The sequence below is a fragment of the Gymnogyps californianus genome, chromosome 1 (genome assembly GCF_018139145.2).
Source record: "Gymnogyps californianus isolate 813 chromosome 1, ASM1813914v2, whole genome shotgun sequence".
In the NCBI taxonomy this organism is placed as follows: domain Eukaryota; kingdom Metazoa; phylum Chordata; class Aves; order Accipitriformes; family Cathartidae; genus Gymnogyps; species Gymnogyps californianus.
The window spans coordinates 154,683,407-154,787,266 of record NC_059471.1 but is presented as its reverse complement, the minus strand read 5'-3'; the positions used below and the strand labels follow the sequence as shown (position 1 = coordinate 154,787,266).

Below are 103,860 nucleotides of genomic sequence, written 5' to 3'. Positions count from 1 at the left end.
GGCACCTTTAAGACTGGTTCTGATGGCATGCAAGACATCCAGAAAAACTCCTGAAGGAAAAGATAAACAAAAAAATAATCCCAATTATTTACAAACCAAATTTCTTCCAAGGTTTTGCATGAGTATTATGTGGGACCTCTTACAGACAAACACACATTACTACAGCTATCTGGAGGGAAACAAACGTACGTGAAAACCAGTAGAAATGCATCCTGAAAGGACTTCTCTAAACAGCAGCCAAACAACTTGCACATTCCTCAGGGAAAAAAACAAAACAGAAAAACAAAACTACAAACAAACCCCAATAAAAAACCCCCAGAGATCATGTGTTACTCATAAAGTGCTTTGCATGGACAAGGATAGCAATTTTCCTTGTGCTTTTCCTATGGGCTCAAGAAGCATATTGTAGACTAATGGGTAATGAATCTTCACAAAAGTAAGTTCATTTTAAGCAAAGATAGAATGAAATTCCTAACAGCTATATTTTAGCAAACAATCTTCTGCCAGCATGACCTTGTGGAAGGAAACTAGGGCTTTTAACAAGCTCTGTGAAACAAATGACTGTTGAACCACCTGTACATACTTGCTCCGATAACAGTTTCTTTCGAGAGAACATTAATTTCCAGTATGCCCGACACGTACAAATTAGGCCACAGCCCACACAGGGGCTGGAGCAATGCGCGGGGTGGAAGGAGAACGAGCAGTGACTACTTCACCCTCTGGGAGTCTGTATCTGTAAATGCTCTCACCTGCCTGCTGACCCCAGTGGCCCCAGGCTCCTTCCACCTCTTGGGTATTGGCCTCAGATGATCACCAGGGAGCACTCCGATTTCACCGGTCTGCACACCACCGCTCCCTCATTAGCTTCTCCACACTGGAAAGTGGCTATTGCTACTATTTAAATTCCTGCCAATCTCAATAAGGAAAAAAACCCTTACAGCATCTGAAGACCCACAGCAGACAAGAAAAAATTTGTGCTTTTTTTTGTTTGTTTTTAAAATGCATCCTGTACACAAAATCAATTCTATTCATGTACCAACATGAATCACTTCATTCTTGTAGTGACTATTAAGTCATTCACTATTGCTGTCTTGCTAATGTTTGTGGAATTAATATGAATACACAGTATTTCAGTTATAATTCCCACTTCAGATTAGTCCGGTCCCTATAACCCCAGTAAATATTTACTGACAAACATAACAGACTACCAGCAACACCGCAGAACTCCAGGGTTTTAAAAGCACGTTCCACTACTGATGTGCGTTTCTCCCTTCGCCTGGGAGCAACCTTCTGCAGACAAAAACAGTCCAACTCTCTGAGGGAGGGAAGGACAGTGTCCTCACCCAATACACCCATATTTAGCACGGACACCACATTCACACACATTGAACTCCTTCATTTATTTGTCGTGATTTTGTTCAACACCCCCCACCTCCCCCCAGCAAGAACCTCCCCGCTAGAGGGGGGGGTCGGTTCTCCTGCCTCACCTGGAGTGGTACAGGGCAGATAGGAATCAAATTCTCAAAACTTCTGTCTGAGCTTGAATTTCTTTCTAATGTGGTCTGACTTGCCTCTGTACAAATAATTTACATGTAATACCACATACCAGAGAACTCTGCAAACAGATCACATCACAAGATATTCTACTAGAGGTAAACGATGTGCAGAACTTTATGAGTTGTTTTTTCCCTGACTGGGTAACTTGTCAAAAAGCTACCAACCATTTGAAAACCAGGATTGGAGGACAGGAAAACAAAGCACTCAAATGGAGATACCGCCACCTTCATCCTAGTTTGCAAAGTGTACAAAAGGGAAAGACAAACAGAAGGGAAGAGATGACAGGGAAGAAAGCAATGAGAGGAGAAGTAGTCAGCATGGATCCAGCAAGTACCGTTTTGTTTTGATCTAACAACTTGCCATCAGGACAAGATGCTCCACATTTACACACACACTTATCAGAGGACGTTTAGTTAACAGGATAAAAATCCTTTAAAAAAAGCTCTTGAAAGTACCAAAACATAATTTTCGGAATGTCTAATTCTAGGGGGTTTTGTATTTGTATTCAATTCAACCTGAGAACTTTTTTCCCCATTTATGAAAACATTACATATTGGTAAGGTACCTGGCATTAACCTGCACCCTCATTTAAAATAAAACTTTTAAAGTAGGTACATACACCATTAACAGTCTGTATCAGGAATTCTACAGACTTCAGATGCTGTGGTAGCATCTTTGATAAATACATTGTATCATATGATACAAAAGAAAAAAAATAAAAGAGAGGACAATCTCGCTACATTTTCTTTTTTTAAACTTCAGTTTGTTGCTGGACCAACAAAAGAAGGATCTACCTAATCCTTCTAAAAGATGTTGTATATGCACACACCAAGAAAATACTGGAAAAGGAACAAGGTTAAGGTTGGTGGTGGTTGTTTGTTTTTTGAAGAAGTGATAAAGTAAATCTGAAAAAAGGTGCAGCAGCATCCCCTTTTCCTTCAGATTAACCTCTTCGCCTTTAGAGTAACATCTTCTCCAGCTCCCATCACCCCATGCTTTTAATTTTACTGAAATACAACTCAATAATATAGACAGATTTAGGTGTTTGACATTGTAATACAGTGAAAAGGGGATACTGCATTGTCCATAAATCAGTGAGCACACCAGGGAAAAAAAAAAAGATCAGAACGGAGGATGATTCTTTTAAATTAGCACTCATCAGATTCTCAGCCTCTGATGGTACATTGTTAGAGGGAGAAAGCCGACCGGCAGACCATCCAAAGCAAGTCTCCTAAGTTGCAGCAGCAGTTCCATCCCCTCATGCCCGAGCACCACAGTCAGACCACGAGCGCCCTCTCCTCTCTCCTGGGAATGATGCCAACGGCACAGGCAGCCACTGCGGGTCTCCGAATGCACGTGGTGGTTTGTGTTGAAGGAGAAACACTGGCAGCAGAGGATTCTGGTTCCCAAAAAGGTACTTTTTCCCATTGTGTTGGACTGGCAGTTCCATTCTGCTCCACTTTTAAGCTTATGGATATCTTTTCTAAATTACTTTAGGTTTTGCGGAGCAGAATAGAGTTTTGATGTTAAGAAACTGTAGGAACACAAGACTTAAATAACAGAGTGAGTGCTGCCATGGTGCTGTGGCTACTTGAACGCTGCAAATTCTCCTGTAGAGGGAGGACAAGAGCTTAGTTTAAAAAGGTGATTTCAGTTACTAGGTGGTCAGAGATCTTCTCCAGACCAGTTGAACATTAGGTTGAATATAAAAGATGTTAAAAAATGCAAACTGTTAAAATTAAAGCACAAAAGAATACACAGTGAGAGAACATTGAATACAGACAGACCCAGCATATTTTACCGAAAAAGAATTTCTTGAAAGCAAGCTGTACCCATTCTTCCCAAGATAGAGGTCTGAAAGTTCAAGCAAAGTCTAATTCATCATGCATTTGAAAATAAAATGTGTCAGTTTAATTTCACTTTAAACTCCTTATTGCACATATATCCTCCTGAAAAGCAACAATTGCAACAGATGCATCAGACTGCAAACTAATTTCTATTCTGGTGTAAAACTGGTTTAGCAACAAAGAATTATTTGACGCACCCGTTAACCTTTAAAGATTATATACAGTAAAGTGCCTGAATATTAAACCAGTATTAAAGAATGCTAGGATCTGGTTTGGAGACCAACATAGCAACCTACTGTGAGAAAAATAAGAATGGTGAGATTGTCTACTCGCTCCCAGACCAGAAATTAGGCCTCACTGATAGGCAGCACAACAAATAAAGCAACCCCATGCTTCCTTCAGAATTACTGAATAAACAATAATTCTATGCAGTGCTTTCACATGCAATGATCTGAAATTCTACGTAGTTTATTTAGTGTCAGCATGCCGTTAGACTGGTAGTCCCATTTCAGAGATGATGAAACTATGGCACAGAGTAAAATCGCTGCCCAAAGTCTTAAGAAGTTTGCCAGAACATTGAATAGAAGCTGAATCGAAGATACTCATCCTCTTAATCTTATACTCTAGTCAAAAAATTTCCCTGCCACCCACAAAAAAATTGTATTCTATAGGATTTTTAGGGAGGGGTGTCCAACTATGCTTAACCAAAAAGACTCAGGAGCAAGAGAAAAAGAAAAGTACATATAACTTCCCTGTGTCGGGTTTCACATGAATTTTGGGTTAGTTTATGCCCCTTTCTTGACAGCACTCCTCAGAGCTCTCCTAATAACGAAGGAGTGATAAGCAGGCATAAGAGACCCTTTGTTCTGTTCAACAGAAGCGTGTTGAATGCCATTACATCCAAACAACTGCTGCCTATCTTGGTGTCCTTCCGTCCTTTCAAGAGCAAGTGTTTTGTTGGCTTTGTTTTTTCTCAAGATTCTTATTCTGAATATTGGAAACAAACCAGAAACATCCCTGCAAACAGAATTTTAGGCTGATAGCATTAATCCCATGGAACGTCTTGCTCTATAAAGAAGAGAACGAAGAAGAGTGATCAGCAGTCTGCACGAGGAGGGGGAAGAAAAGGCATCTACAGGGCCTGGTAGGAACAGCTGATCCAGCTGCCCTAAGGGAACATGAAGAAAGCAGGGAGAGGGGAGAAGGCTCTGTGTGTCATAGGAAATAAGAAGGGAGTACACCCAAGGTCTAAAGTAAGGGTGGCTGGCACAGGGGGCTGTGACAGACCTCAAGCTCTATGTGTCTTGATAGACTGTGGTGGTAGGTTTAAGTTATAACAACAAAAGAATAAAAACGTCACAATGGATCTAATTGCCTATTTTACTAGTTCTACCAACAGATAAACCCCTTGCTCTAAAATACTCTAAATATTTGATAATTTTTCTTGCTTCTCTCTGACACATTTCACCGATCTCCCAACTCTCTTCACACTATCTTCTAGAAACACCTCAATTTTTCTACTTTTTTTTCTTTTAAGAGAAGGAGGACAAAAAAGTCATCAAGTATTGCCTGTGAGGCTAATTTTTAAGAATGACATTCATGCTTAGCTACACTTTCAAAACATGCTCTACTTAATTTATTTTTCAGTCTGCCTTCCTAAACTGCTGATTAAAGATCAATTTATAAACAAGAGATTGCTCCCTCATTACTCATCTTGTCCTTCTGCCCATTTCTGGTAATAATTCAGCTTTTAATAGTCGTACAGGGATTTCAGAAGATAAAAAATGAACCATTAATTGGGAAAGGGCAATGGAAAAACAGGATGAGAAGTGAAGAAGCATTTCAGATAGAATGGTAACTATAAAAAGGTGATTTTCAGACTTTTCTGCCATTTAAATAAAACCTTAGTAAAGACATTTTCTTTGACAAGCTAATGCTAAATCTCCCCTTTCAAAATTCAGGTGTTAATCCAACCTCAAATCAATAGGAGACAAAAATAGGTGACACATTCATCTAATAATGGGATTATGTCGCTTGAACATGTATAAAATGCAGTTATCAGTAACAGCTTTCCCTAGATGAGGAATGTAGATGGCTACACCTATCCACATACAGGAATCTTCCATCCTGCTAGGTGTCAACAGGACTTTCTGAGGAGCAGCTAAAACGCTTTATGTCACCATTTCTATTCTGAAGATGCAAAATATCTGGAGCTGGTTTTTTTATCTTCTGAAAGAAACCCCATCTGTAGGAGAGGGAGAGAGAACACAGGCAACCTCTTCCTGAGACTTAGATGCATACAGATAAATGAAGTAACCTCAACTGTGAATTCACCGTTTTCTAGCAGGACAGGAAGGTCTTGCCTGAGAGCAATGAGTGGACGAAATGAAGACGGCTTTAGCAACATGACCCAATATGCCCTGTCCTGCAGGAACAGGATCATCCTGATTGTGCCCTGCTAAGTCTTTGGACACAGTTCTGTAACAGCCAATGCTAATCTAAACTGGGACTACTGCAGTCCCACTCTCCCTCCTGACCTGAGCTGTAGAGCAAGGACCTGCCCGTTTTGCCACAGCGGCACTATCTGGCCCTGAGGCAAGATGGCTCAAGGAGCTGACCTAGCAAATGCGAGCTCAGGCTGGTGGGCAAGGAGTGTTTTCTAACCAGTTTTTGGAGAGCTGCTTTGTTGATGGTGGAGGGAACCCACTCAACTGCGTGACATGGACTCATGGAATTGGAGAGCATCTGCCAGCGCAAGGGTAAGGAGCTGGGTCGTGGCTGCTCCAAATGACATCAGCTTACCGTGAAGCTATGAAGCCACATACTTAGTGATGTGGGATGTGAAAAAAAAACAACAGACATTTTTATTCATTGTAAGCCAGACATCCGATGTGCTTTTTACCAAGCAGAACTTCAGATACTTGCTTTTGACCGGTAACAAAGAAATTCCTTTCCAAAGAATGGATAGCATTTGAAAATCTACACTTCTTACAGAGCCCTTTCAAGTTAGTTGCTACAGTCTTTTCACGCTCATCATGTGCAAAGCAAGTGGAAAGTATTTTAAATGCACACTTTCAAAAAATTTGTACCAAACAGATGATCAAGTTCTTTCAAGTTGTGTCCAAACAATATATTGTAAGGGCATGTTCTAAGCGAACCTGTTGCCCATGATTCCTGGAAGGATTTAAGATGCAGTTACCAATCTCTACTCTCACAAATTTATAAGTTATCTCGATTCATGAGGTTACTAAGGTATATACATAACATCTTAATGGTACTCCTTATCCTGGGGTAGACACCATGCTTCTCAGAAGAATCATAAGGAGAAGAATGGTTCCCTTTCAGGCCCGTGCCAGCCTTGTCTACTGAAGTAGAAAGTAACTGACTTATCAAAGGGAAACACCAAATTCCAACACCTTGCCTGAGTTACATTCACAGACACAGAAAACAAAGAGGCAGTTTTCTGTTGGATCTTGCGCTGATCTTCTAGTATGGATACCATCCACTGGCTAAATAAAAATTTGGAACATGCACTGATGTGGATAATTAGTATCCTCAGAAGAATATACAGCAGTGTTTATGAGGATCTGGTCCTCCTAGAAGGTACCAAGACAGATTTTGTTTCTATACTGAGATGCAGGGAAGTAAAGAAAAAAGGAATCTCACACAGTATAAGCTATGCCTCCAGAAAAGCCTGGGATCCTACAGACCTGTTTTCAGGATTGATAGGTATCTGTTTCTAAACAATATAGCTGAGTTGCATCTTTGAGAACACTGACCCAAATCCACAGGTGTATTTAGGCATCTTCGTCCTACATATGTTCCCAAATCTCGCTGAAGCAGCAATTACAAACTACAGAAGTTCAACTCCTAAATGCCTTTATGTCAGATAAAGTTAATGTTCCACAAAAACCAGCCTCCTTTTAGGCTTCATAAAATGTTTAGTGAGAAGCTAAGATCACATTATGGCCATGGATCCCAAACCGTGCTCAACATGTAAGAACAGGTGACACAGGAAGAAGTCTAATGCACTGACCATACAGCAGGAAACGGGGCAAAATGTGTCTGAGGATGGCAGCATTTTTTCCCCCGTAATTGTAGCTCCTATAGCACAGAAGAACAATCTTAACAACAAGGAGGATAACACTACTCCAAGGAATAACTTGTTTGAACTGATCTGGCAGACCTGAAAAAAAGTAAGCCTGGGCAGGGGAGTGATGATGGTTCTGCACTCTCCGTAACTCCCCATGTGGTTAAGCCTTTTCTATGTGGGATGCCACATTTCTAGATTCTGCAGGAGACCCAGCAGCATCCTCTTGCTCTTACTGAGATGGGCATTGTAGCCTGTACTGAATACCATACCCCAAAGCTTAAGAAGCATTCCTCCTCACTGTCTAGAATAAAAAAAAAATTAATGAGTAAGAGGGGAAAAAACCACTTAAATCCTGTTTTCATTTTAAGATAAGCCTGCCAAAATGAAGTGAAGCTACCAGAAAGATGGGAAACAGATTTTCTAAAACAATAACAACTTTCGTCCTCCGTAACTATTTCCATAGAGATTTCAACAGCTGAATTTTCTTGACTAACAAAATGAGAAGAGAAAAGTTAGTTTCCAAACAGTTCCAACAGCAGAAGCCAAAAAGACCATTAGAATCTGGCCAGAAAATGCAGAAATTGCCTACATCTCTTCAAGCTCTCTAACTCTGCCTCCTGTTTTAAAAGGCTCAGTTGCCAGACAGCAGAAAACCTTTTTTGAATTCCTGATCTATTTCAAAAACGTATTGCTAGCAACATGTAAACTTCTCTGTAAGTATGTAAATCAGAAGCCATTAAGAACACTCCTGGCCCTTGAAGTCCTAACAAGAACAGCAATAACTTATTTCCGATGCAGAAGAATTTGTGAAAATTAATAGCTTAGCAGTTTAAAACAAGCAAAACCACATAACTAATTTCAAAATATGCAAGAACACAGTCAATAACATTACTGTTTTCATATCTGACATCAAAGACTGATATAACATGAACCACTACTCTGATTCACCTGTTCCAGAGGAATGCTCCAGAGAAAAATACAATCTTTAAAGTGAGCTGACAGGATCTTGGTAAGGTGTCTAGCTTTCTCAGTTAGATATCTAGTCTAACTGATTCACTTCTAGTCAAACTAGCAGCTTTTATATGGAAGTGAAAAAACCAATTTGTCACTGAACAGAAGCATGTTCAGTGCTATTCTTAACAATATTAAAGTAATTAAAACCTTTCATCTTAACAGAATTCATGGTATAATACTGATTTCCATGAAAACAACTGCTTTTTCAAATCCTCTTTTCCTATTATTTTTCTCTTAAAGTACTTGGTTATGCTCGAGATTTAAAATGTTTTTAAAGTTTTGAAATCCATGCTAATTGAAGGATACAAGCACCATTACCAGTAATATTCTTGCAGTTCAGCAAAAGCAGATTCAGAATTTCTTCTATTGTAATAGAACATTTTGAGATGGTCTACACTATAGCAGGTCAGAGTATTTAGGCAAAAATAAAAAGTAAAAAAACCCCCAAGCCACCACTCCTCTGCAAGAAGAGATGTTCTCTAAACAGCACTATTTTAAACTTCAACTTGCAAAATAAGAGTCACAGGTCACTAAGGTCTTTCTTTGGATTCTGTGTTCTATCTGCTTGCTTCTGCTGACCACAAGAAGTTTTGACTGTGCTCAGCCTTGAAGATAAGTTTATTTTTCCAATTGTTGCCCACATATAAGTAGCATTACTAACTGAGGAATCTAAAGCCTATTGCTCAAATATAATGACCTCAGCTGCAGTAAAAGAAAAAAACCAAAACACCATAGCCTGAGTAGATTAAAATCAAATACACTCCTGAGTAACTAATTCCAATCAATAAACTAGGCAAAAATGACACAGGCAAGCAAAAATGACACCCAATGGCCTTAAGAGGATTTTTGCTTGTTTTGAAGTGACTTTTCCCATCTCTCTTATATGACCTTATAATTCTTCTTGTGTCAGCTGTTCCCAGGGCATTCCTTACCAACACAGACTTTGTGCTCGAGACATTCAATGCCCAGTGTTACGAAGTGAGTCTTCATTCCCTCAGTAAACCTTAAAACCATAGCTGGTAGGAACTGAGAACATACACGTGTTGCACTCACAGGAACACACTAGCACACAGACACACAGGCACATGCTTTCACATTTTTTTTCAGTGTACTGGAAACCCACCGTATCCCCCTGCTTGGATGGGCGTTTTTGGAGAAGCACAAGCATATAGACTAAAATCCTCTGTCTGGAAGCCAGCCCGGTTTAATGAGGGTTCAGATGCACTGCGGTGAATTTTTGGCAATGACCGGGCCAGAAGCTCAATGGAGGCAAGAATCTAAAGCAAGTAGAAAACAAGCGATCAAATCTGTTCCAAAGTTGTAACACTCTTAAAACCAAAGGCAGAACATCAATTAACTACAGAAAAATATTTATACACAAATTTAAACAGAAACTTTTAAAAATAGATTACTGCATTGCAGTCTGATGTTTATATCCTCAAAAAGCTGAGAAGGACATTTTGGGACGAAACTGTCTCATTTTCTCCTTTAACAGGGCACACTGATTTCCCTCTGTAAGTATAATGAATATAGTTGCCTTTTATTTGCCTCCTTGTTTATGCACTAGTACCTATACCTACCATCGCTGCAAATAAACACAGCTTTGGCAGGAGTTTGCTTAATACCATTTACCATAAAGCCAGCAGGGGGAGCTCCTTATTTTTTGAAAACGCTTTGGTGACATTCAAAACAAAAAAAAATAAGGTTCCCCCCAAGCTTTTAGAATCCAAACCTTCCTCAGCAAGCATGATCAATCAAGTTTTGTGACAAAACTATCAGTTTCCCTTCATAAAGCTTGGGGGAGAGCAAGGAGGGGGGTATAAAGATTTCTGAGAACATACACCAAGTTCTAATTTGTGTTTCTAATTGCGATTATTAATTTCATGGTCTCCCAGTTGAAACTTTCTCCAACACATAAATTCTTTTCCAACTACATAGGTCATTTTAATACCTGCTTTTTGAATAGAAAATAAACATTTCTAATTAAACATCACTAGCCAGGTACTGAACCAGTACTCCTTATGAAGTCATGCTATAGCACTAATCAAAAAACTTTTGAACTGGCCAGTGAGTTCATAACTGATCTTCATTTTTAATATTTGAATTGTAAAGTCTACTGAGAACTAAAGAGGAACATTTCTCACCTGTGGAAAAAGGGGTCTCTCATCTCTTTTCTTTTTTAAGCATTCTGCCATTAGTCTCTTCATAGCTTTTGGACAGTTGCTCCGTACTTTGCTGAGGTCTGGAGATAGGTATCCTCGTCCCACCATAAAAATTATCTTTATTTAAGGGGAAAAAAAGATGGAAGGGGAGGAAGATGAGTCCATAAAACAAACAGTAACAGAAGATGAACATTTTGCTAGACCATTTTAGTCTCAGCAGCAAGTTTTCTGCTCCCAGGAAACATTATCTGGTATTGAAATTGCCAAGTTTCTTACAGTAATGCTTGCTAACCTATTCAGTACAGAGAAAAAAATAGATTTTTCCTCCTCCTCCTAAGAGAGATTTCTGTGAAACTTGAACACTAGTAAATGGTTACCATTTATAGCAATAACCATCTAAGGAGCGGTTCTTCAGTGTCAAAAACTGTTACAAAAACAAGAATAAGCAACTCTGTGGCAGGAACAGAATGCCTAAAAATAAATACTCTGTAAATATTCTGGTTTATATTATAAGTCAACAGCAAGTTCACACTGAAAGGTATTTTAAGAAACACATGGACTTCAGATATTAAAAAACCTTACCTTTTGAGAATAAATTTCTTCATACACTTTTCCACCACAAAAGCTTATTCTTGACATCTGACCACCTTCCCCACCCCCAAAAAAAAGCCACAAAAGAAAATGAGAAACTGCCTCTCCTCTGCAGAAGAGGAGACAGAAAGGCTTTGTATTTTTACAGTAATTTCTTTAACATGGAAGGCTTATATTTTTCACCTAAGGATAAAACTTAAGCATAAAACACAAGTAAATGAATAGAAAGCAGGAAAGCAAAGCATAAATATGGTTAATGTTCTCTTGGATATATAAAAAAAATATCAAACATCATCATGTCAAGCCAAGGTCAAATGCAATGCGGTTTGAGTATTGCAGTTGTGCTGACACTAAAAAGCCCTTTCAAACTAGCTAATCAAAGATCCATTCATGCTGCAGCAGATAATCACCACTTTTTCTGAATACTCAGACAGACCAAGCAGGTGTATCATACCTTATATTTAATGAAGTGTAACTATTTCATATCTTGACACTGGCAAAAAAACCCAACAGAAAAACCCCACATCTCAAGCAAGCTATACATTTTATTTATACTAACACAATCCTGGTCCTTTTTCAACTTTCTGATTCAGTTGCATCTGTGTTGGCATCAAGGAGTATAAAACTCCCATATGGTTTCTTTAGAAATCCCCATGTGCCAGAGCAGCATTTCATAGTAAAGACTTGTCTACCCCATCCCTTACCTCTGCTGCAATGAGACTTATCATCATGTAGAAGTTACTCTTTTCTAAATAATTACACTAAGTTGAAAACATTCAAAATTAATTATTATTTATGTTTCCGATACTCTCTTTACAAACAATACAGGGATTAAACTTTCATTTTAACTAGAGAAAAGAGAATATCACTACAAGAACAGTCCTAGTCTGTCTAGAAAAATCTGTTAAGGTGAGAGAAACACTCTGAGCTGTAACAAGAACAATGCTTTGCTCACTAAGAATCTCAGCTGTGTCATAGTAGCTGATGTAGATGCACCAACAGAGAGTGAGCAATATTTACATCTTTTCAGACAATAGACTGGGAGTGATAAAACTGAAGACATTCAATCACATTTTATATGTTGGCTTCACTTGCAATTTAAAATTTGTTTCAGCACTCAATTGTGAGCACCCACATGACTGGGTTCATCTTTCCGATCTCAAAAGGTCAAACCAAAACAATGCCTGAATACTGCTTTTAGAAGGCTATATTCATCTGGCCAGGAATCTGGACATTTTCCTTCTTTCAAAAGGCAAAAACAATTAAAAATAAAAATAATGATGATAATAATAATAACAAAAAAGGAGTCACTCCAAATTTGATGAATTGGGATGAAGTGTTCTGACAGATATGGAAGCAGCCTTATAAAATGGCATTCACAGATGAACGTTGCTATGGTTGCAATTCTCAAGTACTGACAGTGAAAAAACAAGGGATGCGGACACAGAAACAACATAAATATATCACCGCCCAGACATGGAATAGCTTACACCAAAGATCTTGATGCATAGATACTATTTTCAGATTAGACAGAGAAATAATGAATCAGATATGCCTTCGCTAACATGCCTGTCCTGTGGAGACACATTACAGGTGTGTGGTATCATTAGATTTAAGGAATATTTGTTCACAATTAAGTAATCTTCTTACAGGATTCACACACTCTGGAAAGTCATATACTCCATCAAGCAGGATTTGAGAAATGCTGATAGCCTGAAATTCAATTAGATGGTGCATGCACTTCTCAAGATTAAAATGAATATAAAACATTCAGCGAGATGATTGCTGTTCCATTCTGTCAATCCTGTTGCTGAACTATTATTCAATGCAAGGGGAGGGGGAAAGAAAAAAAAATGAAAGAGGAATAACTGAACATATGGAGGATCATTTTGCCTTTGCAGAACTATTCTAAACTAGATTACTATTAAGTAACCTGTTCTCTCCCTAATAAGTATCCTGGCAACCAGCTCAGAAGCTGAAAATCTATACTTGAAGTAAAAAAGAACAAAAAAAAATACCTCAAGAGAAGTAAGTAAATTGGTGCTACGTGGCTGAGACAGATCTAGAAAATGTAGAAATGTCATCTCATAACATCAGAATCAGAAACACAAATCAAACACACAAAACATCAGAATGTGCACTTCACAAGGCTGAATCAATCTCTGTTTCAGGCCATAGCTGACTGAAGTCAATCCCTTCCCTTCCCTTACCTGGTCCCTGTTGTTGATGTTTGAGTATGGTAACTGTCCAGTCATCAGTTCATACAGAACAATCCCAAACGCATACACGTCTGACTGAAAGCTATATGGATTTTTATCTTGCATCCTAATAACTTCCGGTGCCTGTACCATAAAAGGAAAGAATTAGTTTTTATTTCACCACGTCGGGCTGCACCTCACATACCAGGAACAAAACATGGACTTGTCCAGAGTGTAACAGGCGCAAGGCCCACTCTTGCCTTCAAACGTTACCGGGTCCTAATATAGAGTGCATGTTGACATGAATCTCAAAATCCATTGGTTCATTTTAGCTTGGTGATCCCCTTATTCCTCTACGACAGAACAAAATGACCTTGTCCGGGCCGAGAAGCTATTTTGAAACTAGAATTATAACAACACTGAAAACAATGCCAACTAACAGAGCCTTCAGTTTTTTCAGGGAGAAAAGGAGAAAGCGGAGTTCCACAGGAGGTTGTAACTATACTTCTTATTAAGACTTTAGCAAGTTTTACGACCTCTTGAGAGTAACCACGCTTGAATCCTTAAAACTTAAGAGCATCTTACTTTTGGCTGAGCTAGCCCCTCTGCTCCTTTGCAGGATGTTTTCCATGGCTTTTCTGACCTTGTCCTCAACCCTGGATTCGTCATACCCTTTCTCCTTAGCCACCATTTACTTTTCAGTTTAAACCTCAGAATAAGGGATGAAGACACTAAAGTTCTTCTGCTGACTAATGGAAAACATATGCTTAAAGAAGAACTGAAAAGCATTCATTTAGTACTTCATATTACTGCTTGTCTTTCCCAGCTTAAGACAGCTTGTATATGTCAGTGTGCTGGAGGGACAGTCTTAGAAACTTTGGCCAAAGGCAATTAAATTTGTTGAAACAAACACACCACTTCCCCCTTGCTTACCATCCATAGAATAGATCCAGACAACTGTTCAAACTGATGGGATCCGCTCCATCGTGATTTCACTGTAGCTAGACCAAAATCACCTATTTTTACTGTGAGGTCTTCATGAAGAAAAATATCTAAGGGGGAAATGTTAAGGGAAAACAAACAAGGGGTACTGATCCTGTCCTACAAGAACAATAAACAGCTACAGATCTGCAACATTAGACCTAACAGTTTTAACCATCCAACATCATCAAAGAAGGTTTTCATATAATACAGGTTCTAAGCAGCGAGCATGGTGAATTATGGTACTTAAGGGTTACATAAGTAATGATGGGGACAGTGCTGAACAGACCATGGCCCAGGTGGCTTTCTTGAAATGCCAAGTACGAGAAAAGCTGAAAATATTCCATGAGTGAACAGGTATAACCTTTCATTACATGTAGAAACCAAATGATGCAAAAATCTTTGTGATTCCACAACAAAACTTGCTACATTATTGCAATCACATCAATAGACATAGTAAGTATTCCTTACTTTGCTACTAGTGATATTACCCCTTCTCAACGAAATTTTCACTCAGCAAATATTGACACATGAACAGCTTTTCACATCAGTAAGTTCATTTTTGGCAGAAAAAAAAAAAACAAACCCAGGAATGCTGTCATGCTCCACAATCTCATCTCTGGGAAAGGATACTATTACTCTTGAGGTCTCTGTGGATGATTGACTTGGCATGCAAATAACTGAAAAGGAACATCATAGATTCGGTGGGTTAAATGATATTTCACTAATCAACAACTCAAAATTCACTGTATTACTGAAACACAAATTCTGTAGATATTCAAACTGCACATATTTATCAAGGTGGTAAAACTTCAGTTACCCATGAGAGTTCCTGCAACAGTCACAGGAAAAAAACAAAAATAAAATAAAGCTTAGATTTCCAGCTCAAACCTGATGCTACTGAAGAATGAAATAACAATTATGCGCTAACTTCTGCTTTTCAGTTCTAACTCAATATTCAGAATAAAAATAAAAGAACTTCAGTAGTTTTTGACATGCCATTCAGTGCTGAAGGTTCTGCCTCCCAGCCTTAACGGTGACGGTCAATACACTTTGCGGGCTAGTCACAGCTTTAGGTAAAGCGTTTCTAAATTGCAGGAGCTAAATGTGCTTCCCAGTCTCAGTGTGTACTCAAGTATGCTGACTGCTTTTTAATACGGGACTGGAAAAAAGATGCCCTGATTGCAGACTGGATAAATAGATTGCAGGGAGCACAGAGGAGAGTACTTGCCCCACAGCATAGATATAGCCTAAATTAGGCAACTAGTCTCCCATGGCTCTTTGTTTAGTCAATGAGATTGGTACAAACCTGCTGGAAAAGCCCCAATTTATGTCTCTGCTTTGAATCATGCTCATAAAACAGCTTCTGCATCTCCACTACCTACAGAGGGAGCCTGGGGAGATGAGCAGGCTAACAGAAGGCTGAGGCTGGTTGCTGCAAACACCTCCCCGCCTCTTGACTGAAAATGTAACAGAATGCTTAGGAGAAAAATGGCACAATGAACTGCAATCATCATAGCGGTTTTCCAGCTGGAGGGCGATTTCTCTGATCTTACATCAGCGTTCTGATTTTGACACACAATATTGGGCTAGTTTTGTAAATTCTAACTCACTCAATTGCCCTCTATGGGATTAAGGATTACTTACAGTCCTTAGAACAAAATAGGTATGTTTTCCTCAAATGCTGAAATCTATTATTTAGAGAGCTACAATACTTATAAGAAAAGAAGAAAAAAAATCGATTCTTTTTGCCAACAGGGCTGTCTGTCTTCTGCGTTATCTTACAGGATTCTGTCCTTTCGTTCACAGGGTGTTTCTTTTTAAACTATGTTTTACCTCCTACCATAAGACTATCTGCACTGTGAAGATAGTAAAGCCTGGAAGAGAAATCTTTGCTCACAAGATTGAAAGTTTAACTACACTGTAATTATCTTTATTCTACTATCTAAGACTGTATTTCCCTGATGATTTGTATTTCCCTATGTTCCAAAAAAAGAACACAAAGTCTATATTACTAATCAAAATAATAAACACTTCACCAAATGCTTTGATCATCAAGGCAGGACCCTGTGCTTGGCAAAGTGAGCAGATAGCTGGCCTTATTTGCCAATGTCAGTCAGAGTGCGAAGGGGATAAGTAAACATTGCCTCAACACTCATGTGCAAACAAGTAATACGACACTTACTCCATGCCTTGTGCAGTCTGTCGTGCAATATCAATTAGTTTGATCATTTCAAATTTGGTCTCAATGATGTGTAGATGGTGATATAAGCTGGACCCCTCACACCACTGTGTAACAATAGCCAACTGGGGTTTTGTTGAATAACCCATGAAAAGCAGGATATTCACATGTCGTGTTTTCCTGTTGAAAAAAAAAATCAGAAGGAAATCAGGCGGATCAGGAAATCAGGAAAAACCCAGGCAGATCTATCAGAGTCTAAATATATATTTCCAAACAGAAGTTGTTGCGACAATCTCAACTTTTACTAAGATAACATGATAACCTGTTGCTAGATTCAGTTTAATGAATTATTCCAGCAGTCAGCCCTTCTTATCATAATGACATGGAATAGCTATTCTGCGATAAGCACCGCTTCCTTTTGCTTTTGCAAGCAACCCAGCACAGGACTGCTCAGAAGATGCTGTTACCACTAGGTCCCCAGGTTTGCAGGCAGGTCTGCTTTTGTGTAACCCCAGTCCAGCTATGAGATGTTGCTGCCCATAAGCAGGACATCCAAAATGAAATTCCAGTCTCAGAAGCTTCCAGGAAGGACAACCCTTTCATTCAGAAACCATCAACACACTTCCTTGACAAGGCTTCAGTTTTTCTTAGTGCTTTATTTGACAAGAATTTTGTAGTCTCTATGGAGCCAGCATACAAGAAAGGATGAAAACAGGTATGAAAACTGTACCTCAGTAAGGTCATGATATGAACTTGTTTCCAAACAGCACTGGGAGAGACTGGAGTTCACCACAGAGATTTGGCCAGATTAAATCAAACCTATTTCAAAGAAGGAGCAACTCCAGACAGAAAAACTTCACAACGAACAATGCAGAGAGGATTATCTCAGTAGATATCCCAGTAGATTCAAGGCCTGAAAGAATCTACTGATACACTGTGAAATCTGAAAGATTCCCCTCACCCTCCAGGAAAAGTCAATCACATTCTTATTGTCATCAATGGACATGAAGAACTAGATACCTCCAAACATACCAATGAGATATTACAAAGATGAGGCACCTAAGAATTCTGGAGTATTTCCTAGCTTTGCCAGGGGCTGAGTTAAATAAAGGCAATCTTCTTCCAACAAAGCTCAGTACAAAAGCAGTCAGCTCACTGTTGATGAAACCCGACAGACCAGGCTTAAAACCTGTGGTAGCTTCTTAAATCTATGCTGCTGCTGAAGATGTCAAGAGCTCTTTATGTTTTCTTCTATTAAAAAACTAACATGAGAGCCTAGAGTATGAACCCCTTTGTCCTCTCAGCAATGCAGACTAGGACAGTTCTACACTATGTAACTGTGCCTTTTTCAGATTCAAGGATTTGCCAAGTGATGCTGAGAGTAACTGCTGAGTAAACAAAAAATAAGCAGCTTCTTGCAAATCCTACTTCAAAGCTAAGAAAGTAATGATGAAGCATAACGGAAAAGGCACAACTACAGGTACATCTGGCTTGTCTGTGTCAAAGGATAGTACAACTATTTACTGTAAGCACTGAAACGATCAACAACAGAGAAAGGCTGGACTCCAGCTACGGTACTGCCAGCAGAAATCTGGACTAGGTATGAAATACAAGATTTTTTATTTCATTAAGTTCTCCTGAGCAGGTATGTCAAAAATATGCAGAGATATCCAAAGTAGCATACCGCAGAAAGCCTCTACCTCCCACAACTATGGGCTTAGAGTTTTCAAAACTAACATTTCCTGGGGAAAAAGGCTGACCATCCCCTTTTCACCATGTAGCTTATTGGGTATGCTCCACCAGCACAGGCATCCAGCTCAACACATCAGATTTCCAGAGGCAAAAACCTTCTATTTTGTTTCTTAAAACAGAATTACACTTGAGACTGCTCAAGTTTGTACTAGGATGCTAATGGTCTTCCCCAATAAATATCCTATTGTATCATGTTGATGGATCCTCTTTTAAGAGCTGAACCCAAGACAAATACTTCCTCTGAGAAAGTACAAGCAGTAGACATGAGAAAAGGAAATCAAGAAGTGACTTTATGAGAAATAAGTTTTAAAAAAACCTCAAAGAGAAGTCAATGCTACTGAACAGAAACTATTAAACAACGGGTAACGTGGGCAGTGCTGTAGCTCAAAACCAACAATTAGTCATGCTTCAATCTCAAAACGTGGATGAGAAGAAAGAAAGGCCTACAGTTCACACTTAGGCTTGACTGTGCCCTGGGGGTAGTACAATAGCAAAAACCAGTCCTGTCTTGAGTGTTTGGATACACATAGATTCACAACATAGGTGCAGAGACAAACACACACAAGGGAAGGAACAACTAGCAGTGGATACAAAGAAATATTTTAAAATGGCAAGTTATATTTTCTAAAGTATCATCATGGAGGAATAAGACCAATGTGTTCTAATGGAAATCTAGAATTCAATGATTAATGAAGCATAAATCTACACACATTATTTTATGCCATTAAAAATATTCTTACCTGAGCACTCCTACTTCATTTTTGAAAGCCTGTAACTGTTGAGGTGTGGGTGCCGTAACATTCAACATTTTCACTGCCACATCACCTTTAAAATAGCAATTTTAATAAGTGCCATTGATACATATTCCTCTATTGAGAAAATGCTACATAAAGCATCAGAAATACTGAGATACCCTATTTTCTAGCTTTCATGAAATAAACCACTACAATATTAAAATAAGTAAATATTCTGTAAAATGTATAAACACTATTCTTATTTTACTCTGAGAAATCCTAACCAAGTCAAAGCTTTCCAAATACACATTTGAAATCCTCATTCATCAATACGGATACTTCAGCCTTTCTAGTAACTATGTTTCATCTTAACCCTAATAATTACTTAATTCAGAAGAACATGCAAGAGTTGAGTTTCTAAATTGTTCGAAGTGCTAACATTACCTATTTGGCACACTACTTATTATTTAAAAATCATCTTTATGGCCCTTCAATGGACTCTCCTCGGTACGTCCTTGTCTCTCTTGTACTGAGGAGCCCAGAACTGGACCCCAGCACTCCAGGTGTGGCCTCACCAGTGCTGAGGGGAAGGATCACCTCCCTCGACCTGCTGGCAATGCTTTGCCTAATGCAACCCAGGATATCACTAGCCTTCTTTGCAGCATGGGCACACTGCTGGCTCATGTTCAACTTGGTGTCCACCAGAATCCCCAGGCGCTTTTTTGTGAAGCTGCTTTCCAGCTGGGTGTCCCCCAGCAGGCAATGTTACTTGCTTAAGAATAACTGTTCGCCATGACAGCCACATACCATGCCACTTTCCTTTGTAGACTGTTCCAAATGATCCAGATCCTATCCTTTGTCCAACTGTGATCTGTCCATCTGGTATCTCCCAATCATCACTTGAATCCCGTCGACCAAGGGTTTTCTTTATATATATGCATAAACAATAAAAAGGAAGAAAGCAAGCATTAATGTCTGTGAAAACAGCTCCTTTGTTAAAGATTTGGTATCAGCATTTCATATCATTAACCTGAAAGAACTTTCTTTTTCAGATACTGCATTTGACTTTTCAAGCCAGCCATATACAAAACCTCAGCACACAGGTATACTAAATTATTTCCTGGCATGAAATATTTGCCACAGGTTTCTGGCAGTGTTAAAACCTGTAAATATTAAGAAACTCTTACCAAAAAGAAAGTCTCATTTACTTTTCAATTCCTACTCAATCATAATGCTAAATTGTGAATTAAAAAAAATGCAGACATTTTTATGTATTGTTACATTTGAGAATCACTAGAGAACTTTCAAGGTTCATGAATCATGGTGGGAAAAGTTAACCTGTTATTTGAAGGGAAACTAGCATTATAATACGAAGCACACCAAGACATTTGGGTGCAATGGAGTAAAAGTCAGTATAGTCAATTATTTAAATGATTTATATATCAGTCCCACAATTTCGATATTCCATTATTTATTGGTTTAAAGTCCTTGATCATTATCATACTCATCTTCAAAATAATTCAGAAGGCTTTGATGAAAGAAAAGTGAGAGGAACATGGTTGTGTAGTATTTCTATACTATGAATATACCATACTACAAATGAAAATAGCTGATCTTTCCCTTACCATTCTATTTCTGTCTTCTGAGGATGAGGATGATTTCCTTTCCCGTTGGGGTCCTGGTGATTTCTGTAATGCTTTCACATTGGTGAGTGACCCAGGTAAAGAGGCAGGAGGTGTTGCAGACAAACCTGCAGTTGAACCTAAATTTCAGAAACAGGATAACTTTATCTATAAGAAGCCAGCTTACAAGAATGTATCGATATTAGGTGCAAGAATTGTGTTTAAGATGTAGTATCTCCAAACATCAATGTAAATGTTAAGAGGGAACGAGCATATCGTAGGAATATTGTCCTAATACTAGATTAGCGCTCAAGTCTTAGATTTCAGGAAGAGACAAGTCTATAGCAAACAACCCTTTATACCAGATAGTCCCCAGTCTCTTGTTCATGAATTATCAGAAGGACAATGTCTCTTTAAATAGAAAAAAAAAATTAAAAATGTATTTTTATTTCCACCAGTTTCTTTGAGAAGAAAAGTAGTAGCATTTTAGTTAGCAGCAGCTACCTCTCAGATTTCTTGTAGCTAACCTTTTAGGGACCCAATAAATACCTGAAATACTGTACTTTGGAATCAAAATAGACTAAATGCAAAAAATCGAAATGTTTTCTAGTTGAGTCTCCAAGTGCCACCTGAAAACCATTTGGCTGTTTTAAAGCTATCTGTTAGCAGAGCGCTCTTATTTAAAAGTAAGTATTAGACTGTAGAAAGGATTAAAAAAGAAGTACTTTAGTTAGCTATTTGAAGCATATTCTATTAAATACAAAAAGAACAATATATCTGTAGTCTGTATGTTATCTAAACAAATCTATGCAGGAAAATGTCACTAACAGAGCTGTGTTTCAGAGCCCCAGTGGCTCTTTACAAATAGAGCACTTCAACTAGACACTGCTTTTTAAAATACACCATAATTATTCGTAACAAGGTTATGCTGACCCTCCCAATGCAAAGGACATAAAATAGGGTCAACTGTTAATTAAATTCATGCTGCTCTGCTAAACAATGTATGCCATTGTACAAGACCTCCAGCATTCCAATGCCTTCTCTCACATCAGTGGTCTGGGAAGTGGTAGAAGACAATACTCCTCATGTTCCTTCAGAAGCCCCCTTCTTACCAAAAAAGTGTCTCCTAATGCCAATTTGAGTTCAAAAATTGACTTTGTGACTTTTAAAACTGTTGCTTGAGTTCAGTCACTCAGTACATGCTAATTTATCAGACTATTTATATTCATCACGGCCTGTTCTCACTGAGCTAACATACATACATTTAGAAGTGGAAGCACAAAATAATGATGTACCAACACATCAAAAATGGGACGCAGCATCCATAAACTTTGTCCCACATGCTAAAGCAACAATAATGATGCATATTGGGCATCCTAACTACATTTACAAGCAGCTGGAAGCCAGTGACCTGAAGGATGGACTTTTGTTCATATTCATCTTACGGCCACCATACTGTCATATATTTATGATATTATTTGTCTGAAATCACACATACATGGAATCAAATGTATGATGTTCCCAGAACACGAGCAATCTTCCGAAAGCTTACTGGGTTATAGACTTTCTCTTTAATAGCAAAGCTCTACTAGAATGTGTTTTCTCTAGAGGTAACTGAAGTCTCCTACTTAAATTTTAATACCACGATATAGAAACACTAGCACAATATTCACTCTTCACCAAAAACGCTTACAGCACATGGTAGAACATTATAGTTAATCTGTTCATATTAATACCAGATGGCCTGTTTTCCAAGTTATTAGAGTAGAATACTTCAGATAATGTTGGACTTAAGTCATTAGCTTGGACTCTGAAGCTGTACGTAACGTATTCCATTCTGTAGCCAGTTTGCTTGTTGGGAACACCTGTCTTCTTACAAAGACTTCTGGAAGAACTTTACAAGTTCATAAGGTGAACTGCTCTTGATATATTCTGAAACAAAAGTCTTTGAAACAGCCAAGATGGTAGCATTTGAAAACCACACTACATGCACTGAACTACCCATTTCTCCATGTATATGTATAGACACAAATATTTACATTTCATGCTACTCAATAGTTGGTTTCTCCAGCATATGAAATCCCACAGAGTTTTTTGGGATTTTGTGCAATACAACAGATCCATTGACAGCTTTAGGCCTGAATTACCCCCAGAGTCAATGATGTGAAAATGGAAGAGTCTTATTTTACATGGTACAGGACACAAACAAATACTGTTTCACTGGAAATTTACTAACTAAATAAAAACTACATGGTCTAAACCATCTAGGGCTCCAATGTGGCATCAATAGCACATTCTCAAAATGAAGGATTTGTTGAAAGTTGGTATGACACATTACTTGAAAAGCTTGAGACCTAACAAGGTATCAATGGAAATGTTTGTAATTCACATATGATTTCCTAGCTTACTTTTCAAAACAAAGAATATTAAATATAGAAAACTGTTAAAGCACTGAACTGACTTAAACTGAACAGTCAAGGAAATTCTAAGTTAAGGACGTCACTTTGTCTTTAAAATCACTGCAGTGCAATCCAAGGACCTTTGTTTAGAAAAATTATGTTAAGGTCCACATAAAAACCTCAACTATGAAAATCCTTGCTTTTGAAGATTTAAGTCAGACTTTATTCATAGTCATTTTCAAGCATGTAAAGGTGAAAGTGAGTATGTGTGAAAAGCACATTCAAAGCATTCCAGCCAGGCCAAGCAAAAAACAGAGGTGTTTTGATAAACTCACACACTTACATACACACGGTGTGAGGGTGAGGCACAAACAGCATCTGTGGTTTTACTTATTTTGTTTGGGTGAAAACAAGAAAGAAGAGCCCAACTACCTCTGAACACTGGGCCAGGCTCAAAATCAAACACTATTTCACTGGGGACAGAATGAAGGAGGGGACTGGGAGTCCGGGATTGGTATTTCCGAAGACAGCGCATCAGCTGGTTCAAAGGGGCTGTTAGAGAGAAAGAGACGGGCAGGCAGAGACAGAAAGACAGACACATAGAAGAAATGAAAGAAGTCATGGGAAATAACTAGGATGCTTTGACTCCTATTCATAGATTGCTTCTGTACTTTGAAGGGGGGGGAAAAAAAGGTCAATTACTAATAACACTGTTTCAGGACTGGGAATAGCCAATTGTTTTCAGATGCCAAGCAGACAGTTTATGATCAAAAGTTAAAACCAACATGATAGCACAACATTTAAATGCTGGACAAAATGGGCAAAACTGTGGAGAGCCACACCTATCAACACATACAAAAATAGCTAAAACTGGCAACTTTAAATTAGCAGGCTTGCAGGATTAAAGGAAATCTTTGTTTAAAAAGCATTCTATTGCTCGCTTAAGAAAAAACAGCTCCATCAAACACCATCCTACCAACTACCAGATTTGGATGGGAGAAACAAAGTCAGTGATAGCCCACAGTACAAAACCTTAGAGATCAGAATAGAGTGCACTAAGGTAATTCAGACTACTTATGGCTGAAGCAAGTTATAATTAGTAGGAGATGACTGTGTTAATGACTTGGAGTTGGAAAAACTGTCATATGCCTGCCCTACTTACTATTTCTTTATTTCTATTATTTCTATATTATTATTATATTCCTAGGAATAAATACAGCACATGAGAAGCCCTTGGGAGAAGTGACTTAACAGGCCCGTGCATAACACGTGAAGAAAAATAAATCTTCTGGCACTAGCTCTGACTTAACTGTGAATTAGGGCTGTGTGTTACTGAAGGAAACATAAAAAGACCTGGCTTTAGCGTAAGGTCCTAACAACCTGGTTCCAAGAGTAGCACAGGCATGCAGTACAGCAAAGCAGCATCTTGAGCAGGGGTAGAGGGGGAGAAGAACCGGAGTATTTCATGCTGCTTTAGGATGCAGCAGTTTGTATGGAAGGTCCATCTACCACTTTAATGGTTTTCAATGGAAACCCTCATTGTTTCCATGGGTGGAAAGGTAACAACAGGCATAAAAATCTTTGAGAGAGAGTTGGGAAGTTGTAGCATATCTGTGTGTAGCCGTGTGAGTGAATGAGTGTGTGCGTGCGAGAACAAAAAAGTGACGGTGCAAGATAATTTTAAAACTAAAAAACTAGATACCACTTCAAAACTTTTTCTCCTTCCGTCTCCCCCACTCCCAGAATGACCAGCAAATGACTCAAACCTTTGTCAGACAAATACGAAGTTCATGGACAAGCAAATGCAAATTCATTTTTTGTTCTAGTCATATTTTCCTTTGTGCCTGTGTTTTGTAGAAGGAAGTAGAACAAAGGGAAGGGACAGAGCAGTTGTGTAATTAAATATAGCACAGTAGCTAGTTTAAACATGACTTACCTCCCTCTCCTCGTAAACCCTGGTCTCTAATCAAGTCCTATAAATAAAAAAAATTTGTGTTTAATTTAGGTATTATCATTCACATTCCAGAATCAATCGAGATTAATCAAATTGAGAATCCATAACCTCATATGTTGTCCATGAAATAACAGTTGCTTCCTACCCTGGCTTACCAATAGCAGCGACTCCAAAGAACTATTAATAACAACTACTAAACTTTTCAAAATTAGTTGCTTTAAAGCAGCATCTCTCAGTAGTAAAGTGAAATGTACACCACCCAAAATAGATGCTGACATGAAAATACTGATTTAAACACGCAGTTGGCCAAAATGCATGAAGAAATATCAAGCCAAAAGTTCTAGTTACGGTGTTTGTGGCAAAAATTATTTGAACTGTCATATCAGAAGCTAGGACACCAATTTCCTGTACTGAGGTACATCAGTCAAATGAGTTCTGCTTCGTTTTTTCTTGTAACAAAGCACCTCATTTGCATAGCCAGGCGCACTCTGTTCTTCTCAGAAATGACTCACTGCAAACGGTTTCCTTCACTTGCAATCCACTGTGAAGTGAGAGTATCGTTTACAACATATCTAGACTAAAAGCAAACTACACTAAGGATTTTCTAAACAGAAGAAAATTAGAAAATTCTAGCAGTTTCCCTCTGTATGTCCATTTTCATCATCAAGCTTTTTTTTTTTTTGTTGTTACACAATTACTTTATTCCTTTATACACCTGCACTGCTGCTGAAAGCACCAGTCCTGCCTCTCTGCTGCACCACTGCCATACACCATACGCAAATGTCTACGTGGCCACACTCTTAATACTCAACTAACATTTCACCTTTCGCTCAGCTCACATGCAAAACAGATTTTGTGCCTCAGTGTCCAGGCAGACTTCAAGACTGCTCTCCTGACAAATGACTAATTTCTAGAGAGTAGACTTAAGGATAAAATACAAGCTGTATACATTAGCAAAATTAGAAAGAGGTTGTTGTGACTAGCATTTTGAAAGGTCCTAGCTGGCCTTATACCTAATATCAACCATTATTATTATTTACGATTCAGCATCCAGAAATTTCAAAAATGTGGAAAACAAGTTAAGTGTAGCAGTTTCTGAACACTCCAAAAGAATGCTCAGAACAATATATACTGGGCTGTTGAAATCCTAAGGAACATTCAGTAAATCTGAACTCAGCTTACTGCAATAATTTAATTTTCTTCAATGCCAGAAATATTACTTGAATTACAAATACTAAAAATCCCTGTCTTGCATATAAACAAATATGCTTAACACATATAATGGTATGCAAGAGTGGTTACTGGCTCTCATATTCTTAATGCTGTGGTACAGCTAGCAGCATGAGCGTTGGGACTAACGACAAAAAAAAGAGCAGTGGTTTGTGGTAGAATGTTTCTTTGAAAATGAAAGGACAGGACTGTCAAAAGGCAGTTTCTGCTTTTGGAGAATGGGTTATTTGCAGTCTTACAGCTCTCAATAGCAAAAATGTCTTACGTGGGATCTATGAAGATTCTGACAGACCATCAAGGATTAGCTTAGAAACACAGCACTCGTGTGTACACGATAAATTTAACGCACTGATATTCATAAGGGAAACATCAAATCTACTATTCCTGATCCAAACATTATTAATACTTACATCAATATTGACTGGCTCGATTGTATTGATGTGAACATTGGGAGCTGAAGAGGATCGGTCGCGTTGCCCAAATTGATTCCGATGGTCTTCATCTCCTGGTCGGAGGGGCTGTGGGATTGGAATGGATTTTGAAGGAGAAGGACTAGGGAGAATTGGTGGTCTGAGAAACAAAGTCAAGGAAAAAGAGGATTTAGGTCTACAAATGGCTTCAAATACTGCATAGTGGGTGTGGTAAGTCCTTTTCAACTATAATAATACATACATTAAAAAAACTATCTAAAGGCCTGCATAAAAACAATTTATAATGAATGATGTCTACTCCCCTATGATCAATTGCAACAACACTTTGCTGCACAAACTACCTAATTACATGGCTGTGAAGTGTTCTGAGTTAGAACAAAACAAAAAACCCTAACGTACCGTACCAAACTAGTAATAATAAACCCTGATCTGAAAAATTCATGTAGCCCAACATGCACTGCAGGTAGCAAGATACTCTGCAGTTTCCTTACTTCAGAGTTAATGCAACACACTCTTTTTAGTGGCAACCCATTGAGAACTAAAAATGCTTAACATCTCACATCAACATTACAGTCAGAAGATGTCACAAAACAAAAAGTATGGATGGGATTACTGTTCAATGAGGCAAGACTGAAAATTACATACTGGTCACTCAACATACTTGACTAATATTATGGCCAATGCAATAGGAATTATTAATACTAAAAAGAAACATATCACCTCTTAACCTCAACCTTTAAGAAATAACTTTGAATAGTGCAACATTTCAAACATTATTTACAGTGTTGCAGTTATAAATTTGACTTGAAAGATAAGTGTTCAGACAATACAAACAAGTTTTCTGAAGAAATGCAAATGCTGCCAGTCACAAATGTAGATAAAGTCTTTAATTTATGGTATCATGAATCATATATTTAAAAGACAAAACATCTAAACGCTTGCTTTTTCATTTGTAAGAAGGCAGAATGTCACTTCTTTGGTTAGCCATTCATTTTATTAAAGTACAGTAAATTGGCAGTTATCTCACTCAAGTCATGGTCAGTCACTGTTAAGTCTAACGATTCAATTTAATGGATATAAGGCAAAAGGCCAATGAGAAACATTTGCCACCTTTGTCAAAGAAAACTTTATGTTAAAATATACATGGTATCTGACAACAAGGTTTTTAGAACTTACAGAAAACACAACTCCTAAGAGAGGAGTAGAGTCCTCCAGCCATTCAATTACTCATGGGTTAGTTACCATGCCCACAAAGGCAATGCCCACAGGGAGAAGCTTCAGAAATAAACCATATAGCAGCAATAGGTCCTGGTGCCGCCTCCTATAAGCGAACGCTCCTTGGCCTCTCCAAAGATCTTTAGGGGCAACTAACATTTTCAACAGGATCTCTTGACATTTTCTCAGAAACGGGTCTGCTCTAAAGACGATTACCCTACCTTTCATTGAAGAGTTTATACAGTTTGGCACTGATCCCAGAACTCAATGCTATCTGTATCCTAAGTACCTGTCATCTTTTCCTTCCTGGCCAACAGTCTCACTATTGAGAATGGCAAAACAGAGCGTTTGCGAATTAATTCAAATCACAGCCTAGTAAGTCTTGCAATAAAACCTTAGATTACGTTTGGGAAGTGGGGCGGGAGAAGAATAGGTAGGGGATTTAACCCTACTTAATTTTTCTTAAAAATAGTTACCTATTGTCACATGACAGAATATAAATATTGGAAAGATACTGGGAAGCAATGAACTGAAACTACCAATAGACAAATCTCTGAGAAAGGGCCTTGAACAGCCCAGCATTTCAGAAGATGCTCAGAATTCCAGAAACATTTTTTAAATGCAGTTGATGTACATATACATAAGCTGAAGTTTTCATTCATTGCTAACAAGTGCCTTCAGGTAAAATCTTTTCTATTGTAGATGAGGAAGTTTTGAACTCCTGAACATTTTTGTAAGGAAATCATGCAACTAGAACCCACATCAGGAGATGGGACACTACACAGATACAAGTGCAGGACTTGGTTGACATTCTAAGGCGCTGTATTTTCATGTTAAGGCAAGCGTGTCAGATGCTGCACAGAAAGACTTCAGAAGAAAAGCCTAAAAGGTGTCTCAGCCAGGCCAGTACTGTCATTGTTGCAATAGCTAACTCCTGCTCAAACTTCCTGAGAGTTCTCACTAATAATGAAATTAAGGGAAATGTGTAACAACAAACATCAGATCATTGCACTAGGAGTGACTGTGAGACAGCATTTGAGCTCTGCCACACGACGAGAACAGAAGCAATCAGATTTTCTGTGATCATGAGTAAGCCAAGGGAGAAAAAAAACAAATTGCAAAAATATTGTTTCAGTTACATCCTCCTTTGAGTCATAAATGGTGATCTGCTAAGGGAATCTGCAAATACTTCTGTGTTTCTGCTCACAGGTCATCATGCCCATCATGTTGCTAGCACAGATAGCATGCTATCTCATACCATGCTTGAAAACAATTTGAATAGTTTTTTCTACTCAGTAAATTCTACCTGAGGGAAGTTCAGATCTTTAGAAAACAACTACAGGCTGACAAAGAACTCTCTTTTTTGGAGTCTCTCATAAGCAGTTAGCCGTGTGCTCCATCTATACAATCAGGATTTCATTAATGGGTGTCCTTGGGATGCTTACAAAAAGGTAGGTTATTTTTGCTAAATGGGAATTTTGCTTGAAAAAGGTAACTAGTGAAGAGAAAGACACAAGTGGTTTGCTAGTCAAGATGGCCTACTGAGATCACAAGCTCAGAAGAGATTACCACCAGCCTCTGCCTGTGTGCGGCAAAGGCTGTATCTTAATCTGCATCAAGATCTTGATCTACAGAAAACATGTCACCACAAAGAATGCAGCAATCCTCTTCGCCACCAAAAGCCCATTCTTATAGTATTCCTAAATTTTAATTACTCCAGGAGGGTAGAAGGGACACTGGAGCAAAAAGGACCAGCCATCATCGTTTGGAAAACAGTGACATTGTCTATTCCAGTCGAGTTACAAAACTAGTTCTGCAGGCTATGCAAACATAGTGCCAGCAAACATATTGCCAAAAAAAAAAAAAAATCAAGAGGACCAGAACACAACTGGTGCAAAGAACTGTTTACTGTGGCATACACGTACAGCAGGCTGGGGCTTAAAGGAGCAGCAGTTTAAATACCAGGATCTGAGTTTCTGTTGCTCCTGTGGCCTTTGTGAGCAGTTAACAGCCAACCTGCTAGCTAGAGGAGACCTTCTACAAATAAGGTCAATATTCTGACATATTAGAGAGGTTATACCACCTCATCTTGCACACTTTCTTCCAGCCTCTTAGATGTGGACATTCCTTTAACAAACGATTCTCAGCTTCCCAGGCAACAAGCTGATAGAGTTGTCAAATATCGATCTAATATGTTATAACCTTTCCTGGCAGTATGACGGAACATGCTCTTTCCTTGGACCATGTATTTGGGATAAGCACATTGTTCCCTCCCTTTTTATCAAGACAAAACAGAAAGAGGTTTTGTCAGGAGACAAGAGCAATTGCAGACAGATGTAGATTTCTACCCTTTGCCAATCACAGCAAGTGCCAACATGTCCACAGATTTACTATTCTACAAAATTGGGTCCACAGGAAAGAGGAAGGTAACTCAGAAAAGTGCCCCTGCATGCTACATTCTATATAAACAAACAGTTTTATAAATCATATACAGTACCTCCACTGGATCTTAGAACTTACAATGATACAAGTTAGTTCATTTTACAAATAAGAAATAAAATTTTAATACAGATTTTCCTCAATTTCCTTTAACTCACCAATGTGATGTTTCACATATTTAAGAGCTGGTCTACTCAGGAAAGATTTTTCTTAAAAGAGGTTTGTTTGGGCTTCAAGATTTTTGCTTGGATTTTTATTTTGCTGTAGTTAGGCAAATACTTAAACCGAAAATTCACATTCACCTAGCTTCAGTTACAGGGTGTGTGCCACTTGCCTTTTAGAATGACAGCATCTCTACTGGACTGAGATTTTTCTTCTCCCCCTCCCAGCCTGAACAAGTGCATCTCAGTTTAGCCACAGGGCTCAGTGTAGTACACACTATTCACCTGGTAGGCTGCATACTCACACCCAAGCCAAACCTACTGCAAGCTAAAATGTATATCAAGGCTTTTTTTTTTTTTTTGTTTACACCAGAGTACAATTGGCTTTGGTTTTTGTTACTGCTGTTAATGAAGAACACACTGCACTTCCACCTTCAAGCAGTTTCTAAGGACTGCTAAGGATCTGGGATACAATGGTATTTCAGCTACACTAGCAAGCAGGTAAACTGTAAATTCTGGAGGCCAAACATGTTCTATAATTATGGTGGTACTCCATAGATACTGCCAGAAAACAAAGTAATTTTTTTCTTTCCCCATCTCTGCAGTCTGGAAATAGTCAATAACCCCAAATCACACGTTGATTGGGGAAAATGATAGCAGTACAAGTTTGTAACTACAAGCTAGAGAAGATCACTCTTACAGCATCCTGTGAAGTCAGTCTAAAAGCATCATGGGACAGGTCTGTAACAGTCAAAATTTCATATGGATTAGTGCATTTTTCTATACCATGATAACTTGTTTTCATCCATGTTGGCTTGTAGGTGTAAAACAACTGCCAGGATTATCACAACAGTGTGCATTTATAGTGGCCTCTGGGCCCAGATCAAAGCTTAGCAATGCTTTCCTAAAATTTCTGATAGCTTCATACACCAGGGGCTATCAAGAGAACCCACACATCTGTCGTTAGTCCTCCAAACCAGGTTTCAGTTCACTAGCATGTTTTTGCAAATAGAGTTTTGGGGAGCAAGAGGTTTCTGCCACCTGTTGTACAGACTAAAGATGATTTTTCTAAAGGTTCTGATACCAGGCCTTTTCTGCTCAGCAAGAATGAGCATCAAGTTGGATATTGTAGGAAGGTTGTTAACGTTTACATGGAGTGGTCTGGAAAAGGTCCGGTGCCAGAATTTTTAGGGGAAACGTTCATCATTCTTTTATGCAATAGAACACAAAGCTTTTGCTCACTTAAACACATGGGGATCTAAATGGTGTTGTAGTACTAAATACAATATTGTAAGACTGTGTCTTTGTTTCCTTGGCTTTTCAGAAGCTTTTCTAGACATTTAAATATCTTCAGCTGAGGCAGAATGATCAGTGAACATTTGGAAGAGAGAAAGGAAAGCAGAGGTGTTTAATCACAGGCTGGAGCCTGCTCTAAGGCAGGGACTGGCAAGCTTCCAGGAATGGTGCACCAGAGAGTCCCCCCTCCTTCCTCAAATTTAGAAGATCAAGCGTGTTGGGAAATGTTGTTTTTCAAAGAGCCAAGATGTTGCCAACCTGCTTACCAGCAGTGTTCTGCCTCAAGCAAAGCAGATGCTTTCAGTTTCTATCGAGTCCAACCTGCCTCTGCACTATTCAAAGTCTGACCATGCACCCCCTTACCACCCACTCCACAGGTTACCTACCCTGCCATAACATCTGCCTCATGAGTTTGCTGAGTTTTGCCCAACATCACAACATCTGAGAGAACAGATGGAAGTTGAAAAAGACAACTTTGGAATATTTTGAATAGCTAATCTCTCCCCTTTTCATATATCTGTAAGATCCAGGGAACTGGGTTCACAGAAATTCTGTGCTCATATTTTAGGAGCAAAGATACAGAAGAAACTTTATGATAGTGCAATGAATGAAATGAATACAATGTATTATATACAGTTTGTGTACTTCAATTTTATTACAAATGGCTATTGTTAGGGAGACCTACACTTTAATAATTCTTTCCAGTTAAGTGCAAATTATAACTAAAATGACTGCTTTCGCACAACAGGATAGTGCAAACTGAAAGAACTAAAATGGGACAAAAGACCTAATGTGGAGGCTGGACACATTTTTATAAGGGGTTCAGAAATGTGCAAGTGGGACCGTATGCGCTCCCTTATCTTGGGGAGGAACGTCTGGAGGGACTGCCTATGGCTTACAGTTGGAAGAATAAAAGGCTACAGGACTGGATTGCATTAGGATGTTACACATGAGCAAAGTGAAACAAAGTTCTCCAGCATGTTTAGCAGCTTTTGCATCACGTCCAGTGGTCTTTTCCTTTATGTCCCTTTCTCTTTCCAACTTCTCCATTTGATCCCTTGACAATTTCTCAGCATGTCACACACGCCTTTGCTCTTGAGCTTGTCTTGCAACACAAACTCTTCCTTTCTTTGAGCACTTTGCCTGCCGCTGGAATCCCTTCACAAGGCTAAAGGTGAAGAAGGATGTTTGCCTTCTCTTTCCTCAGGTTTACCAAACGATTAGTAACATCCCTTCCTCTGTGGGCTGCGCCATGCAAGATGCTAGGAGAACAGAGAAATCAAAGGAACAATTATTAAACTAATAAGTGTTAATAAAGCACTAGTGCCTCATATTTTCAATCCCATTGCCCAACTCTGAAATTTCAATCCCTTACTCTTTTCCCAGACAAGATAACCTCCTATGTCAGACTTTTTTTATTCCAGTTGAGCTGTTGTCCCATACTGTAGCAGTACCCTTTAACAAAACCGTGGGCAAGTATATGTTTTTATAGAAAAGACCAGCATTTTTTTTTTTAAACTTTAAAAAAAAAATTCAGAGAAATTAGTATTTCCACAATTAGGTCTTTAAAAAGCAGAGAAGTATTATTAAAGAAAAGCAAAAGGATAACTGGAGAAAGGTATGGACAGTGCTATATGCTCATACAATAGCATCTGAGCTGCTTCTGGAATGGAAATATTACAAACACAGATGCTTGGGGAAAATTGCATGACTTTGTAACACGCATACTACTTATGAACACCAGCTGATGATCATAAACCATTTTCAAAATAAACAGAATTTTGAAGGCATGATGTATGCCTTTTTTGTTTAAAAATGAAGTGACCAGCAAGGCAAAAAAGCAAAAAGTAGAAAGCTAGAAATCTTTTACAGCTCCTATAGCCACAAACATTTACAGATGCAACACTTAGGAAAAGCTCCAAACTGGCAAGTATATTTAAACGTTAACATTTTTATATATGAGAAGTTAAAAACGTTAAGGCATTAACCAGCTTTGGTCTCAGTTTTTCCTTTCAGTTTTTACTTCACAAAACTAAGACTGCCTGAAGTAGTGCATGTATCAATTAAGATAATCCATCCTGTTGTATCCTCATAAACTGGTAAGAAAACACGAAGGTGAGGCAGAGGCAATTGAAAAGTAAGAAAATTTAGCATATACCAATATTAGGATTTGGGCTATATAGTGCCTTTGGCATCCACAGGCGTTTAACACAGTTGGTACGAACAAGCTTCTTCACAGATTAATAGTTCTAGCCCGGTTATAATTTCAGCTGTACCACGAGAAAGGCTGAGCCTGCTTAGCTTAGAGAACCACAACAGCAGCCTTGTCCACAATCTGCTGTACTAACATCCATGGGATATAAAGGCAACATCCACTACCTGCAAGAGGTACTTCCAAATTTACTTGAAACTGCACAAAACAGTACAAATAAGAACATCATCTCTCTTTGTACTTACCAAATGGGGTTCCCTCTGCAGGACTGTCAATCTGTTTTCCTGGGAGGCATCATATTTGATCTTTCATAAAATAGTCTTGGCTGTCCAGGGAATTTCTCTTCTAGTTAGAGTCCATAGGTGCCTGCGTAGCTTCCAGCGGTGTTTCTGCTTTAGTTTGGGCACAACGCTCACTATTCCAAGAGAGCCCCTCTGCCAAATTCAGTTCATCTCCACACAGCACACATGTCCTAGGAATGCTTTTCTGAAGGCTTTTGTATTTGGTGTTCTTAATAAATCTGCATCAGGTTTCTTGACTTTGATATACATCCTTGAGTTACTCTTCCCTGGAGATTTGTTCAACTATCTAGTGCTGGGCGGTGTCAGTGATCTCTTCGCTACTGGGAACATAACCTAAATACGACCACTTATCTCTTCACAGAGAGAGGGTCCAGAATCTTTGTTGGAAATACAGGGAATGGAGGCTGTAGTCAGTTTTAAAAGTCTAATTTTACAAAACCTGGATCTGCAGCAAACAGATGCTACTGCTATATCCCAACATCCAAACAGGAGGAAGACAGCTGTTCTGGAGGATACTAAAGCAATGTTTATGTGGAAAAGCTACTAAAGCGGTATTATGAACCTGGAATTGGCATCTGTTCACACCAATCTTATAGTGGTGTGTCTTATTCTGAAACAGAAGTATGTCACTTCAAGACAAATAAACTGTAGTTCGATAACAAACTAAAAGAATTTGTGAGGATATAGTTTTGGTTTGCATTAATTTTAAGTATAAAATCTTTCCAGTTTAGACCAGGTCTAAGCTACCATGCAGAAGAAATCAGTTTAACAGGTAAGGCCTCAATTCTACAGACACTTACGCACACGTTTAACTTAGGTTCATTACTAATTTATATCATTCATGTGAATGAAAACATTCACTTCTTTGAAGTTAAGCATAGGTGGATATATTTGCATGACAAGTCAGATTACAAAAATGTAGAGAGAGTTGCAAAGCAGTATTTTGAGTGTTTCTAAGCACACAGTACTGAAATGTTATGTTATTAAACAGCAGGAATAAGGTCATACCCAACAGAATCTGAGAGGGGCACTGAGGGGTACGATCCAGATGCTGGGGTGGTCTCTCCTAAGGAGGCCTCCTCCTGTGGTATGGGGTGATGTTCAAAGAACTTGGAGACAAACAGCAAACTGTGAGGCAAGAACAAAACAAAAACAACCTAACTTGTGCAAAACCCAGAAGCTTCACAATATAACACTCAAAGATTGAAAAAAACCAAAAAAAACCCCCAAAACCCCAAAACCCCTCACTGATCAAATTCTAAATTTTAAAATAAAGACTGTATTAACACATTAATCTGCAAGATTTGTTAAAAATATTATTTACTTGACAAAGGATCAAAAGATCACGCCTTAAACATACCTTTGCGGAAAGTAATTTTTTAATCTTTTAGTTGAAATTGCAAACATCCAGTTCCTCAAGAATGCACAACTTATACCTATATGTTGAGTACACGAACTTATTTTAATGTTTGCACTGATGCAATGCCAAAAAACAAATGCCAAATGGATAGAGCTATGTTACCCATAAGCCCTGAGCACAAACTCTAGATATGCCCAAGGAAACAGTTACAAATACCAACATAAGCAGAAATTAAATTTATTCTTTGGGGAAAAACTAGCATTTTAAATGACTCCTTATATGAAAGTCTATCTAAAAGACTTAATAGCCTCTGCTGAAACCAATCAAATAGAATACAGAGCCACTTTACACCAGATCCTTAACCTACATCAAACACACAAATAGATCAATAATCAAATTAAAGAACACATGACTGTTTGGGACATTCTCTTTTATGTTTCTTACCTAGGCATCAAACTCACTAATGGATTTATTTTCAATCACTGTAAAACCAACTGCAATTTCACCATATTAAACTAGTGTCTCTTAACTTTTTTTTAAGGTTGAAGAGGATAAACCCGCATCTAAACCCACATCTAAACATTTAAACAGGGCCCTAGCCATCACATAATAACGAACCAGTTTTGATTAAGAATAACAACTGTGAACAATGAGAAGTCTGTCTGATACAGTCAAGTGCTCAGCCACCCCATTCATGCTTCAAAGAAAGCATTTCATAGTCCAGCAAAAAAATATGAACTGGTTGTCTGAGCTAGCACAGAAAGAATATGAATTATGCAGTCTCACAAGAACAGTTGAACTCCTATATTTTTTCAGGCACCTCCTCTGACTTCCTGAATTACAGATTTAATATAAGAAATCACTGACAGCTGTAAGCTTAATAAAAGGCTCAACTTTAAAGCCAATTGTGATTACTTACTCAAGTTGGTCATAATTAACACACATCAGTGGTACTTCTGTACTACAGCGCTGGTGAAATTTGTAGCCACATGTCTGGCACCGGAATCCCTGGAAAAGCAGCTTTCGACAAAAGTCGCAGAATGCTAACGTGAAGAATGTTTTTCGTACCTATATTGTCAAAAATAATCACAATTAAATAGAGTCCTTCTGTAAGCCTAAGATAGGCTATTTGCTTTTACCTCCCTCAAATACACTTAGAAGCCTCTTTTTGGATGCTGGAGCTACAGTTTTATATATCAAACAGATTTACATAAAAGATTGTCTCCTTTTTGAAATAGTCTTCATGCATTAAAATTTTCTTTCAACTATTTATTGGAATTAATGCTTCACTTCATTAGCAGTAAGAAAAACAGCAACAAATCTTAAGCAAAACAGTGCACTATTATTATGCTAGAGACAAACATTCAGAATTTAATTGGATACAACCTATAAAAACAAAAGCTGCTGAAAGATTATCTCATCTTCTAATTTTTCCAGGAGTCAAATGACATTTCTATCCAACACTCACAGGACTGGAAATACACATATGGCTTATATATATGGCTTCTATGTATGGTTACATATATAGTTGTAATTTTGACTACTGAAACTCAGAAACATTTAAAATCGTAAAAGGGTGAACATATATTATCCCCATATTATGGGGGGGAAACTGATTTAGTTTCATTTTCAAATTTAGCAATATTTGGCATAAAAACACATTCTAGTTGTATTACTACATGTAATAATCAAAATTTCAGAAGGATCTCAAAAAAATGTTAAGCCTACTAGACCTTCATCTAACTAGCCATAGCCAAACTAGCTTGTTTGAGTAAAATAGTTTAAGCAGCTTGCAAATAGAATTTTGGTTTTCTATTTAAATAAAAGGTCTTTCTTCTCAATGTGACAAACATTATTTCCAGGATTTTGTATGTAGCTGGAACCGTTCAGATGGATTCTGTTTAGCAGCTTCCATTTACTTGGTGCCTTATCAGGTCAAAACATATTTGTGCACTAGCATCATTGATGATGTCAGCACCGCTCTGGGAATAGTTAGTTCATTAGTTAATTGCTGCTGCAGAGCCAGCAGGGAGGCCCAGAATACATTTTATACATACAGCAATACAAAAATAGTAGATTATTATTACAGCTCTGCAATGCAGTGCTGATTTAAACCCCCTACATTTATAGGTTTTAGAGGGTGTATTCCATCCAAACGTGAAAGTTTTAAGGGCGATCAAGTACTCTAACATTACTTATTTCAATTACAATTCTATCTAATTCACTTAAGCTATTGTGATTAAAAGCTTCTTTTGCAACCCTCACCACATCCCACAGATACAAAATATTATTCAAAGTTGTTAATTTGAATTTGAGAGTACCAAGTTGATTTAACCCTACTCAACATTTCATAAAAACCAGTACATACAAAATTGTGTGTCGTGAGTGGCACATTCTCCAAGACTTCCACATGCAACTCCTCTCCCGTGAGCCAGGAAATGTCAGTGTCCCAGCCAATTGGCTTCTTCTCTCTGAAGCGTAAATAAGCCTTTCATTAGCAGCAGCCACAAGCCCTTGCAAGTCTCCTGCTGAAGATGTGACATCAGGTAGAAAGTTGCACTGTCGGGGTTTGCTACCCAGTCTCTAACGGCAGGAAACTTTAAAGGCAAGACATTAAGCTCAGCACATACCAAGGAAAGCACACCTTCCCTGGACAAACTGCATGAAAGAAATGCACTTTTTCAATCAGCTCCAGTAGTGACCGATTCCTTGGTTCCAAGGTGACAGATACCTTTCTGATCAAATAAAATGCTTGTGAAAGTACCTGTTCCATAAGAGTTCCAAAGAGATGGCTAATTTTGTGCAGTAAGATAATCTACAAACTTTTTAGGGCTGGAAACTCCATTTTTTTCTTCCCCACAGGAACTCTATATTCAGTTAAGAATGCACTATAACCAAGTCAAACAAAACCAAAAAGTTAACCAAACCTATTTAATACTTGTTTGGTTAGCATGAGTTTGATTAATGAGTGTTTTGCCAGCAGTCTATAAGCTCGTATTACTGTATATTATGCCTGTTCTTGAAGTGATTAAATCTTTTTCTAAGAGTTTGCCATTCTTTTTAGACATGTCTTCAAGGCACAAATTGTTTTACTGCAAAGTATCTTATCATTCTGAACTCTGAAAACAACTTCCACAATGTTGGATAGAATCAGCCATACTGGGTAACTCCAAGAAGAGATTCTAAGAGCAAAAACCATCACACACAAACCATACCCATCTTGTATTCTGTAAACAGCACAGCATTCTGGAATAAGACCTCTCATCATCAGAGCTTTCTTTAGGCTGTCTCGGACTGTCACTCCACATCTTGCTGGAACCTAGAGGTCAAATATAAAAGAAATTAATTAAAACAACTTCCAATTTATCGCCCCAAACTGATGCAAACATTTGACCCTCAAGTGCTAAAACCCACTTTTCATGATGCTTTACAGAATGCTAGGTAAGAGTTTTTCAAAATCTTTTTTGTACTGTAGAAAATTTTATTGGTGAATAGTATATAAGCAACCTAGCTCAGCTAGAAGAGAGAACAAGCTCTACATTTCTATTAACATTTGGAATGAAATCTTGACCCAACTCCAAAAGTGACTTTCCAACTCTTCTCAACTTGAAGAAAGTAGAGATACAGCGCACAGATAGCTAATAACTACGTACATCTGTAAAAAGTTCAAGCCAAGCTGTAAAATTAAGTGGGGCAACATGCCAAGTGGAATTAAAATGAAAGAACTAACTTGGACTGCACTCAAAAAAACATTATGATAAAATGTAAACATTTTATTTTCTATTTCTAAAATAGAAGATAAGCATGCACACAAGTAAAATAAAACAATCATCTGAGTCAGGCAGACCATCATCTCTCACTTTAACCTATATTTGCAACTCTACAGACACTTCCTATTTGAAAAACATATTCCTCTCTTCTGTTTCACTATTTGAAAAGTTTAAATATCTAACAGGATGGGAAGAATGGAGAAGCAGACTAAAACTAGCCAAACAAAGAACTGCAAACTATGCAAAGTAAAGATATTTTCCTTGCCCCTATTCTAGCTGTAGGCATATCTTATAGCAATAAGTATATCATGTCTAGGTATACCTGTGATTTAACAGCTTATAGTGTCAAGCCATAAAAACAGAACAATACATAATGTGGTGATTAAGTGTAGTTAAGGTGTTGAGTATTACCCATGCACTATTTCTAGAACTCAGTAGTGAAAATATTTAACACTTTAGGTGGTATACACACTGGGACATCTCCTGTAATCACAGACAGCACCTCAAACACGAATCAAAAGAAAAACCCACAGACTTAACTAACCAAAAAAGTCTGTCTGAATACCTGAGACTCAATTCTAGCTTGCTAGTGGCCTAAGCCAGAGCCCTTGGTAGCCGAAAGCAGTCTCTTAATCAGCTTCAACTGGCTTTGGATTGAAGCCCAGTTTTTGCTCCTTGCACTTAAATTTCCATGGGTATTTAGGGGCCCTACGTCCTACTTAAAGATGACAGTGAAAAGTAGCAGTCTATTTCAAGTAGCTTTGTGAACACCACTTGAGGTTATGCTATATATTGCACTTCTAGAACACAAACATATGCTCTCTCAGAAGAGACAAATTAAAGGAATATTTTGCTTCACAATCTTCCTCCCATTAATATGAAAGTGCTTCTTACGGGACATTTGTGCATCTCATCTGGTCAACACGTAAACATTTAAAAAAGCAAATGTCTACTAATTCCTTGGAAAAAACATCCTATAGCATACTGCTTTACAACCTTGATATTCAGCCTTAAGCAACTTTGTTTTACGCGTTCCATTACTTCTTAATGAATCTTTTTATTAATCTAACTAACTTCTTCCCATCATAGAAGTTAACACTGTGGCTTTCAATCACTTGTAGGTCATTCCTCCAGCATAAAACATCCTTAATTGTTACTAATACCTGTCACTGGTATTAAGAGGGAGCCTGGGAGCACCCATTATCATCAACAACTTTCCATTAAAAAGCTCAGCCCTCTGTTGCTTAAGACTCTAACAAACTAATTGTTCACACTGAAACCAACTGTTCATACGGTCGTTCCATGACCGGTACCCCCTGCTCCCGAACCCTGGCAATGCGGTTAGCATAACTAGCACCATTTTATGAGGTAAGTAGCCATTTTCTGTGACTGAGCTGGTCACGTATTCGTTCTCGTTCCCCTCATTATCAGGCCCTGAAGGTCCTGTGAATGAAGCAGACAAACCAAACAGACTTCATCTTCCCCCCCCTACCGGCCTCAAGGCTCGTGGGCGCCAGGCCAATTACTCCCTCCCTTGCTGGCCTTGAAGGTCCCAGGCAGCCGGAGCCACCAGGTGGTGGCGATGGCCCCGCCACAGAACAGGGAAGCGTAACAGCACCCAGAGCACTGTCTATAAAACCAAGCAGTTACCAGTCCTAAGGGGGGAGCTTGGACTGGAGGTGCTGCTGGACAGTGAGACCTGGGACCCGCCAGCGGCCAGGGACGCCTCCACCATCCTCTGCTTCCTCCGAGGATTGAGGGAGTGACTCGTATTCTTTCATATGGATTTCGAGTCTAGATTATGATTGTTATATTGATACAGCAAACCATGTATTAAAGATGTGACCCGATCTGCAGAGGGTCCAGGTGACTAGAAATCATAAGTTAAGTTGTATCATAAATTCTGTATCATGCTACTTATAAATTGTACAATATTGATTCTGCTTGTAGAAATCCTGTGCCATTCTAATCATAAATTCTGTGCTATATTAATCGTAATATCCTGTTAAGAAAATAAAGCTTTAATTGTAACCACAATTTAGCGCCATCATCATTCTGCCAAGGATCCCTAAAAACCTGTCTGTCCCCTCATTGTTGGGTGACAAGTTCTCCCTGCGTCCAACATATATATTTATAAATACAGAGTAAATATTTTTAAGAATTTGACTAAATTCTCTGAGGATTTCAGAGGTGTGCTCCAACCTCCCACACACGTCAGAATCAATCATGAACCATTTCGATGGAGCAAGCAAGTATTCTTCGTCTCAAGGCTATTTTTCCTCTAAGTACAGCTCCCGCTGGATTGAGGCAGAGCTCCCACTGACACTTCAGGTCTACCTTTCCAGCAACCTCAGTTGCTTCACCACCGATATCCACAGTGGAAGAAGAAATTCAGATACTGAGAGGGTGACAGACAGACCGCGGGGGAACAAGGGGAATGGAGAGAGCCAGGAAAGTGGCTGGGCATGAAGGAGCAATGGCAGGAGAGAGGCAGGACAAACTTAAGAACTGACCAGGGAAAGCATGCATATACTGGGAGAGGGCATCACCATCAGCAGGTTGGTGGGAAACAATCAAGCAGGACAGAAGGAAGACAGACTGAAGAGCTAAATGAGGCAGAGGATAGGAATACAGGATACGATAAACTACCATGTAGGGGAGAACTGGGTGGAACAGCTGGGGAGGCAATGGAAGCACATCCTGAACAGGAAGCTTTCATGCTGTGATTAGGAGAAAACACAGCTCATTTTGGACAAGGAGCACCAGGGGGAAGGGAGTGCCTACGAGAAGTGTTAGAACTGAGCACAGACGGGGGAGAGGTTCTAACTTAGGCAGAAAACTTCAAGGCAGTAAGTATTAAAAGAAACCAGGGTAGTAAAATCTAGACCTGGGTGAGGGAACAGAACAGGACAAGGAGGAAAAGCCAAGCAGTGGAAAGGTGACTAACATTAAAGAAGAGATGAAGAGAAAAAGGAAAGGAGCCTTGTGCTCACCGGAAGACATTTTCTTCCTCCAGCACTGATCCTCCATAACAGGCAACAACATCCTCCACCTCATGAAGCAAAGATCTGCATCAGGAACCTAAAAGTTCCAACTCTATTAATGAATTACACTGGTGCAAATAATGCCACTTCAGGTGATTTTTTTCTTTTTAATTTTGCTGAAAACAAGATTTATGAAGTTACAGGCTTCCTTTTAAGAGTTTAGTAAAGTCAGAAAGGCAAGCTCTGAAAACTTGGGAAGTATCAGAATGAAGGTTGCCTACAGCAACACAAGTGCAATAGAACTATGAAAAATGTGCATTAAACATCTTGCTCACTTATCATTCACTGTTCCTCAGTATTACTTCCCCAAGTCCCCTTCATTAAAATCCGAGCCACTTTTATGCAACTTGCAATTAGAAACATGGATAGAACATTTGTTCTCTTCACTGCCATTTGCAACAAGATCCAGCTAAAAAACAGTTAGGGAACTGTTCTGATTACTTTCAAAAATCATCAGAATCCTGAATCAGCATCACATTTAGAACATTCTCTTACAGAACTCCTGAGCAGAGAAACAGAAGGCTAAATTAAAAGAACTAAATACTAGAATAAATCCCTGTAGTATTGATTAATCATTTTCTCAGACTGGTACAGTACGGTCTATCACCATCTGTGCAAGCAGCCCCTCAGCCCCTACCAGCACCTGCTATAAAGCAGAAATTTCACCCTGCAAAGCATTCCCTCTAAAACCTTTCTTTGCCCCCTCCATCCTCTTCTGACACCCAAATCACGGCAAAGTTAAAGAAAAATCCCACTCCAAGAAAGTGATTTGGAGAGCGACTCAAACGTAAGAAAAAAACCAAAACAAATTCTTTTTTTCCAGCTAACAGACAGGCTCCCTGAAGCAGGAGTTTCAGAACAGCTTCCTACTCACCCCAGCCGGAGGGAGGGTGTGCGGCCCCGCAGCCTGGGAGTGCAGGGAGCAGGAGCCCCGGCGTGTCGCAGCCCTCCGACCCGCCGAGCCCCCGGGCTGCCTGCCAGGAGCCGGCAGCTCCAGCACGGCAGGCAGGCGGGCACCAAAGTGGGTTTATCAATTCCATCAAGAGTTTTGACAGGATTCCCACAGAGCATTTTAACTGAATCACATCAGCATTTTTTGACAAAATCGGTTCCCCATGAGAAAATTTCTGATCTACTCCAAAATACGCACCCTTATGACTGTAATCCAGTAAACTGAACAAAGCCGCATTTTATTGAAACAACGAATGCTTAATATTATTTCAAACCCATTTTGTCCACGTCCATCCATTATCTTTTGATCCCTCTGTTTTGTAACTAAGAGAATCTAAATGTGTTTCACAACAGTTACCACCTAGAAATTCATGCTACTGAATTAGGGGATCTGTTTCCAAATTCTCACTGCTAAGGGTTTTCTTTTTAAGTTACTTATATGCCTAAGATTTGTAGATCAGAGAAGATTTAGGTTTTTATAACAATTTGAAAGTTGATTCAGCAAACAATTTTCAAAAGCAAAGAGCATGAAAGAGTATGGGCTATACAATACTAAGGAATAGTACAGAAGCTGCCAATACAGACTGCAAGCTGCGTTCAGTGCGCAGCTTAATAATATACCAGAGAAAGTAATTCACTTGTGTGTCTTGAATCGGGCAAGTAGTGATTCAGGAAGACACCAAAACACATGCTAAACTTTGCAAATGTGAAGTCCCAAGGAAACGAATGAAAATTATTCCAGATTCCAAAAATTCTCAAAGCAGAATCTTACTACCTAGACAGATTAAACAGAACTATAGCACTTAATTTCCTCATTTCTTTTACTCATGTAAACTATTTCCATGGACAGTAAGTATTCACAACAACATTGCTGATATATATTTAGTACTGCAGCCACAAGCATTTAAGTAATGCATAATAAATCACCTATTTCTGTAAATCAGGTCATTCTCGATTCAGTCAGAAATTCAGGGCTACATCCCTAAATAACTCTTACATCACCTTTCTAACATCAGAGCAGAAACTGGCATAGTCTCAGTAAGATAAAAATGCTTCGTTACACCAGTGCAGTTTCCAATATTTTACAGCAATAAAGAGACTGAAAAGACTGAGAAGCACTTCAAAAAAATCCATGTAAAAGTATTCTCTGAAAGTGGAGAGGCTGGACAGCTCTGAATATCTAGCAGTATACTTCTCAAAACTAATTAGCTGGTTCAGTTTTTTCCTCAGCCTAGCACTGTAGTTCAGCCCACTTTAGCCAAGTGGTATGTATGTATGTAAGGTACATGTAACATACCTTAGAGCTTCAGAAAAATTCTAAACAGCTGAATAGAGTACTGGGTACAATAACAAGAATATTCCAAGTAGTATGGATTTCGAAATATCACTTCAAAGTACTGATTTACTTATCACAACACATACACCTTGAAAGATCACACTTTTTCCCCCCTGGTACCTATATGACTAACAAATGCCAGCAACATGCTCACAGAATTCAATGTGTTGGGAGAGAAATAAGCTAAGCTATCTTTTTGCCAAATAACTAGTTTTGCCTTCCCATGTGTTAGGTTTTCTGGTAAAAATCCAAACATGAGATCCACATTTAGTTTCTTATCTTAGGTATGAAGGACAAATGTTTAACCAAATCAGTCAGTCACTCTTTACAGAACCAACAGATAAAATTAACCCCCTCTGTGGCAAAGAGCATCATCACTGAACATCACATCCTCTGTAACACAAAGAACACTGCTTTCAGACACAGCTGTTCTGGATTTCAGGGCATGATGCTCTGACCAACTTCCAGGACAAAGCAGCATTTAAGAATATACATTCTTAATGGAGCACATTAGTAAGACAAATGGGAGACAATTCCATTGCACTAAATCTTGTTTCCAAGGGAAGTTGAACAGAATTTACCCATTTTACAAAGCTGTTACCATTCCATCACATGCAGCCCATTTAACTTGCAAAGACATTGGTTACCAGCACCCACTTGCACCTCCAACACAATTAAGGGGTACTCATTTGTAGAAAACAATGGATTGATTTATGTCAATACAGAAATATTTGCTGAAGAGTATACCATCACTAAACCACATTGGATCAAATCTGCTGTGCCTAGTCAACAGTAGCCTCCACCCTACCATTTTTCAAGCTTTCAAGGGACAGCTCCCAAACTGTGTTCAGAAGAGCACTGGTCATTTGTAAGGTTATAGTAGACAGCGGGATCACCATCTTAAAATTTTAGTTAGGGTGAATACCAGTGCCAGAATTTGTGAAGGCTGACAATGACCCACTAATAAAAAAAAAAAGTTTGGAAAATATGGCTTTACACTTCAGACTTGAGAGAAATGCTCATCTAGAAAAATATCTGTAGCCACTATATGGGAATCAAAACCCAAGACCTTGAGGTTTCTGTTCAAGTGACAAAAAAGTCAGCTGGCTGCTCTCCAAACCAAAACCCAAACGCATTAGAAATTTAAGTTACAAAATAGTTTAAATAAATCTTTCTAATAGGTCAGACCCAGAGCCCACTTGCGTAGTATCCTGTCTCAGATGATCACACTCCAAATGCTTTAAAGGCAGGGGAGCAAGAAACTGTACCATGGAAGGGCTAGAATTCACATCCCTCTCTAACCTGTTGCAACTGATCCTAAAAACAAATGTGTACTTTCATCTCCAGGTAGTATACACATTCTCTACAAATATTAAAGTTTTGGTTGGTTAGTTTACTTAACACAAGAAGCCATGAATTTAAGTATGACTTACTAAACATGGAATTAAAATATTTCTTCCGACTATTTTCAGATTTGTGATTTGCATTCCATTTCATTGAGTGCCTGCCTAGCACATCATGAGGTAAAGGAAACACACTCCAAACAATATTTTCCTCTATCATTCATTACTTTCTACAGACAGACTTTCCATCTCTTAAGAAATCACTAAGCTCTCCTTACTTGAGGAATACTCTTAAAAAGTAGTGATCAATGTTGCACGAGGCATTCCAGATGACAAGCCATCGATTTTATAATGGCAAGTTTTCAATATTGTTTGACTTTGCAATCTAAGACTGTGTGTCAATAAAACTGAAGCAGATTAAATTATTCTCCTTTCAACACATACTACTTTTAATTTATCCAACATTGAGTTTGGCCTGCATGGTGGGTTAACCCCGGCAGGCAGCTAACCACCACCCAGCTGCTTGCTCACTCTGCCCTCAGTGGGATGGGGGAAGAGAATTAGAAAGACAAAAGCAAGAAAACTCCTAGATCAAGATAAAGACAATTTAACAAGTGAAGGGAAAAAAAGAAGCGAAAAAATTTTCCTAGTGATGCAGAAGCAATCACTCACCACCAGCAGACCGATACCCAGCCAGTCCCTGAGCAATAGCAACTTCGGAAAAACTCCCCTCCATTTTATTGCAGAGGATGATGTTAAATGGCATGGAACGTCCCTTTGGTCAGTTGGGGTCAGCCGTCCCCACTGTGTCCCCTCCTCAGCCTGCTCGCTGGGAGAAGCAGTGGGAAAAAGGGAAGGCCCTGACCCTGTGCAAGCACTGCTCAGCAATAGCTAACACACTGCTGTGTTGTCAGCACTGTTTTGGTCACCAGTCTAAAAGACAGCACTATATGAGCTGCTGTGAAGAAAATTAACTCCACTCAAGCCAGACCCCGGTACAGTCTGCTGTAGCACTACTGCTCACCTTGCTTCACCAACACCTCCCAAAGACACATTCTTCAGGCTTTCCTAGACATGAAGGACTTAACTCATGGCAGCTGTGAAGTCTATTTCATTGTACAACTCCTGTGATGTAATAAAATTGTTTGCTTATTGACGGTCTAAAAGAGGTCTTCCATGGTTAAATTTCTTCCCAATGAAAACTGGTGATTTAGTCTCCAATTTGATTTTGCCTTTCAGCAATAGGATAGGTAGGCCAACAGTTCTCCCTGACGATCCAAGTATTTAAAAAAAAAGTATCAAGTAAAGTTTACTTGGAAGTAAGCTACCATTTACGTCATTCTACCAGTCTGTTCATATGACGTATAAAATTCCAAAACATTCAGATACATTCAGCAAGCATCCATTGGCATAGGCTACAAATAAACTCCATTTCTGCTGCATGTTTGATATGACACGAGAATTTAATTGTTTTTGATTAGAAAAACCTAATCATGTGTCATGGTTTAACCCCAGCCAGCAACTAAGCACCACGCAGCCGCTTCCCCCTCCCCCCTCCCAGTGGGGTGAGGAGGAGGAAAGGAAAAAAGTAAAACTTGTGGGTTGAGATAAGAACAGTTCAATAACTAAAGTAAAATATAATACTAACAATAGTAATAATGAAATATAATAATAATAATAGTAATGAAAAGGAATATAACAAAAAAAAGGAGGGGGGGGAAGGAAAAAAAAAACAGTGATGCACAATGCAATTGCTCACCACCCATTGACTGATGCCAGAGCCACGATCCGCGCCTCCTGGCCAACTCCCCCGTTTATATACAGGGCATGACAGGGTATGGAATACCCCTTTGGCTAGTTCAGGTCAGCTGCCCCAGCTATGCTCCCTCCCAGCTTCTTGCACACCTGCTTGCTGGCAGAGCATGGGAAACTGAAAAGTCCTTGGCTTAAGATAAGTGCTACTTAGCAACAACTAAAACATCAGCGTGTTATCAACATCATTCTCACACTAAATCCAAAACACAGCACTGTACCAGCTACTAAGAAGAGAGTTAACTCTGTCCCAGCCGAAACCAGGACATCATGTTAAACCAGGTGTGTAACTAAAAGCAAGAAACTAGTTTATTCAGTTGCCTGAACATCCTTCTCTGAATTTTCCTTATACTTGACAGGTGAAACTGGTAGGACAGCTTGAATGCCTATAGAAATCCAGTGCTTACTACTCAGTAAGCTTCAGGCACAAACTCACAGCATAAACTCCAGAAAGTAAGATGCAAATCTGAAGTCCAAAGAAATGTAGCAAGTACCAGATTTAAAAACAGAACATTTGAAGGAGCCCAGTTGTGCATGCATGATGAATTAATTTATGCTAAGAATTTAGGTAGGGTAAAAATATCTGATTCTTCCAGTCTTCATGACTGCAGAGAAGACCACATGATTGCTTGTCTAATTAAAAGGCAGATGCACTAATCAACCAAGGTGTGACAAGAGTGAGAAATAAGAGTTGTCCCCATGCACAGCATTCACAATCCTGTTTAGTTTCTGTAAGTCTTAAAAATACAAATTATCCCTTTGAAAAGCTCAGTCTCACATTTGCATTTTGAGAACTTTCATGAACTTTCTAATACATATATACCTATGACACTTATATGAAGCATACTAACACATAATAAAGTGGAAAAGAACTTTACTGGCCCAAATTTATGCTGAGTTTTTACACAAATCACCTCTAATTAATCTTAAAAAAAGCAAAACAAAGAACAACTAAAAAACCACAATCTTCATAGAAGAAAGGGAAACTTTTTTTTACAAAGTATTACTTTTGGTTTAGAAGCTGCCATAGGAAGTTTTTAGACCTCATGGTGGGTGAAAACACACAATGATTTGATCCTATCCAGAATCTGCAGACAGCTGAAGTACTTGGAGGCTGCTAAGCTTTCCCCAAAGAAGGAACAGCATCTGCTCCTCTTTTTCTTTTTTTTTTTTTCTCCTCCTACTTCCACTGTCACTACTCAGACCACTATGGACAGAAATGCAATTCAAAACTACCAAATCCACTCCTTGTTCATGCTTACAGAAAGAGAGCAGGCACTGCAGCTGTGAGAAAGGACCCCCTATAAACTCACTGAGCAGAGCAGCAGAGACTCCTTACCACCCTTACGACAACTCCACCAAGACGGTCAGAGGACATGAAGCAAACACTTCCTCTGGAAGCTAGTAGTGTGTGGCAGACAGCAACAGGTTACGTACAGATTAAGAGCAAGAGCCATCACCACCTGATGCCTTTCAACTGCCCATCATTTCTTACACCTAAACATCAATTTTTTTTTCTAACTTTCCATGCTCCAGCATACCAGCATTCAGGATTGCTCATTTGCTTTCAGACTGTTTCTTCCCACACTGTAAGTACTTGGCTGGAAGAGATTTCTTGGGTAACCAAAATCATTCAGGGCTGCTAATACAAGCAAGTTATATGATCTTGTTCATAAAGTACTTGAATTAGAAGCCCCTCCACTCCATTCTCCTCTTTCCTACTAGACTTCACTACAACATCAGAAACCTCCTAATATTGTTCCTAAGTTATGATGAGTTTTAGCCATTTGTTGTTGTACCAGGCCTTGTATTAAATGGCTTTTCTCAGAAGCCTTTATTTCCTCCAGTATAGAGAGCTAGCATGTGACAGATTTAAAGACCAACACGGAATATGATTACTCACACCACATATAATCATGCCTGTGGAATTCCTTACCACAAGACACAAACTTCTAGTATCCATAGCATGGGTTTAATGGAGACAGGATGGAGGGTTACCACATATAAAATGCTTAAACTCATAAAATTCCTGAGCGACAAATAGTTCAAATTTGGAAGACAACTTGGGGAAAATATCATACATGCCTGCCTCATTCTTGTACTCTTTCATTGGGACAAAGACACACTCCAGATACGTCCACAAAATATTTACTCCAACCAAGGTTTCAGAACACTTTCCTGCAAGGGACCAGCCGCAACTATGTGCCACAGGAAACGTGTCTAAAAAGTCTTACTAATGTCTTAAGGTCTACAATAACCAAGCAATCTAATAGATGAAATTCCTAAATAATTTTAACTATGTTGTCAACTTTTACAGAGCAATGCAAAAATTGCAACAGTCCTTGCAATTAGGAATGGGGATTTTTTCCTTAACCCAAGCCTACCAGTTTAAAATTGGCAGTCCCAGAGACATGCAAAAGATACTTTACTCAGGTGCTCAAAAAACAACACCCCTCCAAATCCTCAAAGAAAAAAAACAAAACAAAACAAAATCACACAACTAGAAGCAATCCCAAAAAAATGCTTAAATCTTGACCCATACGCAAATACCATATTCTTGTAATCTTTACACTCATAGAAACCTGTTTATGCTCATTGCCTGGAACTCCTCCTCTTCAGTTCATTTTAAACTTTTTCACTGTCTTCTGCCTCTTATATTAAACTGAAGTTATCCTGTTGAGATCTTTAATGACTTCTTCCCATACCTCTGGATCAGTTGCTAATCCTCATTCTCCTTCAATTACTACCCCTCCACAACAACCAGCTGTGTGTCTCCTTCTATTCATTTGTATGAGTGTCTTCTGTTTCTTTTCTCTCTCTGCTTGTATCATCAATCATATAATCATATAATTCGGAAAAAAAAATTCTAATTCACAACACCATTATCTAAGGACCCCACAAGGTTGTGTTCTCTTCTGGCTCCATGTATTCTCTCAGAAATCTCACCAGTAAGTGTAACCTATGCTTTTATGATGACACGCTACCATCCACTTCCCACTCAAGACTACCTGCCTTCCATGAAAACCAAGTCACAGCATCTAACATAATGTCTCAGACTTCTAGCAGCCAGCTCAAGGTCAGAGTTGTTACCTCCCTCTCCCATCCAAAAGCTCTTCCTTAATTAATAGTTTTGTTACTATCCACCACACAGCCATTTAGATCCCTAAGCCAAACAAGCTTTAAACTAATTTTCCCTACTTTCTCCCCACCCACAGTCCGGATAAGCCTTGTCAATTTGTTCTGCAAAATAACTGACAATCTCAGGTACACTTCTACCATCTTGCACTTTTATTATTTCAACATCCTTCTCTGGCCTAGAACAAAACAAAACAAAAAAACCCACACAGACTTATCCTGGTCACATCTATGCAGAATGCTTCTCCAAAGGACGTTTAACTTGCCAGCTGAACCATGCCAGTGAGGAAAGAGGAAGTATGCGTATTTCAGACATTTATCTCTCTGCGTTATGGGGATAAACTTGGTTTTGCTTTCAAAAGAAGTTACCTTCTAACCTTGCTATGTCACCAGCTGAATCAAGATGCTGACTTCAGCTGCTAATGGATCAGCAGCAGTAGGCTCCACCACTTAGTGGCTAGGCTTTCAAGGAAGCACCTTCACACCTTTTCCTACATTAGGAAAAACTTTCTATACAACGCTCTGCTTTATCATGACACGTACAAAGAAACCTGACATTAGCTACACTACCTATGCACCAAAATAACTTACACTGATCAACATGGTCTTACTTCTTTGCACTCCATCAGTTTCCTCACATTGTATTTCTAATTGGAGCCAACTCAAACAGATGTATTTGCTTGATCCTACACATAAACAATACTACTAATAAACAAAAAACATAGACAACTCAAGTAACAAGGCAGTTGCTAGTCAAAAATGTAAGCATCTCCCCCCCTCCTGCCATTTCCTGCATTTTTTAATAGCTCTAAACAAGTAGCAGAAGGCTGTTGTAGTACTTGGGATCGCTTCAGAGTATAATCAAAGATAAATGAGGAGGTTGGTTCTCCATTACCAATTAATTCCAGTTGCTTTAAATTAAGTCAGTTTAAGAACTGTCATTGCATTCCCAGCTAAAAATAAACAAAGACTCCCTAGTATCTGACAAGATTTCTCCCCTCCTGAAGTGGGTCTGTGGTTAGAGGTAGAGCCTGAAAATATTATTGTGATATTAAAAAAGATTTCTTTCAGAAGTAGATATTAATTGAAAGCAGTTAAGGTTGGGGTGGGGGAAAGCTTGTTGCAACACTGCAACTTTAACAGCATCTCTCATCTCCCAGCTACGCACTTGGTTGTAGGACACATTTTATCCTTACTTTAATGGCCGTATGGAATGGGGACTTGGGTGGGGAGGAGTCCCTAATGGCAGATACCATGTATTTTTCACAAGGAATCTTCTTCCTACTTCAACCCATCACATCTGAAGCTATCCTGTATACTTGAAAACTCTTAAACTACCATCATGGCTACATAAGCAAATGGCTCAGTTAATGGGCACAAGTGAGATATGACAGGTCTGTTTTTAAAGCCAGAGGTTATGAAGGAAGACTAAGATATGTGCAACACTTCTCTATCCATTGAGAGAATGAAGGAAGTGTACTACAGCAAGTAATCTCAGTATTCACTGAAAACTGCTGGATGGTAGCCTATCATCCGACTACTTGCAGTTAAAACTGCACTGTAAGCTGCAGTTCCTTCTGAACTGGCTTTGCTTCTGGAATTTCCTTAGTTTTCAACAGACTACGTGTAGGATCAATAAATATTGAAAACAGAGTAACTACATTAAGAGTCTCCATGCAAGAAATTCCTGCCTTTCTCAGTAACATGAGCACTGTTTCAAGTTTCAGAGAAATGAACTTCAGCTCCAAGGCCAATAACCCCAACACTTGGAGTTCCTATAAGCACCATTTCCCAGCTCTAACACAGAGATAATGTACTAGGTCTATTAAAAAAAAGTTCAACTTAGTAACGTAACTAGATCCAAGCAATGTGTAAAACTGAAGTAAAAAGAAGCCAGCTCTCTCCCTGAGCCAAAGCTGAACCATTAATTTGCAGTATCCGCTGACCAGACCCGAGTATATATTTCCAATTGCTTATTTAGAACAACAATTTCAACGAAAAATAGGTCTCTCCTAGCAGAACTGGAGCCAACTTCCACCTTGCTATACAGTGTATGAAGCCGAATCCTGTGAGCCTGAGCTTCCAGCCAGCGATCCCATATGTGTAGCTCATGCCTCCCTGCATCTGCAGACATCTGTCTGTTCCTTTATGTAAGTGCATCTACACACACACTTATACCAGATTTGAGACTAAAGGGACTTGCACCTTCCCTCCACCACTAGCCTGTCCCCTACTCTTTTATCAGTATCTTTTTTTTTTTTTTTTTTTTAACCACAGCACAAGACTACAGATTTTCCGGAAGCTGTACTCTTAGTGTTCCACATTCAGCAAACTGGAAACAAGCTGCAGGGCTAGACTGGTAAGGCAAATGGTGTTTAGACTCTACTAGAGAGCTGGAGACAGGAGCAAGAGCCTCTCCCTGACTACATCCAATTTAAACCACATTTGCCTCCCATAGCCAGGAAAGAGCATGAAGATTCAGTGCTGGAAAAACTCCTGTCGCCCTGCTGCCAGTCACTGAGCACTACTGCTAAGTGCTACAATTCCCTCATCAAATGACAGCATGTCCTTGCACTAGAAAGTTAGCTCTTAGTCAAGACATGGCAACAGACAAACTGGCATTCCTGAACTTAATCTCTCTGATTAAATATGCAAGCTCCTAATGAGCATGACTGATACCACAGAATCACGACATTCACCAAGTGAAAAGTGAGAGGAAACAGTAGTCCAGGAAAGCAGTGTCTCACACATGTTTTTGAGCATACCAAGTTGATCTTACTGTTACTTAAGAACTTAAAGATGCATTGGTTGAAGACAACCTGTTTTACTTTGATTAGAATGGACCAGCAACATGCACAAAACCACGTCTCAGATGAGGCAAGACAGTTCTGTACTGGCCCAAAATTGTACCACCTGGTTCACACTGAAACTCAGTTGCCTCTTTTTCGTAACTTGTAATCAGATTTGCATGTTCAGGAATAACTTAAACTTGGTGAAATACACACATCTGAATATAAAAAAAAATTCATTCTTGCCTACAAGTTTGATGTAGTATATTTCATAATTATAAACTATTCTTTATACAAAATGATTCCTTCAAAAGCAAAACAGAGCTCAGACTTGAGAAAAGCCTTACCACACCTCTGATAAAAGGACTGAGGAGGTAAAAAAGAGAAGGAAAGGAGCAGAAGAGGAATATTGCAGATGAGGAGAAAAGAATAAGAGTAGAAATATACTATATGGCTTAGAGAAGAGGACGAGACAACACATAGGAGAGACAGAAAAAGAAATGCACAGAACAATGCAGGAAGCAATATATTGTGACCCATTGCAGGAAAGAAACAAAAACAACTTGTGGGACAGTCCCATCACAAGGGCTGCGGCTACAATAACCAGACAGGGTGGGACAGAACACACAAAGAAGAAACCAGAGCCTCTCCAAAATCCAGTACCTTCTCTCCAAATTTCACAGCGTGAGTAGTACTACGGGCCTAGCCATATCTCACAGGCAGACAACAAAATCACTTAGCTTAACACTGTACATCTGCACAGTGGTCACAGTTTACATTAAACCCCCCTTCTCTAGGTCAAAAACCAAATATTACTTTCAATCTTTAGTGATACCTTTAACAATTAAGCAATATTAAAAAAAAATCAGGTGAAAACAACTGCCTTTTAATCTGTTGTTCCCACTATAAGTCTTATGATCTCTTTTGTTCGGTCGGGCAGGGGGAGGGAGGGATGGAAGGAAAGTGGCAGGGGAAGGGAGAGGACGTGTTCCCAATGCCCAGCACTACTCAGTTCATGTTGTCTTCTCTTTCCCAGCAACTCAATTTCCACAGGCAGTCACAGTCCAGTGACAGCCAATACCTGACCGACTGCTATGAAAAGCACTGGTTTCACATGGACACTGGCTGTGCTATCCATTCATCTCCCACTTTCTCTGGAACCACAGCTCCCCTTCTAAGTGAGGAGTATGCACCGCCTTGCAAAATGGAGCATAGGCTATGGCTTGTCAGTAATTTCATGTATCACAGTTTGCTGTATATTATTCTAAAGCACATATCAAGGCTCTTCACTTGGCAGCTCTTAACCAAGAAAAAAATCCCGCCGATAACGGACAATTAAATAGCCAGCAAAAAGTCAACTCTTCTTCCATGACTGCAGGAATCACTGTAATGTCATCAAAACTGATAAACATCAGTTTTTGAGCAGTTTGCAGGCAACATTTCTTGACCTTCCTAATAGCAACTATGTCCCTCCCCTAGCCAGTTCTCTACACAGGGTTTGATAGCATCAGGGTCCCAACATGAAATACCACAGTGAGTGGGGATGAAAAGAAAAAGAAAAAAAAAAAACCAAAAACCCCAAGGGATTCTGTGCAGCCCTCCTTAGCTGCAGGAGGTTGGTACTTGCTGGTACTTGCTCTAAAGCATTCACTGCTGCTAGTAACTTTGACAACATGGAAAACACTAACTTTCCCCAATCTTGCCCTGTCAATAATTTTGTATAATACAAGAAACAGAGCTTCCTGCCCCTCCATTGCAAAATGGTAGATTACTATTTATCCAAGAAAGCTGATTTGAGAAAAATATTTCTTGAGGTATCTTCATTGCTATAAAACTCCTCAAAGTTTTGTATTCTGTATTATTGCTATAATGGACATCTTTGTGTTAATCCTGTAGAAAACATTCAACATATCAAAACAACTGAGTGTGGTAGAGCACAAATAGCGATCGTGCAACCTCTTTGACCTCCACACAGGTATTTTTCCAGCTCCTAAATTAACTTTTGCATACAGAGGGAGAGAGATACAGGAAATATTGAGGTTACAAGTATGTGAATAGAAACTGACTCACCACAGTCCTTTGCTTGTTAGGCAGGAAGACTCTAACAATAGGCTTCTGTGGAGACTTAGGGTTATTCCGTGACATATCAGCAGGGTTTTGATAAACCGAAAGGGATGAAGGTGCTACAGAGAGGCTAGAGGAAGAAGATGATGCAACTGTGTCTGTTGAAGCCGAACTGGAGACAGAGAAATCCGTTCCATTTCCCATGGATTCCAATAACTGCTGTTCTCTCTGCTGTAGAGCATCTAGTTTGCTGGTGTACTCTTCATAGGCCTGTGAAGGAAGAGCAGCTGTTTTAATGATGTAGTACCCTCAGACAAAACCAGAAATCTAAATTCAGCATGAACACAAAACAAAACGCATTCTAAACTAATTCAAATTTCCCAGGAGTATGAATAAAATGGTCTGGTCGAATTTCTCAGTAGGACACAAAGAAGATATGGCTTTCAATTCATTATGTTAAATCTTCTGAACCAACAACTAATTTTTTAATAGATTAAATGGATAAGTGGATAAAAAATCATAAGTCACAGTTTCAAAGCACCTGCACTAAACAGTCTAATTCAAAACTACTTTAGAGAAGACAGCAATCTTTAACAAATGTTGTCAGTTGCATTGCCGAATTACTGTGCTACAGCTAAATTTATCATCCTGTTGGAATGACAGCTAAATACATCTAATGCAGTAATTAAGAGAAAGCTGAAATCTGCTTTTTACCATCTGTATCTGACAACTCCCCTAGCTCATTGTTCACCATCCTTCCCCTCTGGCACTATTCTTTCGTACCAGATAGTACAAAAAACTTTATTTCAGTTAGAACACAACTAAGTTTGCCCTGTTACAAAGTCATCCATAAACATGTAAAAGTGATCCTTTGAAAGAATTTTTTTTAACATCTGTATGAGATTAATTTGATTTTCCACCAAGATTATGTAAAACCTGATTACACACTGACCAAGTTTCTTAAACAAACAACAAAATTTAGTAACATTAAATTTGCCCATTGAATTTTTATTAAATGTAGCCAAGCTAAACATTATTGCCAAGCTCTGTAATACAAATACGTAATCAGTATATATTTTTGTTTAAAGTTTGTTTCCATCAACTTTGTTTGTCTTCGTAACAAGAAAATTTTGGTCTGTATCCGAGTATCAGAATTATTTCTTCAGCATATAAATTAGTACAGAGTATCTTCAAAAATCTGACTCAGTTAAGGAACATGTGTTTCATGCTACATAAGCATGTCAGTGTTAACCAAGGACATGTCAGACTTTTACAGACAAGAAGAAACAAAGATCTTACAAACCTAACATCTAAGCAGTAGGGAATAGAATTTTCTACTTAGCTCTCCAGCAAGACCAAGATCTATGCCAAGCTGCATAAATTTTCAACGCTACAAAGGATATTTATGTTAGGGAAAGATACTTTTTTTTTTTTTTTTTTTTTTTTTTTTAGTTCGCTTTCCTCAAGTTTTCTGTGCATAACGTGTTGCTAATTAAAGTTATAGGAGAATTGAACTGACCAAAAAGTCTGCAGGGTCTACATGTTGGGAAAAAAAAATTAAAGTTAAAAGAAAAAATAACCAGCATTCAGTAGTGCTGCCACAAATACTACATTTTACTATGGATTTATTTCTCCGGGTTGTATGTGCAGGTTCACCTAACCCAGGCTGGTTTTGTTGAGTAAACAGTGGTTGGCCCCTCCCTTTTTATGAAGGTTTAGCATCCCCCAGGATGGACCTATGTTCAAAATTTGTGCCATCATCCCCACAGGTTTAACAAAGAGAATGATAATTTGACAGTGAGGACTAAGAAAGAAAAGGCATTTTAAAGAATGGTGGTGAACATCACAATTTCAAATTCTAAATTTTATGGGTTCCATTTTTAATAAATGGACATAAGTTGCAGGAAACTGAGAACTACTTACTATTTCTTTTAAAAACTGAAGATGTCTAGCGTTTCACGAATAGACCCCAACCTCAGAGACTTAAAACCAAAACATTTTCACTCTAGCCCAATTCTACTGTCAAAAGTAAATTGAAAGGTTACCCAATTATAAATAATGGCATTTTTTGGCTGTACAGTAACACAAGTGTCTCTCTCCTACTTCCAGGATCAACTTTTCATGTAAATTCCAGTAAAAACTCCATGTGTCAAGAATTATTTTCAGTAAACAAAAATTAAGAATCATAAACTGTTAACATTTCACCAATACTTTTCTAAATACTTACTTCCTTTTCTCATGAACATTGCAAATTATTTGAACACATGCAACATTACATTGCTTCCGGATACTTGCAGGCTTAGTTGCTTCACAAAACTACACACATCTTTCAAAATACTCAATCCTACAATGTTTACACTGGCAGCTTAATCTGTCACTAATGCAAACTCAAAGTCAAATGATTTATCTTAAGAGAATAAACAATGAGCATGGAAAGCTGGGAGCTGCTGCTGGCTTTGGGTTCTATACCATTAAGTTCTGCATGAAAAGCTCTCTATTTTTTATGGAGACAAAAGCTCTCAAATATTATACTGTTACTCAATGTCATAGCAGAAGATCCTGTAATAAAACGTCATGGAACTAGAAATGCATCAGTAGACTTTAAATACATTTTTCTCTTTTAAAAAATAAATTCTTTTTATACAGAAGGAGCAACAGTACATGCAGTAGAAATGGAATAGCTCCAATAAAATCTCATTTTCACAAAGAATAAGTACTTTGGTGAGACATTGGTTTCAGCTGATGACTAGCACCCATAGACCTTACACAGCCAACAGCACCAAGTCAAAACACAGAATTATCCCATGTGTTGTGGTTTAACCCCAGCCAGCAACTAAGCACCATGCAGCCACTCACTCACTCCCCTCCACCGGGATGGGGGAGAGAATAAAAGACAAACAAAAAGTAAAACTCGTGGGCTGAGATAAAGACAGTTTAATAGGACAGAAAGGAAGAAAATAATAATAATGGTAGTGATAATAATAATAATAAAAAAATAATAGAATTAGAATATACAAAACAAGTGATGCACAATGCAGTTGCTCACCACTTGCCAACTAATGCCCAGTCAATTCCTGAGCAGCAGCCCCCGGCCAGCTTTCCCCCCAGTTTATATACTGGGCATGACATCATATGGTATGGAATATCCCTTTGGCCAGTTTGGGTCAGCTGTCCTGGCTGTGTCCCCTCCCAGCTTCTTGTGCCCCCTCCAGCCTTCTTGCTGGCAAGGCATGAGAAGCTGAAAGATCCTTGACTTATTATAAACACTACTTAGCAACAACTAAAAACATCAGTGTGTTATCAACATTATATTCTTACTAAATCTCAAACACTGCACTATACCAGCTACCAGGAAGAAAATTAACTCTATCCCAGCTGAAACCGAGACACCATGGAGTTAAACTGAGAGAGTATTACAACAGCAAAGCTGACCTATGGCAAGTATTTCTAGCTAAAAGAAAGATCATGCCGCAGAGTTGGCCTATCTACAACAGAGACCTGCAGCAGCACAGCCATATTAGCAGACAGGCATCAACAGCTACACAAACCTTCAAGTAAGTCAAGGCCCTCTGAGTCAACTATAAGGTTGATTTCTAACATTACTTTTCAAAAACAAATAAAAAAATTTAAAATTATGTTTGTACAGCATCTACAGCATGAAGAAGATTAAGCTGCACATTCAAGTAATTCATTAAATTAAGGATTTTAAAGGCACTTCAGAAGGAAAAGTTTATGAAATCTAGAATGAAATCCATTCAGTTTACATATTCCCACTAAGAAGTGAGTAATGTTCTACAAGAAAACTTAAATCTTGCTTTCAGCTTGATATAGAATCACAGGAGAAAAAATAAGAGGAAAAAAAAAGAAAAAAGGTTGGAAGTTATCCCTGGAAGTCATCTGGTCCAAACACTTGTTTAACACAGAGCTAATTTTTAAGTTCATTCAGGTTGCTCAGGGCCTTCCCAAAGCAGGTTTTGAAAGTCTTCAAGGATGGAGACTCCACAACCTCCGGGCAACTAGTTCCAGGGCTCAAAAACCACTTTCATGACGAAGAATTTTCTCTTATGAAATTCACTTGATGCTATCTGCGATGTTGCCTCTCCCCCTTTTGCTATGCATGTCTGAAAAGAGTCTGGCCCTCTCTTTAAGTTGCAAGAACATGCAGATTCCTCCTTAGCCTTCTCTTCTCCACGCTAAACACCACCCCAATGCAGTCACACAAGCAGTGAGTAGATGGGTCCCTCTTCATGCTGGCTACGTGCTTGCTAACGCAGCCCAGTCTGCAGTGTGCTGCTGTTACCGTGACGGTGGGTTACTGACAGCTCAGCTTGTGGCTCGCCAGCACTCCCCGGTACTTTTCCTGCAGAGCTGCTACCCAGATAGCTGCCACCCAGATAGCTGCCTGCCCGCACCGATGGGCAGCCACCTTGTCCCAGGTGCAAGATGCTGCATTCTTCTTTGTTGTTGTGCTGCTTCTTGTCATGAGGCTTCTGTTCTTCAACTCTTCCAGCTTATTTATTAGTTGCCAAAAATAGACTGTCTTTAATAACATATATTATCCTCAGCTGTATCGCTACAGGGCTCCCAATTTAGTGTGAATTTACAGTATTTCACAAAGTTAAAGGAAAATATATATTTGAAAAGCTGTTATATTCAAATTGGCACATCTTGTCAATCTACACTTAATTCTATGGCTATCTAAAATAGAACAAAAAGTTAATTTTAATTATATTGCATATCAGTGTATATGAGGCTTCAACTGAGGCTTCAACTAAGTAAAATGTATCAAGGCCTGGTAAGCTGCCAAATCCATCTAAAGCATTAGAAGTTGGCATGTTTATATACAATGTACATACATGCCATAATACAACTGCTGCTCACTCAGGAACAGCAGAGTTAAAGTTACTTCTTAAATGTTGCAGCCTACTGACAATATAAAAACTGACCTCAGAAGTCAACAGAATTTGCATGATGTTACACAGATGTGCCAACAGAATTCTGCTGACAAGATAAGGGATTTTCTCAAAAATATGCCTATTTTTGTATTATGTACTATTTATATTATATTTGAAATTTGCTTTCTTGGGCCATAGCCAGGCTATATATTCTAGTAATAACATCTAAGGAAACGAAAAGCAACAAGTGAAATATTTTTTTTAAAAATTAATCTAGGATGAAACCAAGTAGCAAAATATGGTTTCTCCTTCTCCCTGCCCCCTACCACATCTGGTTAGAAACCCAGTCTAAACTCAAGCAGACCAACTGGTTTTACCATTCTCTCTCCCTTCCTCAATCAATTTTAGATAATATCCACACATTGCAAGACTCTTAAAAGCCTAAACTACAGTTTCCTGGTCTTTGAAACTGAGATTGTGTTTCTATTTAAAAGGTGTCTGACCTTTTAGGCTGTTGATCAAATGCAAATCCCACTAAGTTAAATGGGAGCTGAAGACAGTCAGTAACGTACGTCACGATTTCTTCATTTAGTAAGACTCCTAAATCTGTACTTAGTCTAACTTTAGACACTCCAGTTTTGGTCCAACATATTTGATCAGCGTCTGTTAGGAGCCTGGCAAAAATTAATCTGATTTTCCCCAGAGAACCATCACATTTCCCAGTGCCTGTACCCAGAGGTAGCATTTTCCTGGAATCCCACAAACAGTCTGAAACAACCTGAGATTCAGCACTAAGATCTGTTTCAGACTGTATGTGCCTGTTGTTGCAATAAACATAGTTTAGATCAGCAAAGAGGTAATCTTCTTTAATTAATTAATTTGACCTCCTGTGTGGATTCTTCAGATCTACAGGAGTAAGGAATGAAATACTCTCCTGAAATTCAACAGCCAAACTCTCAAAAATGGCAACAGCAAGGCCTCTGAATAAAATACGTTTAATAGCCCAGGAAAAGAGAAAGCGGGGGGGGGGAAATCACAGTAGTTGGGGACAAACATACCTCTACCCCCATGATTCTCATTTTAAATTGCTTCCAAGAGTAGGAGTAGGAAAGAGGATGATTCTTTCAAGACAATACTAGAAAGCTGACTGAGTTTTAAAACTTATTTTGACACCACTATCATTCTATCTATGCATTTGTATACTGTTTTATTTTGTGTGGAGTCTGAATAAAAAAAAAGCAGGCAGCTTACTCTTGTACTGTTAACTGAAGTAACCTACAGGTCCGGGATGCAACTTCACACCACAGGAAGAACTATTTACATGCAAATGGGCTAATACTGTTCAATTAAGTTCTCACAGATGAAGTGTTCGTAGATAATACTGTACACATAACTACCAGGCAAGAAGGACACACAATGCATTTTGGAAGTTTAAATAGGTAAGGCCTCCCTGAACACTCATTAAGAGTCTACAAGGGCTAACAAATCTGATTAAGTCATTTAAGCACAATCTCTCCTTTCTAAGTTTGAGCTGACTGCTTTTGGATCTGTACGACCCATTTCAGTTTGTAAACAGTATTTGTTGCCAATGCTAAGTTGAAATGCACAGATCATTATTCTCCTTTCCCTAACTTAGGTTATTCTTTTCATCAGTACTTTGTTGGTAGAGACAAAGAAAAAAAATTAATTTTGATGGCCATTATAGAAGAATATGTAACTGCATATTTTAACCATTTTTGCTAACTGAATCCCAGCTTTTCCCAATATCATAGTATTAGACTACTTTGCAGTAAAGATTTCCAATATTTACAATGCTTAGACAAACCCTTAAGAAAAGGGTTTTTCCACAGTGAATCACAAACTCCGTATTTTGGGAAACAGCACTTCAAGGACAGATATAACGCAGTAAGAAATTATGTGGGAAGACAAAAATCATTGATGTTTTCAGCTGCTGTGATAGAGAGTGATTCCAAGAAGTGTGGTAAAACCTACCAAGGAGCTCCTGCAGCCTCTTTTCCAGAAGAAAAGAAAAATGTTATTAGTGATATTTCTACATCTACTGAGTCAAGCAGTTATTTCAAATATTTGACAGTGATTTCCAGGAGTCTGTTAGATCTGAGATACATGCTCACACATAGGGGATGGAAGAAGTTAAGAACTTGGATTACCTAAGAAAGAATTTTAGCTATAAGCCATTTTTAGATTTAAATATAGCCATTGCTTACTACATTTATTATTTTTTCCAGCTGGAACAAATAGAAAAGTTTTTCTTGTAATCATACTAGAGAACATTGATAGGATTCCCGAAGCTATTACTAATTATAACAATTAGAATAAATTTATGTGGTTAATGACAAACGTTCTTTTCTTTCTTCTGTTCATTTTGTTTCCTACCCCTGTATCTTATACACACACTCAGAAGTCTCTCTGCAGCTTTGGTCTCTTTCCTCAGCCTCTACTGTCCTGCCCTGAGAGGACAGAGACAAGCTACCCACTGCCCTCCAGCTTCATCCTACACTTTCCACTCCTAGGCAGCTGCAAACAAAGGAGCCCGCCCAGGCTTGCAGGCCCTACTCCCCATGCTCTACAGTCACCTTTTTAAGACCACCAGTGAGGAGTGATGGATCAAGGCAGGGAGATACCCCTGAATCCGAGTACCCCCTCTTGCAGGAATAATTAAATATATGCCGAATTCAACACAGCACACGTCAATCATTTTTGGTATTTCAAGAAATCCATTCCTCCTTCATAGTCAACTGATGAATCCTGAAATGACGGCTGCGACAATAGCTGTCAGTTTTAAAGTTCTCTTGATGTAAAACACATTGAACCCCCCCAGAATTAAAAAAAAAGTCTGTCACAAAAAAACCCGTCTTGTCTTCTTACTCTCAGATGAGCACAGAAAAAAAAGCTTGTTAGCTTCTATTTTCTTGAGCAACTGTAACTAAGGCATAAATTCCTTTTTATTTTCAAATGAGGTGTGTTTCATATTCAATGCACAAATAATTCTACTACATCCTTTGAATGCTGAATTTTCAGAATTAGTTTTCTTGTTCAATTCTTCAGCTTTCCTTTGCGCGCTTCCGCTCCCTCAGCCCCTTCCTTTCCACTTTTAATTGAAATGCACTTTTGTCGCCAGGTTCAACCACAACTTTACGTGACAGGTCTACAGATGCAGCTCCAGCACAGGCCAGGAGCCAGGGCAAGAGGTGCCGTAAGTTCTGTGAACATGAGCAATTAGTAAGATGCGTAAGAAACAAAGGATATGAAGCTAGACAGGAGTACAGAAGAACCAAACAAATCCTATTGTACTGAAACCCTACACACCAGAAGATGGATGGATAGCTGTCAAGCTTTTCATAGGTATACAAAAAGCCCTGGTTTCGCAGAAAGCATTGCAATAACAAACTAGATGTTTACAACAGTGAAAGGCAATACGGGTGAAAGCAAAAGTGTTCATTTGCAGGTACTTACCTAGCAATTAGGTTTGGCTAATTCCAACTTTTGCTAAGAGAAGCAGACAACATGCTTGCTGATAGCACTCAAGAGATGATCAACAAGCACATCCTACAGAAGTCCTTAAGAGTCACTCACATTTTATGGAAGATGCAAAGAGATCAGAGCAGTGGAAGGAAACAAAGAGAAGGGTGATGCAGTCCAAGTAACAGACTAGCAAAATTAACCATACAGATTCTGGGTAAAAGCAGGGCAATATTGCACTTTACAGCCTGAAATGAGACTTCAGCAAAACCATCAAAATATAAAAGTCAGACGAGGATGGACAGAGTATAAGTTACATCACCTTCCTGTTCAAGTACTTTGGAGATACTACACAGACTACAGGATTAAGACCTAGACATTGCCTAGATGTGAAAGCTTGGGGGGAAAGAGGGGTCATGCACAGAAGTCAGTAATGATGCCCAGGTAGAGAACTTGAGCAACAGGCCCGATATCACACAGTGGCTCTGTACATTGGGAGTTTGATACTTCTAACAGATGTCAGACAGACAAGTTATCTATTGAACCACTTAAGCTACCCACATGTATTCTACATTCTCTCCTGTTCTTTTTATTCATATCAAAACTACCGTATGTTCATAGTTCTGCATTTCCTAGAAGCAAACATGTTCTTCCACACTTCATCACACTACATTCAGAGCTTTTTACATATAGCTTTGTCCTTTCATGTTGCAACCAGGGTTGTTCTGGCCCTTTTTCTGACAGGTGGAGGAATACACAAAGTCAAAACATTAGCTCTAGCAGTGACAGATTAGATTCAGGTAAATTGCTGCAAGTAAATTCTGACAATAGAAAGCAACCCCCGTTCTTGACCAAGACAAAAGCAGCCAAAAAGGTGGGAAAGGCACAGAAAGGATGCACTAGACAACTGCTGCTGGGTTGAAATGAACAGTCAAGGGTAGACAGTAATCTTGCTTCTGACTATATCAGGTACTCTGTAGTATACTACTTCTTTTTCTTTCCCTCACACTTTAGTTCTACCACAGGAAATCTACACACTAAACAAAGGACAGGTTTGCAGCATTTAATCCTATTCACTTCAATCAATCCATCTGAGGATGACCTAATCTAAGCTAATGACCATCCAAATAGAAAGTTCCTCTCCCCTCTCACCCCATTTTCTAGGTTCTTGGCTCACAGCTGCAAGCTCTTCCCCTTCCCTAACCTTAATCACAGCTTTGGGGCTCACTGGACTTCACCATGACCAAGTTCCATCCACTAACTGAATGGCAAACTAATCCAACAAAACCAGAATATTTTCCTTCCAGGTTGGTGGTTGAAAGTGGCTGAGCCACTACTGGTACTGCAAGTACCTGAACAAAGGAAGCGGAGGAACCACACAGCAAAGAGCTGGGAAAAGCAAGGCTTTTCATTTCAATGACGGTGGGCTCTTTTCACAGGACTCGCCGTCTCACGGGATAATTCAACTGAAAAAGCAGAATCCCAGTCACTTCCACCTTTCTCCCAATGGCTTACTACTCCCTAGCCAGTACCAGCACTACTTGTCACAAGATCCACTTCATGATCCAGCACAACTCACTGCAGCAGAGTAACACCCTGCTCCATCTTGCAGGGCTTCCCTACCATGTTGATGAGCCAGAGTTGCAGTTTCATCTCAGCAGCACACGGAACCATCGAACTTGCAAGTCTACTTTAAGCTTCATGGTTTGTAGCCACCAACTATTTCAGACTTACCATACTCTTTACACTATCATAATCATTTCCCAGTACACATTTATGACTGCAAATGCCCTCTTCCCCATCAGTGAACTACAGAATAATCAAAAAGCTTCCAGTGTAGGGATCTCAGTTTTAATTTAGATATAAGCAAGTGACAAATGGCTGTAATGAACTAACAATTTCACTACCTGAAATCCAGACTTAGTACAGATTAAGCCCATTATTATTGCAATTTGATACACAATCCAATGAAACCAACATACATGTGGCAATATTAAATCCAGACATATGGAATGAACCAGTTCATGTGAAAACAGCGTTGTGTTTATATACCATTGAGTGGTTAAAATAGTGATTAGCACTCATTCAATACTCCCATTTCACATTAGCAATAAGTAAAGCAACTATAGAGGGCCTCATTGGACCTTAACTGTTAAGGACATTATGTCAACATTTGTATAATCAAGCTAGTGCCCTGCTCTGACATATTAAGATAAAAGCTAGAAGTACCTCAAATAATGAGATCTTTATTTTTAATTACCCAGTGCCTTTAGGCAGCAATTACAATTAAAAAGACTACAAAAGAAATCTGGTTGACCTCCAGTTATTTCAATACTTGAGAGAACCAAGAAAAGGGCAGGGTTTGGAGCAAGTGATACCCATTCAATTCCTAATAGATGTAACTTATGCAGGCAGTCCTTTTTTATGCTCTTAATGGTCCTACATCAATGCAACTTTATGAATCTGGGGTGATGAAAGAATACAGAAATTTAATTTGTAGTTAGTTTACAAATTAAACACAGCTTAAAAATATTGCTCCACTCTACCATTTTATGTATTTCTTTAAGAAGTTCCCTTCCACTAATATAATTTTTTGGATTCTACACGATTATTTTTCAAAGAGAAAAAGTGAAGTCAACTGCTTTAAAGGCAATGTTAGTCTTATAAGATGCTTTCATGTTTCTGAGTATACATTTGCTTTTAACAACAGAGCATGCCTTTTTCTATTATGCACACGCAGTCTTCCCCCCACTCCACACCTAACAAGGATGCTTTACATTTCAACTGCACCAATGTAACTATTAGACCATGCCACTGATCTTCCCCTACTGATGCATATCAGGAATCCCATACAGTTCCTTTCTATCTCCAGGGAAAGAGTTAAGTTTTTAATACACAAGGAGAATATTTTCTTTTACTACAGGTTTTCTCAGTTTTAACATAAGATGCTTCATATAAGATTAAGGTAACACACCATTAATCTAACCACATTCATCTGAATGTAAACTTACCTCTAAATATATCGATGGTGGGTTATGCTCTCCTCCGAATTTGTCTAGCAGTGCCTCTATATGTTCTTGTGTTAATTTAATCATCTGTTTGATATTCCACACCTAAAACAGAAAATTAAAAGTTTTTATAATCAAAAGGAGCCTAGAGAATCTGTCCTAAAACAAAAAAAAGTACATTTTCTTGATATTTAATAACAGAAGTCCATAATGAAAGTATTTTAATTATCAGTAAAAGAGTGCACAAAGCTATCTCGTTCATCCACTGTCAGTGATACCCAGCTTGCTTCTGAGATAAACAGAAGCAAATTAAATTTGGTTTTAAAATTCAGGAATCTTTGAATAAACAACTTTTAAGAATGGTTTATTCTTCATGTTTATCAAAATCATATTACGTATTTTCCTTGCAAGACTTTGCAACCCAATTTCTACAGTATTACAACATTTAGAGAAGGAGTTCTTCTATCAAACCTCAAGTAAACTGTGTAAACAACATTCACAAAACCTAGACCTAGTGTTGTATTTGCATGGGAATAGGATGCCTTGATCTTAAAGTCTATACCCTGACTTCTATACTCAGTCTACCCTGCAAGTTTTCTTACAGACCTTGGACATGATCTGAAAAAGACATTGACCTCTAGTGCACAGAGAGAACTTATGGCACTGATCTATGAAACAACTCAGGTTGTTACTCATTCTTCACAACATCTTGAAAGAGTTAATTTTAGGACTTTAAGACTATTGTAGGTGAACGGTATTACAAATCCTAATTTACACCTAAAAAGGCAGCAAAGCACAAACCCAAACTTTTAAAGCAATAATGCTATACTAATTTAAGAAGCTACTTCAGTCCAATCAAAGTCAGAAATTTATAGCAGGGGAAGAGGGAGGAAGAGAGGAGAATGTCTTCTTCATAGGTACTGTTACTCAGACTATTTATCAGAAAAAAATTATTACGTCAGAGTTATTAGACCCAGGATGGAAGAAATGAAGATCATATAAACAGTGCTTCTTCCAAAGGGATTTTAAAGATTCCTGTTATCTTTTTCAGTTTAACTATCTTCTACTTCACAGATTATAATATATACAGCCTCAAGACCAGGTCTGGATTTACAAATTGTGACAACCTACCTCTTTAAAACAAAGATGCAAATAACTTCGTATTCTAAAGTAGGCACCAATAATAGGATCCAATCCAAGTTCGATGAAAACAAGTTTTACTATTTAACTTGAGATGTTCACAAAGAAACAAACTCTAAAATACAGAACTCACATTTTGCACACCACCTTATTTACCCCTTCTAATTCTAGACATCAGTTATTTGCCAGCAATTTCCTAAAGTAAACTAATAATTGATTCACTTCTAGCCCAAGTTTTAGAACAGATACCAGAATAAAGATTTCATCAAGAAGCTACAGTCAAGCAAAAATAGTTTGCTCAGCAACAAGCAACCCAAATTATGAAGAGTGAGGGGAGTGGGGGGACACCAAACAAAGAGTGTGCTATTCAAGTATTCTGTATGGAAATTCCCTTGAGGCAACTGTGGAAGTCAGCTTGCTTCTCAACTTGCAATCGATTTATCACATTGAAGCTAGGACTGCCAACCAGCAGCAAAGAGAAAGATTTCTGTATTTTGCTAGTTTTTCCCAAGATGGCAAGGGCTAGTTGTATGCTTGGCGAAAACAACAAGCTTGAATCAACGCTATTTCAATTAACCTGGTCAATGTAAGAGTTTAGGATGTTTAGTTACTGTGTTACTAGTAACATGCTGTTAACCTGGCTATGTATGCAGAAAATTCCTGGCAAACTAAGGAATCATCTCAGGACTACCTTCAGAAACAGGTTTCATTAGTACTTAACGCAACTTCTATTATTTGGTCATTCTGGCAATTTTACCCGCCAAAAGTTTTCCTCAACATGTACTGTACCAGAATCAATATCAACAATTTACTATACTTAAATGCCTGGCAATGGGGAAGGTGGGGAGGGAAAATGCTTCACTGACAAAGCAACCCAGAATCGCAAAAGGGTTGAGGTTGGAAGGGACGTCTGGAGGTCATCTGGTCCAACCCCCTCCTCAAGCAGGTTGCCCAGGACCATGTCCAGATGGCTTCTGAGCATCTCCAAGGATGGAGACTCCACAGCCTCTCTGGGCAACCTGTGCCAGTGCTCAGTCGCCCTCACATTAAAAAAGTGTTTCCTGATGTTCAGAGGGAACCTCCTGTGTTTCAGTTTGTGCCCATTGTCACCAACCCTTAATCATCTCTGTGGCCCTTCACGGGACTCTCTCCAGTATAGCCATGTCTCTCTTGTACTGGGGAGCCCAGAACTGGACCCAGCACTGCAGGTGTGGCCTCACAAGTGCCGAGTAGAATGAATGCCTGTCAGATGAGTTTCCAAATACTTTTTTTGAAGATTGATAATGAATAACTTCCTTGCTCATATGTTATTTTGTATTTTGTGCCCATAACCACAACCTTGCTTCTCTCTTCTCTTACAATAAAGATACAGAATAACAAATATAACTGAGCAACTCAATACGCACAACGGAAGCATGTTATTTAGGAGGTGTTGGCAAGAGAATCAAACAGCCTCTAACAAGGGCAGAAGTCTTCCTGCTAAGCTAATATGACAAGAGCAAAAACTCAGTGACTAATGAAGAAAATAAAAAAAAAATTCAAACTTACTGCCAGCTGCCAGGCTATGGTAAAAATGTCTTCACCTGAAGAAGCAGAAATTAAAGTCTAATGGAAGACAACATTGCTCAGAGGAGTTGAAAACGGTGCCCTGAATTACCTACTATACATCCGTGCACTAAACCAAGAGCCCTTCCACAAGTGAATCTTACAGGCAAACTTAATATGGATTTCGATCATCTTAGAAAGGCTATTCACACAGTTAAAAGTACGCTGAAGGCAGAAGGAAATTTATCAAAGTCAACCATAGCAACTAATCATTACTTGTTGCTCACAGAAATGGAAAACCTATTTTGTGTGCCATATTCATCAAAAGTCTTCTGACAAGCTGAAAAAACTTTCACAGATCTAGTATTGACTAGCATATTCTATCCCTAATCAAGTATGCACAAGAACACATATGCCATGGCAAATTTCCAAGTTCCACAATTCCCCTTGAAGTGGCAACTTCTACTTATTTTTACTTATAGAAAACTTACCTTCTGCCTTCCCATATCAGTGAATATGCTTATACACAGTTTTTTGTGGTTCAGAGCAACCCTTAACTAGCTAGCTCCTTGAGAATTAACCCCTGTGCAAGTATATTACATCCTACTATGCAGGATCTATGACTACTTCAATTCAATTGAAGGAACTCAAGCCTTTTCCTAACTGGAATTCAGAACTGGTGCTCTGTGCAAGTGACCTCATGCGACTCGAAAATTTCTGCTTCTGCACACCACAGTACCCACAGCTTCCGCCTCAAAAAATACACCATACCTGTTGACTTACACAGCCAGCAGAGCCAGCAACTTCAGCCTGTCTTTTCTCCTCGCAGACTTGCTTGTTCAGATAACTCATCTCAGCTAAGTTTGCATCATGTGCACCAGCCCAGCCTTACAGACTTTGAGCCAAGATGTATCACCATCATCTCTGTGGAAAAAACCTGAAACACTAGGCTCTTAAGAATTAAATCTCGAGTTCAGTAGCACTCACAGAGGTACTGGTTTCTTTCAACCGTCCAAATAAAACCTGAGTGTACAAAAATTGCCTAGGATTTTAGTGTCTCATTCCCCATAAGCACATACATTCCAGGACAGCGGCAAGGAACTACCTAATAACAGAGACAGCAAAACCATGAAATATAGAATCCTTTTAGCAATCAGTTCTGGATCAAAGAGCTTGTTCCTAGACAACAGAATAAAACCAAGTTTTTTAAGTTAAATGCATACACACTAATACCATTCCTTCCTCAAGATCTCACTGTAATCCCTTTATCCACACTTTATTCACACTTTGTCTAGAAGTAAAAGAAAACTGCAGAAGCCTTCTGGTCATTAAGAAAGACCAGACCTATTTTTTGTTACTCTTATAAGTACTCCATTACGCTTATGAAACTCCACACCTGTAGGAAACCATAAAACCACAACTGCCAAATATCTTGCAGAAATACAAAAATCGATGCCAGCCTAAGAGACAGTTGCTAGAAATCTTAATGTATTCTGAAGTAAATCTGCAATGCACCTAGTACTGTCCACATGCAAGTCCAGTCCCTTCCCACAGGAAGCAGCACAGTTATTTGAGACACACTGTTTCATTGTAGTTCCATGAAAAAGTAATGAATCCTTTATAGCTTGGATAACCTTATCATTTTTCCAAAAAAAGCCTCAAATAAATTTTTCTGTCCTATCTGGTAGCATTAGGTTAAGGTTATTCTCTATCACAAGAGATTAGATTTGATTCTCCTTTTAGTGCTGCTGACACAAGGAAGCTGACGCAGGCTAACATGGACACAGGCAGCCAGAAGACTGGAAACACTCCAGATACACTGGAATATATCAACTTGTATCTGCCTATTGTGGATAATTGTGCATTAATTTTGCAAATAAGCACTCCCTTGCAATGTAATAAAGATGATGACCTATTTCAAGCCAGAGGCAAGTCAGATACAGTAGAAGCCTAAATCCATTCTATTCAGGGAAGACTATGGCTCCACAAATGAGAGGCTATAAGCCACAAAGTTATTTTTGCATCCTTTGCTGCTTGTCAAAATGCGCACTGCCTGAGACAGCACAAAGCAAACCATCTTTTATAATTTTTGCACCTGGCATTAGTACTCAAATCTTGCAGCACATCCTAACTCTAAGCTGTATGATTCACATTTGGTAGAAGACACCTGAGAGTTCAAATTATTCTGTACAAAAAAAAAAAAAGCCATTATTTGTCCAGGCACAGTATGTCCTGCATTTGGATTATCACACTTGGTGATGACAGAGAATACTTTGACAGAACCAACTAGGTAATTTAAAAAAAAAAAATAAAAATTAAGCATTTGATTTGGAAACTGTTTTATAAGGAGGACAAAATCATCAATACCTATCCAATACTATCCTAATCAGTCCCTTGAGGCTTCTTTCTTACACAATCAATTCAATTGTTTGGTCCACTGAGCTAGGATCCACTTTGTCAGAAAATGCTTTAGAAAGCTGTCATGTACGAGATTGTTCTTAGCTGAACTAATGTCTTAACTAACTTGAAAGTGAAGTGTTAGAGTGAAAGAGAGGCAAGAGGACATATGAATGGGGTTAACTCAGCATCCCACCTCAGCATTTGCATGTCAAGATGCAGAGTTTACATTTTCCAGTTTCTTTGCTGAAAATCACTGTTACCTCTTCCTCACATTTTTATATCTTTTCTTGAGATACTTTCCCCCCCTCATCAACGTTGAATGGTGCTAGTCCTCTTCTTGCCTCTTACAAAGCTTGCTTTTAATTTTCTGCAGTCATCCGCTGGAGCATGCACATACAGCGAGAAGGATAGTCCTTTCCTTCTTCCTATACTTCAGGCTCTAGCTCTTCTCCATCTCTCAGTGGAAGCTTCTCTCAACTTGCACAACCACTGTGTTAATTTTTGCATTTTTCCTACTCTCTGCTGGCTCTTCATGCTTATCACATTTTCAACAGTGTAGTTAAATTTTTTATTAAACAAGTATGGAAAATACTAACAGCTGAAAAACTTTACTGAATTGAAAACCAGCTTGCAATGGGTTTCAAATAAGAGTTTACACAAGTGACATGAACATCAGCATCGAGGCTGCCTTTCCCAGTTTATCTTCCGCAACTTTTTATTAATGTCCATGAATCATTTTCATCGCAGCTCCTTTACAATGTCTGAGATATGAACTTTAACAATGTATTTTCATTGTTGGCTAGCTAGACAGTTCAGAATGAGTCCAGTAAAATTTACAATCACAGAATAGTAAATAGGTTACAGACAACAATATCTACAGAAGTTACTGTAGCCAAGAGAAAAAGGATCCGGTATCTCTTTTTCCACAAAAGTCTATGAACATATCTTTCTAGACTGATGAAGAATAGCCTTGGTGAAGATGTATAATAGTACGTTCAAGAAGGAAAATCCTCAAGAAGAGGCACAACATTTTTTGTACCATCCTCTCTGATGACTAGGATCATATCTAGGTCAGCTAATACAGAAATGTGATCAGCAGGCATCTGCTGTAAGCACAGCAGTTAGTAAAATATTAAAAAGGCTTCAAGATGAAAACTATTTTCCATTTAACAGGTAACATTTTTTAGGAAGGAAAGGCCAATTCTTAACCCCCCGTAACCAGTAATGCAGGTTTTCAACTGTGTCTGTTGTGACACTGTTCCCATTAAGCAAAAAACCCCACCAAAACCAAACACCCAACAACAACTTTCCCACTCCAAAAAGACTAGGAAACATCTGACCAAGTTAACACTCAAGTATCAGAGTATCATCTTTGAGGAGTCTGCAGCAGAAACTCTATGGAAAAAAGAAGTGGAAGACTAACTCTGCAATTCTAAGACAAACACATTCAATAAAGACTTGCTTTCTTTACCAGAGGACTTCCACCACACAAAATCCCGGTATTACTAACACTTAGTTTTTACTTAATATTCTTGCATCTCTCATTTATTTGCAAACCATCAGTTGCAGCTGAGAGTAATCTATGTCTTTTCCTTTGTTTAATTCTAAATGCAAATTGAATTGCTCATCATTCAGCTCTACTCTTAAAGCAGAATAAATAGCCTTTCAGTCTGTCAGACCTTTGCCTCTTAAGTTGCCTCCTCTTTAACAAAAGGAATTCAGACTTCAAATGTTCCTTACTTCTTATAAGTGTTTAAAAATATTTTTTTAAATACAATGATAAATTGTAAAGGATAAAGCTCAATAAAGTCTACCCTTGTAACATAACCAAGCAGTTTCTCTATAAGAACCAAGTCACCAAGAGCCTTAGGCAGTGGCTGCTTTGCAGCTTACACCAACCTAGAAGGTGGGTGCAATTATCGTATCGTCCAGGGCTATTTACCCCTGCTCCCTTCCTTACTCTTTCTCCAGAACTTAAACCTTTGGCTGAACCATTTCAGTATGCTAAACAAGCGGAAAATTGTTCTCTTTGCCAAGGTTAGTTTTCTGCCAGTCTAGTGTGCTGAAACAGCTTGGCAAAGGACCCAGTGACCACCTGAGGTGGTGCAAAAAGTCACCTTTCCTCTCTATAGCCCAGAGTTATATGGATTCAGGCTACCATGAAGCAGCAGCCTTCCTGTTTAAGTTTCAATTCTCTTTCATTCCCCCACTTTTTCCATCACCTGCCATCTTTGCTGCTTGCTGCTAAGTAGAATTTGCCTCCAAGCACTATAAAAAGGAAAGTTGACAAATGTTTTCTACCACAGTAGAACAGCAGAGTGTGAAAAATAAGAGGTGTCTGTAGCCTTCATTTAAATCATTAACCACCAGTTGCACAGCTTTCTTTGATCTAACTAAATCTTTAATTCCACATTCCTCAAGGCTTTTGTGTTGCATTACTACTAGTCTCTTTTATTCACTTTGGTACTAATTCAGTAGTCATGAGGTTCATGCACAGATCAAGTTCTCGTTAAATTCATAAATGTAAATACAATGAATTTTACAACTTCTCCCTAGACTGTCACAGGTTTAAAAAAAAAAAAAAAAAAGAGGAAAAAAAACCTATCCAGATTTCCTAACTTATTTAAGAATACAATTTTGCTTTAGAGAGGTATCTACCACAGACTCTCAATGTGTTAAATCCATACAGCAGTGAAATTTAAAAAAAAACCCTATCATGCATACACCAGACTATTTCTCTGCACACCTTAAGCTGGAGACAAGTCATATTTGTGATGGAAAGCAAGCAGCCAACCAGCTAATTACAATAATTGCCTATAAGAAGGAAATGCTAGTTGAGCAGAGCTCTTACACAGCTTGGGACACATTAATTAAAATGACAAAACAAATAAACTCAGTCTCGGCTGAACTACAGAACTTATTCTGCTCTCTCCTTGCCAGAGCACACAATTAATTAGACTACCCAGAAAAGATAATCAGCACCTATTTAAAAGTTCATGTTCTCAATCCATAAAATAATTTGTTATACACTTTGCAATATTCCACCACTAAACTATTACTACACTGTACATGTGTTTTCCACCAACCGGTTAGAAAATGTAAGAGACAGCTGGAATTGTTAGTCAAGTATAAATACATTCTGTTTGTTCAGAAATATCTGTGATCCAATAAAGTAACTAAGGTATCCCATTTTTATCACAAACAGGTCTCAAAACGTGAAACAGAGCAAATGTTGGTTTTTTTAATTATTTGTAAAAAACAAGTAATTTGCTCCCAATCACAGAAAACAGTCACAAATAAAACTGCCACAGAAACCACATTCTCCTAAATGGCATTCTATGTTCTACTCAGCAGACCATGCTGCCTTAGTAACCCTAGTACCAACATGAAAAATGAAATAATTTAAAAGGCAGATCTGGCTCCTTGCCACTCATTGTACAGTTAGGAGAGTTTAAAAAAAAATCCAAACCAAGATACAACAGCTACCATGGAAGGATGTTGAAAACAATCATCTAGTTTAGAAAACTGAAAAAAAACCCTGCTGAAAAAGGTATTTTCCTTTGACTCAGTCAAACTTCAGCTGATCAAACTGGAGAACTATTTAGTACATAAAACCTGCTGCAAGACTTATAACTCATAACTACTGAATCGAGAGACTGGAAAAAGCTGCATCAATTTTCAACAATGTACATAAGCTTAAAAATGTCACAAGAGACTTGAGCACTTACAAATTGTATTCTAGCAAAATTATGAGAATGCTTAATGAAATCCTTTCTGAAAGCTACCTCAGATGATGCTAAAGACTCACATTTAAATCTACATTACTTACAACTAATTAGAATGTTTGACCTATTAAGATTTAATGAATAAATTTACAAAACCAGTTCAAAGACTGAAGCACCAATATACAACCATCCAGTTTCAAACATTTAGATGCTACCAACTTCTTAAAGTCATAATGATTTTATTTCATGTTGATTTTATAGTGCTTTTCAAACACCATTAGTGAATAACTAGTACTAGAGATAAAAAAACTAGACACGCTACTTCAGAAATGCCTACCCTCAAAACAATCCCTTTATCTGAAATAAAGTTAAAAAAAAAATTAAGAGTTATCAAGTCTGTGCTCCAAGTGTCAGAAAATGTTGACTGAACACAATGTAACTGCATTTGAAAAGTATTTACTACTTATCAGTGAATTTAACAACAGCTTTACCAATGACTATACTGTTTAAGGGGCCTCACTACTTAACAGATGAAGATATTAGAGCTGGTATCCCTCCTTTTTGCGGTAAAAAAAATTTCCCAGCCACTTAGTTACGCAACACGTTTTTAAACAGTAAGTACATTTTGTTCATTAACAACCTTACTTGCTTGCCTCCTAGAAGAAAGATTTTGAAGAAAGTTGGTACCCTTCATGTAGAACTTGAATTGCCTCTTCATACTAAATTTTGTGCAGATATACTTGGAGAACTCACAAAAATATTTCACTTGATCAAAACCTTAGAAAAATAAAAGCTTTCTTCAGTGCCCAAACACACTCCTATGATCTCCTGAATTCAACGTTGATAGCGTGGAGAATTTGATACCGAGCACTATACCTGCACTGCACAACAAGTTCCATTTTGAAAAAAGCATAGGTTCTGTTTTCTGATCTTTAATGTCCCCACGTTGGTTGGGGAGTGTCATGGTGGGATGATAGGTGGCAGCACTGTTCCCTGAAAACTCCTGCCTGAACTGACAGCACCTTCGGACAATGGGAATGGTTAAAAATTAGACCTATTCCTGTCTCACCCTTTTTCGCTAGTGTCCACATTCATAAAATGTCATCAGAAACAGAATAAAGGCACTGTTGCCACTCCTTCAAAACACACAAATGCTAAAAAGGTGGAGTAACAAGCCAAACACTTGCAGCAAGGAGTTTAAACAGGAAAAAAAGAAGAGAAGGCATGTACTTCTGCATCAAGCAGCCTTGTTTAACTTTAGCACTGGCCACAGAAGAGGACATCAGTTGCATAAATACGTATTTCATCATTTTGGAAAGAAGCTGTGTGCAGGAGGGAAGATCAGGAGGATTCCATTGTACGCCCAAAAAGCTCAAGAGCGACTGGAATAAAAAAGCTGAAGCAAAGAAACACGTATATTGCATACTGACTTCTGTATCCTGCACTAGCTATGAGAAAGTAGCTGTGTTCACACACACATACGTGTGAACAGTTGAAAACTACGAAAACCAACTCACACCTCAAAAAACTAAATACTGTACCTAGAAGTCTCACGTGGTCAAAGCTGTTGGAAAAGTGTACTTACTATATAAGAAGCTCATAGAGGACCTTCACGTCCCGGGCACACTGGCAAAACTATTGCATGTGATCGTATTTCTGTGAAAGGTACGCTCAGAAGCAATCCAGAGAGAGCAAGTTACAACCTGGCACAGGAAGTTCTAGACCATAAAGATCTAACGTGTCAGGATCTAAACCTGGCAAGTCCAGCTAAGGAAGCCTCAGCTGAACAAGATTTCTGATTCAAATATAAAAAATGAAGGCCAGTGCAGTTTCATGGGACAAAGATGATCTTAAAATAAATAATAAAAAAAAAAACCAGCAGGGGGGGAACCACCATACTACCACTACTCCCCCTAATCACATTTCTTTTGTCTTCTACCTCGCAAGACTTCTGGAGCTCACTGGGTTCCGTGTTGAGGAGATTCAGTTCACTAAGCTTGCAGAAAACTAACCCAGCAAAAGTGATGCCAATTTTCTTCAGCATTAGCGAGTTGAATCAACTTAGGAAAGGATCTACGTGGTACTAAGTTGGCACAAGGGAGTAGATCTGGCTGAGCGGCCCAACACAGGCACAGGAAACAGCAAAACCTCCCCTCTGGGTGGCAGAGCACCATTTGGTTGACTTCAGTGTAACTGCAGGGATAGGGAGCAGCATCAACCATTAGGGACTACGGTTATGACAGAGCATTTCTACTATATTGTACATTACACCGCCCTTCAAAATTCAGCGGTTCAAAGTGAAAATAAAACTTACACAGAACTTACACTTGGCCAAAAAGTGTCTCCAAAAAAACCCTCCTAAACCTGAAACAGCTTCTATGTAAGGCTGGATTGGAACAGAACTAGTGATTTCATGATCATTTGAAACCCTCTTTTGTCTCCCTTGGAAGTACAAATAAAATTCTATTTCCTTCTAACTGAAATTCCCTCCAAAATATTTCATGCAGTCAAATTTTCTATAGATATAACAATTAATAAAACCAAACTACAGATTTGTTATAAAATAACAAAACAAAATGGAATATTGGAGCTTTAAGGAAATCCGGTTTTTTTTCAGTTTGTTTTAAAAAAATAGCTACCATCGAAAGATATCTCCATAAAAAAAAAGAACAAATCTCATTTGGTCTACGGTATTTTTAACTGCATGCAACAAAAGAATTGCCTTTCCTGGCTAAACAAGTGTAAGAAGGATATTATTAGAACAGCTTTAAAAATAAGAGGTCTTTAACAACTACAACAAAATACAAATGGTAATAGCATTAGTGGCTTAAGTAACAACATAAATTAACAAAAAACTCAGTACCAAACACTTTGTATCCAACCAGTTTGCAGATGTCCACAGAGACAAGAAACAAGCCTCCTGAGACATCAAAACTTTCCAGAAGAAGCTACTACTCTAGTAAGCAAGTTTCATGTAATCAAACAAGCTACCACAGGACAGAGTTGTTAATCCTATTGCCTTTTGGGAAAAACATCATAAGCAGAAATCTCTATAATATCCCCACTAAACCCAAGTATTTCAAGGTCATGCTCTAACGTTTGATCTACCTTGCCACAAATAAATCATAAAAAGCCTAAGGAAAAAAAGACAAGAGGTTATCAAAGTCATTGTCTTTTCTGCACCTGGATCAACTTTCCCCCATCATTCCTGACATACGTCTGCCTGTGGAGGTGACAGAATCTATTAACGGGCATTTTATAAATAAGTTAAGAAAGTCTATTTTCATGCTTCATTATACCTAGCCATAAAGAAAAAGGTCTAATAGTAACATGAAACCATTTCCTCTGCTACCATTTAAACTCACTACTTCTGGCAGTAATTGCCACAAGCCTGGAGAACAAGTTATTTGCATTCTTCTTTGCATCAGATTTGACAATTTCCACTTCTTTTTTAAACAACCCCAGTTTTTTTCCAGTCTTTCCTCAAAGCTCTGACCTTCTAGACTTTAGATCACTGTTATTCTTCTCTAGACTCTCCTCAGCTAGACCATGTATTTCTTGAAGCTGTGACCTGAAGTCAGACATAGCATTCAGCTAAGGCCTTTCCCGTGCTATGCAAAACAAAAGAATTATTTCACTTATCTTTTGAGATACACTCCGGCAGAATATTAACTGGATATGAAGCATCTTGTCGCTAAAGTCTAACTTGTCCTCACAATTAACTAGGTTGTCATTCACAGACTATAAAGACAGTTCAATCACTGAACACAAATGCAGTGAAACATAATTGAGATTCAATATAAAACATATTCCCAAAACTACAAAAGCAATGAAGTAAAAAAATGCTTATATCGTTTCAACTTTCCAAATAAGTAGCACGTTTAATTGTAAACTCTTCAGAGAAATAGAGGCTTAAAAGGAAAGTTACTCTAATTCCCAGCATGACAGGTTCCCTAAACCTTACTGCAACAAAAAACAACCCCAGTTTTTCTTGGTGTACCTATGTTACTTTACAAGAACCCACCACTTACTTCATATTAAAAGGTTAGAGGCGCCTTTTCATTCTATGCATTTTATTCTTCTTCTTAAATCTCTTTTATAAGATTAAGGTTTCTAAATATATAACTAATATTCATGCAGGATAAATGCCAGCATTGCCGCCTAGAAAATGATTGACCATCCAACAGCTCAGGCCCTCACTTCACAACCTTCAAAGTAATTTTTGTCTTCCAAAGAGCAGTTGAGGGCACAAAGCTCCGAGTACAGAAAATCCCATTTGAATTATTTAATATTGGTGTAAATAATCTCTAGCAACAAGAACAGAGCCTTTCCTCCCAGCTGTCACGCACTCCTTACTATATCAACAACCCTGTAATACTCTGAAAACCTTCCATCCAAACAACCTCTTGTCCCAAGAATTTATCCTGGGGAAGAAGCCAACCTACGTGCCTCCCGACGCCAGCGCTCATCCTAGGCCTCCCAACACCAGCAACTGAATGGTGAGCAGAAGAGGAAAATTTCTGCTAAATTCACTTGCCCCTACCCTTTTCAAATCCTTACACCTCCAAGAAGTACCTATTTCCTAAAGGTACTATGTGAGTGCATGTGCAGCTACTCTTACTAATCTTGAATTGTAATACAGAAGAAAATGCTTTAGCAATTATTATACTCTTATGCAATGACTTCATTATTAGAAGAAGATTTTTAGCATCGGCAGTTAGGCTACTGAGGCAACTTCTGAAGAACTAAATTCATTACTTGATTAAAAACTGGCCATGAGTTGAATGATATGGCTTAAACTTGTTTTTCAAAACCCCAACCCTTGAAATTGTAAGCAACATTGATGTAGTTTTAACCAACACAGAAGCACTCGATTACGATCTTGATACAGAATACCTCCTTTACCAGAGGGCTCCAACTTACAAGTTTGTGTAAGACTACTTCAAGGTCTGTCAGAGACTCTTGTTGCCCACCCCTCTTTTAAAACTAGAAGCTGAGTATAGAACTGAAGGTTTTCCTTCTGGAAATCGGGACAGCAGTTTCCGAAAGATCATAGGGAACTAGAATCTTTTCAGGTATCTCCTCAAAATAAGTGAGGTTATGCTCCTTGATGGGCTTCCACAGAGAGGTTACTTTTAAAGCTTAGATTTACCTTGCCTTGAAGGAATGAAACAAACCACTAGAAAATGTACTTGCATTAGAGCCATGAGTCAGTTAGAAGCACTTCAGTATTCTTCTGACTTATGTCACTTTGAATTTGCGTTACACTTTAGGTTGGCTTGTTTTAGTATTAAGGACGGTTTCCATTTTAACTGTATCAGCAATTTTTTTGGTCTTGAACTTTATTAAAAGTACAGGTTTAGATGAAGTAATAGGTGTACTTATACAGTAAACAAAATTTAATTACTTACGACTTGAGGAAGAACTAGCTAACTAAAGAACAAAACCACATCAGAAAATAAAAATTCTAGCACCAGCTCTGCCTTAGACCTGTGTGTTTCAGTATTTTCAATGTATAAGAAGTTTGCTTTTAAATAATACAAGAATACCCCCACACACTTCCTAACCTTGAATATATGCATCCATACTTTCAACGTACCAACCTCTCTGGTTGGCACATGTTCCAGATACCAGACTGCTTCTCTCTCTCTCTCTCACGTAGGGATGCAAGATATTCAGGGTGGGGGGAGAAGAAGCTACACTATGTAATTTAGGATTTGGAGTCAAATCTAATGACACAGGCTAAAACATTTTTGAAGTTCAAGTGACTTACGGCAGTTTCACAAACACCCCCCTTGGTATAAAAATTGATTTTTTTAAAAAATTCTTGGCTCCTGCCACTGGTTTCCCCTCTCCTCTCTCTTGCACTGCAGTTTATTTACCCAACTCAGCTGTATTGATATTACTGTTTCCAGGGCCACAATATAAACCAGTTATTGAAATAATTCCACAGAGATTGGGGTTTTTTTATGGCAGAGATAACTGAGAAATTCAGTTCCATGCACAGCTGCACCAGCACAATCTGGGCGATAAAAGTCAGCAAGAAGCTTTTTAAACTCATTTTGCTGCTGAAAGCAAGAATTTGTTAAACCCCATGCTTTAGGTATTTAGGTTTCTCAACCAGTTGAGAGTTTCTCCTTACTCAGGAAAGTTAAGACTGGACTTGCATTACTCAAAGCATTTAATCATCCTGCTGGTTAGGTGTAAAATACATGTATACTGCTGAGTTTTGCCTGCCTTCAGCAAGTAAGCCAGTGGCTCCTTAAGATGAGGGAATCAATCTCACCTCTCACTAGCATCGATAGGGGCAGATTCCTTCCCTATTTCTCCTTTCTGGCCGTCTACCCAGCATGAGCTCTAGTACTCGTCAAACTTCTCAACTCATTAATTCCACTATAATCCACTACGCTATTAATAAATAAAATGGATAAAAAGACAGTCATCTTCTGGTGAGCTGGGAGTCAAACTGGACCCCCCTGTGAGCTGATGATCGAAGCCAGCTCATTTTCCCTCCTGGAGGCTCTCCCCTCAGAGCAGCAAGGAGCCGCTACCTGGTGGGCTTGGCACCTCACAGGGCCACAAGACTCTGCTCACAGAGGAGAGGTCCTGTACCGACTATACAAACACGCTCAGGAAAGCTGAGGTGAAATAATCTTCAGCAACTAACGCTCGGAACAAGACAGCAGAGCTTCTGGCATCTGTATTTACCTCCAGAACAGACTTGATGCATGGCATTTGGCAATTCATTCTGACTTCGATGCCTACAGTATTCAAATCTGCAAAATACCTTGTGTTGTTACGGCACATTTTATTCCACCTTCTGAAAACATTTCAGAAGCGTTAGCAACTTACACTTTAACCCTAGCAAAACAGGTAGTACTGCTCGCTCTCCGTGGGATTGGGAAGTTAAGTAATATGCCCCAAAACACAGGAAGTATGTAAGAGAGACACAAACCAGAGGCCTGACATCCTCAATGCCTGCACAGTGCCCTGTCCGTTAGCATTTCCTCAGACTCCTCGTGCAGAAACGGTGAGCCAGGCCAACACTCACAAAAGGAACTGTACCCAACCCTGTTTTTAAAATATATTTCCAGTGTTTCGAAAGGATCGGGGGAAACCGACTACACCCCCCCCCCCCCCCCCCCCCCCCCCCCCCCCAAAAAAAAACCTCCGCCGGCCACAGCCGCCAGGTTAACAGCAAGCGTGACAGCGGGGGCACGGAGGTGGCCTTGCCTGAAATCAGACCGTGACCGCCACCCCTCCCCAGCCGGAGCGCGGCGGGGCGCGGGAAGCCCCGGCCCCCAGCCCCCGCCGGTCCGGGCGCGCCGCCTCTTCACGGCGGCACGGGCCGCCCCCGGGACACAGCGGGCCCGGGCCCCGGGCGCTGCCTGCGGGCGCCGGGGGGTGCGCGGCGGGAGCGAGGCCGCGGCGAGGCGCGGAGCCTCCCCGCCCCGACACTGCATCACCGCCGGCGGCTGGAGCGAGCGGCGCCCCCGCCGCCGGAGGGGGGAGGAGGCCGGGGCCTCCCCGGAGCGGGGATCCCCGCCGCCGCCGGCGGCCCCGCGCCTCCCCCTGCCCCGCGGGGCCCCGGCGAGCCCCGCGCCGCCGCCGCCGCCGCCCCGGCCGGGCCCGCCGGCGGCCCCCGGGTGCGGGCGGGCTGGAGGGGGCGGGGGCGCGATCGGCGGCGGGGGGCGGGTGGCCGCCGCAGCCGCCGCCTGGCCTCACCTCCTCCGGGATGGCCGGGTCGCCGCTCCCGCCGCTGCCCCCCGCGTAGCAGGCGCCGAGCGCGGGCGGCGGCGGCTCGGGCTCCATGTCCCCGTTGAAGAGCGAGGCCCCCTCCGCGCTGCTGCCGCTGCTCAGCGCCGCCATCTTGGATCGAAGCGCTGGGGCGAGGGAGGGGGAGGGGGGAGCCGCGTCCCCGCCGCCGGGACGCCCCCAGCCGCGACCCGTAGTGGGAGGGGGGAGGGGGGCGAGCGCAGATCCCGGCCAGCTCCCAGCGGCCCGCGCCACCGGCACGTCACGCCCGCCCCGTGACGTCACCCAGAATCGCCGCCGCGGCCACTGCGCATGAGCCGCCTGACGTCACCGGGAAACACCCTGACGTCACGGCGCGACCACCCGTCGCCCTGGGAACTCGGCCGTGGGCTCGGGCCCCGCCCCCTCACCGCGGCCCCGCCCCCCGCCGCCGCAGCGCCCCCTGGCGGCGCGGAAGCGCGGTCGGCGGCGCAGCGCGGTGCTCCCGCGGGGCCGGGCCCGGCCCGGTGCGCTGGCAGCTGGTAGCGCGGAGGGGCCGGGGGGCTGGCGGCCGGCGCCGGCGGGGCGGGAGCCGGGGGAGGCGGCGGGGAGCGCGAGGGCAGGAGGAGCCCCGCGCACACCCGGCTTGGGCGGCGGGGGGGCGGGCGTTGAACACCGAGTGCCGGGGAGCGTGCGGCGGGGTGCCCCCGCTGCCCCGGCCCGCAGGTCCTTCCCAGCACCGGCCTCGGCTGCAGCCCGGGGAACCCCGCCAACTGCAGGTGGAATAAAAACGGGACTGAGGTGCCGGCGGGATTAAAATGAGAAGGAAATGGGGTCTTACGCGCTGTGTGAGCTAATCGTGCGCGGGAACAGGAGCGCGGCGAAAGCGGTGAATAGCCAGGGGAGGAAAGGGACCGCCAGACCCTCGACCAGTCTGACGTCATTTGACAAACAGTAGTGTTGTGGCTTCGAGGTAAATCTTTATAAACATGTACCATGCGACAATGACAGCAATACTTCCAAAAATTACATTTTCGTCTGAAAACGTTGTGCTTACTCTAGTTATAACTAAAATAATTGGTTGCTAGAATTGATAAAACATCCTTATTTTTTCCATTGACGGTATATAGGCCTTGAGCTGCCGCAAGCTGGTGCTTTATTTACACAGAGCGCTTCAAACGAGGGAAGGGTCTGGTCACGAGCTCAGCAGAAGTCAGGACCTCTTCCTTCTCCTCGGTAACACCCCTCTCTCATCCTCTGGCCAGCTTTGTCCGATCTGGAGGTCTGGGAGCAGATCCCAGTTTCTGAATACGAGTGTCCCTCCTGTCTGCACCTTGTGTGCGTGACGGGGCTTGCACCGCCTTCCCTGACAGTCTGGCTTACCAGGGGAAAAAAGGTGGGCTCACGCAACGGGACCTGCCATGGGCTTTGCTCCTCTGGTGCGAATGACAGAGGAATCAAGGTGGTAGGTAGGGTGCGTTGGGAAGTGCCGCTCCCTCCAGCTCAGAAACGAGGAGGAGCTGGAGCCGGCAGCCACCGCTGCCCCCCCCCAAAGCCTGCTCCCCCCCGTCCCCACGGCCATCTTCCCCCCAAGTGGCAGAGTGCTCCCATTTAAGGTAAAAAATTGACCTGTGTCATATCCCTGTGTGCCACATCCATTGAAATGCTGCTTACACACATAAAGCATTCACTAAATCAGGTGTTTTAAGTTGCTTTCTTGCTGAAAAAGTCTTTACGATTAATGCCAAATTGGTAAGAGTATTTTAATGCATTGCAAAGAAAAGCGAATGTAGCAGAACAGCAGCAGGATTTCAGAGAAGGTAAAGGCTGTTCTATCACAACCTGATATGTTTTATGGTAGTCAGTTAAAATACTAAGTTGAAACATGCAAATGCAAACATCCTTATCTTTGTTTCACTTCAGTTGTGAATATGTATCCATACAACCTCTTAATGTAATAATCCTGATGATAGATTTGAGGTTTATATTTCACCTTTCACACTGGGGCCACGGGTGTGGAAAAGCGTTTCAAATTCAGTTCGATACTGCTGGTGCTGTAACTGGTAAATAAATGCAACATCAATTTACTGTATGGACACAGCAAAAACACGATGGAGTCAGGAATACCAGACCCTGTGGTATGGAGGGAAGGAACTTTGGGCATGAATTTAGCCGAGGGTCTTTCCTCTAGAGAGCTACGCGGTATTAAACACCTCCTGAACACAAATGAGAAATAAGCAAAATAATGTAGTTAGTTAATATTTAAATAGGTTTTAATTGATTATCTGACAGGCTACACTTTCCTGAGATAGGAGCCTAGGTTCTCCTACGACTGGTGGCCTGCAGTGCAGTCAACAAAAAGGCTGCACAAATATGTAAGAATCAAATGTGCAAACTAAGCAGCTCGCCAAGTTTAGAAATTTCTCTCTAATAGCCACATTAATGAAGAGGATAATTATCAGCAATTCCTGCTATGCGATGGGAATGTGTAATGGTAGTGAAAAACACACACAGACTCTGGAAAATAACACATATGCTGAGGACTAAACGCTGGGACAAATTTCTCTGATCTTTGAAGGAAAAGGTGGCAGAGGTAATATGAGATGGCTCTCCCAGCACACAGCCTGTTGTGCAAAAGCCAACAGAGTAATATGGGTTAACTAACAGAGTAAGTCCATTCATTTCAATGAAATTTATACCAAGGGATAATTTAGTCTCAATGTACAAAACGTAGTCGTAGCCCTTGTTTTATTCCCCAAGCAATTTATGTCTGGGGCATAACTCTAGCAGTGGATTTAGTAGACAGTTACTATCAATCTGTAACTTGTAATACCTTTCCCAATGCTTTTAGTAATCTGTTGTGCCTTTGTTCCTGAGCTTCTGATTTTTTCAGAAGATTTGCATTCACATAAAATATATTTGCTAGACTTTCTTATTACATTTGATGTACCACCTGAAGAGTTCCAATTCTAGACCCTAATATTGACAACTGATGACCAAAACTGGGAACACAGCAGTTACCACCCAAAATACATGAGATAAAAAACCAGTGTTCCACCTAAAATAAAGAGCATAATACTATTATAAAAGATAGTTGTGTACAAAGGAGACAGAAATCTACTATTTATGCTATACTTTCCTTTTGTTTGGGGGAATCCACACCTAGTGACAAATGGAATTTCCTACTCCTTCACATGGTGGCATCTTTGGTCTCTCTGCTTAATCCATCATGATGGAAGATAAATCATTAATAACTGTAACTATTTTTTGGTGATATGAAATCCTATCTACTGATAGTTGATATCGTCAACATCTTTTACAGAGACTAGCTTTCATTATCAACATAGGTCAAAATCAAACTTATAACCTAGATGTGAAAGGCTGGTTTCTGCTATCAAATCCGTAGGCCACTCGGGGCACTGGCTGGTTGATTCCTACAATGCAGCACAGCCAGTTTATCTGGTATTGCAGCAGGTAATGCATACTTGTAAATACAAAACCTGCCACCTCCCATCAAAGTCTTATTCACACACTGGGGTTTGAGCCTCCTCAGAATTTTTTTATTTTAATTCAGATCAGAAAACAAGTCCAGCTGTTAAAAGACAAAGACTCTTCAGCTAGATTGCCCACCACCAGAACATTTGTCTGATCTAATCAACACCTGAACTTCCAGAGAACAGTGTTTTAATGAGTCAGTAAAAAAAAATATATGGCTACCTGACAGCAACTGTCTCATTGTGAGCATTTGAACACATTCTTTATCCTTTCCCCCCCGAAAAGAATTAATCTTAATGAGATGCTCCAAAATGAGAATGTCCAAAAGAGATATTAGATGAAACCTAATATTGGTCTCATTTACGATATTCTTTCAATAGAAGACAGTATCTCAAGAAACCCCCATTCTTCCACTTTCTTAATCAAAAAATTATATAATTTGCATATTGGTATGATAATAGAAACTGATTTTTTTAAAGTGGTGTGAAAATTGGACACATCTTAAACTCTGGATGTCTAAAGTGCCCTTAAAATTTGTCCAAATTTCCAAAAACTGCTTTGCCTTTTCTCACACTGAAAAGACAGTATTTGTTCCATACATTGTAGCATTTGCACTTGGCCCATGTACATTTGAAAATGCTGGATTAAATTCTGCACCATGAGAAAATAATTACAGATCTTCTAAAGTATGTTAAAATATACACGTCACTTTTAAATGCTGTAGTATGAAGTGAAAGTGCACAACTTCATGTATCTAAGGCAATGGTACTGTTTATATATCAGATCAATCCTCAGTCTTAACAGTGGAAATACAGATGTTGATGGAACAGAGATACTAATGACAACAGTCATGTTCCCTGTTATCTTAGCCAGAAAATGCAAAGCAGAACAAAAATTAGGCTGTTGTCCAGAGTTCAGTCATTTTCTGATTACTAGTCAGAATAATACATACTTAAGAAAATTACTTTGCTCTCCAGGAAAAGAATGTTGAAGATATTTTTTGAGGAAAGAACCCAGAATTTTTTTCACTTCTCTTTAGCACCTATATAGGTTTATTATCCAACTCACTTTAAGATATACTGTACATCTTTTCGTATTTCTGGGGATCGCTGTCTGATTGCTCCAATGTGAGGCAATAGAGAAAGCAAGGCTGCTTTTTTATTTTTTCTTTAAAACCATTCCTGTACAGATCATATGTATTTTTTTTCCTTTGGTAGCTTCTTGAGAACTTCTAGCTCAGGAGATTTACCATTCTGTGATACTGCTGAACCTGAAACATTCATACCTTCAGTGAGAAATTAGGTAGTATTCAGGTCGTGATTTGAACTTGGAAGCTGAACAATCTCATCCGTATTTTTTTTTTCAGTTGATGGAGACTTCATAGCTCTTTGCCTTTGAGTTAAATACACGAGCAGAAGCGATGAGGATGTGTGGAGACTAGGAGAAAAAAGGAGGTAGGGAAAAAAGAAGAAAATGTGAATCCACCAGGTTCTTAAATCAGTTTTCATTCTACCATTAAAAGCAATGTTGATCTAACAAGCTTTCTTTTATATATAAATAATAACATATTCTGGATTTTCTTGTAATGATATTGGAAATATTTACATAGTTTTCATTTGATTCAAGCATAATTTATTTTAGAGTAATTATTTATAAAACTGTTGCTCTTCTCTCCCTAAACCACAGGCCAAACCTTCAGAAAGTAAAAAGGAAAACATTTTCCTTTGGAGGCAAAGCGTGGGAGGCAGGGAGCAGGAAAGGTGATGGGACTGGGACATGGGAGTGACTTTGCGTATAGGTCCCTTCCGTACCCTGCACATTGTTCGGCATCGCAAGAACAAAATGCTAACCTGTTTCCTTCCTTATCTGAGTAGTGGCTTCAGCGTCCAGCCATGTATGTGCTGCATCGCAGTGCCCTGCCTCCCTCTCTGCTGGCTTCCTGCCTTCACTCGCGTACTAGCATGGGAAGCAGAGAAAACTACATGTTTTATTGAACAGTAGTGTAAATACTGACAGATGTGGCATATAAGGGACCATCAGGAGAGAGCATGAGCCCTGAAACCACTGTTAAGAGAACAGAAGTAGCAGCCAGTAGAAAAGGAGGAGGAGGGATGGGGCAAAAGATTAGATGGAGAGAGAACGTAGGAGAAGCGGACACTGGAGGAGAAGATGTGGCTCTCCCAGGAAACGAGAAGCAGATGAAAATAGGGAGACAAAGGAGTAAGGAGCACTGATTTTCCTGCCTGAAATACTTTACTGAAACTGGGACCAAATCTCACGTTTGAGAAGATTAGTCAAGACCCTCCTGTTACCTTAGCATCCCTCGTCATTGCTTTAGCATATTCAGCTTGCTCAGATATCTGATTTCTGAGTCCTTTGTGTTGGATAGTGATAAGATAATCAGCTTTAAGGACTAAATAGTTTTAGATTCCTCACATTATTATTCCAATGTGAACATTCACATTTCATAACTGAAACCCATCCCATTTAGGCACAAAAAACCACTAACGTGATTGAGTGAGTTCCAAGAAAGGGCAGGAGAGCATACCACCTCAAACAAGTTATTTTGCTGTTCAGAAAATGACTGTTCAATTATGTTCCAGTCTTAGGATTTTCCTTCATAATATCCAGGCTAGCTGAGCTTCTCCTGGCCTGAATACCTGCTGTAATTTGGTTCTCCAGCACTTTACAGATGGGTTGGTAACGCTCTACATCTCTGATCTAATAACAGTTTAGATAGTAGCTGCACCTTTCGGTTTCTAGCCTCTTCACTGAGCAGAAAAAGTCCATTAGGGTTGGTATTGGCCTGGAGTAAGGAAACTTTAAGAGTCCAAGAAGGCTAAATCAATAATATGAATTAAATACAGAAACTACAGCTTTAACGTGGGACAGAGAGAACATGGTGACTGATCATGGTTTTTCAGGGTAATACCCCACGTTGCTGGAGTTTTAAGAGTTATTGTTCTTCAGTGATAGGTCAAGTAGGATGGATAACCTTTTTAAATGAATGCTTATTTTGCAATATACATATATACATCTTATGTATTTAAACATAAGTGTCTTCTGCAGACAGAGTCAGTATCACAGTTCATAATCCATCCTTGTCTTTTAATCGTCACTACCACCGAGACAGCACAAGCCTCACAGACATTTAGTCTCTCCAATAAAGGCAAGCTGCCTGCCAAGCATGTGGGAATTAGGACAGTGTCTGAAGCACGTTGCTATATTCTCATCGTTCCTGCGAGTATGTACTTGGCCAAAGGCAAGATTTCTGGTGCAGTGGTCAATGGCCTGTCAACTTTTTTGATGCTGTGGATTGCTTGAAGTTTGCGGTTATGCCCTCGGACGTGGTTATTCCTTTTTAATATGATATGACTTCTCTCTCCAGAAGACACAATTGTTTTGGTAAATGAACACAATTTCTGTTACCCCCCCCGGGGGAATTCTGCAAGGCTCCGGATTAGATCTTCGTTTTATCTTATTTTTAAGTGGTTTGCATGCCTAGTCAATACCCTACTGCCTGTCCTCAGAGGGCATTAATGTTTATTAATAAACTTGATGATACTATCAAGCAACTTGAGTTTGAACATACAGAGACACATCACACTGTTAGCTGTATTGGTGTCAGGCAAGGGAGCAGTATTTTGGCAAACATCGCAGCATATAAGCAGAATGACTAAGTGCAAAAGCAGAAAAATAGAGGCTCCAGCGTTACTTTCTAGTTGTCAGTAACAACTCTGATGTTCCCTAGCCTAATTAATACTTTTTGGTTTATGCTGTTCATTCAAAAAGCATTTGTGAAGTTTAGAGCTTGTGAACAATGCTTACTTGCACATCAGTTGCACCAAATAGACCCAGGACGGACAGCCAAGAAATAACACATGCTGCCTCACACGCAGCCTGCGTATCAATCGCCTCCCATCCACTCATGCAAGAAATGTCGTCTGTCTAGGTGGCATCTGCACTGCCTTATTCACGGGCTCCCCTCCGATATAAATGTGCCAGTTTGGACAAGCCAGCTGAATACTGCTTCAGATTGGAGCCTTCATGTAAATGCTCCTATGCCTGCAAACTAAATGTAATACTAAGTAACATCAGCCGAAACATCAGTCATATCTCTTTTACTTAAATAAAAAGCCAACATAAACTCTGACATCTCAGAAATAATAAAAAAATACCCAAAATATATAATAAACATCTCTGTAAACTAGCCAGCTCAATACTGAATGCAATACCCTCACACCTCCTGGATTATCTCTTGTCATTGCCTGCTGTTCCCCCAGAAATATTCTGAGCAGCAGCTTGATGCTGCCTGTCGCACACCGGCTCCTCCGCATGCAAGTATAGAAATCAGAAATGTTGCACCTTGTCCATAATAGTTGCTGGTTGTAAATAAGACGGCATCACCCAGATGTCAGCACAGCACACTTCAGCTGTACCGCTCCAGTCTCTCTGTGGATGAGGCTTTCCTTAAGCCACCTGCAGCTCTCTTCTCTGCAGAAACCAATGTGTGGTACCCAGCGGGCCTAGTATTATTCTGATCAACACTGAATATCACTGGGGAAGCATCTATTGCATGCATAGGCATGACAGAGTCTCTAGAGAGATACTGTTTCATCAGTCCTGTCCTGAAGAGACCACTATCAGTCAAAGACTAAAGGGGACTACAACCCTGTATGCTGGGATAGGATTTACCTAGCCATTATTCAGAGGTAAGTCCCACTGATACCAGTTGGAGATACTCAATATTCACACAGCTTCTAAAGTTAGACCACTTCTGTAGGTGCTTGAATCTAGAATCACATTTTAGACATCCACTTTTGAAAGTTGGGGGCCAAGTGACTCCACTCATTTTTATCCAGGCAAGACTGTAGTGGAAACCGAGGAATGTGATGCATTTGCAATTACGTATTTGCAGCAACATACCATTGCGTGTGGCAGTAGAATGGTTTTTAGACTTTCTGGACCTCAGGTGGTTTTTGCTCCTAATACCATTAAAAGCCTATTTACTGAAACAGCCCATAAGGCAAACATCAGACCCGCAGAAACAACAACTGAAGTGGGAGAGACCCTCTGAACTCCATGAAATATTTACAAACAGCTTTAGGAGCCCTGGGATGAAGTAAAGTACTTTCAAGCATAGACAGAAAACCTAATGGATATAAAAATCCTTTTTTAGCTCTTGGTGAGATTTGTTTTCACAGACCTAGCTATGATATGAGAAAATGTATGAGGTCATCCAGTCTGCCGCCTCCTCTTCCAGGAGAGAAGTGGTCCCAGTGCTATGTTTTATAACACTTGTCTCAGCCTAGCTCTGCCTGACTCAGACAACAGAAGCCAAACCCACTTCTTGGGAATCTTCTCAATTTTTCTAAATATTTCACTTTATGGAATTTTCCCCAGTATTCCACCCAGAACAATTCAATGCAGTATGTATAAAGACACTTTGATGTCATGATTGTTAGCCTGTTGATTTCATATTTATCCACTTAGACAACCCTACACAATTTCTCAGCCAGCGTGGTGGTGATGTCCCTCTAACATCTGTCTACGGTCATGCTCCTCACCATTTGGACACACTATAGCTGTGCTCTGCTGTGACTGAGCCTTCACAAGCAAATTCTTTCAGATGTTTTCATGTCTGTTCTTTCCTCTCTGTAGTCAAGACATTATTATTACACTTGAGGAAAAGGACAAGGAAAAGTGAAGAGGAGAAAGAAGTGAAGAGACTGCGATGCCTTTCTTCGTGCTACCCCAGCTGTGTAGGCACAGGAAGATCCATCTAAATATCTGGCCCATACATATCATTTAATTCTTACCAGGATTTATGATAAGGGTATTGTTCAAGATGATGAAGAGAGTCCTCTTGAAGGATTTTGTTTCTACTCCCAAGGGATTGTACAAGAAGTGTCACAATCAAACAGTTACAGAGGAGAACTGAGCTTAAAGGAATCGATCTGAAATCCCCATAGTGCTTGTTTTCTTTGCATACTATCCTTTGTGTTTTAAAAGAAAGAAAAAACATACGAAACAGTCATTCTCTCATCAAAGCAGCCTTTCAGATTCGTGAAGCTTTTCCAAAACATATAGACTTTGTTGATTGTTGGTTTTTAAAATGATCCTAAAATGGCCTTCAAACTCAAAGTGGTAGAGGAATATGTACACAGATACTTTAAAATTTCAAAAATATTTACAGTTTAAGAAATATCTGTGATTTTTTTTTTAATTTTTACTTTCTGACCAAATCAAGATTTTTTTCAGCATTTGAAGTCTCTAACATTTAAAGCAGAACAGTGAACATACATAGTAACTTACCACAGCTTATTTTATGTGTTAAAAATGTCATCAACTGTTGCATACAATCATCTCTCTGAAATAAAGCTCTGAAATTGGCAAAGGTACAAGTCCTACCATAGCCAGACTAAGCTGCTCTTTACACAAGGTTCTCCTGGGGTAAATTCCCATCCTAGAAGCAGCTTACCCTCATGACACTATTCACTAAGTGATCGTTATTCTAATTTTACTCTTGAGGAAACATAGGCAAGTAAGACAAAGCATTTGTCTAAAACCATAGAGTAACTCAGGTGCATTTCGCTGACCTCTGTAAACTCAGTGCATTGCTTTAATAAGTAGAATAAACTGTTTCCACATTAGGAGAAACTTTTTTCAAGTTAATACTTTCCTGAGCAGAGCACATATATTTTAACACACTGGTCCCTTGGCCAGAACTGCTTTTTTTTTTTTTTCATTCCTTCCACCATTACAAAGTATGGTCATATGCAAATGAACTTCTGCCTGGCTGCAGGATTTTCAATAGTAAGAGGTTCTAGCAATTGCTGCACTCCCTATAGGATATGTACAGCAACTGGGTCAGCCTGTTTACAAAATAACTTGTGATTATCAAGGCAGTACTCAGCAGCTATGACTATATTATACCAGAGTATAATTAAAGACAGACATAGTTAAAGCACTGTAAAATAAGGAAGCAGTGGCACTTAATAAAGCCATTCAGGATTGGGAAGAGGTTAGGGTTTTGACTCTCAGTCCCTCGGAGATCAGCTAACGAGGTTTATTCCCATCAAGAATTAAAACATTCACCTAAACATCTGCTGAGGACAGTCAGCTCACACCCTCAGTGAATTTTGTAACAAAACACACCAGAGTTTGAATGCTGAAATGAATCATTGTAAGGGGAAAGCCAAAAATAAAAATCTAATTGAACTTGATTATTTGTACATAAAATGGATATGCCGCTATTCCAACAGCTGTATAAAGCGTAAGTGTTTCCATCCTTACCCCTCAGAATATGGCTGAAACTCTTCTTGCCCTCCTAAATACAGATAGTGCATTAATACCTGGCATGATGTTTCAAGATTGACTTCCAATTTGTCTAGACTCTCTGATTTGCAAAACATGGTCTTCTTCAGGCAATGTCTATTCCTAAATAACAGAGCACTGGTTCATAGGAAAGTGTCTGTTTCTATCCCAGCTATGGAGGGGAGAAGCCTGTATTTTCTGGAACAAAATAGTTATGCTAACACTCTGTCCCAGTTTCAGCTGGGACAGAGTTAACTCTCTTCTTAGTAGCTGGTACAGTGCTGTGTTTTGGATTTAGTGTGAGAATAATGTTGATAACACTCTGATGTTTTAGTTGTTGCTAAGTAGCGCTTATCTTAAGCCAAGGACTTTTCAGTTTCCCATGCTCTGCCAGCAAGCAGGTGTGCAAGAAGCTGGGAGGGAGCATAGCTGGGGCAGCTGACCTGAACTACCCAAAGGGATATTCCGTACCATAGGACATCATGGTCAGTATATGAACTGGGGGGAGTTGGCCAGGAGGGGCAGATCATGGCTCTGGCATCGGTCAGTGAGTGGTGAGCAATTGCATTGTGCATCACTGTTTGGGTTTTTTTTTCCTTCCCCCTCCCCTTCTTTTTTTGTTACATTCCTTTTTATTACTATTATATTTCATTATTATTATTGTTAGTATTATATTTTACTCTAGTTATTGAACTGTTCTTATCTCAACCCATGAGTTTTACCTTCTTGCCTGATTCTCCTCCCCATCCTACTGGGAGCAGGGGGGGGAGTGAGGGAGCGGCTGCCTAGTGCTTAGCTGCTGGCTGGCGTTAAACTACAACACACTCTCAGCAAGCAATGGATTGTCCTAGTACTAGGATATACTCCAATAATGGCTGAATCATCATTATTTTATGGTGAAGTCTCAGGGGAGGGGAAACAGCCATTTTTGAGAAGATCTTGTTCTAGCAAATGAATACTACAGAAGAAAGATCATGAAGAATGAGGCAGGGGAACCTTTCTTGTACTTATACTGCTCTTTTAAAAAGTTATCCTTTTTTTGCTCCATCCACTTTGCTTTTGTAAACGCTGCAGAGAAAAGACAAAAATCAACAATTCAGTCCATTTGTTTCACATCTGATTACTTCACAGGCACTTCCATCAGTTTCTCTCCCTCTTTGGATATGCTGCTGTAATTATCTTCCCAAAGTATGTTCCCAGGATGATGCTTTGATTCTAAAGCAGGTTTGCTCCGGCAGGTTGCAGACAAAAGGGCTCATTATAGATGACTAGCCAAACAAGCCTTTTGCTTTCCTGTTCATGAACAGGAACTTCTCAAAATCCATAAATAGCTAGGTGGCTTGGAGTAGACAAGGAAGAACAGATCCAATCCCCAAGCCTAATTATCTACTATTACACCGCTGAGTCTGTGTCTAGCACATGACAGACACATATCTGTGTCTAGCAAGGTGGCACGCTAAGGTACAGAATACCTGTAGCATTCACTGCCCTCAGTAGGCTCTGTAGATCCTCGGTCCTTAAGTAGGCTAAATGTGGATTCAGAAGCATAGCCATGGCAAATCATGCCGTGTAAGTACTTTATATATCATATGTATACTCATAAGCAGGTCTGCCCACACACACAAAGTTCAAGGCCATGCATACTTACTTTACCAGAGCAGGACCATAATTCACTTTTTGATGCATGCATGCTTTCTCTCTCTTGCATGTTTATACTGTCAAAGCTTGAAGCATTTCACAGGAACAAAGAAGATGCTGTTGATTTTTCATCTTAAATTGCAGGGAAAACATTTTTATTGATGTTTGGTTTAATTTTAGAAGACATCAAGTTCTTGCCAACAAAGCTGTTGTAAGTACAATCACCAGCTGTCCAAAGCTGCTGCAGTAATTCTGCTGAAGAGGTTCAGAACTGGTCTGTCTCTCTCTCTCCACCAAAGCAAGCAACTGAGCCACTTCACCCCTCACAGCCATAGCCAGAAACAGCGTCAGGCAGCAGCAACCTTCCTACTCGGGCAATCCCTCTCCCACCTAGCACGTGGCTCCATGCTGCTCTTCTTTCTGAAGAGGAATTCAAGGGAACCAGACCACTTCCCCTCGGCTGCGCGCACGCGTGTCCCAGGAACCAAGTACTTCTCAGAGGGCCCACCACAGGCTCTGTATACTTCACTCCCAGACAGGTCACAACCCATAGACAACACACAGAACACTAAAACGCCATAGGCACATTAGAGTTGAGTAAAAGTTGTAAGTTACTAAAAAGTTTTTAAATTAGAGTAAGACAGAAACTTACCACTACAGTACAGAGCAGATGTATATATTTTACTAACTTGCTATAGCATTTTGTTGACTGTGGTAAGAACTCAGGTGCTTCTCCCACAACACTGCAGATCTCCTAAAATCAGCTTCTCTTAGAGCTTAGAAAACCAGGTTAACACTCAGTAAGGATGCTGAACAAGATCTACACAGCTCAACAGAAACACCTTTAATACAATCAGCACCTCTTCATTGAATAACCTTGCTGAAGTACAGTTGTTGAGCTGTTACAAATTTATGTAGATCCACTGATTTCAATGATCAGACAGATCCCTTCAAATACACTTAAATTTGCACAAGCTGGGTTTAGAAATGTCAGTAGGTTGGTACTGCTCCCTACTTCAGAATGCCTCTGTACGCAAAATCAAGCATACCCCAAGCTAACTGTGCAAATACTTTCTGCTCCCGTCACTCTACATTTTTCATAGCTCTCCTTTACTACCTCAATGAAGTTCCTCTAAGCTTACATGGTCTGGAAATTAAAAGATGCTGTTTCAGGGCACACACAGGCAAGATGCACACGTGGCCAGGCAGAGCAGCACAGCTGCATTCTGTACTTTCTATTCCCTGACAGGTAAGAATGGTAGATATATGCAATCATTAGTATTAGCAACACTGAAGGAGCCTAGCGGTAAAACCACATACTGAATACCAGTAAAACTGTTCATCACCTTATGAAGTATTTCATACATGTCCTCCAGGCAATCAAAATAAATTCAAAATCCTTTTATTACAGTAAACTTCAATATTGTATTTTAATTAGTAGGGGGTCTCAAACTGGAGAACAGTTTGAGCCTTCATATTTCACCCTCTTCTGTTGCAGTATCTAAATATTCAGGGTACAATGAGAGTGCTGCGGGCAGGCAATGGACCATGAAGTATTGTCCAGTGCAAAATGCAGAACAATAGATTCTAACAGCAACTTAAAAAAATTAACACTAAAGCTACCTGAAGTGAAACTCATTATAATAGGCAAGATGACAAGCAGCAGTAGAAGCTGGAAACCTTATTTTGTTGTGGCCACATGCAAAACAGTGTTGATATTAATCCAAGAAAGTAAAACAAACAGTGAAAAGTAAACAATTTTCCAGATCCAGAAAAACTGAAACAGCTACAGGCGTTTGCAAGAAAAACACCAAGCACTTATTTTTTTACTATTGTTTTTACTACTTGGGTAAGAGAGGGCTCTGACAAACTAACGTGCTACAATACACAGTATATTTAAACTACAGAAATTCAAAACCAGTAAAACCACAAAGACCCAAGTGCACTCCCAAGGTGGACTCCAGTATTTCACAGTATGTTTCTTGTGCCCCACACGCAGCTCACATGCCAAGCCCTCTCCAGCTGGGAACAGAAAGCCTGGGTTACAGCTGTTCTCCAGCATTTCCTGAGTAGTTCATTATATTGTCCAAGTGGCACTATTTCTTCTTGAGAGCTCTCTTTCCTTCCCCCTTCTTTGGTTTTTCCTTCCCACGGAGCTTTTTCAATCGCCTCATCTCCTCCTTAAAGTCCTGATGCTCATCCCTAGATGGGGGAGGAAAGAAAAAAAGTTTATTCTATTTCTTGGAATACCTAGATGTGAAAGGTTCTTTGAACTGTATGATAATGAAAAAAAACCTCAAAACTTATTTTAACAGTGAAGTCCATATTGAAACTCACTGCAATGTATTCAATGTTACTGCTAGCAGTAATTTTGGACTGAATAACATGAAAGATTTCCTCCGATACTTTTGGAACTAACAAGGTTGCCCTTTTCAGCAACAAATGGTGTGTGCATATATATATTATTTCCATTGCATTTATCGATCCGTTGTGTTTAAATGAGCAGTAAAATATAAAAGTCAGCAAGAGACAAGAATGAGAATTTCCCCCTTCTCATCTCGCTCAGCAGTCTAGCAATAGCACATTGTGTTTCTGTGCTAGGTACTAAGTTCAGGTCATTAGCTTCTAAGAAAACAGGGGCATGCTGAGCAGTAATTACAGTACATGACACTGCTCTCAGGTGACTTCAAGAATGAGTTATGAAGAAAGCATCAGCTACTGGTAGAATCCTAATAGAGGAATAAAACAGGAAGGAGGGTAAAGGGTCTGGCAGAGACAATGAATCCTCAATAATGTTCTAATAAATTCTGTTTAATCTCTGTCCCTGCATTTTTCAGTGCGAAGGTATTTTTGCAAAGTCACAACTGCATCCTAAGTGGCCTAAGATTGCTGCACTGCTATTTTTAAACATATCTTTTCTGAAGAAGAAACAAAAAGCTTGCGAGTTATTATCAGGCCCTATTCGTCTATGATTCTTCATTACATATTTCTGACCAGCAAACCTGATCCTCTGCAAGCTCTCTGTATACAGAGCAGCTAGAGAAGGAACTTGAGATTAGGAGGGGAAGGAGAAGAGTAAAGAACATTATCATGTCGTTGAGGCTTTTCGTGTCAACAAACAGCTACTCTAGAAACTGTTTGCATGCCCACCTAAACCAAGAGCATCCTGGATGCAATCCTTGATGACTAGTATTGTGATACTAGCAATAGAAATTAATCTATTTTGACATTACAGGGTTAGCAGCCTCACTTTTAAGGGATTTCTTTAGTGCTACCTGACTGAAGTCAAAGAACTGCATTTGACTCCTGCTGATGTTCTTTAGCAGTGCAGTTTTTCCTACTTAAGACTGTGGAAATTCATTTAGAAATTAGACAACTGGTTTGGATGAAGCTGGAATTAACAAGGCTACTTAAACCACATTTGAATTTAATTTAACTTAATTTATTTCAAAATATAAAAAGCCCCTCCAGCCTAACACAGACTTTCCTTCTCTTCTAAATTTCACTTATTAGCTGTTGAATGATTGAGGAATATACGGTAAGACTGTCTTAGTGCAATTTTTGTGTTAAGGTAACACCACCTTTTTGCAGCACATTCATTTGCCATATTCAGAACTACAGACCCATCTCTTGTCTATGAGGAAGCTCTCTTCCCTTCCCCACGAAGCCAAAGCAAGAACTATTTCTTATTAACTGGTTGCCCATAACTACACCTAAAGTCCTTCTCAGAAAAGGTTCTAATTATGGTAAAAGTTACTTAGACAGCAGCCACTTATTTTACTCTCCTTGCCCTCAGTGCAACAATCAAGTGCCTATTTCCATACGCACCATATTCTGAACTAAACCTTTTTCTATGTTCTTCTTTTCCTTGAGGAAAAAAAACTGTAACAAAACTCACACCCACCCCTTTTCCCATCTCCAGTCCTGCTCCCACCCTATAAGCACAGAGATTACCTGTAGAGACCAAAGTAACGGAGTTTCTTCATGAGGGCGTAGTAGGTGTTGTGAGGAGGATACCAGCTGTAGACCTCCTTCTTCTTGGCCAAAGGCTGCTCACTGAATAACTTCACTACTTTCATAGATTTTGAGTCAGTTGGCCTGACAACTTCTCCAAATATCTGAGCACTCAGCCGGGCCATTCGAAGGGCATAATTGGAAACATTGGACATCTCCCACGGAAGAGTGGGCACACATAGACAGACGGATCTTCCTGCAAAAGGAAACACAAAAGAGCCACAACTCTAAGATGATTGAGTATTGCAAGCTATCCCAGAATTAAGACAAACAAAACAACTCATCGTACACTGATCACACGTTTGAAGTCATGCATTCCTTGCATGAAATCAGTCTAATTCTTAGTACATAATCCTGCATATAAAGAATGTCTACACTAATTCAGGTACAATTACCAGCCTAACTAGGACACTACAGACAGCAATACAGACTATAAAAGTACCTAACTGAACCACAATTTACAATGGCTAGTTTATTAACAGATTCCACTCAGCTTGCTTAAGGCTACCTTTAAACTCCAGTCACAGGAATAATTACAGTGTGAACTCTGCCAAAAATGGTGCCCACTGTGACGCCCCTGACTTCTACACAAGCACAAGGTAAGACACCACTTAAACATATCGAGGAAGCAACCTGGAAGTTTTTCTCATGAAAATTTCTCACCCTATTTAAAATATTGTATGAACGTTGTTACAGTCCATCTAGCAAAAATGGTCTATTAACTGTAAGAATGAATAAATCATGTTTCTCTATATGAATCACAAAAATCTCTTCCATCTCAACTCCCTTCCCTTGATCATTTCCATCAGCTTTTTCACCATTCTCTTTTCAGTCTCTCCTGATATCTGTTCTTTTTAAGAGAGGAAAGAAATCATTTCCCCATGCTAGATTCTTTTTTTCCAAGAAAATCCCACATCAGCAGCTTCCCATTCTTTTTCAGCCATCTCCCACCTAAAGACACCTCTGCAACAAAAATGCTCTGAGGACAAAACCATTGTTATTAAGCCACCAGAGACAACATCCGCACTCTCTTAAAGGAGTGTGGAGAAGGGTTTTCTCTCAGCCTTCCTACCCCTCCCCATTTTTTCCTCTTCTTTGCATCTTTACCTTACTCTTTCTTTGCAGAATGGGATGTAATAGACAAGAGTCCCATAATCCTGTATTTGAAGCTATGTTGCCTCTACTGTGCCTTTCTGAATAAGTGATGACCAAGTCTCCAGAGAAATTAAGCAGGGTTCGTTCAAGTGCACTACACTTAGGTTAAAGTTTAAAATTCTTGTTTTAAGAAGTATTGCACAGCTGATTCCAGAAGATAAGCATAAAAAATTAAAGAGCATGGAGCGGGGACAAGAGTAATCAGCAGGACGTGGCTAAGTCCATCTTAGTATAACAGGGAGCCTGTTGTTTAATAACACAAATCTGAAGTATTCATAAGCTCACTTACATACGTCTGCCCGCTGGAGGACCTGATGTACAACTATCTACTTTGATTTACTCCTGTTAGCAAAGCACTGGAAAGGAAGCAGAAAAAAAAAATCAAGCAGGAAAATAATGCAAGTAATCTGAGTCAAAGAGAATAATGGAAAGAGTAACAAAAGAGAAGGCAAAGTGTCAGAGATCTCAAGTTAAGGCAGCAGGCCTAGCATGAGAAGATAGAAGCTCTTAAATGATCATCGGGCAGCACTTCAACTTGAGCATCTATTACATGAGGGAATGATCACTAAGTCTTGCTAAATCATCCATTTCAGAACAGCCAGTCCTAATTCCTACATTCAGAGCTAAAGCAACAAATTGTCCCCAAAACTCTTCATCACATCATGACTCTGAAAATATTACCAGACTCAACTCAAAGCTTACTTAATCTCTTCCAACCGCAGCCTTAAAATGAAAATACCTTTAGCTCCTAAAGGATGCAAACCAGTGGTCTGAGGGACCTGCTTTTCACTTCAGAATCGCTAAAGGAATCTAAACAGCCCAAGCCAAGGCTGGAGACCTCCATTAATCCTTGCTAGTCTAAGAACATTTGAGAGATGAGAAAGGCGAAGGCTACAAACTGCCAAGTGCCAGAGCTATCCAAAGCCTGTTTTAGGGTGACCTCTGATTCTGTGAGATGCTACCAGAACAGTTTTGTTCTTGTCACTCAAAGCAATAATATTTTCAGAATCACTTACTGGTAATTAACACACCTACACCAAAAGCAAAACCACCATGCAGTGCTGCTTCTTCAGCTGCTCCCCACTTCTTATTGCTACTTAAAGCCTTGCTTTCCCAGCCTAGGCTGGGTTTTTTCTTCCTGATCCACTAGCTTGTCTCAGACCGCTTCCTTCTTGCTTAGCATATGCCAGGAGAACTTTCTGTTTCCAGAACTACTTTTCATTTTTCCATGACCACAAGGGGAAAAGAAGGCTTCTCCGGGCCACCGCCCGGCCAGAGCGGCACCCGAGCCAGGCACGGCCCAGCACAGCCCTCCAGCAAGCCCTGCTGCCTCCACCTCCGCGGCCTTGCTTCCCGCCAGGAGGGCAAGCGTGGAAACCCACCCGCTGGCTGCAACCGCACCTCGGAGTAACCGCCGCCAGCGGCTCCCCGGTGCCAGAGACCCGCGCTACCCGCCCGGCAGCCCCAGCGGGACCCGGCATCCCGCCTCAGGGCCCGGGAGGCGGCGCAGGCTCGGCCGAATCCCCCAGGGCGAGCGCCCGGAGCCCATTCCCCCCCTTTCTGCTCACGGCCTCAGGCCCCGCTCCCCCCGCCAGGGCGGCGAGAGCGGGCAGCCGTGCCCCCGGCCGCCGCTCACCCCTCCGCCCGGCCCCCGCTCCCCCCGGGCTGACCCGCGGGCGTCCCGGCGCGGCAGGGCCGGAGGGCGGCGGGCAGGGCGTTCGCGACGGCGCATGCGCGGTGGCTTCCCGGCCGAGGCGTCGCGGCGGGTGACGTCGGGCTCTGTGAGGCGCGGGGCGGGGCGGCCGTTGGGGGCCGGGGGGGGGGTCGTTGTCGTCGCCGACGCCGCTGCCCGCTCGCGCCCCGGTGCCGCCGGGCGCCGCCTGGCCGAGCGGAGCGGCCTCCGCTTTCCGCGGGCCGGGATGGCGTTTTGTCGCGGTGCCGGGAGGCGATGCAGGTCCCCTGCCCGCGCCCCGTGGTCACTCACCCTCATGCCCCCAAACCTGGACGGAGGTGGGGGCCCAGGGGAGTGGCGGGGTGGTGCGGGAAACCACTGAGGCGTGAGGCCGGGCGCCGGGCCTCGTAACGCTTTCCCCACCACCGCCGACGTTTGGCAAGCCCCCAGCCCCTCACAAGCCCGCTTCACGTGAGCTTTCCCGGTGCTCGATTTATGCTAATTTTTAATCAGTGCCAGGAGGTGCTAAATCAGGCTCTGTGCAAACATCTGAGTAAATGGCAATTATGTGATTACATTTATAAGCCAAATGTGTAATGCCATCAAAGAACAAAGTCGGGTTTGTCTGGCTGGATCAGTCTTCTAGAAGAGCGTATACTGACTGGC

General features: G+C 39.9%; 2 protein-coding genes across 6 annotated transcripts; both read right to left on the bottom strand.

Moving 5' to 3' along the window:
• Positions 1 to 3,070: 3,070 nt before the first annotated feature.
• Positions 3,071 to 84,083, bottom strand: BRAF (B-Raf proto-oncogene, serine/threonine kinase). Of its 2 annotated transcripts, XM_050893735.1 has the most exons (20): positions 83,895 to 84,083; positions 67,363 to 67,464; positions 55,983 to 56,246; positions 38,948 to 39,051; positions 38,101 to 38,203; positions 36,652 to 36,800; positions 35,381 to 35,500; positions 26,727 to 26,886; positions 25,069 to 25,105; positions 23,565 to 23,684; positions 20,737 to 20,873; positions 19,919 to 20,036; positions 19,118 to 19,202; positions 16,629 to 16,805; positions 15,077 to 15,123; positions 14,396 to 14,514; positions 13,475 to 13,606; positions 10,656 to 10,790; positions 9,635 to 9,788; positions 3,071 to 3,167 (listed from the first exon to the last, which is right to left on the bottom strand). In XM_050893735.1, the coding sequence occupies exons 1-20, from the start codon at positions 84,036 to 84,038 to the stop codon at positions 3,145 to 3,147; spliced, it is 2,430 nt and encodes an 809-aa protein (XP_050749692.1). In that variant the 5' UTR covers positions 84,039 to 84,083; the 3' UTR covers positions 3,071 to 3,144. The 2 variants fall into 2 exon arrangements, with proteins under 2 accessions (XP_050749692.1, XP_050749701.1); XM_050893744.1 differs by lacking the exon at positions 23,565 to 23,684.
• Positions 84,084 to 98,019: 13,936 nt separating this feature from the next.
• Positions 98,020 to 103,585, bottom strand: MRPS33 (mitochondrial ribosomal protein S33). Of its 4 annotated transcripts, XM_050900561.1 has the most exons (4): positions 103,507 to 103,583; positions 101,812 to 101,878; positions 100,308 to 100,563; positions 98,020 to 98,555 (listed from the first exon to the last, which is right to left on the bottom strand). In XM_050900561.1, exons 3-4 carry the CDS (start codon positions 100,520 to 100,522, stop codon positions 98,450 to 98,452), a joined length of 321 nt encoding a protein of 106 aa, XP_050756518.1. In that variant the 5' UTR covers positions 100,523 to 100,563; positions 101,812 to 101,878; positions 103,507 to 103,583; the 3' UTR covers positions 98,020 to 98,449. The 4 variants fall into 4 exon arrangements, with proteins under 4 accessions (XP_050756518.1, XP_050756527.1, XP_050756536.1 ...); XM_050900570.1 differs by lacking the exon at positions 101,812 to 101,878 and having other exon boundaries at positions 103,507 to 103,585; XM_050900579.1 differs by lacking the exons at positions 101,812 to 101,878; positions 103,507 to 103,583 and adding an exon at positions 103,193 to 103,265.
• Between the last annotated feature and the right edge of the window lie 275 nt (positions 103,586 to 103,860).

Bases quoted from the DNA above. Each gene is read 5' to 3' on its own strand.
- BRAF (XM_050893735.1), bottom strand. From the start codon at position 84,038: ATGGCGGCGCTGAGCAGCGGCAGCAGCGCGGAGGGGGCCTCGCTCTTC. The intron at 23,685-25,068 runs GTAAGTCATGTT...TCTCTCTAACAG, and splicing joins GGGTTTACGAGGAGAGGGAG to CCCCTTTGAACCAGCTGATG. The intron at 14,515-15,076 runs GTATCCTTTCCC...TTTCCCCCTTAG, and splicing joins CAGAGACCTCAAGAGTAATA to ATATTTTTCTTCATGAAGAC.
- MRPS33 (XM_050900570.1), bottom strand. From the start codon at position 100,522: ATGTCCAATGTTTCCAATTATGCCCTTCGAATGGCCCGGCTGAGTGCT. The intron at 98,556-100,307 runs GTAATCTCTGTG...TCCCCCATCTAG, and splicing joins CGTTACTTTGGTCTCTACAG to GGATGAGCATCAGGACTTTA.